Below are 144179 nucleotides of genomic sequence, written 5' to 3' on the forward strand. Positions count from 1 at the left end.
AATGAATGGTGTCATGTGATTGATGGCTTTGTCAGTCATTGTTTAAGATCAATGAGACAGGAGCTAGAGCATTGCAGAGCTGTTACCTCACCCTAGACAGGTTGGCTACTGGGTGTCACAGTCTCTTCACACTCTTTGGAGAAGGAATGGGAGTGAGGGATGAAAAGAATAAAGGAATATGGATCGAGGTTTGGTTTAATAAGTAATAAGTGTATGGAAACAATGGGTGGTAGAAGAGAGGCAGAGATGCTTGGCTGAGTGGTGGAGGACTGTTTTCTGCTACGTTAAAACTGTTCTGTTACTCGGGTCCCTGTGTGTGACAGCTTATGAAATGTCATCTACTTCCCTTCAGTTTCCACACACAACCAATCAGAGGAAACAAGAGCAGGGGAGGGAGAGACAGAGGGAGAGTTGGATGAAAAGAAAGAGAATGCCACATACAGAATAAGGCTGTAACGTAACAAAATGTGGAAAAAGTGAAGGGGTCTGAATACTTTCCGAATGAACTACACAATCCCCTCATGTTCCCCACTTAAATTTCCCTCCATCCGTTTCTTCAACTCTGCGTATTTCATCTGCTCTCCAACCCTCCCCTTGGGCCTCATCAACTTCTTATTTCTCTTGTCACTTCATTTACAGTCTGTTCTCTCCTGGATCTTTAAATAAATACTCTTATAACGAAAAAGTTGAAAGGATAGACTGAATAAAAAGGAGTGCAATTAAAAACAACTTATTTGGTAGAAAACAGCGGATGTGGCATCAATATTAGTCAGAAGAATGTATTCGTGTCAATTGAGTACAAAGTGTAAATAAGATCATTTTGGTCATAAAGTCAGTCTTGTTCAAAACTGAGATTCGCGAGATAATTAGGAAAAAATGGTATGTCACAGAATGAAGGGTAGCGTAACAGTTTTCCTTGGTTTGGGTTTATTTCAAAACTCCTGGCAGCACCCAAGTAATCGTCAATTCGAAGCACATGTTCAATTTGGTTTGGCATTTGATATCCCTATGGGGCTAGCTAGGGACTATCAGTAAATTACACAATGTACATTTAAAAAATGTCAAAAGCTCCAAATTTCAATGACTTAAAAACCGACTATAAATTGTAGTAATTAATATACAAATATTGAACACATTTAATGAGACAACTAAAAGTCGTGCGACATTCCCAGAGATAGGCTATCCAAAGTGAAACCAATTTTGCCATGGTTGCTCATTGGCAGCTGAAGCTAATTAGTGAAGGAAGTTGGCTAGCTTGCTAGCTAGTCTAGGCTACTTCCAGACACAAGATTTGTTTAGAATTTCAAGTTATCTAAGGTGAGTGACTAACTGTCTACTGTTTTGGCAAAGTGAAAGTACAAACTCTTCACACGTTCGAACCAGAGGAGGCTGGAATGGAATTAATGGAAGGGTATCTATCAAACATATGGAAACTACATGTATGATTCTGTTCCATCATTCCATTTCTGCCATCACAATGAGTATGTCCTCCTATAGCTCCTCCCACCAGCCTCCTCTGGTTTGAACACACACCTACACACACACACACACACACACACAAAAGCACGGCTCCAAGACCCAAATCTCATTTTCAGTTGCATTTCCTAATGAGGAGAATTGAAACCAAGGCTAAATCGGGAAGTTCCCCTTTAAGAAAAAGACCCATCAGCAATGTTACATCTAATTTTTGTCGGCACTGAGCAAATTTCCAGTCGGCTGAGCACAAACTTGAACGTTGTGAAAATTCTGTGCAACTTCCAGCGTGCATTTACTGTGAACACTGAGGCTGTACCCTCTTTAAGTTACAGTTGTAACAGTGGCCAAGTAGGCTACTGTGGCTATTTGATCATAATGTAGGCCTACCAGAGTGGCCTACTATCAAAAACAATGCATCACATTTTAACATGGAAATAACTGTTTAATCATTCAGCTTACAGTAGCAGCTAATGTGTGGTGTTCAATGTGGGCCTACATTCCATGAGACTGAATAAAGAAAACATGCAGAGCTTGACATTAACCTGTTGATCCACTTGTCCTTCAGACAAGGAGGTGACTGAAAATGTTGTTGTGTTGTTTGATGCCAGAAACCACTTTACAAAATAAAATCCATTATTATTCCCATACCATTATTACAGAGAATCAGACAAATTATGCTACCCTCTGTCTATTGACTACCTCAAAATACAACACTGCCCCTTTAAGACAAAAAAACCTCTTTACCTGACTTGCTTTTCAAAGATGGCTAGAAATGTACACGTTTTGTGCTCTTGTAGGAAGCAATCACTCCCCTATTGCTGACTACAAATAGTGCCCTCAAAGCTCATCACTAAGCTAACGACCCTGGGACTAAACACCTCCCTCTGCAACTGGATCCTGGACTTCCTGACGGGCCGCCCCCAGGTGATAAGGGTAGGTAAGAATACATCCGCCACGCTGATCCTCAACATGGGGGCCCCTCAGGGGTGCGTACTCTGTCCCCTCCTGTACTCCCTGTTCACTCATGACTGCATAGCCAGGCACGACTCCAACACCATCATTAAGTTTGGGCTCCCGAGTGGCGCAGCGGTCTAAAGCACTGCATCTCATGCAAGAGGCGTCACTACAGTCCCTGGTTTGAATCCAGGCTGTATCACATCCAGCCGTGATTGGGAGTCCCATAGGGCGGCGCACAATTGGCCCAGTGTAGTCTAGGTTTGGCCGGGGTAGGCCGTCATTGTAAATTAGAATTAGTTCTTAACTGGCTTGCCTAGTTAAATAAAGGTTAAATAAAATAAAATAAATAAAAGTTTGCCGATGACACAACAGTAGTAGGCCTGATCACCGACAACGATGAGACAGCCTATAGGGAGGAGGTCAGAGACCTGGCCATGTGGTGCCAGGATAACAACCTCTCCCTGTCACGCCCTGATCTGTTTCACCTGTCCTTGTGCTTGTCTCCACTCCCCTCCAGGTGTCGCCCATTTTCCCCATTATCCCCTGGGTATTTATACCAGTGTTTTCTTTCTGTCTTTTGCCAGTTTGTCTTCTTTGTTCAAGCCTACCAGCATTTTGTCTCTGCTCCTGTTTTTCCCTAGTCTCTCGTTTTCCCGTCCTCCTGGTTTTTGACCTTTGCCTGTACTGACCCTGTACCCGCTCGTCTGACCACTGCCTGTCTCTGAGCCTGCTTGCCGTCCTGTACCTTTGCTCCACCTCTGGATTACCGACCTCTGCCTGACCCTGAGCCTGCCTGGCCTCCTGTACCTTGGCCTCTGCTCTGGATTATCGAACCCTGCCTGCCTTGAACTGTCGTTTGCCTGCCCCTGTGGTTACAATAAGCATTGTTACTTCACACAGTCTGCACTTGGGTCTTACCTTGATTCCTGATACTCCCTCAACGTGATCAAGACAAAAGGAGATGATTGTGGACTACAGGAAAAGGAGGACCAAGCACGTGTCCATTCTCATCGACGGGGCTGTAGTGGAGCAGGTTGAGCGCTTTAAGTTCCTTGGTGTCCACATCACCAACAACCTATCATGGTCCAAACACACCAAGACAGTCGTGAAGAGGGCATGACAAAGCCTATTCCCTCTCAGGAGAGGAAAAGGGTTTGGCATGGGTCCTCAGATCCTACAGCTGCACCATCGAGAATATCCTGACTGGTTGCATCACTGCCTGGTATGGCAACTGCTCGGCCTCCGACCGCAAGGCACTACAGAGGGTAGTGCGTACGGCCCAGTACATCACAGGGGCCAAGCTTCCTGCCATCCAGGACCTCTATACCAGCAGATGTCAGAGGAAGGCCCCCAAAAAATTCAAAGACTCCAGCCATAGACTGTTCTCTCTGCTACTGCACGGCAAGCGGTACCGGAGCACCAAGACTAGGTCCAAAAGGCTTCTTAACAGCTTCTACCCCCAAGCCATAAGACTCCTGAACAGCTAATGAAATGGTTACTCAGACTATTTGCATTGCCCGCCCCCCCTTTTTACGCTGCTGCTACTCTTTGTTAATTATCTATGCATAGTCACTAACTCTACCTACATGTACATATTACCTCAATTACCTCGACTAACCGGTGCCCCCGCACATTGACTCTGTACCGGTACCCCTTGTATATAGCATTGCTACTATTATTGTACTGCTGCTCTTTAATTATTTGTTAATTCTAACACTTATTTTTCTTAAAACTGCTGTCAGAGCTGCTAGGAGTACTGGGTGGAGGAGTCAAGCGCAGAGAGCAGGGTTTCAAGAAAGTGGATTTATTTTCCAATTGACAGGGACAACGATCATGCCCTAAACACACGGGCGCATGAAAAGACGAGTCCAAAAACACCGGACTAAACTGTCCCGAGAAAATAATAAAATCCACATCACAATCCAACACCAAATAACAGAATACAAGCCCGCACAAAAGCCAGCGGGCTACCTGCCCTTAAATAGCCTACCCACCAAACTAAACTCAAAACAGGTGCACCCAATCAGCCCAAACTAACAGAAACAAAAAGAAAAGAATTGATGGCAGCTAGTAGGCCGGTGACGACGACCGCCGAGCGCCGCCCGAACAGGAAGAGGCACCATCCTCGGCGGGATTCGTGACAACTGCATTGTTGGTTAAGGGCTTGTAAGGAAGTATTTGACTGTAAGGTCTGTTGTATTCGGCACATATGACAAATCAGATTTGATTTGAATTGCCACAGTAAAGGGAAACATTGATAGTGTTAACTAAGAGGGAAAACTCTAGAAAGTTGAGTGAAGTTCAATCTCGTGCTTCTCTCTGTGGGCTGATATTTCTGCTAAACTCTGTGCGGCAGTCCTGCGCACTTGTGCAGATTAGAGGGAACATTGCACATCAGACCAGCAGACTATGACCGAACATGATAAGAGGACATGTTGATGATGCATTCAGGTTCACATTGGGCCCACAATGTTGCACTAGGCTTTATCTTACCATCAATACACAAAATATGCTGCTTTTTGACTGTAACACCAGTGTTACACTAGTGCATAGTATATACAGCCTCATGTTATACTAGGGAAATTGTGTTTCCATAGCTAGGCTGACAGTAACACCTTGTGAAGAGCACAACAACCTCTGCATAATCAAAACTGTTGCTTTGTCAGAAGGTGTTCAAATTCACAGTTCGCCATTGTTAGGTAAATGACAGCTGAAAATTACCAGGGGCCTGGCTTTGACCGGAAGTGAGAGCAGGTCCGCAGGAGTCATGGCCCAGTGACACACAGGTGCCGGCCTGCGTAGATGGAAACAGAAAAGGGTCAAACAAAATAATAACAACTGGGGTCAATCCTGCATATCAAGTTTGTTGATGCTTACTTTTATTTGTTGGGGGGGGGTTCACCATTTTAAACCATATGTTTGTTTCTCGCAATTGGCCTATTTTAAAAATGATGTTGTCACGTTCCTGACCTGTTTTTCCTTTTTCTTGTATTTATTTAGTTGGTCAGGGCGTGAGTTGGGGTGGGCTGTCTATGTGTGATTTTCTATGTTGGGGTTTTGTGTTCGGCCTGGTATGATTCTCAATCAGAGGCAGCTGTCAATCGTTGTCCCTGATTGAGAATCATACTAAGGCAGCCGGGGTTTCGTGTTTGTTCTTGTGTCAGTGTTCCGCCACACAGGACTGTCACGGTAGTTATTTTGTATCGCATATTGTTTTTGTTAATTATTAAATCACTATGGAAACTAGCCACTCTGCGTATTGGTCCGATCCCTCTCGCCTCTCCTCGTCCGAGGAGGAGGATTACGACTGCCGTTACAGATGTCGCAGGTGAAAATGTATTGGTTGCGGGTTGTTGGATTTTGGGCTACTTCCTATCATCCAGAAGGCGAGGTCAGTACATCAAAGCTGGGACCGACAGGCTGAAAAACAGCTTCTATCTCAAGGCCATCAGACTGTTAAACAGCCATCACTAACATAGAGAGGCTGCTGCCAACATACAGACTCAGATCTCTGGCCACTTAAATAAACTGACTTAATAAAGCTATCACTAGTCACTTTAAATAATGCCACTTTAATAATGTTTACATATCCTACATTACTCATCTCATATGTATATACTCTATTCTATACCATCTACTGCATCTTGCCTATGCCGCACGCCATCGCTCATCCATGTATTTATATGTACATATTCTTATTCATCCCTTTACATGTGTGTGTCTTTGTGTGTATAAGGTAGTTGTGAATTTGTTAGATTACTTGTTAGATTTTACTGCATAGTCAGGAACTAGAAGCACAAGCATTTCGCTACACTCGCATTAACATCTGCTAACCATGTGTATGTGAGTAATAACCTTTGATTTGATTTGAAACTGCACCGCGGCTGCCATGCCAATTTCGTACCATAAACTCAGCAAAAAAAGAAACGGCCTTTATCAGGACCCTGTCTTTCAAAGATAATTTGTAAAAATCCAAATAACTTTGCAGATCTTCATTGTAAAGGGTTTAAACACTATTTCCCATGCTTGTTCAATGAACCATAAACAATTAATGAACATGCACCTGTGGAACGGTCGTTAAGACACTAACAGCTTACAGACGGTAGGCAATTAAGGTCATAGTTATGAAAACTTAGGACACTAAAGAGGCCTTTCTACGGACTCTGAAAAACACCAAAAGAAAGATGCCCAGGGTCCCTGCTGATCTGCGTGAACGTGCCTTAGGCATGCTGCAAGGAGGCATGAGGACTGCAGATGTGGCCAGGGCAAAAAATTGCAATGTCCATACTGTGAGACGTCTAAGACAGCGCTACAGGGAGACAGGATGGACAGCTGATCGTCCTCGCAGTGGCAGACTGCGTGTAACAACACCTGCACAGGATCGGTACATCCGAACATCACACCTGCGGGACAGGTACAGGATGGCAACAACAACTGCCAGAGTTACACCAGGAACGCACAATCCCTCCAATCAGTGCTCAGACTGTCCTCAATAGAGTGAGAGAGGCTGGACTGAGGGCTTGTAGGCCTGTTGTAAGGCAGGTCCTCACCAGATATCACCGGCAATAACGTCGCCTATGGGCACAAACCCATCGTCGCTGGACCAGACAGGACTGGCAAAAAGTGCTCTTCACTGACGAGTCGTGGTTTTGTCTCACCAGGGGTGATGGTCAAATTCGCGTTTATCGTCGAAGGAATGAGCGTTACACCGAGGCCTGTACTCTGGAGCGGGATCGATTTGGAGGTGGAGGGTCTGTCATGGTCTGGTGCGGTGTGTCACAGCATCATCGGACTGAGCTTGTTGTCATTGCAGGCAATCTCAACGCTGTGCATTACAGGGAAGACATCCTCCTCCCTCATGTGGTACCCTTCCTGCAGGCTCATTCTGACAAGACCCTCCAGCATGACAATGCCACCAGCCATACTGCTGACATTCCTGCAAGACAGGAATGTCAGTGTTCTGCCATGGCCAGCGAAGAGCCTGGATCTCAATCCCATTGAGCACATCTGGGACCTGTTGGATAGGAGAGTGAGGGCTAGGGCCATTCCCCCCAGAAATGTCCGGGGAACTTGCAGGTGCCTTGGTGGAAGAGCGGGGTAACATCTCACAGCAAATCTGGTGCAGTCCATGAGGAGGAGATGCACTGCAGTACTTAATTCAGCTGGTGGCCACACCAGATACTGACTGTTACTTTGATTTTGACCCCCCCAATGTTCAGGGACACATTATTTCATTTCTGTTAGTCACATGTCTGTGGATCTTGTTCAGTTTATGTCTCAGTTGTTGAATCTTGTTATGTACATTCAAATATTTACGTATGTTAAGTTTGCTGAAAATAAACGCAGTTGACAGTGAGAGGACGTTTATTTTTTTAGCCTAAACCACACAAAAACAACACTAGACCCTATGTAACACAGGGGTTATGTTCATTTCGTATAGAGCAGACCTAACCCACTATTAAATTAGTCAAAACATGAACATTTTACATCTGGCTAGGAATGAATAAGGAAATTATCTCAACAGATTAGGCAACAACACATTTAACCCATGGGGAGGGGGTCACACTCAGACAAACAGAGAGGGGGCAAATTATTGTGGCCCTGGTGGCACAAAATAATCAAAAGGTCTGACTGCACAGAGATGCTTGGAAAATGGTCATAACGGGGAACCAGTGTGTCTGTGTTTCAGGGTAGGGGCGGTGTATCTGAGTGCCATCAGCTAGGACCTCACATTGGTTAATCAAATCTCCATATTCTTGCTCAATTTGCATGCCTTCTCAAACAACTACAACTGTATATGCATTCGCACATCAAGTCTTCTCTTGAGTTGGGCTCAGGGCTGGAACAAATGTTGAACATCTGAGCTTGTGGTTGTTTGAGGGGGAAGGGTAGGGAGTCTGTCTGTCTGCCTGTCTGTCTGTCTGTCTGTCTGTCTGTCTGTCTGTCTGTCTGTCTGGCTGTCTGCCTGTCTGTCTGTCTGTCTGTCTGGCTGGCTGGCTGTCTGGCTGGCTGTCTGGCTGTCTGGCTGGCTGTCTGTCTGTGTGTGTGTGTGTGTGTGTGTATGTATCCCACATCTGTTGCTATGGGGTAATGACGTTAGGGACAATATAGGGTGAATCACAAATTGTTGCCAAAATAATAGTAATGCCAATCCTGGTTATAGGAAACAATCCTTCGTATGAACATTATTATGAACATGAACATTATTATGCATATTATTTGTTAATTGTGGAAATAAGATATCCAAACGCCTGAAGGTACCACGTTCATCTGTACAAACAATAGTACGCAAGTATAAACACCATGGGACCACGCAGCCGTCATACCGCTCAGGAAGGAGACGCGTTCTGTCTCCTAGATATGAACGTACTTTGGTGCGAAAAGTGCAAATCAATCCCAGAACAACAGGTACAGATGCTGAAGATGCTGGAGGAAACAGGTACAAAAGTATCTATATTCATAGTAAAACGAGTACTATATCGACATAACCAGAAAAGCCACTCAGCAAGGAAGAAACCACTGCTCCAAAACCGCCATAAAAAAAGCCAGACTACGGTTTGCAGCTGCACATGGGGACAAAGATCGTACTTTTTGGAGAAATGTCCTCTGGTCTGATGAAACAAAAATAGAACTGTTTGGCCATAATGACCATCGTCATGTTTGGAGGAAAATGTGGGAGGCTTGCAAGCAGAAGAACACCTTCCCAACGGTGAAGCACGGGGTGGCAGGATCTTGTTGTGGGAGTGCTTTGCTGTAGGAGGGACTGGTGCACTTCACAAAATAGATGGCATCATGAGAAAGGACAATTATGTGGATATATAGGAAGCAACATCTCAAGACATCAGTCAGGAAGTTAAAGCTTGGTCGCAAATGGGTCTTCCAAATGACCCCAAGCACACTTCCAAAGTTGTGGCAAAATGGCTTAAGGACAACAAAGTCAAGGTATTGAAGTGGCCATCACAAAGCCCTAACTTCAACCCTATAGAAAATGTGTGGCCAGAACTGAAAAAGTGTGTGCGAGCAAGGAGGCCTACAAACCTGACTCAGTTACACCAGCTCTGTCAGGAGGAATGGGCCAAAATTCACCCAACTTATTGTGGGAAGCTTGAGGAAGGCTACCCGAAACATTTGACCCAAGTTAAACAATTTAAAGGCAATGCTACCAAATACTAATTGGGTGTATGTAAACTTCTGACCCACTGGGAATGTGATGAAAGAAATAAAAGCTGAAATAAATCACTCTCTAATATTATTCTGACATTTCACATTCTTAAAATAAAGTGGTGATCCCAACTGACCTAAGACAGGGAATTTTTACTAGGTTTAAATATAAGGAATTGTGAAAAATGGAGTTTAAATGTATTTGCCTAAGGTGTATGTAAACTTACGACTTCAACTGTATATATAAATAAATAACTGTATACAATACAATTGTGGTGAATGCATTGGAAATGCTTTCGGCAGTTAATCTGCTTCAGTTCTGTGGGTGGCACTGTGTGCTCTTTTTAAAGGATGGGTCCCAATCTCTCAAAGGCCCTAGGACACAGGTGGACATGGGTGGTCTCCCAGTCAATGGGACGACAATCCAACTTGGGATTGGGGGAGGTTTTAGCAGGGTGGAATAGTGGAGAATAAGTGGAGGTTTACTCAGTAGCAGTGCAAATACCATGGAACAGCTATATGGACACTCAATCATTATGGTGCTTTTTAATGGTAAGTTTACAAACAAACTGTTCTCTACATACAGTGCATTCGGAAAGTATTCGACCCAAAGACTTTTTTTATATTTTGTTACATTACAGCCTTATTCTAAAATGGATTAAATAAAAATGTTCCTCATTAATCTACACAAGATACCCCATAAGGAAAAGCAACATTTTTTTTCTGAAATCTTTTCAAATTTATTACAAATAAAAACATAAGTATTCAGACCCTTTGCTATGAGACTCGAAATTGAGCTCAGTTGCATCCTGTTTCCATTGACCATCCTTGAGATGTTTCGACCACTTGATTGGAGTCCACCTGTGGTAAATTCAATTGATTGAACATGATTTGGAAAGGCATACACCTGTCTATATAAGGTCCCACAGTTGACAATGCATGTCAGAGCAAAAACCAAGCCATGATGTTGAAGGAATTGTCAGTAGAGCTCCGAGACAGCTTTCTGTCGAGGCACAGATCTGAGGAAGGGTACCAAAACATTTCTGCAGCATTGAAGGTCCCCAAGAACACATTGGCCTCCATCATTCTTAAATGGAAGAAGTTTGGAACTACCAAGACTCTTCCTAGAGCTGGCCGCCCGGCTAAACTGAGCAATCGGAGGAGAATGGCCTTGATCAGGGAGGTGACCAACAACCTGATGGTCACTCTGACAGAGCTCCAGAGTTCCTCTGTGGAGATGGGAGAACCATCCAGAAGGACAACCATCTCTGCAGCACTCCACCAATCAGACCTTTATGGTAGAGTGGCCAGATGGAAGCCACTCCTCAGTAAAAGTCACATGACAGCTCGCTTGGAGTTTGCCAAAAAGCATCTAAAGACTCTCAGACCATGAGAAACAAGATTGTCTGGTCTGATGAAACCAAAATGTAACTCTTTGGCCTGAAAGCCAAGCATCAAATCTGGAGGAATCCTGTCACCATCCCTATGGTGAAGCATGGTGGTGGCAGCATCATGCTGTGGGGATGTTTTTCAGTGGCGGGGACAGGGAAAGATGAACGGAGCGAAGTACAGAGAGATCATTGATGAAAACATGCTCCAGAGTGCTCAGGACCTCAGACTGTGGCAAAAGTTCACCTTCCAACAGGACAACGACCCTAAGCACACAGCCAAGACAATGTAGGAGTGACTTCGGGACAAGTCTCTGAATGTCCTTGAGTGGCCCAGCCACTCAAGGAAAAAAAAAATTGCCACAGCTATTTTCAGGTCACCAGAGATATTAGATTGGGTTCAGGTCTGGGCCTGGACCCAATCTAATATCTCTGGTGACCTGAAAATAGCTGTGTAGGGATGCTCAGCTTTCAACCTGACAGAGCTTGAGAGGATCTGCAGAGAAGAATGGGAGAAACTCCCCAAATACAGGTTTGCCAAGCTTGTAGCATCATACCCAAGAAGACTCGAGGCAGTAATCGCTGCTAAAGGTGCTTCAACAAAGTACTGAGTAAAGGGTCTGAATACTTACAGTGGGGCAAAAAAGTATTTAGTCAGCCACCAATTGTGCAAGTTCTCCCACTTAAAAAGATGAGAGAGGTACACTTCAACTATGACAGACAAAATGAGAAAAAAAATCCAGAAAATCACATTGTAGGATTTTTAATGAATTTATTTGCAAATTATGGTGGAAAATAAGTATTTGGTCAATAACAAAAGTTTATCTCAATACTTTGTTATATACCCTTTGTTGGCAATGACAGAGGTCAAACGTTTTCTGTAAGTCTTCACAAGGTTTTCACACACTGTTGCTGGTATTTTGGCCCATTCCTCCATGCAGATCTCCTCTAGAGCAGTGATGTTTTGGGGTTGTTGCTGGGCAACACGGACTTTCAACTCCCTCCAAAGATTTTCTATGGGGTTGAGATCTGGAGACTGGCTAGGCCACTTGGGTATGATGCTACAAGCTTGGCAAACCTGTATTTGGGGAGTTTCTCCCATTGAGATGTTTCGTTCCAACAGCCGTGTCTTTGTGAGATGCAGAGTAGGTGAACGGATGGTGTGTGGTTCCAACGCATGTGTGGTTCCAACCATGAAGCATGGAGGAAGAGTTGTGATAGTGTGGGGGTGCTTTGCTGGTGACAATGTCTGTGAGTTTTTTTTAAAATTCAAGGCACACTTAAACCAGCATGGCTACCACAGCATTCTGCAGCGATATGCCATCCCATCTGGACATCTGGATTGCGCAAATGATCAGAAAACAAAAATATAATTATTTGACACAATAGAAAGAAATTAGAAAAAAACAGAGCAATCTAGAATGCTATTTGGCCCTAAACAGTGAGTACACAGTGGCAGAATACCTGACCACTGTGACTGACCCAAAATGAAGGAAAGCTTTGACTATGTACAGACTCAGTGAGTGTAACCGGTGTGAAATGGCTAGCTAGTTAGCGGGGTGCGCGCTAATAGCGTTTCAATCAGTGACGTCACTCGCTCTGAGACCTTGAAGTAGTGGTTTCCCTTTCTCTGCAAGGGCTGTGGCTTTTGTGGAGCGATGGTTAATGATGCTTTGAGGGTGGCTGTTGTCTACGCGTGCAGAGGGTCCCTGGTTCGAGCCCAGGTAGGGGCGAGGAGAGGGACGGAAGCTGTACTGTTACATTGATGCTGTTGACCCGGATCACTGGTTGTTGCGGAAAAGGAGGAGGTCAAAAGGGGGGGAGTGTAACCGGTGTGAAATGGCTAGCTAGTTAGCAGGGTGCGCACTAATAGCGTTTCAATCGGTGACGTCACGCGCTCTGAGACCTTGAAGTAGTTGTTTCCCTACGGCCACGGCTTTTGTGTAACAATGCTTCGAGGGTGGCTGTTGTCTATGTTTGCAGAGGGTTCCTGGTTTGAGCCCAGGTAGGGGCAAGGAGAGGGACGGAAGCTACACTGTTACATGAGCATAGCCTTGTTATAGAGAGAGGCTGCCATAAGCAGACCTGGCTCTCAAGAGAAGACATGCTATGTGCACACCGCCCACAAAATAAGGTGGAAACTGACCTGCACTTCCTAACCTCCTGCGAAATGTATGACCAATTAGAGACACATATTTCCCTCAGATTACACAGACCCACAAAGAATTTGAAAACAAATCTAATTTTGATAAACTCCCATATCTATTGGGTGAAATATCAGTGTGCCATCAGAGCAGCAAGATGTGTGACCTGTTGCCACAAGAAAAGGCCAACCAGTGAAGAACAAACCCCATTGTAAATACAACCCATATTTATGTTTATTTATTTTCCCTTTTGTACTTTAATTATTTGCACATCCTTACAACACTGTATATAGCAATAATCTGACATTTGAAATATCTCTACTCCTTTGGAACTTTTGTGTGTGTAATGTTTACTGTTTATTTTAGATTGTTTATTTCACTTTTGTTAATGATCTATTTCACTTGCTTTGGCAATGTTAACATATGTTTCTCTTGCCAATAAAGCCCTTCGAATTGAATTGAGTGAGTGTTGGGGAGGGCCTGAGGGGTGTGTGGGTTGAGACTGAGCGCCGAGTCTCATGAGTGACGCCTTGATCACACCGATAGTGACCATGCTCAAAATATTTTGCAGCACCATCCCGCTATTTTTTAAATATTTTTTTTAACCTTTATTTAACTAGGCAAGTCAGTTTAAGAACAAATTCTTATTTACAATGACGGCCTACCAAAAGGCAAAAGGCCTCCTGCGGGGACGGGGCTGGGATTCAAAATAAAAAATAAATAAAAAATAAATATAGAACAAAACACACATCACGACAAGAGACACCACAACACTACATAAAGAGAGACCTAAGACAACAACATAGCAAGGCAGCAACACACGACAACATAGCATGGTAGCAACACAACATGGTAGCAGCACAAAACATGGTACAAATATTATTGGGCACAGACAACAGCACAAAGGGCAAGAAGGTAGAGACAACAATACATCACACAAAGCAGCCACAACTGTCAGTAAGCGTCCACTTTTGAGTCTTTGAATGAAGAGATTGAGATAAAACTGTCCAGTTTGAGTGTTTGTTGCAGCTATGTGTCCTCACAATTTCAACATTCACCTTCTGCTACCATTTCTGTCAAGCAGTCTACCCATACAGTTTGACTCATACTTCGATAAATCCAACATATGCACCACACAGAACGCATTGCAACTGCCTCTGCAACGCAATGCTGCAAGGCAAACGCAGCGTTCCATTGGAAATTAATGTACTTGTGGTGTCCCAAAATGCAAAAAACATTTTAGTGTGATCGAGGCGTGAGAGGAAACACAGGCACGTTTTGGCAACTTTTTACCAGTTGTTGGCAAGCTATTTAGATTGTCATTATGACGACACCTATTTCTAACCCTTTTTCCATACAACATATTAACGCGCTAGAACTGATGGGCATTAATAAACAAAGGCAAGAAAGCACAGGAAAATGACTCAAGGGGCTCTTAGAGCGCACTAGGAAAATTCGCTCCGGGTGGTTTAAACTGCATTCTAATGTCTTGTGTCTCGAGCGCTGCACGAGTGGAATTTTGAAATGGAAGTTATGGAACTCCCTCGTGTGCTTCTGTTATATGGAAAAATCCACAATGAAACTGACATTAAATGTGGCGAATGAAACATTTGCAACTGTTGACCATTAGCCTATTAATTTACATACCTATGTAGGCTAATGTAGCCTACCATTTTATACACTAAATATGTTGAAATTACGATATCACTGGAGTCATTGCATATCAATTTGTGCCACTTGTGTAGCCTACCTAGAGCTGGCAAACTGTTCTAATAAATAGCCTATAGCTTCAGTTTATTGTTGTTGTAGCCTTGTTTTATTAATGCAGTTATTAATGGCCATGTTTAGTTAATGAAAATGGAAGTTATCAATTGTGATCATGGTCACAGTTCTATCGCAATTGCTGATCAACTGTTGTTAGAAATCAAATCATTTCAAATTAAATTTTATTAGGTAACAGTCAGTCGAACTAGGCTATAGGCAACAACAAATAGCACATTGACAAGCATATGCAAGCATAGCCTATTTCAAATGGCTATATTGGGCAAAGGAAGCACTTCTTACCTCGAAATCGCCTCGCTGTTCATGTTGAATAAATGAGTCTGTCAATTTCAACTAAGTAAACTGCAATAGTCTCTCACTGTTGCCGCTTGCTATAGACCTCCCTCTGCCCCCAGCTGTGCCCTCGATACCATATGTGAATTGATTGCCCCCCATCTATCTTCTGAGCTCGTGCTACTAGGTGACCTAAACTGGGACATGCTTAACACCCTGGCCATCCTACAATCTAAGCTTGATGCCCTCAATCTCACACAAATTATCAATGAACCTACCAGGTACAACTCCAAATCCGTAAACACTGGCTCTCTCATAGATGTCATCCTAACTAACTCGCCCTCCAAATACACCTCTGCTGTTTTCAATCAAGATCTCAGCGATCACTGCCTCATTGCCTGCATCCGTAATGGGTCTGCGACCAAACGACCACCCCTCATCACTGTCAAACGCTCCCTAAAACACTTCTGCGAGCAGGCCTTTCTAATCGACCTGGCCGGTGTATCCTGGAATGACATTGACCTCATCCCGTCAGTAGATGATGCCTGGCTATTCTTTAAAAGTGCCTTCCTCACCATCTTAAATAAGCATGCCCCATTCAAAAAATGTAGAACTAGGAATAGATATAGTCCTTGGTTCACTCCAGACCTGTCTGCCCTTGACCAGCACAAAAACATCCTGTGGCGTTCTGCATTAGCATCGAATAGCCCCCGTGATATGCAACTTTTCAGGGAAGATAGGAACAAATACACACAGGCAGTTAGGAAAGCTAAGGCTAGCTTTTTCAAACAGAAATTTGCATCCTGTAGTACTAACTCAAAAAGTTCTGGGACACTGTAAAGTCCATTGAGAATAAGAGCACCTCCTCCCAGCTGCCCACTGCTCTGATGCTAGGAAACACTGTTACCACTGATAAATCCACTATAATTGAGAATCATTTCTCTACGGCTGGCCATGCTTTCCACCTGGCTACCCCAACCCCGGGCAACTGCCCGGCAACCTCCACAGCAACCCACCAAAGCCCCCACCATTTCTCCTTCACCCAAATCCAGATAGCTGATGTTCTGAAAGAGCTGCAAAATCTGGACCCCTACAAATCAGCCGGGCTAGACAATCTGGACCCTCTCTTTCTAAAATTATCTGCCGAAATTGTTGCAACCCCTATTACTAGCCTGTTCAACCTCTCTTTCGTATCGTCTGAGATTCCCAAAGATTGGAAAGCTGCCGCGGTCATCCCCCCTCTTCAAAGGGGGTGACACTCTATACCCAAACTGCTACAGACCTATATCTATCCTACCCTGTCTTTCTAAGGTCTTCGAAAGCCAAGTTAACAAACAGATTACCGACCATTTTGAATCTCACCGTACCTTCTCCGCTATGCAATCTGGTTTCAGAGCTGGTCATGGGTGCACCTCAGCCACGCTCAAGGTCCTAAACGAAATCATAACCGGCATCGATAAGAGACATTACTGCGCAGCCGTATTCATCGACCTGGCCAAGGCTTTCGACTCTGTCAATCACCACATTCTTATTGGCAAACTCGACAGCCTTGGTTTCTCAAATGATTGCCTCGCCTGGTTTACCAACTACTTCTCTGATAGAGTTCAGTGTGTCAAATCGGAGGGCCTGTTGTCCGGACCTCTGGCAGTCTCTATGGGGGTGCCACAGGGTTCAATCCTCAGGCCGACTCTCTTCTCTGTATACATCAATGATGTTGCTCTTGCTGCTGGTGATTCTCTAATACACCTCTACGCAGACGACACCATTCTGTATACTTCTGGCCCCTCTTTGGACACTGTGTTAACTAACCTCCAGACGAGCTTCAATGCCATACAACTCTCCTTCCGTGGTCTCCAACTGCTCTTAAACGCAAGTAAAACTAAATGCATGCTATTCAATCGATCACTGCCCGCACCTGCTCGCCCGTCCAGCATCACTACTCTGTACGGCTCTGACTTAGAATACGTGGACAACTACAAATACCTAGGTGTCTGGTTAGACTGTAAACTCTCCTTCCAGACTCACATTAAGCATCTCCAATCCAAAAATAAATCTAGAATCGGCTTCCAAAATCGCAACAAAGCATCCTTCACTCATGCTGCCAAACATACCCTAGTAAAACTGACCATCCTACCGATCCCCGACTTCGGTGATGTCATCTATAAAATAGCCTCCAACACTCTACTCAACAAACTGGATGCAGTCTATCACAGTGCCATCCGTTTTGTCACCGAAGCCCAATACACTACCCACCATTGCAACCTGTACGCTCTCGTTGGTTGGCCCTCGCTTCATTCTCGTCGCCAAACCCACTGGCTACAGGTTATCTACAAGTCTCTGCTAGGTACAGCCCTGCCTTATCTCAGCTCACTGGTCACCATAGCAGCACTCACTCGTAGCATGCGCTCCAGCAGGTATATCTCACTGGTCACCCCCAAAGCCAATTCCTCCTTTGGTCGTCTTTCCTTCCAGTTCTCTGCTGCCAATGACTGGAATGAACTGCAAAAATCTCTGAAGCTGGAAACACTTATCTCCCTCACTAGCTTTAAGCACCAGCTGTCAGAGCAGCTCACAGATTACTGCACCTGTACATAGCCCATCTATAATTTAGCCTAAACAACTACCTCTTCCCCTACTGTATTTATTTATTTTGCTCCTTTGCACCTCATTATTTATATTTCTACTTTGCACATTCTTCCACTGCAAATCTACCATTCCAGTGTTTTACTTGCTATATTGTATTTACCTTGCCACCATGGCCTTTTTTTGCCTTTACCTCCCTTATCTCACCTCATTTGCTCACATTGTATATAGACTTATTTTTCTACTGTATTATTGACTGTATGTTTTGTTTATTCCATGTGTAACTCTGTGTTGTTGTATGTGTCAAATTGCTATGCTTTATCTTTGCCAGGTCGCAGTTGCAAATGAGAACTTGTTCTCAACTAGCCTACCTGGTTAAATAAAGGTTAAATAAAAAATTCAAAAATAAAAATGGCCTAAAATGGCTATAGGCTACCTGCATCTCGCTAACCAAACCATGGCCACATTTAATTACAATCATAAACCCAGATTTGAGTCAGTAGGCCTAGCCTATGCCTATTGAAACGACAAGTCAATCTCGCAAATATGCAATTTATAACGGATTGTGGTTTTAACATCCTCCACATAATAACGACAAATTGCCAGAAAATAGCCTAACATTCATAAAAATGCCGAATTATCTTTTCTCTTGCGACAAATTCAAATTCCTTTATTAGTCACATTAGCTCGCAATAATTCGTATTTTTATGAAAAAACGTATTTTGCTTCTTAGGTCGTTAGAAGTTAAATCGAGATCCCTTAATAATTCGCTCGATAACTTTATGGGACAATATTTTATTGGCTAAATTTGCAGCTCCTCTCTTGCTGCGAAACATTTTGGCTAGTTTTTAGGCCTTGGTTGGCATGTTTTGAGTAGTCATTGGCCTACACATTTTAGCTAGACCTGGCAACCCTGCAGTAAACTAAGTGGGCAGACTATCAAATAGTCACTGATTATGATTTGATGCGGTTACATATTCGCCGCAAAACGGGATACATCAACATTACCGGCGGCGGTGGGTCTCCACAGCAACGCCGTGTGGTGTAGTGACGCCAACCAGGCGAATGGCAAGTAGGCGTAAGCTCCTTCCCAGGTCCGCGTGGGCGGCCCCGTGTGGTAGGGAGAGCGAAACACGACACCCCTAGAGAGGAAGGGGGGCTGGGGGTTGAGAATACGGAGTGAGTGGAAAAATAAAAGTCTGTAGAAAGAGAAAAAAACGTGGTTCCATACTCAGATTGAAAGTTTTTCATGCGATGTTTTGACTACTGGAATGACGATGTGGAAGATTCGACCATGCAACATTTTAATGCGGCTAAACTGATTAGCTAAAGAATTATAACAGTGTTACAAGGCATTCCCTCACTATCAGCACGACGGACTCAAAGTTCAACGCCATTCAGTGCTGACGAGTGGGTTTATACAAAGCTAGAGCAACATTCGTCTCTACGGTTTGTGAAAAAGAAAATACAAAATAAAGTTAGGATCTCAAAAGTAACTAGGGAACAGTAGGGGGGCTGGGGGTTAGAGCGCATGAGAACAGAGGGGTTCAGGCTAAGCTTAGAAACGGAAAAGTTTTCAAGCCAGCGAGGAATTTTTCGATTTTAATTTGTCAAGAACAACGAAGGCTGGGTGTCCAATACCACGCTAACTAACAACCAAACGGGAAACTGACCAGAGTCACCATGAAAACCCCGGGGGACACGGGTAAGTTACGATAATGTTCGCGGACCAACTATTGTCCGAATGGAACTCTGTGTTCCTGTTGTTGTCCACTGGAAGTGCTTAATACTTTATGGCGCTCGACTGGCGGTTGTTATTGTTTCACGTAACAACACAATCACAACTGGATAATTTGGGAATGGCAAAAATGATCAACTTGTAATTATGTACCCTTGTGTGATAGCAATGACCAATGGTTATCGTAAATAACTGCTGATTTAAGAACTCTGCGTAATGAGACGTTGAAAACCCAGACAGGCTAGGGCGCTAGGCTAATTAGCTAGCTGATTGCCGCAATTTCCTACTCGAGTCCAAGCAGAGCTAGCTAACTCGTCGTGGAAAGTTTGTAAAATAACCACGCAAAACCATTTGCTCACATCACTGTCTATTGGTTAGCAAACATCTTACTGTATCGGTGTCTGATAGCTAAGTTTACTTGGCTATTATTCCAGCTAGTTAGCTAGCTAACCAACTTTCGAACTTCCACATTTGACTAGCTAGCTAACCAATTCCCCCAAAATGGACATTCCTGGCGAGTAACATTTAGTGTTAGCTAACGTAACCTTGCTTACGCTTGCTAACGGGCACAGACCTGTTGATAAACAGTTTGTTTATTTGTTTCGTTATCCATTACTTAACTATTTACCAGGGTTGCTAGTTGGGCATGCCAGGACTCTCATTCGACATGTAACCACCGCTTTTCAACGTCATTTAATTATTTCCAGCACAAAATGAATGTCTACATAATGTGTGAACGGCACATTTCTACGTTTTGTAGAAACGCATATAATGTAAAAAAAAAAAAAAAAAAGTTCTGGCCGATTACATCAAAAGTGAAACACAGATTCGCGATGACGTGGGAAAAAGAATACCCACCATCTGACTAGAAACGTTGCAGGTTTTGAAAATCACCTTTTTTCTTAACTTTTAATCCTACCCTGTGATGTCAGAGAAACATTTTTTTAGGATCTTTATCTTTTTAAACAACATCATATAAACGTGCAATTTTCACATATGTAGTAGACACTGATATGGTGCTGGATATAACGAATGAGGTTGAATTCATTTTTTTTTTTTTTATTGTCTTTATTTATCTAGGCAAGTCAGTTAATAACAATTTCTTATTTACAATGACGGCCTAGGAACAGCCTAACTGCCTTGTTCAGGGGCAGAATGACAGATATTTACATTGTCCGCTCAGGGATTCGAAATAGCAACCTTTCGGTTACTGGCCCAATGCTCTAACCACTAGGCTACCTGCCGCCCCAACTCGGGCACAACTTTTATAGGAGGGGGGTGTCCTAGTAACTAGTTACCGGTGTCCTTAGTAACGTTAGTACTTGCTGCCAGCACCTGCCCTCGCTGTAATGTTAACAGAACTATGGAAAATCAGTGCTCGGAGAAGGACACTGTCTACCGGTGTCCTAGCTAGCTACTGGTGTCGCCCCTGCCTGTTTCGTCTCTTCTTCTTCTGTGGGGTTTATCGACGGTTGGCATCCAACGTTATGGTGCATTAACACCACCTACTGTACTGGTGTCTCCCGCCTGCTTTCTGGAGTCCTAGCTTAAAAATGGACCAATAGAAGTATAAAGAACGACCCGGAATTGCGTTCCGCAATCACACTGAGTAGGTCTAGTTGGCAAGATCGATTCCCTCTCTGGATGAATAAAAAGAAGTGCATTGCCAGTGAAATCATGTTCACATGCATTAAACCATTAGCAGATTATTCCATTCCCCTCCCCCCGGTCTCGGGTACACCCACACATGAAATAACTTATTTAGAGTATGGGAATGTTTTCCATATGAGTTGGCTGGCTAGAAATATCTGCTCTGTAGATGTACCTTTTCCCCCACCTCATTTGAGCTACACCTCTCACTTGGGACATGGCTTACAATTTGTCTCACACTCACAGAAAACATTTATGCTTGATCACACACTATTTTCCCATAAATAGAACGCCTACATTTCTGAGTTGTCCTGTAACGTCTAATGAACCAGAAAATGGTGATATTTAAATTAGGCCTATTTGGAATTCTAGGAAATATTGCTTTATATTTGCCACAACACAAACACACATCCTGTCACAGTGCAAATATTACACTATATTTTGAGGAGTATGGACACCGGTTGCGAGGTATCCTACATTCGGGATGTGGGAACTGGGAAGCTGAAGGGTCAATGTAAAATGGGGATTTTGTTTTCATACACCAAATGGTATTGTGGCCTTGGGCCTTCAGTCAGCACCCCACCCAGGATCCTCTAACATGCAGGAATCCAGGTATCTCTTACTCCTCTGAAAAGAGAGATTGTGGGAGGAGCAGTTGTACACCCCCAGGGCAGATTTACTGTTACTAAGTAGTTTCATGGCGTTCACTCATCTGCACTCATTGGTTCAATTTGTTCCTGAATGCTTCACATCTCGGGAATCCATCTTGTAGGCTAAGCCGCTGTCCTCCCACATCTTTGTGTAGCAACTCCGTTGTCTAATAACTGGATCATTATGCTGTATGGGAGTTACTTTATGCTACTCTTCATTAGTATTGTAATGTAGACTGATGCCAACATTCCAGGAAAATATCATTAGCATGAATTTGTTTCTCAATAGGCAATGGTATTCAGGCACATATTTATGTTGTAGATTATAGAATGTCACGTAGGCCTACATGGCTCTCAAAGACTGAAGTCCAATGTATAGGCCTATAGTACATCTGTCTGTTCCATTCTGAACATTGCACGCTCCCGGCTGACTCTGGCCCAGGTGAAACAGCTCAAAGGTGCCTTGGCATCTGTCAACGGCACTGGGATTCCAGTTCTATGGGTCACACTCCACTCGCATCCTACCAGGATGTGAGCAGTCTGGGCTGCTAGCTCCTAATTTTCCACTTGTGTTACTCATTATATCAACAATCCGCCACATGTGCGACGTCACAGCTGTAGCCGGGCACTTTTTGTTGTCTTCCCCAGTGTACGAAGTGAAAGGACCCATACACGAGCAATTAGCCTGCACAGGCCACTGCAAGTGACTGCTGGGGGTGCTCATGTTTGTCAGTGGGAATATTCAACATTGTTCCTGTCTGCATTTAAACAACATGACTGTCAGGAAAGCAAATTAGTAAGCATAGTTGATTGAAATTGGCCTAGGCTATAAAAGAGAGGCTTTCTCAACAGCATATCCCCAACATGTTGACTAGGCCTAGCTGATCAAGTAATGGATCAATGTTATTGAAAACCCTTAATAAGCAGGTTATGATGGTGTCGTCAGATTGGCAACCTGCACCATCGCAAGTGAACTCCGTACTCTGACCCATGATGACGGGAAGAGATTTTTTTCCGAAATGTGCTTTGGTTATTACCTCTACCGTGAGGAAAAGAAAACACACCAGGACCAGGTAATACTGGTAAAACAAAGGCACGCGCCATAGTTCATTACCCACTGAATACAGTAGACTATTTGTACTACTACAGTAGGGTTGCTCCCCCACCCGGCTCCATGCTTGAAAGCCTCCTGCAGTGTAGATGAAACGCCAGGGTAGCCCAAGTGGAACCAAAAAATAGTCGGGCCGCTGAGCAGATAACATGTTAGGGCCTCTATCTGTGAACACCTGACAGGATGCAGAGGTTTCCGCCTTCTTTACAAACTCCGAGAAGGAGCTTGATGTGACCAAACCAATTTTAGTCAACTTGGGTCCATTTTACTCTCGAAGATAAGCATATCTTTCTAGAATGACATGAATTCTTATGCTTACGTTTTGTGCTTTTCTCTCCCATTTGAAATCGGTTGAACAGACTGTTTTTTTTTGTTGCTTTCAAATCTAGCCATTTGGTCTTCAACTGACATTCTGAAGGTTTAAGTCTAGCCTAAATGAAACAGGCCTTATCAGTGAAAGATCAACTTTGTCCTGTACTATGACACAAGGTTTAAGGACAGATTATGTAGAAGGTTATTAAAATCTTCAAAATCATTACCAAACCCCTAATCTAAAATATAGAATTTAATATTTAGCATAGATATGCTAACTTTTCTCTTCTGAGCTGGATTGTTCCCATCAATGCCTTTGGGCTTCACTTAATCAGATGGTACGGTTGTGTTAGTCACTGTGTCAAAGGGACCAAAATGTCTGACAAATATCAGTTACAAAGTATAATATTTGGTGTTTAACAGATCTGTACATACAGTTTTGTAGTAAAATGTTTTTAATGCGAAGGTACTGTTTGGACAAAATATTAACACATCACGTCATTCACCCATGGCCATCTGTGTCCCAGTGTTTAGCCAAGCTGTCAAAAGTGCAGGTTGCTCTGTCCTGTGGCTTGTGGACGGGGGGGAGCAGCCTGGGTGTTTTGTCTGCTCCAGCCCTGGGTTTGGTGGGAACCCTGAGGTTTTGTCTCGCCTGTGTCTGTCAGAACTCGCTCGGAATCCCTGCGGCTTTGGCTTTTCCACACGAGTGTGTGGTAGTGTGTTTTACTTCAAACTAATGTTTGTGTTAGTGGTGTACTCTGTGATATTCTGAAGTGCATCTCCTTGAACATGGGCGTGTGTGAAGGCTGAACTGGTGAGAACGCTGCGATGTGGACCCCTCCTTTCTCACGCTACTTCACACACACACGTGACAACTTGCACCCGATTCTTCACCAGAGCAAGATCTGAGCAGGTGAGGTGTGAAGGAGGAAGCTGAAGGGGAAGCCGTTTACAGGCTGTGACAGAACAGAAGGGAATCTCAGCCTTGTTCCTGTTAGTCATCAAATGGTTCCATCTTATCAGGGGAGGTTTAAAACTCCTTCAGTATGTCTGTCTTCTCTCCAGTTGGTAAGCTTTACAGCCGGAGACCACAGCTCAGAGTTAAGTAAGCGGCACATTTGTTATTTTCCCTGACTCGACTGAGAACCCCCCCAGAACATCACCAAGGCCCGTATAAAAAAAAATAAGAAATTTATTTTTTAAGATCAGTTATGTAACTTCTATCAGACCGATTGTACTTACAAGAGCTAGACTCAGGGTAATGAAGATTTACTCTGTATTTATGTGTTCTATGCTGAACACACACACACACACACACACACACACACACACACACACACACACTCACCCAACAGTTTATTGCGGGGGCCGGACCCCCCACATACCAGTTAAAATGCTGACGTCTGTGTTGCATTACATACACAGACCCACTACACAGACACACGCAGCACACTCTCAATTCTCACGCTAGTGCTGATGTTGGTTGCCATCTTTGTGGTGACGCCACATTGATTCCCTCTTATATTTTTACGCACCCAATTTAGTCTGAGGAGGATCCAGTGCTAATGCAATAGGACTTGGGTTTAACCGAATTAGGAAAATGTGAACACTGAGATGGTTAAAATGGCCACCTCAGGCCTAGTGTTTTTGCATACATCCTATCATCAATCACAAACGAGTATATGTGTTGCATGCCCCACTAAAATAAACAATGTAGCTTTCCTGAAGTTTATGATTTGCGTACAGCCTACATTTAGGGCTGGCACAATGACCGTGTAACCGGCGGTTATGGATGAAGACCTTTGTGAGATTAAAATACTTATTTGAGGGGAGGTGGAACGAACAGCTTACTGAAGGCAGGACGGCTGGACTTTGGTGCCATTGAGTTTGTTTCTGCTGAAACATGGACTCTACAACGTGACGACGTTTCACATTACAGTAAGCCTGTATGCAGGCTGCCTGAGACCAATCTGTGTAAACATCATTAATGATGCCCTGATATTGACAGCTGACTGTAGACGGGACGGCCGGGCTTTGGTGCCATTGAGTTTGTTTCTGCTGAAACATGGACTTTACAACGTGATAACAATACAGTTACCCCTATATGCAGGCTGCCTGAGACCGATTTGTGTAAACATCATTAATGATGCCCTGATATTGATCACAGCAAATAAATGACAGCAAAATGCTTCCATATAACCTAATCTGTTGGGTATTAGTATCAAGTCAATTTGAAGCTAGTTCATGACAGGTTCATGAGAGGTCTCAAAGTAGAGGACTTTGAGTGGAAGCACAGTGTACTGCCCCCATGACTCTACTATCACTAATGACTATGAAGACTTTTTGTCTCTGTGGAAAGATGGAACATTTAAAGATGCATTAGCCGTCAGTGAAGAGATTGGCAGCTTCAGTTCTGACTGATTTATCTCGTTCCCTTGGTTTGGTGGTTTATTCTGGGCTGTGGTGACAGCCGTCGGTTAGGGGAGGGAGCCCTGATGTCGACTGTGCGCTAATCTCACAGCTGGAGCCACCAAGTTGTCGTCAGCCGCTGTCTGTGGTTGTGGAGAGAAATGAAAGTAAAGACTGTCTGGAGACCTAACCTCAACACAGAACTTTGTAAACTGGGCAATCTATCCGTTTCTCTGATTCTTCCTCCCATTTCCAGCCCCCTTTCCACTGCGTTAACCCATCCTGACCACTTATTTTTTTATCGCTTGCATTTCCTTGATCTCCTGCTCTGTCTAGGCCTACATCTTGATCTTTCTCTCACCGACTTTCTGAATGTCTCAATGTTAGCTCTTTGTCCTCTCTTCCGTGTCACCTTTCTCACTCCCCCTCACTTTCTCCTGCTCTGTTTGCTGTTACTTTTCCAGAATCTCTCCCATCATGCTGCAAGTCTTGGTGTTTTTGCGAACTCACAAACCTGAGATTTCATACGTCTTTGAGTGAAGTTTGTAGCGTGTGCCGTCTGACGAATCGAAGAGACAGAATTGGCTTAGACGAAGCCAGACACTGCTGCTGTCTACAGAGGCCAAAGTCCTGTCTGCCTCCAACAGAGCACAGGCCAGACCTCTAATCTGTGCTGCCTGGATGCATAGCCGCAGGAATATGTTTGGGGTGGGGGTGCTGCTTTTTTTTGTTTCAGACTTTGGGAGGGGGGTGCAAGAAAAAAAACTTTGCCCGCCCTACAGACGGCTATATAGGTCCGCTAATACAGGAATTAAAGGCCCAGTGCGCTACTTTTGGGAGTTCTTTCTAAACAAAAACAAAATATAACTTTTTTATTCCGATTTTCTTTTTTCAGGGGGTGCAGCATCCTCAGCACCCCTACTTCCCACTGCTATGCCTGGATCTCCCTGAGTTCAGAAGAAGACTTTAGTGCCCCCCCCCCTTGCATCTTCCTCCTTCGCAGAATGATCCAGAATAAGAATCTGAAGACAGACAGGAGATAAACTGTGTGCCTCAAATTATAGGACAAATAACAGGGGAGCAGGGGATAAGATATAACAGACTGAGATGTGTGAAGAGTTAAGACAGTGGAACTTACTTGCATTTCTCCCCATGGAGTGCTTGTGATCCCTAGTCTGCCACCAAATATCCTGCACCAGAAGCCAGGCCCCTGTACCACCACCAGTGACTTGGGCCCAGACGACTGACTCTGTCTGTCACCCACAGGGGGCTGAAAGGACCAGCTGTGCGAACGGACCAATCTGGGTCCACCCCACTGGGAGGCTGTCTGGACTGACCAGTCAGAACCCACTTTCAGACCACTGCCCTCTGGATAGACTCATTTCCAAGTCACAGCAAGGATGCTTGTCTATGAGGAAAAAGCCAATCAGAGCTGACTTCTTTCAACAGCATGCCCCACTTTCTGTAAGCAGAGTTACTCTCTGGAGTAGTGGGGATTTAGACAACACATGGTCGTCCTCTCACTTGGACATGACCTGATTTTGTCCAGGGGTCTTGCACATTACCCTGTTAGTACTATCCCAGAGCATGGAGGGGAAAGCCTGCGCTAAGCCCGGCTCACCCAGCCGACCCCTCCATGTTCCCTCTGATCACTTCCAGGTTTTCTTCAGGTCACTGCCTCTACTCTCTACTCAGTCACATGGTTCACAGCGGTCTTAACGGTCGATGGGATGATAAAGCTTAGATTAAGGATGTGCAAATACCTCTCAAGTGGATTTTTTTTGCTATTCTACCATCCTCTTAACACTAGAACCGCTGGCCCTTGAGGGACCACCCCCCCCGTTCAAATTAATGAGCAGTCATTCTGACTTACAACATTCTAACAGTGTAATTAATACATTTCATATATGCTATCGCAAAAATAATAATTTGCCTGTGTTTCTAAAGTTCTTTGGTAATATTGGAATGTATATATATTTTTCAAATAACACAATAGCATTTTCATTAGTATGTTACTGTAGGCTATATATCTTTAAACAATAAGGCACGGGTGGGTGTGGTATATGGCCAATATACCATGGCTAAGGGCTGTTCTTACGCACGACGCATCGCGGAGTGCCTTATTGCTATTATAAAATGGTTACCAACGTAATTAGAGCAGTAAAAATAAATATTTTGTCATACCTGTGGTATACCACGGCTGTCAGCCAATCAGCATTCAGGGCTCGAACCACCCAGTTTATAAATATATACAGTACCAGTCAGAAGTTTGGACACACCGACTCATTCAAGTTTTTTTTTTTTTTTTTACTATTTTCTACATTGTTGAATAATAGTGAAGACATCAAAACTATTAAATAACACATATGGAATCATGTAGTAACCAAAAAAGTGTTAAACAAATCAAAATAGATTTGAGATTCTTCAAAGTAGACACCCTTTGCCTTGATGACAGCTTTGCACAAATAAAGTGTAAAATACATTGTTACAACTATGAAACAGAAAGCATATGTGTTGGAATGCGATAAGAGCTTCTTGTTATAAAAAATATAATAACAGCCACCAAGAAATGTGCTATTTGACATGTGGTCAAATGATTACAACCTCATTTAGCCTAAACATCATTATAAGCGCCAAGTGTGCTTGATAAATACTGAAAATCAGCACAAAAGCAATAATGGCATCATAATGAATGTGTCCATTATGACAGCAGTCAAAAAAAAGTCCATTATTGTCAGCTTGTCAGCCAAGTAAAGCATCTTCACGCAATAGCATCAGTTGGAGCATGCCACATAAACAACGAAAGCTGGTGGTGGCGTTTCATTTTGGTGGTGGCGGGGGCACCTGCTTGGCAGGTCTGGAATTTTGAGATTTTAGGGGCAAGGCTATTTGGCCTTCAAGAGGTGCCCAATCTGGCACCAAGGCCATCTGCCAGGGCACCAAGGCCTTTAACCAAAATAGCCAATTTAAATATATTTTAAAAACACTAGCTAATCTGTTTAAAAAAACATATGTAGATAAATCATTTGCCTGTCAAAAGTGTAGGTGATAAATGCATAATGGCTACAGCCTCACATGTCCACACCGATGCTGACATGAGGGAGGCGCCAGAAAATGTAGTCAGACTTTTCATTTTATATATATATATATATATGCTTAATGGCAGTTAACTTCTAAAGGAATGATTCTGATGACATAGGCCCAGGGGTGTGGCCCGAAATTATTTGGTGGGTAGGGTTTGTAGTAGCAGCAGTAGCAGCAGCAGCCCCCTGCAAATGCCTACTGGCCACTCTTTGTTAGGAGAGAAGGGCCAGTGCCTGTTGCGAACAAAATCACACACCTATGAGCGGAGGCAGAAAACATTCTGAAACTATTTAACCGTAAATGTAATTGTTTACAACCTGGGTGTTTTTTTTGTCATTTCGTGAGGCATGTCTTACCTTGTTTCAAAGTAGATTAGCCAAATTCCAAACATAGGCATGTCAAGGGAATTATTTTAGAAACACTTCCTCATGTGCCATTGAAGCCAGTAGGCTATTTCTCTCACGTTCTATTGGTTTTCAAATAACTTTATTTTGTTGTCCAGCAGCCATGGTCAATCCTAGTCATATTAGCAACACGTGCTCGTTGTTACATCCTTAGGTCTTCCCTCTTCCTAAATGTCTAAAGGATATTTTTGTCTCTGTCACATGAAACCGCTCGCATTAGCGGTGGGCTTTTTGAGAACCGTGTTTTCTCGCTAATTGCATTTTGGAACATTTGCGTGTGTAGCCTACTGCCGCGTGCGCATTGCTGTGCTTATAATGTGAAGAAGTAATCGTTTATCAACATTTAAACTAAACTTTCTGATCTGTTACATCAGAGTCATTGGTTTTGAAAGTTTGTTTGATGTACAGAGGTTGTATGAATTTGGGATCTATTGTCCCGCAATGGACCCATAGTCTGTTTGGAATCTTTATTTTTGTCACGTAATGACAAGCTGACCAATAGAATAGGTAGGCTAACTAAACTTTTGTACTATGGGGGACAGTAGATTGACGTAGGCTAGTGCTTTTGCTGTTCGTTACTCATCTTGTTGGCTGAGTAAAAGTAAATGTGGACAGTTCTTCTAACATCAATGTGCACCTCGGGAATTCGATAGGAAGGACGCGCGCTGTTGCATCCCAATGTGTCTGTCTTGTACTTCAGAGCTGCGAGGCCTGAGAAGGACACAATGACGTTTCCTTCTCAGGGCATTGCCTTATACGAATTGAGATACCTGAGAGCGCAATGTACGTGAGAGGTAGCTTCGGGGCACAAGGATTGGCAGCCAGGAGATGGGAATTATAATTATTATATTCAGGCCAAGGGCATAATGGCCAATTTGGCCACAAGACATGGCATTTTTTTAGGGGGAATTACGGCCACACAAGGTTGCATCCACGGCGATGTCGGGCGACGCTGCCGGGAAATGTGAGGCCTGCTGCTCAGTGTGCACAGAATCAGAAGCTCAGAATCAGAAGAATGATTATCAGAGATGTCATGATTCATTTCTTCCCCCCTCTCTGAGCATTTTCATTTCGATTTTGTAGCACCTCTAACTGAGCATCTGCATCCATTTGTCTTAGTCTTCTTGCCATTGTAAATGACGCAGGCTCTCACTGTGTACTCCGAGAATACTGATAAAACTGCTTAGATTCATTGGACTGATATAGTGTACATACCATTTTAGAGATTATAATTGGAATAGGTCAATACAATAGAATGGCCCGCCCTGTTCTTCATTCACAATGAGTGATTACATAGTTACATGGTTCGCTTCTCCTCGCTCTTCAACTCACCTATTCTCCCCCTTTCTCACCCATCATACTTTACTTCATTTATTTAATCTGTTACGTGTGAAATTTAAGTTTTGGTTCCCTTTCGAGGCAATTATCAGGGTGATTATCGACTTGGCACGGCGTCTTCAACTTCCAGGGGAAGGGGCAACGGGAAAACCATTCAAAAAAGGACATGCCATCCTAAAACTGGTTGTAACTCCAGTTCTGTTTGTGATATTAAGATTCTAACAATATATATATATATATATATAACAGTGTGTTATATAGACTTATTTAGGAAAATTAAAGGATGGAAGGGGGCATGACTTTACAAATGTCAGAGTAATACATTTTTTTTAATTCATGAAGTCCAAATGACTGCTTTAGCGTTTCTAGTGTTAAGGGTCAAGCCCGGTCAAGCAATTCCTACTCAAGTCTTCAAATTGGTTGAGGTTTACCAAAGGTTATAACAAATACTTTATAGTGAATTATGAGTGTTGTATTAGTTGCTAATAATATACACACAAATCAAGTTTATTATGGAGATCAACTCCATTTCCTAACCTCAGGTTTCCAAGACTAGTATTTAGGACGTCTGTCCCAGGGATCTATTGCTGAGCGTGGAGACTGATCAGGGCCTGCACAGGCGTGCTCATAAACACTGGCTCTGTGTCCGCTCTGCACGGGACAAGGCCTGCACTCATACTCGACAGTCCTCACATAGCAGGAAAATTGGCGCAAACACGCGCCCTGTCTAACCATCTAAGGCTGATTTTTAATCACAGCTTGCACTGCGCGGAACTCCCCAAGACGCGTCTGGTTTCTGTCTGGGCCGAGTTGGCCGGCGCACCTCGGGATCCATTACACCGTCGCAGTCCAGCCCCTACGACTGTCCAACCACCGTCATGTTCTAACTTGCTTTCATCTCGGTGGCGTTGACATTGGCAATTGTTGATGTAAAGATGAAGGTAACATATCGAGGGTCTGCCGTGTGGTGGAGTCGCGTCTTTGTGAAGGTACTGCCATGACAACACCATACAGCCCTGTCTTTTTTTTGGGCTGCTACATTGCTCGGGGTCTGGTGCACCTGCATGGTGGCTGCTGGATGCATAAACATCCCAGTTTAGTGCATAGGGGGCCAATCACACACAGAACACACAACCAATGTATAGCTTATTCCCTTTGCGCCTTATATCTTTGGAAAGGCCACACAGCCTAATACACCGTTTACATTTTTTTTTTTATATAATGTAGTTAACAGTCAGAGACAAATTTTCCGATCTCTCTTCTGGTCTCTTTCACAGGACTCTGTGCTGATTTTAGTTTTTCATGTTTCCTTCCCTTTACCACTCTCTCTCTCTTATGTAAACAGTTGCTTTCTAGAATCGGGAGAGGGGTGAAAGTTCATGTGGTGCACCTGCAGCTCTGACTGGCCTCTTTGATCTACATCAGGGTGTTTTTCCTACCCGGGTCCGTAGCCCCTTCTACACCTTGATCTGTTTTCTTCTGTCTTCTTCCTGGGTTTTTAAGTTGCCCCTCCTTGTCTCACTATTAATCCTTCCCCCTGTACTCTGACATTTTCTATTTTATTTAACTAGGCAAGTCAGTTTAAGAACAAATTCTATTTACAATGACGGCCTAGGAACAGTGGGTTAACTGCCTTGTTCAGGGGCAGAACGACAGATTTTTACCTTGTCAGCTCGGATTCGATCTAGCAACCTTCCATGAGTTGGTGTTGATGGCCATGTCTAGGATAGGGAGCTATTAGCCCTCAGGCTAGCATGAGTCAATGTTAGCATCTACCTTTTTAGCTACAAGAAGTTTTAGCGCTTACCTTGTTTTTTTTATTTGTGTGTGTTCACCCTCTCAATGCACCGTGGCATGTCCCCGTTGAAATTCAATGGAGGGTAGACCAGTGGTGATGGACTACTCACTCGGAGAACAAGTCCGTGCCCCCTCCTACCTATCTCTGTGTCCAGGCAGCCGTCACTAGCAGACGGAGGCTGACCTTTTCCTCCAGCTAAATATAGAGCCAGCAAAGAATAGGAGGAAGGGAGGGAAAAGGGGGGGAATTGATGGAGGGAACATGGTGAAAAAGAGGCGATGGAGCCCCTGGTCTCAGACCAGCAGGCGTTCAGGACAATGCACGCGATGTCTATCTGTTATTTAAAGCTACTATTATAAACACATGACGTCATAGGGCCGCTAACATCGAGTAGCCGTATTGAAATCCTCGTATGAAAATGGTTCTCGTTTAGAGATCCTATATTTCTGTTGGAAGGGAAATTCAGGTGCCTCAAATAATGGTCACACACTCTTGTGGTAGCCCTAAAAATTCACTTTTTTTGTCCCTACTCCTTCAGTTATTTCCCTGCGAGACCCAGGAAAAGGGTTGGACAACTCTGTCTTCTAACTGACCTCATACACTTGATGTTCGTTGGATCATTATGGCCCCGCTACATGACTGTCCCAGGTATCAGCCCACCACACATGGGAATTGATGTGTGTTATTATGGCGCGTAACCATGATCGTGTTTATCCGTGTGTAATTCCTATCGTAGTTACTGTCACCCGCAGGATCACCAGCAGTCCCACCAGGACCACTGGTAGTGAGCACAGCAGAGCAGAAGACGGGCTTGTAATGGCTGTTATGCTGTGTGTGTGTGTGCGCGCATCTGTCTAGAGAGGAGCAGCGTTGTGAGTGTCAGTGATTTGAGTTAAGAGATTTGCTGTATGTGACGGACACTACAGTGAATGTCTGTGTCGGCTAAGGGACAGCAGAGCAGAACCGCGACCTTTCATCAGTGAAACCACAGATGACAAGTTGTTCTCTTTTCCTGTGATGCCTCCTTCTCTCTGTCCTCCCTCGCTCATTTATTATTTTACCTCTTTGTCACCCCCCCCCCCCCCCCCCCCAAACACTTTCTGAACTTTAGATACCTTTATAATTGAATTACAGTTTTATGTTCGGTGTGTTTCTGGTGTTTTTATTTATAGAGCTAAAATGTCCTGTTGCTAAGCAATGGTGTCAGAGGGAGCGAGGGAAAGAAAGGCATGGCAGCGCGGAGGGGAAAGGCGCGCTCCATGTGAAAGCTGAATGACAAACAAGAAGAGGCCATGAGTCAGCACTGACGCACGCTCAGTGGGCAATGCTGCTATTTGTATGTGTGAGCACTCTGCTCCCACGCATGCACCCACTTTACCTTTTCTGAACGTGTGTGTGTGTGTTTGTTTGTTCAATTTGCTCACTCGCTCTCATTTGATCTGCTCCTGCCGGGGCTTTACATGTGCTTTGACACCAGCTTCCCAGCATCTGCCCAAGTGGCACAGGCGCTAAAGTGGCGCCATTGATTTGGCCGCTCTTGTCGACGTTTTTGGAATGATACGCTTATGCTTTAGGAGCTGTGAAGCGTCGGATAGCCATCAGAACCATTCACTGTTTTGTTCAATTCAGACGAGACAATTGAAGTAGTTGAATGGTTTAGCCTGTTATCCCTATCCTATTACTTTGTGTGAGTCACGTGTCATAGGCTTTTAACTGGGCCACTCGCTAAATCCAATCTTCCTTCCTTCATACAAAGAGTTTTTTTTAGTGACAATGGGCGTTGAAGTCCCTCTGGTGCAGCAGCATTTGACCTGGAATGAAGGTTTATAGTGACAATTGTGGACTTTGGCTCAACAGGTGGTTCAATGGGGCAATAGGGTACCAGTTGTCGGTATTGCTGTTTGTGCTCTTATCTCAGTGTTTACTCTAGTATTCTAGATATGATGTCCTTCTGTTTTCTATTATAACATAAATACCTCTGGTATGTACACCGTAGTGTGGTTTTATCTGTTGCGTTGTGCCCATGTGTTTCTCCGAGGGCGATTTCTCGGCCTGCTTCCTAGAGCACATCTGGTCCTAATGAGGTGTGTGTGTGGGGGGGGTTATGTCTCTGCCTGGCCTTGTGTTGAAGTGGTGTTGAGTCTTTAAGCACAACCTACATCTCTAAAACAAATACTTGCGCTCCCTGTTCTCACGTGTGTCTAATGTTCGTTACAGCTTTTATTTTGTCTTCATACTCGAGGCCGTTCTGATTAACGATAAACATGGAACTGATACGAAAGCACCAGGCCTGTACAGCTTTGATTTCAAACTCAAACAAATTTACAAATTTGTTTTTGAACACTGATCCCAGTACAGCTCTGTAAGACTCTTTTTATCCAAAGTGACTTGGTCAATAATCTACGTGACCTGTCACCTGGAGATCAAACCCACGACTCACAAACCCTTTGTCGACTCTCCACTACCAGCCTATCCCTGTTGCCTCTGTTCTCCGCTCCATCATCCCCAGCATTTGAACACTACACCTCCATCTAACCCCCTTTCTCCTCCTCCCCCCTCCCCAGGGTTTGCCTTCCCCGACTGGGCCTACAAGCCCGAGTCGAGCCCCGGCTCGCGACAGATTCAGCTGTGGTGCTTCATCCTGGAGCTGCTGCGGAAGGAGGAGTACCATGAAGTCATCGCCTGGCAGGGCGACTACGGAGAGTTTGTCATCAAGGACCCCGAAGAGGTGGCCCGACTGTGGGGCGCCCGCAAGTGCAAACCGCAGATGAACTACGACAAGCTGAGCAGAGCGCTTAGGTAAGAAAAGGGGAGCAACTATCGCCTCGACTTAGGGATTCTGGGTATTGTAGGATGAAGAAATGAAGTGAACGGGTCTCTCTTGCAAAAGAGATTTAATCTAAGTGTAACAAACCTGTGTAAATACAGACCTGAAGTAGGGGAATCTGTAGTCTTAGTGGGCTACAGTGTGTTTAACCTTTTGCTCCAGCCTAGCTCTAATGCACCGGACTCAACTAATAGCTGTTATTAGAAGACTGTTTTTAGCTGATTTAAGACAGGCCAGAACAATGAGAGCTCTGGAGTGCCCCCCCCCTGTTTGTGTTTCAAAGAGAAAGGGAGGAGAAAGTGGGAGCGCGGTTCATCACGACTTGTTGATCTCGGATGTACGTCAAGGTCCCTTGTTTTAATGTGACCGCTCATTTAGAGAACTTTGTCTTTAGAAACACACGCTGCAGAGCACACGTGGGAAGCTGAGAGCTTTTATTTAGTCCGCAGTCTGTTCTCACTTTCTTTCGCTCACTCAATCTTACACACACACACACACACACACACACACACACACACACACACACACACACACCACACGCATATCTCTGGCTGTCACACACTTAGCAGCCAGAGCTGGCCACACACTGGCTTGTCAGCGTCACCTTCATGTCGTAGGTTGGTGTGGGTCAGATAGTGCTCATCCTACCAATGACTCGTCACAGCTGCTTTCTCTGCCAGTCCTCCTCCATCCCATCTGCGCCTTGTCGGTTTGTTTCTATGGTGTACCAGTCTCCTCGACCGGTCTGACCTAACGTCTATGCTACTTTCTTCTGTCATAAAACTCTTCAATGAAAGAAGCTTTTAAATTCTGAAGTAATTGAAATCTGGCAATGTTCTTTCCTCATTAGGGTTTAGGATTGGATTGGGGCTGCTTGGGCTACGAAGTGTGTGTGTGTGTGTTTAGAATGTACTTTAAAGCTGTGTCATAGAGGCAGTAGTAACGTTAGCCCTTTGTGCTTTGTTTGAAGTGAGTTCAATTGTTCTTCAAAGCACCGTAGAGCAAGCTTGAGCCCTTGTGTGTCCCCACATGTTTCTCCCAGCTCTCTCTCTCTCTCTGTGTGTGTGTGTGTGTGTGTGTGTGTGTGTGTGTGTGTGTGTGTGTGTGTGTGTGTGTGTGTGTGTGTGTGTGTGTGTGTGTGTGTGTGTGTGTGTGTGTGTGTGTGTGTGTGTGTGTGTGTGTGTGTTCCTGGCCTTTCCCCCACGTGTTCGAGTGCTCTCTTTCTGCGCCTGTGAACATTACGTTCCAGTCCAAACCTGTCTCCACTTCACATCTATATCAAAGTAAGCACTAGGCAGCCTCCTACTATTACTGCCATTTAGCGTGTGTAGGTGGGAGCCCTCTAGTCATAGTGGTAGCCGCTGCAATCGGGAAGAGGCCCTTCACCCATTGAGTCCTCACTGTGCCAGCGCGAGAGGTTCAGCAGTGAACGAGCTAGAGCTAGCTACCTTTGGTTCACCGGCCACAATGGCTGAGGACTTCCTTCCACTCCTAGTGCAACAGAAGTCCTTAGACTGAGTCCCTGCGTGTTCATTTGGCCATTGTTTGTAAAGGGTTGTCTCATTGAGGTGAAACATATCCTGCAAGAGAGACCTACTATTCTCCAGTGTGTGTGCTCATTACGTTTCGTATTGTCATGGTTACCGCACATAATGATACCCTTAGATCGGGGCTCTCCAACCCCGTTGCTGGAGAGCTACCGTCCTGTAGGTTTTCACTCCAACCCTAATCTAGCCCACCATTCCAGTTGTCTGGTTGATAAGCTGAACCAGGTTAGTTACAACTGTGGTTGGAGGAGGGTAGCTCTCTAGGAACAGAGTTGGAAACCCTTGCCTTAGATAAATAGCAATACAATTACATAGTAATAGATACTGCATGTCTTTTGGGGGGGGTTCTGTGTATCACACTCAGTAGGACCACATAATGCGGTGTCTTTGTGTGCCATTGAATGTATTTAATCCTTATTTAACCGTGCAAATTGAACAAAGAGTGAGTAACCGTGTAAACCTTGACCCCACAGATATTACTACAACAAGAGAATCCTCCACAAGACCAAAGGGAAGAGGTTCACCTACAAGTTCAACTTCAACAAGCTGGTGCTGGTCAACTACCCCTTCATCGACATGGGCTCTGGTCAGTACTCTGTCTCTAGTCTGGTTGGAAATCCACCGGAGACCATCACTGGCACAGTTTTAAGGATACTATAGATGAGTACGTTGTAAGTGTCCATCATTTGGAAGTCTTAAAGCATTTCCATAAAGTCCTCATACGCATTTACTGACGTCTGATCGTTGGGAGATTTGATTTATGTATAAATGTATTAAAGACTAGCTACGCCAATACAGATCCCTAATGTGCCTGAGAGCCGAACACATACTAGCTCCATTTTGTTGTGGCAACGGCTACAATGACTGACAGGTAATGACGTGGACTAAATGCTTAAAATACTCATCCATCTCCATCAGGTTTATGTAGTGGAGCGATGTTTGCATATTGCATATTTGTTTATATGCTTCATACCAAGTGTTAACCCCCCTTTTCTTTTCTTTTTTAAAGCCCTGGGGCAGTAATCACAGCCACACAGTGTAAATAGGGCACACTTGAAGCCTGATACCTTGTGACATAACTGTTGCATGGAGTTTTTATTATACTCCATATGTGATGTGGTCTGGGTTTTGACATGTTTTGATATAGTGGTCACACACACCCATGCCTCTCCGACGTTAACTCACTCAGCAGTTTTAGGAAAATGGAGCTACCCGACTCGTATTTGTGATGGCAAAAAGAACGACTTTCCAATATTTAATTTTGGCACGAGCGAGGATGCCAAGAATTTGTGTGCCACAATTTTTTATCGCAGGGCAGAAAGGTGGAATGTAACACGTGGCCAGTGTGAGCAGTGGGTTTTCTCTCTCTGTCCCGGTCTGTGATTCTGTGTACAGTAACTTTTACTCTCACTCACCTGCTTTTTCTGACTTGGTTTCACTTTGGCTCTGATTCTCCTTCTGTCACCTATTGCCTCACACTAACTGCTCGCTCTCTGTGTCTCGCCCTCTCTCTCTGTTTCATTCCTATTCTCTAACTCACTTGTCCTGTTCTCTCTCTCCAGGCAGGGGAGTCCCCCAGAGCGCCCCTCCCGTGCCGACCGGGGGCAGCCACTTCCGCTTCCCCCCCTCCACCCCGTCCGAGGTGCTCTCCCCCAGTGAGGACCTGCGCAGCCCGGGCGTGTTCAGCAGCGTGGCCCGCCGTATGGGCCGCGGCTCTGTCTCCGACTGCAGCGACGGGACCTCCACCAATTCTGAGCTGGAGGAAGGCGTGGGGGGTGAAGATCGTGGCGGCGTGGGCCCTGAACGGGCGTTCCGTGGCCTCCTCCACCCCCGCCTCTCCCATGACTCGCTGTTTCGTGCCTACGGGGGACCCGGCGGGCTAGGCCGTCCCCCGCCCGGCCACAGGGTTCACGGTGACCCCATGTCTCCGTTCCCTGTGTCCCCCCTGCCGGGCCCTGGGGGCCTCCTGGGGTCCACCCTGTCCCCGGCCCTGTCCATGACCCCTGGCTCCCACCTGCCCTACACCCCGTCCCCCTCCCTCAGCCCCATGCTGGGCTCCCACTTCTCTTTCAACCCGGACGACATGAAGCGCTACCTGCAGGCCCACCACCAGAGCGTCTACAACTACCACCTCAGCCCCAGAGCCTTCTTCCACTACCCCAACATCGTGGTCCCCCAGCCCCACAGGCCCTCTGCCGCCCCTGACAAGCCCATAACAGCCCACCACCATGCCCCGCCCATGCCCCACTCCCATTCACTGCACCACCATCAAGGGGAGGAGCAGCACCCCTCGCCCTTCAAGTTCAAGCTGCAGCCGCCTCCGCTGGGGCGTAAACAGAGGGACTGCTCTGCCTCCTCTACCGGTGGGTCCTCCTCCAGCCTAGGCTCCTCCTACGCTGCTTTAGGGCTGCTCTCTAACTCCTCCTCCTCAGTGGGCCCTCCCAAAATCAAGGTGAGCCAATCACTAACCAGAATCAAGGTTCGCCTGACTAAACCCCAGTTTAATGTAAAAAGAGATGTGCTCATCAATGACTCCTCTGTTGTCTATTGTTGTCTAGGTGGAGCCTATCTCCGACATCGAGTCCGATGAGGAGGTGGAGGTGACCGACATCAGCGAGGAGGACGAGCTGCTCGACTACGACGAGGGCGACGTCTTCACCCCCCCTCATCCCACCAACGGAACCGCCCCTACTGCCATCACCAACCTGGGCGCCATCGCCGCGGACGACCTGGATGAGGAGGTATTCAAGACCCCCGCCGCCCCTCCCATTGGCCCTCTGACTCCCTCCCTGCTGGGCCTGAAGAGCGAGCCAGGCCAGGGCCCTCCCATCAGCCCCGGCAGCACCCTCTGTATCCCCCTCAAGCTGCGCTTCAAACGCCGCTGGAGCGAGGACCAGAAGATGGAGGCCGATGGCGAGCGCGAGGAGGCCGAGGATAAGAAAGTGCGGGCGGAGAAGGAGGTGGTGGAGGAGCCGACAAGGAGGGAGTCAGAGAATGGGGAGGGGTCAAGGAGAAGCCCGTCCATGAGTCTGGGTGCTCCTCCGGCCCAGCGCAGGGCCAGCTCCGAGCTGCAGAGAGCCACAGCCCAGCTGTCTCTGGAGAACCATGGAGCCTGTTGAGGCAGGGATACACACACAAAGAGAGACGATCTCATGCCCGTACCTACATACACACTCACTCATATAACCAAGCTTACGCATATACACAAGTGCCTGTGCGGAAGGCTTTTTTTACTCTCATTTTGAACTGATTTAATACTGAACATTAACACACAGCTCAACATGCTGTGACTGAGACACTAAGGATGGCCATTAGATATCCCCCTCTAAACAGAAGACCCTTCAGGGCCCAGATCCAGGATCCATCCCATAGACCTGTATGCTGCCTTAAGGTGCCTCCATCTCCCCTCAACATCTCCTCCCAGTAACGCCCTTAGCTCCTTAGCCTTTCATGTTGCATCAAAACAGATGGGAAAGAGTCCCTTCAGACCCACTCTCTCAGACGAACCTTAATATTGCTGACACTGGGGGGGATGACATCATGACAATGCCTTCTATCTTCAACAGACTTGAAAAGAGATTACAGAAGTGCTTGTCTTGACGGGGACCTCGTACCAACTCTTGTCAACTGTTCCATCACCTTTTATGACTGGGAAGGGATCTCAGGAGTCAAAACAAAGAGACCTCCTTGTCCGCATCTGTCTAATCATGACCTCTTCGACAGGGACTGACTTAAGACTGAATTTGTGTCTGAGTGAGCCCTCCTTTTCACCAGACGCTCTTTGATAATCGTCTCTCCCCAGCCTTGAGCGTAGGGACAAAAACCATAATGGCGTGCAGATCTACAGAGGACGTGGATGGGCTGACTGGAGACTCCCCCCCCTGTCTCTTATGGCCTTCCTGTCACTCAAGTGTTGATTGACACCTACCATGGCAACAATGCAGTACCCAACCAGGCCTTAATGGACAGCTTTTGGGGGGACCCTACAAGACTTTTGCACAATCTTATAAGGAGAGAGAATCGAGAAAATAGGTAGTTAGTCCGCGCTTGGAATGGTGTTGAAATATTATCTTCAAGGTCTCCTCCTTTCCCCTCGTTGAAGTCGCTCCTGTTTCTCCCATAGAGAGTCCCTCAAAATAAAAAATGGCCGTATTTGGGGAGATGCGGTGGGGCATTTGCAGTGAACGGAGGGTTAGAAGTACCTCTGTATATACAATGTTCTTGAACTGAGACTGAAATTAATCGATTTCCCCTCCCTCCCCAAGAAAGTATACCATGAATGTGAGTACCGAGGTGATAACAGGCAACTTCACAAAGCCTTTTTAGTGACATTTGAAGTTTGCCCGTTTTAACGAACAAACAGGACAAATTGAGATTGTGCCTTTTTTAAACTGACAGGTGACTTAAAAGGAATTACCCCTGCCAAATAATGTGCTCACACTCTCCCACACACAGACACACAATGTTGTTCCCTGACGCTCACACTCATGTAAACACATTTCTCACTGTTAACTCACATGGTACCTCCCCACACACACACACACACACACACACACTCTGTAGAAGCCTCAAGAGCATACCATACTGAAATGAGTTGGTGTGGGAACAAACCACATACACTGACTGCCACTTTGCCTTGTTTTTTATACCATTTAAGAAACAGATGCTGAATAACTAAAACCAATACTACACATATTTTATTTGAATATATTAAATACAAATGTTATATTTCAACAAAAAAAGTATAATTTGATATGAATCAGGAATTGTAATGGTAACTATATGTTGGGCATATATGAGGGAGCCCTCTTCTCTCCTTGCCCTTCTTGACTGTGGAACTGCATTGAAAAGGGTCCTTGTACAAGAGGAATCGGAACACATTTCTATTTGTAATGTAAAAACAAGTATTCTGTTTGGGGGTTGAAGGGTGGTGGGTGTAAAGGGACAGTATATTAACAAATAATGGAGAAATGTTAGATCTTGGACCCTGAACCTCAGCTTTACGACCAGGCTCGCCCCTTCTTGACACCCCAAATGCTCCTGGGAACACAGGGACTAGGAGCCTTTTGAGGTCTACTGAACCTGCCTTTTGTCTTGGACCATGAACTATACTAGGAGAATGCATCAGTAACAGTCCACCACCTGTGTGTACGTATGTGAGGTAGACCTGGTCTGCTGAGAGGGGTGTAATGCGTAAAGGTGGACTGTGACATCACTAGCGACATGATTTCCCATCCCCGTACTAGTCTCTCTGGCTTTGTAGACGCTTAACCAGAGAAACCACCATCGCCCACGCGGGATATGACATCACAAAACCTCTGAGAGGGACTTCCCGTAATCTGAGAAGAAGCTTTGCAGGTGCCATCTACTGCAGCTAGGCCCCTCCAGCTGGGTAACACAACAAGATCCAGGCCAAAATAAGACTTGCCCAGAGTTTGTTCATAGCGCTAGTGTGGCGTGAGTGGGTGTTTAAGCAGCTGTTGGTGTTGCCTTAAGGCGTCCGCATGCTTCCCCGCAGAAACCGTTCAGAAGAGTTTGTGGATATATTATGACAACATTTTGTTACGTTTTGGACTTAGGTAAGGTTTTTTCGGCTGTTCGGGCACATTACATTTTTTCTCGGGAGCAAACCGACGTCAGTAGCTGAAGTCTATGCCCCTTCGTCGGTGATTGGTCAACAGTAGGGATTCTTCAATAAAGTCTTAGTTGTCATTCAAGGAGAGACGACTAATTTTCACGCAAATTGTTTTGTTTAGAAATACTGCACCCACTTAGATTTAAAATTGCGCGACTAAGATCTTCTCTGGAAAAACGCCAATTAATTACATATTTCTTGAGTTATTCTGACTATTTTGAGGAAGTGTATACTGGCTACGGCGTCTCAAAGTGGACACACCGTACAATTTCCGCTTTTTTTCTTGTTTTTCAAGCGAATGTCTTTTTAAGGGTGTATGCGAACACAGTCATTCGGTTCGGCACTAGTCAAACAGAAGCATGCTAATGCTTTTAGCCACCCAGCTAGTCTTTTGTCCCGCCTTGCATTGTAACTGACAGCTGCCTTAATTGTCGCTTAGAAAGAAAAATTAAATCACCATTCATTTTTTTCCTACTATGTTGATACTTTTCCCTCAATATCATCATTGCTGTTTATTTTTCAAAATGTATTATTACTGTCATTATTATTATTATTAACATGATTTACTATTTGATTATTTTGTACTCTGGGCCTACCTCTTTTCCATGGCTATTTGAAACCCTCATGAGTTTAGTGTTTTATTTTTCAGTACGTATTTTCCAGACAATGACAACTCTTACATCTTACTATTATCTGAACTAAAATAGTAGTTATAACTTCAACTAAGCTGGTTGTATTTGTACTTGTGGACACATGGAAAAGAGGGGCTCACATAATCCTATCACATTACCTTCGTTTTGAAATATATTTTTTGGTCTTGTGTATATATATTATTTTTCACTTTTGGGAGGACTCTGTGAGGAAAAAGATATTGTATTATTTGAAAGGTGACCATCTCTCTCCCTCTATCCTCCCTCTCTCTCTTCTTTCACTCTTCTCAGCGGTTATTTAACACTTAAACTGAGAGATGAGACTCCATGCCTTGAGGAAGCGTACCTTCTGTTTCTCTTGTATTTTTCATCCCTTATTTGTAATTAAATTGTAATCAGGGTTCATTAAAACAGGTAAAAATTGACAAGTGTCTGTGTTTTTTAATAGAGGACTTACACATGAGTTTATTACATTAGTTAGTCACTTCAGGGCAATGCCTTTCTACCTCATCCTGCTTAGCTGTACTGTTTGAGCAAGTTTCACGTCGCCTTGACACGTTTTCTGCCGTGAACTGCTGTGAATGTGTTAGTCATAGATATAGACTGAACAAAAATATAAACGCAACATGTAAAGTGTTGGTCCCATTTTTCAGGAGCTGAAATAAAAAGATCCCAGAAATTGTCCATATGCACAAAAAGCTTATTTCTCTCAAATGTTGTGCACTAATTCATTTAAATCCCTGTTAGTGAGCATTTCTCCTTTGCCAAGATATGCCACACCTGTTAGGTGGCTGGATTATCAAGAAGCTGATTAAACAGCATGATCATTACACAGGTGTATATTGTGCTAGGGACAATAAAAGGCCACTCTAAAATGTGCAGTTTTGTGTCGCAACACAATGCCACATATCTCAAGTTGAGGGAGCATGCAATTGGCATGCTGACTGCAGGAATGTCCACCAGAGCTGTTGCCAGAGAATTGAATGTCCATTTCTCTACCACAAGTCGCCTCCCAACGTTGTTTTTGAGAATTTGGCAGTACGTCCAACCGCCCTCACAACCACAGACCATGTGTAACCACGCCAGCCCAGGGCCTCCAAATCAGTCTTCTTCACCTGCAGGATCATCTTAAGACCAAGCACCCGGACAAGTGATGAAACTGTGTGTTTGCGCAACTGAAGAATTTCAACTGTCTCGGGAAAGCATGCTCGTTGTCCTCACCATGGTCTTGTCCTGACTGCAGTCCGGCGTCGTAACCGACTTCAGTGGGCAAATGCTCACCTTCGATGGTCACTGGCATGCTTGAGAAGTGTGCTCTTCACGGCTGAATCCCGGTTTCAACTGTACCAGGCAGATGGCAGACAGCGTGTACGGCATCGTGTGGGCGAGCGGTTTGCTGATGTCAACGTTGTGAACAGAGTGCTCCGTGGTGGCGGTGGTGTTATATTATGAACAGGCATAAGCTAAGGACAACTAACACAATTGTGTTTTATCGATGGCTATTTGAATGCACAGAGATACTGTGACGAGATCCTGAGGCCCATTGGCATGCCATTCATCTGCCGCGATCACTACCTGTTTCAGCATGATGATGCACGGCCCCATGTCACAAGTATCTGTACACAATTCCTGGAAGTTGAAAAAGATCCTAGATATTCCATGGCCTGCATACTCACAGGACATGTCATCCATTGACCATGCTTGGGATGCTCTGGATCGATGCGTACGATGGCATGTTCCAGTTCCCGCCATTATCATTGCATCCAGAACGACTTACAATAGTGAGTGCATACATTTTCAATGTCCAGCAATTTCACACAGCCATTGAAGAGGAGTGTGACAACATTCCACAGGCCATAATCAACAGCCTGATCAACTCTATGCGAAGATGTCGCGCTTGAGGCAAGTGGTCACACCAGATAGTGAATGGTTAAAAAAAAAAAAAAATTAGGGTGTCTGACCAACATGCTTGTATTCCCAGTCATGTGAAATCCATAGATTAGGGCCTAATATTCATATGCACTAAACAAAACAAAAACTACTTTCTAAGATTTGACTGAGTTACAGTTCCTATAAGGAAATCAGTCAATTTAAATTTAATCAAATATTTATGCTGTTAGCTAGCTTCACAACTCCGTTAATAATAACGTTGTGTCTTCATGTCGAGGTTTGTGCAGATGTAACTTTTCTTATATTTTTCTCCTGAACAACCTACAATGGCCATCTCACAAATGACTCTCGTGACAGCCATTGCAAAGTATGACTGGAACAAGTCATTTACAGTGCCTTCAGAAAGTTTTCATAACCCTTGACTTATTCTACATGTTGTGTTACAGCCTGAATTCTACACACAATAACCCATAATGACAAAGTGAAAACGTGTTTTTAGAAATGTTTGCACATTTACAGAAATATCTCATTTACATACATTACCGGTCAAAAGTTTTAGAACACCTACTCATTCAAGGGTTTTGCTTTATTTTTCTATTTTCTACATTGTAGAATAATAGTGAAGACATCAACTATGAAATAACTCATGGAATCATGTAGTAACCAAAAAAGTATTATACAAACATATGTTTGAGATTCTTCAAATAGCTACTTTTTGCCTCGATGACAGCTTTGCAGACTCTTGGCATTCTCTCAACCAGCTTCACCTGGAATGCTTTTCCAACAGTCTTGAAGGAGTTCCCACATGCTGTACACTTGTTGCCTGCTTTTCCTTCACTCTACGGGTCCGACTCAGCCCAAACTATCTCAATTTGGTTGAGGTCGGGGGATTGTGGAGGCCAGGTCATCTGATGCAGCACTCCATCATTCTCCTTCTTGGTAAAATAGCCTTACATAACCTGTTGAAATACAAATGATAGTCCCACAAAGCCCAAACCAGAATGCTGTGGTAGCCATGCTGGTTAAGTGTGCCTTATTCTAAATAAATCACAGACCGTGTCACCAGCAAAGCACCCCCACACCATAACACCACCTCCATGCTTTACGGTGGGAAATACACATGCAGAGATCTGTTCACCCACAGCGCGTCTCAGAAAGTCACGGCGATTGGAACCAAAAATCTCCAATTTGGACTTCAGACCAAAGGACAAATTTACACCGATCTAATGTCCATTGCTCGTTTTATTGGCCCAAGCAAGTCTCTTCTTATTATTGGTGTCCTTTAGTAGTGGTTTCTTTGCAGCAATTTGACCATGAAGGCCTGATTCACGCAGTCTCCTCTGAACAGTTGATGTTGAGATGTGTCTGTTACATGAACTCTGCAATTTCAGGGGCTGATAACTCTAATGAACTTATCCTCTGCAGCAGAAATAACTCTGGGTCATCCATTCCTGTGGCGGTCCTCATGAGAGCCAGTTTCATCATAGCGCTTGATGGTTTTTGCGAATGCACTTGAAGAAACTTTCAAAGTTCTTAATGTTCCGGATTGACTGACCTTCTTAAAGTAATGATGGACTGTTGTTTCTCATTGCTTATTTGAGCTGTTCTTGACATGATATGCACTTGGTCTTTTACCAAATAGGGATATCTTCTGTATACCGCCCCAACCTTGTCACACCACAACTGATTGGCTCAAACGCATTAAGGAAAGAAATTCCACAAATGTACTTTTTAAGAAGGCACATCTGTTAATTGAAATGCATTCCAGGTGACTACCTCATGAAGCTGGTTGAGAGAATGCCAAGAGTGTGCAAAGCTGTCATCAAGGCAAAGGATGGCTATTTGAAGAATCTCAAATATATAAAATATATTTTGATTTGTTTAACACTTTTTTGGTTACTACATGATTCCATATGTGTTATTTGATAGTTAATGTCTTCAATATTATTCTATAATGTAGAAAATAGTAAAAATAAAGAAAAACCCTTGTCCTAAAACTGTTCTAAAACTTTTGAATGGTACTGTAAGTATCAGACTAAAGCAGGAAGTACCAGTGACTCGCTCAATACGGAAGTGGACAGATGACGCGGATGCTACACTACAGGACTGTTTTGCTAGCACAGACTGGAATATGTTACGGGATTCATCCAATGGCATTGAGGAGTACACCACCTCAGTCATCGGCTTCATCAATAAGTGCATCGACGACGTCGTCCCCACAGTGACTGTACGTACATATCCCAACCTGAAGCCATGGATTACAGGCAACATCCGGATCGAGCTAAAGGCTAGAGCTGCCGCTTTCAAGGAGCGGGAGACTAATCTGGACGCTTATAAGAAATCCTGCTATGCCCTCAGATAAACCATCAAACAAGCAGTGTCAATACAGAATTAAGATTGAATCCTACTGCACCGGCTCTGATACTCGTCGGATGTGGCAGGGCTTGAAAACTATTACAAAGGGAAACCCAGACGCGAGCTGCCCAGTGACACGAGCCTACCAGATGAGCTAAATACCTTTTATGCTCGCTTCGAGGCAAGCAACACTGAAGCATGCACGAGAGCACCAGCTGTTCTGGATGACTGTGTGATAACGCTCTCGGTAGCCGATGTGATCAAAACCTTTAAACAGGTAAACATTCACAAAGCCGCGGGGCCAGAGAGATTACCAGGACGTGTACTCAAAGCATGCGTAGACCAACTGTCAAGTGTCTTCACTGACATTTTCAACCTCTCCCTGATCGAGTCTGTAATACCTACATGTTTCAAGCAGACCACCATAGTCCCTGTGCCCAAGGAAGCGAAGGTAACCTGCCTAAATGATTACCGCCCCGTGGCACTCACATCAGTAGCCATGCCGTGCTTTGAAAGGCTGGTCATGGCTCACATCAACAGCATCCTCCCAGACACCCTAGACCCACACAATTCGTATACCGCCCCAACAGATCCACAGATGACGCAATCTCAACCGCACTCCACACTGCCCTTTCTAACCTGGACAAAAGGAACACCTATGTGAGAATGCTGTTCATTGACTACAGCTCAGTGTTCAACACCATAGTGCCCACGAAGCTCATCACTAAGCTAAGAACTCTGGGACTAAACACATCCCTCTGCAACTGTATCCTGGACTTCCTGATGGGCCGCTCCCAGGTGGTAAGAGTAGACAACAACACGTTTGCCATGCTGATCCTTAACACTGGGGCCCCTCAGGGGTGTGCACTTAGTCCCCTCCTGTATTCCCTGTTCACCCACGACTGCATGGCCAAACACGACTCCAACACCATTAAGTTTGCTGACGACACAACAGTGGTAGGCCTGATCACAGACAATGATGAGACGGCCTATAGGGAGGTGGTCAGAGAACTGGCAGCATGGTGCCAGGGCAACAACCACTCCCTCAACATGAGCAAGACAAAGGAGCTGATCGTGGACTACAGGAAAAGGCGGGCCGAACAGGCCCCCATTAACATCGACGGGGCTGTAGTGGAGTGGGTCGAGAGTTTCAAGTTCCTTGGTGTCCACATTACCAACCAACTCTCATGGTCCAAACATACCAAGACAGTTGTGAAGAGGGCATGACAAAACCTTTTCCCCCTCAGGAGACTGAAAAGATTTGGCATGGGTCAAGCTCCCTGCCATCCAGGACCTATACAATAGGCGGTGTCAGAAGAAAGCCCATAACATTGTCAGAGACTCCAGTCACCCAAGTTATAGACTGTTTTCTCTGCTACCGCATGGCAAGCGGTACCGGAGCACCAAGTCTAGGACCAAAAGGCTCCTCAACAGCTTCTACGCCCAAGCCATAAGACTGCTGAACAATGGATCAAATTGGGGCATTGGGACCAATTGACCCCCCCCCCCCCTCCATTTTGTACACTGCTGCTACTCGCTGTTTATTATCTAAGCAAAGTCACTTCACCCCCACCTGCATGTACAAATTACCTCAACTAACCTGTACTCCCGCACATTGACTCGGTACTGGTGCCCCCTGTATATAGCCTTGTTATTGTGTTACTTTTTATTATAACTTTTTATTTTAGTCTACTTGGTAAATATTTTCTTAACTCTTATTGAACTGCACTGTTGGTTAACGGCTTGTAATAAGCATTTCACTGTAAAGTCTACACTTGTTGTATTCGGCTCATGTGACAAATAAAGTTTGATTTGATATTCACACCCCTGAGTCAGTACTTTGTGGAAGCACGTTTTGCGGCGATTACAGCTTTGAGTTGTCTTTGGTACATCTGTATCAGCTTTGCACATCTGGATTTGGGGATTGTCTCCCATTCTCCTAAATTCGATGGGGAGCGGCGGTGAACAGCAATCTACAAGTCTTTCCACAGATTTTCAATGGCAATCAAGTCTGAGCTTTGGCTGGGCAACTCAAGGACTTTTCACCATTCTTGTTCTGAAGCCGTTCAGGCGTTGCTTTGGATGTATGCTTGGAGTCATTGTCCTGTTGGAACGTACATTTTCGCCCCAGTCTAAGGTTGTTTGTACTCTGAAGCAGGTTATCATCAAGGATTTTCCTGTATTTGGCCCCATTCATTGTTCTCGTTATCCTTACCAGTCTCCCACTCCCTGACAGTGAAAAGCATCCCCGTAGCATAATGCTGCCACCACCATGCTTCACAGTAGGGATGGTGTTAGACAGGTGATGAGTTGTACCTGGTTTCCTCCAGACACAGCACTTTGCAATCAGGCCAAAGAGTTCAAGTGGTCTCATCAGACCACAGATTTTTGGGCTTTTATGATCGGAGTCTTTCATGTGCTTTCTTGCAAACTCCAGGCGTACCGTCGTGCCTTTTTCTCAGGAGTGCCTTCTGTCTGGCCACTCTCCCATAAAGCCCAGATCGACGAAGTGCTGTAGAGAATGTTGTACTTTTGGCCGGTTCTCCCATCTCAGCCAAGGAACTTCTGCAGTTCTGTCAGAGTGGTCATTGGGGTCTTGGTCACCTCCCTGAACAAAGTCCTTCTTGCCCAGTCTTTCAGTTTAGTCGGACGTCCAGCTCTAGGCAGAGTCTGGGTAGTTCAGTATTTTTTCAATTTCCCAATGATTGAGATCACTGTGCTCTTGGAAACTTTCAACACTCTAGCAAGTGTTATACCCTTCCCCAGATATATGCCTCATCACAATTCTATCTTGGAGATCTACGGACAGTTCCTTGGAGTTCACGGTATAGTTTCTGCTTTGACATGCACTGTCAACTGTGGGACTGCCAGGTGTGTTGCTTTCTAAATCATGTCCAAACAATTGAATTGGCCACAGGTGGACGCCAATCAAGTTTTAGCGACATTCAAGGATGACCAAAGGAAATTGGATGCACCTGAGCTCAGTTTGAAGTGTCATAGCAAAGGGGTGTGAATACTTGTGTAAATGAGATATTTCTGCATTACATTTTCACTACATTTGCTAAACATTTAAACATGTGTTCACTGTCATTATGGACTATTGTGTGTAGGTGGGTGATAGAAAATATTTAGTCCATTTTGAATTCAGGCTGTAACAACAAAATGTAGAATAATTTAAGGGGTATGAATATTTTCTAAATGCACTGTAGCTATTGTAATGGAAGTACTCAGACAGGAATTGAGTGTGCATGTATGTGTGTTTCTTTGAAGAGTGTAACTGTTTGTTTAAATCCTTTTGTATGGTGTTATTCCATATTCTATCTGTCTTGGGTGTCATTATACATCCTTCTCTATTCAGATTCCATCCCCTTGATTCTGTGACATTTTCAGACCCATCCATAACTGGACTCTTATTGCTGTGCTAAAATAGTTTTTTTTAACTTGAAAGCTAGTAAATATCACGACCAGCTAGCTCTTGTTGTTGAAGGCCAGTGAACATCACGACCAACCAAACTCCTTAACCGGGAAGTAGGCTACACTGAAAGATGCCGTAACTGACCTAGGATTTTCCCATGGCTTTCCTTAACTTGGAGACTGCCCCCCCTCTGCTGGTCATTTACGGTCCTGCCTTGAGACCAGTTCAGTAGTGTACTATGTCAGTGTTTCCAACCAGTAACGTACACAGGAGACGATACGATGGGAAATATCAGTACTATATTATTGAATACAAAATCATATTTAATTGTTTTACAGAGTTTTATGATGGTTATGTAATTATAACTAGTATATCGTTCTATAGTAAATACTAGATGAAATAGGACTGCAAAATACATTGTTAGGGCTAACTGTCCTCAAAATGGGGAGAAAGGGGCTGTTTGAGTCCAGAAATGTACAAAAAGTGTCCTTTAAACATGAAGATATGTCCTAATAAAAGGAAAAATGTCCTCAATTAGGATCATAAAGCCTAGTTTAGTTGTCCTAGAGAGAGATCAGGTGGCCACTCCATGTTCATTGAGGCAAAGGGTAAGAGGGGACATTCCGGACTTTAAAACATCCACTTTTTACGTTCCTTATTTGTGATATTTATCCTTTTATCCGAGAGACATGTAAGTGCTTAAAATAATATAAAAGCTACAACGCATTGCTTGTTACTTTAACTTGACTAAATATAAACAAGTCTGACACTCAAAACACATACCAAGAGGCATTTAGGGACAGACATACACATTTAAAATCTTAAGATAAAAAGGCTTTTATGATTGGACAATTACATAATAGATGCTGCATTGCCAAAATGTGTCTGAGGGGAAATGGCCTGTCTTGAGTCTGGATGTGTTAACATGCTTTTTTGCAGGACCTTTTGCAGGTTATTCAGAGAACTAGAAGATGGTCACGACAAAACTACCCAAAACCTCACCCGACCCTAGCCTTAGGAATATTGGATATTATATCACTCTAAAAACATTGCAGAATATCACCCTTTGATACCTTGCCGTGTTTAACGCTCCTTCTATTAGTCCTGACACTTCCTCTTGCTTTAGGACCTGTCCCAACAACATGTAAATGTATCTCCTCTCCTCTCTGCTCTTATCTCCCTGTCAGACTTCTCCTCCATCATCGTGTCTCACTGTCACCTCTCATTGGAGCGAATGTCATCAGGTGATCTCTCCCTGCTCTACATTTGCCAGTCTAACTTTCATGAAATCTTATGCAGAGCAGCTCACCAGGGGGGCTCCGTTCCACAAAAGTTGATTGACAGGACACTTTGAGTTGCCCGCTGGGAGGGTTTGTTGCCTGGCCCTAGGCTGAGGGCAGAGGTCAACATTCTGAGAAGAGATGGAGGCCGGGCCCGAAGAACAAGATCACAAAGACTGCTAATTATTCTCAGTTATGTGTGTCGCCGTAGTAACCCAATGTTTTACTCTCTCACTAACTCAACACAGACAGATAATGTTGTGTGTCAGCTAGTGGGTAAAGCAAGTACATTGTTTATTTTGTGCAACAAAAATATTGAAATTATTTATTTGACAGAACTTTTCTGTGATTGAGGAAACTAGTTGATTAATGGTAGCACTTAAAAAAAAAAAATTACAGTGGTTTTATAAAAAAACACTTCTACATAATTGGTAACTACATAACCCTAACATAATTTATTTATAATTAGTAGAAACAAATAAGTTATTCAAAGATTATTCAAATGTAATTAGCATTTTTGTAGTCAATATGCAACTATGTGCTGTAAAATAAAGTTATATCAATAGAACTGTGGGCCTTGTCTGCTTTGTGCAGGTCTATAGGCTTCAGATGGTATGCATCTATAGAACTCCAGCCTATTGCATTATGGGTTACATAGCGTACACTTGTCCTTGCCTTTATTTACATTGGTTTACATCACATATTGTTCTCTGCTATTTTTCGAAGCGACCTCCATTATAATCCTTTTCTGAACATAAGGTGATGGTTACATGGACCCAAGGTAAGCCTAACCTTGGAGTACAAAGCATGTTCAATGTACAGTTTACAGTGAAAGTACTTTTATTCCAGGGTCCTTGCAACCAATTGGAGATATAGACTGCATCAAGCCCCTTTTGTAAACAGAAACTCAAAGCCCAAGAGCTACTGTGTGCGTGAGAGCATACTTGTGTGCAGGAGTATGCTTGCGTGTGTGTGTATTTGTGTATTTAGGGAGAGAGATTGGCCTGGACAGCATGTGAGCCAGAGCCCTGTAATCGGGATTCATTACCAGTGTGTCATGTGAATGGGAGAGCTACTTTTCTAACCTGGCCAGACTCACCACTTGAACTCTGCCCACAGTAGCAGCATTGCATGTTAGTGCATGTTTACTGTATGCTATCTCCTCTCTGTCCATGCAGATATCCTCAGTGAGTCAGTGTCACAGAGGGATTGAGCTTTCCCACATAGCTATGCGTTTATGTAATGTGGATATAGGATTTTTGCTTTCCTACATGTAGTATTTATCATGCTCCTAAAAGGGCTCTGAGATAAGAACAGGATTAGGTGTAATGGGTTATGATGCAGCTATAATGCATTGTAAGACTTGTCATGCCCACGTATAGTCCCCTTGTAAAGCCTTATAATCATCACATAATGATTTTGACAAATTGCTTTTTAGAATGATTTGAAAATAGTATGAAATAATATAAGCCTTATTATAAGCCATTGTAATGTTATTATTCAGAGTTATAAACCATTATACCTGCAGGCTTCACTGTAGGTCAAATGTTACCAGATTACTCAACGAGCTCATTGAAAAACGAGAGATTCTGTATGATGTTTGCATCTCTATGTCACCGGCTTACGAAATCATTTCTCAAAGTTACTTCTCTCATATTCTGTTGTCCTACATTTCTGATGATGCGTAGACACTGTGAATGAACACAGACTGCTGAGAGACTGCAGTGCTCTACCCATCAAGGCATGGAACGGCTTGCATATCCCTGTGTGTGTGTGCATGTGCAGTATGAGTGTATGAGCCTGGTATGTAGGCCTATGCATGCGCATATATGTGTACGAGCTTGGCATGTGTGTATGCGCGTCCATGCATGCACGTATGTGTGTATGAACCTGCTCTGTGTGTGCGTGCACTTCCACGCACAAAGGTTACGTAACACCCTAACATGTTATAACTACATGGTATGTACGTGACAAACACACTTCATTGCCGCAGTAAGCAGAACTATAGTGTTGACCAAGACCAGTCCGCTCACCATCTGTACATGCAGGGAACAGTTGCACTGCTACAAACCAATCCATACGAACATGATACCTATCATCATTATGAAATGTTATAGAGGAATATATATGGCTCATTCCCTTTGGAACAGTAATCCTAGGTTTAGACTCATTTACTCTGGACCCTTCCTGTTTGGCTCAGCTGATGGCAACAAGCATGATGACCTCATCACAGTACTTGGTCATTGGCCTAGAGACCCTCTATCATTTGGCCAATCATAGATTGATTTGGTGACGTTAGCTTTATAGTCTATCGGTTGGATGGGGAGGCGGGACAAAGCGCGCACTGACGTCAACGATAGTATATAGAGCGCTGTGATTGGCTAGACTGGCTAATGTAAAGGAGAAGAATGAAAATATCAAAGGATACAATAGGGAAAAAACGATGGATAAAAAACGTATATTCGAAATAAATAACAAAAATGGACATTCATAATGTCTAGGTTTTCGATGTCACTTGCTTGAGCGCATTGATCAGCGAAAATAAACATATCTAAACTTTTTTCTATCCCATTCCCCTCCCCATTTACTTGCTGGTTGAACGTCACTTGCCTCTTCAATACTGGTCATGTAAGCTACAGGTTAAATGTTGTTGTTTTTTTTACAACAGATGTCCTTATATTACTACAACTGCAAAACCGAGCGTTAAAGAACATCAGGTCCCAAATTACAATTTTTATAGGACTGTTATCTCCGCTGTATGCGTTTGTAGATTGGTGAGGAGAGTTATTTTTATTCCATTCGCCCGCCTACTCCGTCAGCAGACCTCCCCTAAAGCACTATTGGATGCCGCAGCCCTGTCCTTAACAGCTGTTTGGTGTTTTGCCACAGCACGATTCGACTAAACACGGTGTCAATCAAATATACATTGCCATGTAGTTCCTTGGATTCATGAAATCTACTGGCTACTGTACTCAAATGTGTCCTCTGATTGGCTACATGGACTAGTGTCAAGGCTTTGGGCTTCATTCACCATTTTGCGACTGTAGAGTAGAATGTACAGAGCAGTCAGTAGTTATTCCTCCTTTAAGTTGCTTTACAGAAGAAAGATAATGTGACAGTCTGTTAAATGTCAACCCTGGATATCCGATTATAGGCCTAACGATTTCGCTACTGACTCGATAAATATCTGCATTGAAAATAATTTTGTGGTGAGTAAAACCTACAAATCTTTCTTCTGCAGCACTGCAGTAGCCTGTTTTGCTTTGTCGACCTGCTACGTTGTAGACGTTGCAAATAATAAGCACCCTCTATAACTACTAATACAATTATATTTTCATATTTTATAATACTCTACGGAGAGAAGTAAAGAGATGATTGGATGCCACACTTCATGAAAAGGGAGCGGTGCGGGTGGATTGTCAGCCTAAAACTTTTCCCCCAGATAATATTCAACGCCATAACTGCCATTATAAGACTGAGACTTCCTAGAAGTGTTTTTCTTAGGTTGCGATTGAAAGCAAACATTGAAGCAATCTGTATCACCTACATAGTTATTAGCTTTATTATCTCTACATAGGCTACTATTCGTGATACAAAATGTCTATTTGAATCTGTCCTTCGCCTGCAGGCTTGTGGGCCGCGTTTCTACGTTGTGTCCACAATTTTTACTTTTTATTGTAACTTAATGTACAACGTTGCAGTTTGCACTCGCCGGTAAATTAATTACTAAGTTGCATCCAGTAATGTCTACATTTTACAACGGTTGTCACGAATGAATTCGCAGCATAATTACTTTGGCTTCTGTCGCACGATGTAACGTTAATTACATATTGTTAGATTTAAGTAAGCCTAAATCTGTTTGTAATACCTTTTTATGAGTTGTTCCACAGCAACATATTTTGGAATACTAGGCCTTTAAATGTTTAATGTCCCGTGTTAAATGTTGCACGAAGAAGATTTTTCTAAGCGGCCTTGTGTTGTTAGACCTGCGTCACTGGACTTCACGGCCCTGTTGTGTAGTAAGCTGATAGTAATCGCAAAGCACTACGACCAATAAGAGTGGTTGACACATATACAGCACGGTAACGTTACTATTCAGCAAAACTAACAGTGACGCCGTTCTTGCATTCGTTTGCATCTAACAGTACTTCAGTTTAGGGTTGTAGTTTGTTTTTGATCTACATTCAGCCTAAGTACTTTGGTAGGCAGGCCCTACGTGAAGTTTGTAAATTATCCGGTAGTTGCACTATAGGTCAATATTCTCCAGTAGTTATCATGGTTTTATAGTTATGTATTGATGAATCGAAACTGTAGAGGTGTAAATTCACCCCACTGTGCACACACTGGTTGAATCAACGTTTTTCCCACGTCATTTAAATGAAATTACGTTTAACCAACGTAGACTATACTTTGAATTGACGTCTGTGCACATTGGGATGTTATGTGAATATTGATTTTCATTATGGTCACATAGGATATTACCACAAGTTCTCCAATTGTGACAAATGGCAATGTTATAACATGGTAATATGCTAAGTTTATACAGCATAGATATAGGCAACATATATATTTTTTTACCTTTATTTAACTAGACAAGTCTGTCAAGAACAAATTCTTATTTACAATGACGGCCTACACCGGCCAAACCCGGACGACGCTGGGCCATTTGTGTCCCTATGGGACTCCCAATCACGGCCGGTTGTGATACAGCCTGGATTTGAACCAGGGTGTCTGTAGCCTCTAGCACTGAGATGCAGTGTCTTAGACAGCTGCGCCACTCTGGAGCCCGAGTGAACGTTGACACAACAGAAGAGTGAACATTGACGCAATATTGATAAATGGATAAGGCTCATACATTTAGAAGGGAAATGCGTTGTTCCTTCATTTATCGAAATTGTTATGACACTCACCCACATACTTGCCGGTGTGCACTATTGAGTAAACAATGTGCACACTTCTAACTTGAAAAAAGTGAGTCAACAAATGACATTATGATGACAGTTCTTTGAACGCAATCTCAAGTCTCCCAAATATAATTTGCATAACACAGGTACCGGGTTGTAACTGTGTGTATTATCAAACAGCAGTTTACGTGTAGTGTGGTCAAAACAATACAGGTCTGTAGTTTCTCATTACAAGTGGATAGATACCTTGGAGTTCTGTAGAGCTAAATGAATTAAATTACTAGACGTACATGACATTGTAACAACCTAATATTCAATAAATATGATCATTTCTCCATGACATGTAGCATTAAATCCCAACGTGATAAAAGCAAACTCATACTCCACAATATCATTTTGTCTAGACTTTGATGTTTGTCTTTGGTCCTGCTTTGTTAGAGGATTAGATAGACTTTTTGTTGAATCACGGCGTTGTGTTGTCTGAAAGTCTGAGGCGCATGGGAACTGTGTGCTGGAACAAACGACCCAGAATGTAAGCATGATAGGCCTACAACACATGGCGCTGCCTGTTTCAATGGAAAACCCAAACCAAACCTGTTGGTTTTCAGTTCGTTTCTGTCATCAACATTTGTCAGCATTCAAGCAACATAGGTGTTTTCCCTGGCAGTGAAAAATGCCTCTAAATGAGAGAGTGGTTGTTGGTATGAAATCTAAGGAGAAAGAGAGGGCTAAAGAGAGAGGATAATGAAGTAGCAGGAAGTTAGGTAATGGTCCATGACAGGAAGTGTGGATTGTAGGGGCGGATTGGTTCAGCTACGAAATAGATGAAGGTCACCACCGAGAACCAGAGAGAGAGAAAGAAGGAGTGAGTAAGAGAAAGAGAGAAATGCGAGTGAACAAGAAGGAATTCCCCCTCCTCAACTGTCATAGCCAAGAAACCAGAGAGAGATAGAGAGAGTGTGTGTGTGTGTGTGTGTGTGTGGGTGCAGACTTGTCTGGACAAGCACTTCCAAATGTGCTCGCCACTATTCTGCTATATTGTTATATTACTTTACACACTATATAAGATTGCTTCATTATGGTTTCATTTGTATTCACACAGGGTTATGTGTATAATTATATGTGATACTTAAATCTTTTCTCTTGCCCATTCACCCTCTGAATGCCACACACACACACACAATCCATGTCTCAGTTGTATCAAGACTTATAGCTTTCACCTGGATTCATGTGGTCAGTCTATGTAATGGAAAGAGCAGTTTTTCCTAATATTTTGTACACTCAGTGAAATTCATGTGAAATGATTTTGTAATAAAATGGTAATACCCATTACTTCTTGAGTTGAATGATATATCATTCATATCAATAATGAATGCATTACCAAGGACACAAAATACATGGTTTTATAGAATAGGTCTGTATTTGAAATTATTTGGTAAAACTGGGTCCAGTTTTTCTTTGACAACCACTTCTCCCCACCGTTACCTTATCTGGTGAATAGGCTTTGTATAATGTCACAATGCATTCACCACATGAATAATCCATCCCTTGTTACACTCTGCTCTGTTTCAGGGTCTGCAATAAGGTGGAAAGAGCTGGAGAAACAGAAAGAGGAAAGGGCGGGAGAAGAGAGAGAGGAGCTGGAAGAGCAGGGAAATAGAGGGAGGAGAGAGGAACAAAGATTCTGGACTCTGGAAAAATTAAGCCACTGTAAATAGTAAAGAAAACTCCCAATGCAGAGATGAAGCCGATTAAAAAGCAAGGAAGGCGCTCGCCCCCGTCGACCCGAGCCAAAGGGGGGAAGAGACGGGGGACAGGGGACAGTGGAGAGAAAAGAGACCGATCCCCCAAAATTCAGACCTCACCCCAAACCTCATCTCACTCAGAGTCTTCTCAGGAGGAGTCGGTGACACTCACAACGATGGCCACGCCAGAGAGGGAGGGTCACAGAGAGGGGCCCCGGCTCCCAGAGACAGCGGCCGCAGCAGCAGGGTCCCTCCCTGTGAAGTCGGAGGACTCCCGCCCGGGGAGCGTCAAGTCGCTGAGCGCCCACAGCACAGACAGCAGCAGCAGTGCCACCAGCGCTGCCAACAGCCCCAACCCCTCGTCCAACCGCAAGACGGCCACCTTCAAGGCCCGCGTCCCCAAGAAGAAGTACACCTCTGAGCACTGTGCTGCCGCCGCCGCTGCCGCCGCCAACCACAGAAACCCCGGCAACACCGGCGCGCCTCCACTGAACAGAAATAGTGCTCACTGTGACAGTAACGCCGGAGGTCAGTTGTCGAGCTTATCTTCGGGGCCCGGGTCGGCGGCGAGTGAGGGCGGTTCGCTCACTGACATCAACAGTCAGACCAGGAGACCAGTGGAGGACTACATTACCACTATAGCTCCACCACAGGACAGGGATAACACACCTGGACCCCCTCCCACAGGGGACAGAGACAGGAGAGGCCCAGAGCGAGGCAGAGAAATCTCCCCCAGCCCTGTCCGCTGCTCCTCTACAGACACGGCCAGCGAACACGACCTGGACGTGAGCGAGCCACACCGCTCCAACTCTCACCACACCAACCCCACCACCGAAGCACACACCCTGGCCCTGGTGCAACGTAGCACCCAGCACACTCCGACCCCACAGAGCCTGTCGGACGCGCTCGCCGACGCCCTGGCCAAAGGTCTAAAGAACCAGCGGGTGCTAGCCAGGCAGGCTAGGAGGAGGACTGGAAAGGGGGAAGAGGAGAACGGAGGTGAGGGGAGGGAGAGCATGGACTCAGTGTTCAGAGCGGGAGTGGTGCGGCGGGTGAGCGGCGAGCACGGCAGCCTGGAGGTGCAGCTGAACGGTGAGAAGGAGCTTTACCGCTACCCGTTCCGTGAGGGCGCCCAGGGACCCGTGGACATTATCATGGACGCCCCGCCGCCCGGCTCCCAAGCCGTCCCCATCGGCACCGCTGTGTGCGTGCCCTTCGGAGGTAACGAGGACGGCGGCACCACAGAGGCCCAGCGCCAGTGGTACCGAGAGGGCCTGGTCACCCAGGTGGACTCCCACCCGGCTGTGTCCTACCCCTATAGAGTGTTGTTAGAGGACAGAGTGCCCCCAGGGGATGAGGAGGGGGATGGCAGGGTGGGCACTCCGACCGCTGTGTGGGTGTCCCGTCAGAGCCTCCGCCTGCTGGTGCCCCCCTGGGACCTGGACCTGGGACCCTGCGGAGGGGGGCGAGAGGAAAGCGATGCTGCCGCCAAGAGAGGGCGAGAGAGGGAGAGAGAGAAAGAGGACAGGGACGAGATAGAGGTGGAGCAGGAGCTGTGTCGCCTCAGCCGTGGGATGGGGCTCAGCGCGACTGTGGCTGGGTCCGTGTTGGGGAGGCTTTCATACCCTGGAACGGCCCCCGCCTCCTCGTCTTCCTCCACTGTCAGCTCCCCCGTCACCCCCGCCTCGGTGCTGAGTCTGGTGGCCGGAAGAGACTGGGAGCGAGAGAAGGACCTGGTGGAGAGAGAGCGGGAGCTCCAGAGGAAACAAGAGAGAGATAACCGAGAGAGGGCCAAGCAGCACCACCACTTCATGCCCCTGACCCCCGAGGAGGACATAGAAGTGTCCCACTTCAGCATGGTGCCCATGGGGGCGGCGGGGGGGGCGGCCAAGGCCCTGGCGGTGTCCCAGCACAGGCACATACTCTCCAAGCCGCCCCCGGGCTACCTCAGCCCCCACCTGTCCGTGGTCCGGAGCCTCGGCGGCACCCCGCTGGTGGGCCCCCACCTGGCCCTCAACCCCCACCCCCCTCCCTCCCCCACGGTGCTACTGGGGCTGGAGTCGGGAGCGCTGGCAGCGGGGGCGGCCGTCATCGCCACCCCTCAGCTCCCTCCTCTGTCCTCCTCGTCCTCCCGTGGCTCCCTGGATAAGCCACCCTCTTCAAACTCCATCTCCCACGGTGCATCTGGAGGGGGTGGAGGCTCGTGCTCGACGTCCTCGTCGCGCTCCCGCACCCCGCTCACGGCGGCCCAGCAGAAGTACAAGAAGGGCGACGTGGTGTGTACCCCCACGGGCATCCGCAAGAAGTTCAACGGCAAGCAGTGGAGGAGGCTGTGCTCCAGAGAGGGCTGCTCTAAGGAGTCCCAGAGAAGAGGCTACTGCTCGCGTCATCTCTCCATGAGAACTAAAGAGATGGAGGCCAGCGGAGGGGGCAGAGACCGTGGTGGGGCCAGCAGTACGGGCACCCTAACCCCGTCAGACCTGAGGCTGGGCTGCGGCCGGACCAGTTCAGAGTTCGACTGGGACAACACGTCGCGAGACAGCAGCGAAGCGAGCAGTAGGGGAGGGGATTCACGCCCCCGCCTGGTCCTGCCCTCGCTCCTGCCCCAGGACTTATCACGCTTCGACTTTGATGAGTGCGAGGCGGCCACAATGCTGGTATCTCTGGGCAGCTCCCGCTCGGGCACGCCTTCCTTCTCTCCCATCTCCAACCAGTCGCCCTTCTCGCCCACACCGTCGCCCTCGCCTTCCCCGCTTTTCGTCTTCCGCCCGGCCACCTTCAGCCCCATCACGGCGCCGCCTTCGCTCACCACTCGCCGCCATCGCCACCTGAGCGGCACTAAGATGGTCACGCCGGGCTCGGAGCGCGAGCGCCACCTGTCGGGCATCGTACCCACCTTCCAGACCAACCTCACCTTCACTGTGCCCATGAGCCCCAGCAAGCGGAAACTGGATGCCCTTCCTCCGCCCCTGCCCCTCTCTGCCCAGGATTACGCCAAGCCCGACCAGCAGTTAGGGGAGACTATAGGCCTCAGCCCAGCCGCCTTCAGGGTGCTCTCTCCTCAGAGCCAGCCCACCACTCCCTCCTCCCTCTCCTTCCCCCGGCCCCGGAGCGCCACCAGCCGCCCCCCGTCCTCCGCCGCCTCCACCCCCCCGCCAATGCTGGTGTCCCCCACCCCTCCCTCCCCCTTGCCCCAGGACCCCAGTCCCCGCCGCGTCGTGCCCCTGCGAGACTCCCCCGTCATCGTGCGGAACCCCGACGTCCCCCTGGCCAAGTTCACAGATGGACCCCTGGTGAGGAGGGGAGGAGGAGGCCGCTCCTCCAGAGAGCACAGCCAGCCCCTGCACCTTGCCACCGGCCTCCAAGCACCCGTGCCCATCAACGGCGCCGCCACCAATGGCGCAGTCCTCCTGCGAAACCCCGCCTCCACCCTGGTCCTTGTAACCTCCTCCCAGTCCCTGACCCCAGCCGTCGCCGGACACCCTGCCCACTCCAGCCCCACCCTCAGTGGTGGCTCCACCTCCATCTCCTCTACTGGCTCCGCCCTCTCCAGCTCTGGATCAGGAGGTAGAGAGTGGGAGAGGAAGCCCGGCGGGCACCAGGACGCCATTGGAGGGGCATTGCCCCAGCCGGTAGCCTGCCACCCCTCTCCAACCGCCCTGCTGCCCCTCATCCTACCAGCCGAGTCCCCTCACCCTGCACCCCGCAAGGACATCATCATTGGACGGCCCGGGACAGGTAAGACAACAATTATTATTGGGGTGTATAGGGGTTAGTATATAGAGTTGTATAGGATAGTGGTTAGTATATAGAGGTGTATAGGGGTTAGTATATAGAGGTGTATAGGGGTTAGTATATAGAGGTGTATAGGGGTTAGTATATAGAGGTGTATAGGGGTTAGTATATAGAGGTGTATAGGGGTTAGTATATAGAGGTGTATATGGGTTAGTATATAGAGGTGTATAGGGGTTAGTATATAGAGGTGTATAGGGGTTAGTATATAGAGGTGTATAAGGGTTGGTGTATAGGGGTTAGTATATAGAGGTGTATAGGGGTTAGTATATAGAGGTGTATAGGGGTTAGTATATAGGGGTGTATAGGGGTTAGTATATAGAGGTGTATAGGGGTTAGTATATAGAGGTGTATAGGGGTTAGTATATAGAGGTGTATAGAGGTTAGTATATAGAGGTGTATAGGGGTTAGTATATAGAGGTGTATAAGGGTTAGTATATAGGGGTGTATAGGGGTTAGTATATAGAGGTGTATAGGGGTTAGTATATAGAGGTGTATAAGGGTTAGTATATAGAGGTGTATAGGGGTTAGTATATAGAGGTGTATAGGGGTTAGTATATAGAGGTGTATAGGGGTTAGTATATAGAGGTGTATATGGGTTAGTATATAGAGGTGTATAGGGGTTAGTATATAGAGGTGTATAGGGGTTAGTATATAGAGGTGTATAGGGGTTAGTATATAGGGGTGTATAGGGGTTAGTATATAGAGGTGTATAGAGGTTAGTATATAGAGGTATATAGGGGTTAGTATATAGAGGTGTATAGGGGTTAGTATATAGAGGTGTATAGGGGTTAGTATATAGAGGTGTATAGGGGTTAGTATATAGAGGTATATAGGGGTTAGTATATAGAGGTGTATAGGGGTTAGTATATAGAGGTGTATAAGGGTTAGTATATAGGGGTGTATAGGGGTTAGTATATAGAGGTGTATAGGGGTTAGTATATAGAGGTGTATAAGGGTTAGTATATAGAGGTGTATAGGGGTTAGTATATAGAGGTATATAGGGGTTAGTATATAGAGGTGTATAGGGGTTAGTATATAGAGGTGTATAGGGGTTAGTATATAGAGGTGTATATGGGTTAGTATATAGAGGTGTATAGGGGTTAGTATATAGAGGTGTATAGGGGTTAGTATATAGAGGTGTATAGGGGTTAGTATATAGAGGTGTATAAGGGTTAGTATATAGAGGTATATAGGGGTTAGTATATAGAGGTGTATAGGGGTTAGTATATAGAGGTATATAGGGGTTAGTATATAGGGGTGTATAGGGGTTAGTATATAGGTGTGTATAGGGGTTAGTATATAGAGGTATATAGGGGTTAGTATATAGAGGTGTATAGGGGTTAGTATATAGAGGTGTATAGGGGTTAGTATATAGAGGTGTATAGAGGTTAGGGGTATATAGACATCATAGTAACATACATCAGTGATAAGGGAAATGGGAAGAGTTATTATTGCAGTTATGCGACACCATTCTTCCACAAGAAAGTCCATCAGTTGGTGTTTTGTTGACTGTGGTGGAAAAAGCTCACTCAGGCTCTGCTCCAGAATCTCCCATAAGTGTTCAACTGGGTAGAGATCTGGTGACTGAGACGGCCATGGCATATGGTTTACATCGTTTTCCTGCTCATCAAACCATTCAGTGACCACTCGTGCCCTGTAGATGGGGGCGTTGTCATCCTGGAAGAGACCACTCCCATCAGGGTAGAAATGATTCACCACAGGTTGAAGGTGATCACTCAGAATGTCTGTTTACCTTGCCCTCTAAGGGGTTGTGTGGATCTAAACCATGCCAGGAAAATGCACCCCACACCTTAGCAGAGGCGCCAGAACCCTCATTTACTCAAGTGTTTTCTTTATTTGGGCAGTTACATATGTTTAAAAATGAGTGACTTCAGTGACAATAATTGTACATTTGAGTGTGGTGAAATGGCGCAACATGGCTGCAAGAGCGCTGTGTCAGGCATATGGTAGTGTAACGTTTGTGGTTCAGTCGTCTGGTGTGTCTTTCAGAATGTTTTGTAGGGGTGTGGCTTAGTGTGTGTGTGTGGTGGGGCGGGGGGGGGGTCAACGAGTGTGTGATAAGGGGTGTGGGTCTGTGTGCTTCAGTTTCAGTTCAACTTTGAAAAAGGGACGTGTCTAAACATGCAAGGCTGCTGAGAGCAGGGAGGACACACACAAACACACACAGCGCTCAATATAGCAGATCATGCACAACCTTGGGCAGAGGTCCAGTGTTTTTTTTATCCCGCTGAAATGGAAAGGACCAATAGTATTACAGTGTTGTCATGGATACTTTGTCTCTGGATAGAATTAGTGCAGTCAAGTGTAGAGCTCTCTTTGCCTATTGGATCGTGCTTCTCTCCGCTATTCGGTCAAGTTGTACTCTATGGGGGCGAATCCTAACTTCCACTTCAAATGTTCACTTGGTCCCATTGAAGTCAACGGGAGAGGAAGTGAATGCTTAAAGCTAGCCTGTCTAGAGCGGTAGTCTCAGCGTGTGTGTATGAAGTAACGTGCTCCGCCGTGGCCCTCCCAAATGTCATGAGATTATCTGAGGAGGGCTTGCAAGTTCAAGACTTCAAACACTTGTGAGAAGAAACCCCTCTGTCCTGTAAACACAACTCAGTCATCCTTCCTCGTGTACAGTATCTCATCTGGCCAACATCAAATCGAATCAAATGTTATTTGTCACGTAAACAACAGGTGTAGACTAACAGTGGAATGCTTACTTAGGGGGCCCTTCCTATCAATGCAGAGAGAAAGAAAATATAGAAATAATAGAAAAATAAGTCAAACACATAATAATAAATACGCAATGAGTAAAGATAACTTGGCTAAATACCCGGGGTACCAGTACTGAGTCGATGTGCAGGGGTATGAGGTAATTGAGGTAGATACACTATATATACAAAAGTATGCGGACAACCCTTCAAATTAGTGGATTCGGCTATTTCAGCCACACCCGTTGCTGACAGGTATATAAAATCAAGCACACCGCCATGCAATCTCCATAGACAAACATTTGTCAGCAGAATGGCCTTACTGAAGAGCTCAGTGACTTTCAACGTGGCACCGTCATAGGATGCCACCTTTCCAACAAGTCAGTTTGTCAAATTTCTGCCCTGCTAGAGTTGCCCCTGTCAACTGCCCCGGTCAACAACGGCTCAGCCGCGAAGTGGTAGGCCACTGGAAGCAACGTCAACACAATAACTGTTCGTCTGGAGCTTCATGGAATGGGTTTCCATGGCCGATCAACCACACACAAGCCTAAGATCCCCATGTGCAATGCCAAGCATCGACTGGATTGGTGTAAAGCTCGCAGCCATTGGACTCTGGAGCAGTGGAAAGGCGTTCTCTGGAGTGATGAATCACGCTTCACCATCTGGCAGTCCGACGGACGAATCTGGGTTTGGCGGATGCCAGGAGAACGCTACCTGCCCCAATGCATAGTGCCAAGCATTTCGCTACACCCACAATAACATCTGCTAAATATGTGTATGTGACCAATAAAATTTGATTTGAACTGTAAAGTTTGGTGGAGGAGGAATAATTGTCTGGGGCTGTTTTTCATGATTTGGTCAAGGCCCCTTAGTTCCAGTGAATGGAAATCTTAACGCTACAGCAAATAATGACATTCTAGACGATTCCGTGCTTCCAACTTTTTGCCAACAGTTTGGCGAAGGCCCTTTCCTGTTTCAGCATGACAATGTCCCCGTGCACAAAGCGAGGTCCATACAGAAATGGTTTGTCGAAATCGGTGTGGAAGAACTTGACTGGCCTGCACAGAGCCCTGACCTCAACCCCATCGAACACCTTTGTGATGAATTGAAACACAGACGGCGAGCCAGGCCTAATCGCCCAACATCAGTGCCCGACCTCACTAAAGCGCTTGTGGCTGAATGGGGGTAGAAGCTGTTCAGTGTCCTGTTGGTTCCAGACTTGGGGCTTGCCGTGCTGTAGCAGAGAGAACTGACACCGCCTGGTATAGAGGTCCTGGATGGCAGGGAGCTCGGCCCCCGTGATGTACTGGGCCGTATGCACTACCCTCTGTAGCGCCTTACGGTCGGATGCCAAGCAGTTGCCATACCAAGCGGTGATGCAGCCAGTCAAGATGCTCTCAATGGTGCAGCTATAGAACTTTTTGAAGATCTGAGGACCCATGCCAAATCTTTTCAGCCTCCTGAGGGGGAAGAGGTGTTGTCGTGCCCTTTTCGTGACTGTGTTGGTGTGTGTGGACCATAATAGATCCTTGGTGATATGAAAATGTCAAGGGATCAATCTGTGTGACTCAAAAATCTTAAGCAGCTCTAATGTGCAAAACCCCATATAAGTATACGTTGTTCTTGACCAACTAGGTTGTCATTGTAAAAGATAATTTGATCTCAATTATGTACTTCCTAAATATCTAAAATAATGGAAGCATATTATATACTAATCAAGACCTATGTTGCTTTTCCAATGAGACCCTATATATTAGTTTTCCCTTTAACTGTTTGACTGTATGACTGTTAACCAGTGTACTCTTAGAAAAAAAGGTGCTGTCCAGAACCTTAAAGGGTTCTTTGGCTGTCCCCATCTGAGAACCCTTTGGGGAACCCTTTCTGGTTCCAGGTAGAACCCTTTTGAGTTCCACGTAGAACCCTTTACAGAGAGGGTTCGACATGGAACCCAAAAGAGTTTTATCTGAAACCAAAAAGGGTTCTCCAAAGGGGACAGCCGAAGAACCCTTTTGGAACCCTTTTTTTCTAAGAGTGTGTGTTTTCTAAAATGGTGGGTCAATTCCCAATGTGGCTGAGAGGGGCATGACTAAAGACTGCTCAGACAGGAAATATTTTGTTTTCTTAAGAGTCACAAGAGAATTCAAATGGCGGAGAATTCAGTATGGTCACGCCGTCATGGCACGAAGACGTTTGGGAACCACTGCAGTTAACCCTCACTATTTGAGACTTAAAATAAATCACCAACTATTCTTAATATTTTCCTTCCGAATCTGCCTTTTCCTCCCACAGTATGGACCAATGTGGAGCCCCGTTCAGTGCCAGTGTTTCCTTGGCATTCATTGGTCCCTTTCCTGGAGCCCAGCCAATCGAGTGCGGCTGCCCAGCCCGCTGATGGCCAACAGCTTGTCAATCAGAGCAAAGGTGAGGATTTGTTCAACACTTCACTCGTGTTGAAATAAATAGGCCTATTCTAGTCAGGTTGCATACACAACTCATGTGTTGTACTTACTTCTTTTGTAAAGATATTTAGTGTACAGTATACCGTATTGCATCTTTCACTGCATCACTTCATAAATAAATAACTTCAATAACTGAACAAAAATAAATAACTCTTAGTACAAATAAAACATTTTTTTTATGTTGGTGACATTCGACCTGCGTGTTTTTGCAATTACCTTGAGATCTAGTTACATGGGTTACATTGAGTTGATTATTGTGTCCAATAATCATAATTTCTCCATTAAACCATTTTAGCTTCTTAATGTAAGGGATAATCAACAAGGGGCTATGCGTTCTCTGGAAATAATGCACTGTGCAGGAGGTGGGTGCCAGGACACAGAGCAGAGTGATAATTACCAACCAGTTATAGATGAGGGATGAAAAACAACCAGCGTCCACCAACTAACTCCCTTCTCACTTGTCTCAGAGCCCCGTTGTGGGGTGGCCCTAGTGAGTGACGGATGGGTGGGTCCACCAGACGCAGAGCAAGGGTCTCCATCCCGCCCACCACCCTCCTCCAAAGACAACGACCCCCCAGCTGGAAGAGCAGAAAGAGGTGGAGCCGACAGCGAGACGGAGAGCGATGCAGACGACCCGTACGTTTTTTAAAATAGGTTGTTTAATGGTCGATTGAAGGTGTGTCGACTGTTGTATTGCAGGTGACACACTACGAGTGGGATGTCAAAGGAAATAATGTTGTCTGTAATCTTTGACAGCCCCACTATGGCTTTCTAGAACATTCCATCACAAAGGCTTGCATTGCAGTAGGACAAGACCAGTTCTCTTTCAATTGCCCTGGCGTCATTGATTGTTGAATTCTCTTAGTTTGATGGAGAGACCTACATAGAGAAAGTGTCATAGTTGTGTTTGTATACAATAGAATGTACCACTTAAAACCACAAAATTTGCTTGGTATTTAAGTGATGAAGAAGGATAAAAGCTTTTTGTCCTCCTCAACCTTTCTTTATCCAGGTACAGTATGTTACTAATGGCATATTCTCTTGAAGAAATAGCTATTAGCACAGAATTGAAGATGATTGGAAAATCTGTCCTACACATTCATACATTATTAAATGTTTCTGATTGGCAGGCCATATTCACATTAAGTTTCTGATTGGCAGGCCATATTCACATTACGTTTCTGATTGGCAGGCCATATTCACATTACGTTTCTGATTGGCAGGCCTTATTCACATTAAGTTTCTGATTGGCAGGCCATATTCACATTAAGTTTCTGATTGGCAGGCCATATTCACATTAAGTTTCTGATTGGCAGGCCATATTCACGTTGATTTCTGATTGGCAGGCCATATTCACACTGACTTTCTGATTGGCTGGCCGCTATCACATTGAGTTTCTGATTGGCAGGTTTTTTCCGGGTGTAGCCAATGATCCTGCCCCGTCTACGAGCCCTATTAAGAGGCGCACTCAGTCCCTCAGCGCCCTTCCCAAAGATGGAGACAGAAAGGTGAGCTCTCTGCTTGTCTGTCTCTGGCTTTTATTTTCTTATCTGTGTCTCTCAGTCCAATATCTCCCACTCACATACATTATGTGTCCTTCTCTCTGTGTGCTATTAGCTCAAACTAGAAATTGCCATTATCTACAGATCGAGGATCAGATTACCTGACCCCCGATCCCAATCTTACCATTAGGGGGCTACTGACCCTGTATCAGTGATTAGGGACAAATTTGACATACTCCTTGTGGCTCATCCCTTCCATGCACCCTCTTATCACATATATCTTTCTCTCTCTCTGTCTTAGAGGGAAAAGGACCACATTCGGCGGCCGATGAACGCGTTCATGATTTTCAGCAAGCGTCACCGGGCGCTGGTTCACCAGAGGCACCCCAACCAGGACAACCGCACGGTCAGCAAGATCCTGGGCGAGTGGTGGTACGCCCTGGGGCCCAAAGAGAAGCAGAAGTACCACGACCTCGCCTTCCAGGTACATAGCAATGATGTATATAAACCCTGGATGACTGACAGGGGGCTCTGTATTGAAGCCACCGCACAGCCATCTTGGTACTCCTCCATTGTGAAAACGATTTTGAAAGCTATAGAAATGCATTTATTAATGTCTACATTCATCTTCTGTTACAGACACCTTAATGCAAATTCAATTATGTTAACTAAACATAAATATAATAAAAATATATTAAATTATTTATTTGAGAGTACTAATGTTACTCTCCTCAGTACAAAAAAAACCGACTTAAATATATGTAATTTTGTCCTTGAAACATTTAATTGAAATACTGTACAATTCCTTTCATTCCTATGGACTGCTCCTACTGGGGAGTGCCAATATGGCCGACCGGTGGCTTCAAAGCCTCTCAGTGGCCAATACACAGCATCAGCAATCCAGGGGTTATATATATCATTGGTACATATTAGAGGTCGACCGATTATGATATTTCAACGCCGATACCGATTATTTTAGGACCCAAAAAAGCTGATGCCGATTAATCGGCCGATTTTTATTTATATATTTGTAATTATGACAGTTATCACAAATAAGACACATTGCTTTCCGTGGTGCCAATTCAATGTAATAGTCCCACACTGGTGCTCTGCTTTTCTCAGCCATCTGTAAAATGAATATAATCGTACACGCACAGCTCTCTGAAGTGACAAGGATACTGAAGAGTCTGCTTAGGAGACACAAATACTCTCAACTGTTTGAATAACAAAAAACTAGAGTTTAAGTTACCTGTGATGAATGTTGAAAACAAAAACTGTAATTTCTATATGCAGGAAATCTTATTTTAATAATGGGTATGGTAGGAATTGACTACCAAAGTGTGACTCATAATTCCCATGGCACCTTCCAGCAAAATCTGAAAAGCCGTTCATTCATTTATTCCATAGGATATTTTTAGATTCACTTCAAATAAGGTCTGTGTTTCGTGTAGGCTTACACCACCATGCCAGTTTGATAACTGTGTAGATATCCATAGGACAAGGTAACTCTGATCAATATTGGCTAAATATAAGCACTTTTCTTTTTTTGCAGAGTGGATTTATTAAAATATGTTGACAAACGTTACCTTATCCTAGTGAGATTTACACGGGTATCAAAACGTCGAGGCGGTTTAAGCCTGCACGAAACGCAGACCTTATTTGAAGTAGATCAAGACATTCTCTATGGAAGACATGAACGGTAAAATAACGAAGGAAACCCTTTCATGTTCCGCCGCAAGTTATTCTATGAATTATGACGCGTCAACTATTTCTCTCTATACCATTTGTATTTCATATACCTTTGTCTATTGGATGTTCTTATAGGCACTTTAGTATTGCCAGTCTAATCTCGGGAGTTGATAGGCTTTAAGTCATAAACTGCCCTGTTGTCACGCCCTGACCTTAGAGAGCCTTTTTATGTCTCTATTTGGTTTGGTCAGGGTGTGATTTGGTGTGGGCATTCTATGTTTTGTTTTCTATGATTTTGTGTTTCTTTGTTATGGCCTGGTATGTTTCTCAATCAGGGACAGCTGTCTATCGTTGTCTCTGATTGGGAACCATACTTAGGTAGCCCTTTTTCCCTCCTTTCGTGGTGGGTAGTTAACTTTGTTTGTGGCACTAATGCCCTGTAAGCTTCACGGTTGTCTCTTTCGTTTGTTGTTTTGTTGGCGAAATTTGAAATAAAAAGGAAAATGTACGCTTACCACGCTGCACCTTGGTCCACTTCTTTCAATGGCCGTGACACCTGTGCCTCAAGCTTTGCTAAGAGCTGCTGGCAAAAGCAGTAAAGTGTTGTTTGAATGAATGCTTACGAGCATGCTGCTGCCTACCACCCCTCAGTCAGACTGCTCTATCAAATCATAGACTTAATTATAATATAATAAACACACAGAAATACGTGCCTTTGGTCATTAATATGGTCAAATCCGGAAACGATCATTTTGAAAACAAAACGTTTATTCTTTCAGTGAAATTCGGAACCGTTCCGTATTTTATCGAACGGGTGGCATCCCTAAGTCTAAATATTGCTGTTACATTGCACAACCTTCAATGTTATGTCATAATTATGTAAAATACTGGCAAATTAATTACGGTCTTTGTTAGGAAGAAATGGTCTTCACACGAGCCAGGCGGCCCAAACTGCTGCATATACCCTGACTCTGCTTGCACTGAACGCAAGAGAAGTGACACAATTTCCCTAGTTAATATTGCCTGCTAACATGAATTTCTTTTAACTAAATATGCAAGTTTAAAAATATATACTTCTGTGTATTGATTTTAAGAAAGGCATTGACGTTTATGGTTAGGTACATTTGTGCAACGATTGTGCTTTTTTCGCAAATGCGCTTTTGTTAAATCATCACCCGTTTGGCGAAGTTGAAGTAGGCTGTGATTCGATAATAAATTAACAGGCACCGCATTGATTATATGCAACGCAGGACAAGCTAGTTAACCTAGTAATATCATCAACCATGTGTAGTTAACTAGTGATTATGTTAAGATTGATTGTTTTTTTATAAGATACGTTTAATGCTAGCTAGCAACTTACCTTGGCTCCTTGCAGCCACAAGTCCTTTTGATGCTGCACTCGCGTAACAGATTGTCAGCCTGCCACACAGTCTCCTCGTGGATTGCAATGTAATCGGCCATAATCGGTGTCCAAAAAGGCAGATTACCGATTGTTATGAAATCGGCCCTAATTAATCGTCCATGCCTCTCGTACATATACCATACAGCACAAACAGATCTGGGACCAGGCTATAATAATGATGTTAATATCAATTGATTGTATTGTTTATTGTGCCTTTCAATACACCCAAGGACTCTAAACTGGAGAATAGGATATTATGTTTTCTTTCCGTCCTTCCTTCTATCCTTTTCATGTTATGACTCCGTGCCTGACTCCATTTTCTCTCTCTCTCTCCCTCCCTCCCTCCATTCTCCCTCCCTCTCTGTCTCCCAGGTGAAAGAGGCTCACTTCAAGGCCCACCCAGACTGGAAGTGGTGCAACAAGGACAGGAGGAAGTCTATCTCTGAGGGCCGAGAGACCCCAGGGGCCAAAGAGGCACGCGAGAGGAGCATGTCTGAGAGCACAGGTCAGAGTGCGTGTGTGTTAACGTGTGTGTGTGTGTGTGTGTGTGTGTGTGTTTGTGCATGTCTTTTCACTATAGGTGTGTTTTGTGTGTGCTTATTTATCATCTTAAGGTCTTACACTTTACTTACAGGAAAATGTACATAGTAATGAGAGCACTTTGATGAAAAGTGTTATCTACTTATTTGTATATTTCCGTGCTCCACTCCTCTGAGGGTGCATGTGTGTGGGTGGGTTTGTTTTTTCCTGTGCTTGTACAAGCTATTTTAAGCTTCTTGGTTGTGTGTAATTGTGTGATTGTGTGCTTGTATGAGTGTATTTGCTATTTTGGTATGTCTTGTATACAATGTACTCTATTGGCCTGTTTCCCGGACACTGGACTAAATGGCAAGCTCATTTGAAAATCTCCATTGAATGTGCTTTTTAGTCCAGGAGTACGCTTAATCTGTGTCTGGGAAACCAGCCCTGTTTAATGTGATTTTACTAAGACTATTTTACCCCCCTCCTCCGCCGTAGAGCCTGAGTCAGTCTCTCAGGGAATGGAGGTGAAGGGTGCGGCAGGCCCGGACTGGCCTGGGGGCTCTGAGCGTCATGCGGGGGCCTACAGTGGTCAGCTCCCTCGCCCCCGGGCCTTCTCCCAGAGTGCAGTACACAGCCTGGAGAAGAGGGAGCGGGCCAGAGATGTGGAGAAGGTACAGAGGACTGATATAGTTGGTGACATCACTTTTTCTTCTGTTCTACCTGTTTTGTACACCATTTTCTCCCCTTTTTGGTCTTTCATTTTTCTTATTTCTCCATTTATTAATAGTTTTCCAGTAAAATACTGCATTATATCTCAAAGCACTTAGCATAGTAAGAAGGGAACTCACTCACCTTCACCACCAATGAATAGCACCCACACCCAGGTCATGCACGGCGGCTATTTTGAGCCAAACCTTCTATCACAGTGGAGCTAACTTCTAGCTCTGTGTTTCACTCTCAGTTGTGTCGAGAAGGGGCAGGCTCATTCCGCAGCCGCCCCCCTACTCTCTCCCTGACACAGTGTGGGGCCAGCGAGGACGTGACCAGCGACGAGGAGCGCATGGTCATCTGTGAGGAAGAGGGGGACGATGATGTCATGGGTGAGGTCGCAGTCATATTTAGTGTGGCTACCATAGAATTAGGAAGTAGAATTTAAAAAATAGAAGCAGGAAATGCATCACCTATGCCTCTACCGCCATTAATTTCAATTAGACTGGTTTGGATTTCTCCCTGACCAAAATGGCTTCCATTATCGTTCCATTCTGGAACTTGGAAGGTTAATGACATAGCCTTTCTAGTAATTTAATAGGATCTCTATGGTGACTACTCTGTGTGTCCACTGTCTCATTCACTGAAATAAAATAGAGTAGATTCCCTATTCTATTTACACTGCATGCTGAAAGTATTCAGCCATATTCTAAAATGGATTCATTATTATTATTTTTTTTATAAAACTGTTTTTTATATATTTTTCAAATTATTACATTTTTCAAATAAAATAAAAAGGTATTTACATAAGTATTCAGACCCTTTGCTATGAGACTCAAAATTGACCCCAGGTGCATCCTGTTTCGACAACTTGATTGGAGTCCACCTGTGGTGAATTCAATTGATTGGACATGATTTGGAAAGGCACACACCTGTCTATATAAGGTCCCACAGTTGACAGTGCATGTCAGAGCAAAAACCAAGCCATGAGGTTGAAGGAATTGTCCGTAGAGCTCCAAGACAGGATTATGTCAAGGCACAGATCTAACATGTCTGCAGCATTGAAGGTCCCCAAAAACACTGTGGCCTCCATAATTCTTAAATGGCAGAAGTTTGGAACCACCAAGACTCTTCCTACAGCTGGCTGCCCGACCAAACTGAGCAATCGGGAGAGAAGCGCCTTGGTCAGGGAGGTGACCAAGAACCTGATGGTCACTCTAAGAGAGCTCCAGAGTTCCTCTGTGGAGATGGGAGAACCTTCCAGAAGAACAACCATCTCTGCAGCACTCTACCAATCAGGCCTTTATGGTAGAGTGGCCAGACAGGAGCCACTCCTCAGTAAAAGTCACATGACAGCTCGCTTGGAGTTTGCCTAAAGGCACCTAAAGGACTCTCAGACCATGAAAAACAAGATGCTCTGGTCTGATGAAACCAAGATTGAACTCTTTGGCCTGGACAGGGACTGGGAGACTAGTCAGGATCGAGGGAAAGATGAACGGAGCAAAGTACAGAGATATATTGGATGAAAACTTGCTCCAGAGTGCTCAGGACTTCAGACTGGGGCGAAGATTCACCTTCCAACAGGACAACGACCCTAAGCACACAGCCAAGACAATGTAGAAGTGGCTTCGGGACAAGTCTCTGAATGTCCTTGAGTGGCCCAGCCACAGCCCGGAATTGAACCCGATCGAACATCTCTGGAGAAACCTGAAAATAGCTATGCATTGACGCTTCCCATCCCACCTGACAGCGCTTGAGAGAGTCTGCAGAGAAGAATGGGAGAAACTCCCCAAATACAGGTGTGCCAAGCTTGTAGCGTCATACCCAAGAAGACCCGAGGCTGTAATCACTGCCAAAGGTGCTTCAACAAAGTACTGAGTAAATGGTCTGAATATTTATGTAAATGTGATATTTAATTTTTTATATATATATATAAAAACAAAAACAACTTTTTTTGTTTTGTCATTATTGGGTATTGGGTGTAGATTGATAATCAATTTTAGAATAAGGCTGTAACGTAACAAAATGTGGATAAAGTCAAGGGGTCTGAATACTTACTGAATGCAATGTATATGGTCTTAATGCTGCTCTAAAGCTGTTCTGTGGCTCCTCAATGTCTTGCACATTTAGTCTATATATGTTTTACTACAGTAACTATCCTAAAGACAACTCCTATAGCTGCTGTGCTGCTTGTCTGTCTCATAGTGGTCCGTTTTTAATGGCACGTTCACTATTGTTTTATTTCCATGTCTTTACTGTCCTATCATGTCTGATTGGACCTATCGGATCCTCTTTATTTCCAGAGGACTCGTGCCCTGAGGGATCCATAGACCTCAAGTGTAAAGAGAGAGTGACTGACAGTGACGAGGATGAGCCGGATGGACAGGTACCCTACCCGTTTAGCCATATAGCCTCTTAGCCCTTTGGACTGTAGGTGCTATGAACTAGTTACAATTTAGATTTCATGGGTAATGGAACTGCCAAATGAAGTAGCATAGCCATACTGAATTTGAACAGATATCTAAAAGATAGATATTCAATTCCCACTCTTTCCTCCCGCCCATGCTAAGATGATGTGAGTCTAATCCGTTTCATTCCCCCACCAGTTTTGAATTCTACACTGGTGCACTGAGAGACTTAATTCAGGAGGGACCTTAGTTAACGTTTCTCTTTGATCTCTCCCCTTCCAGCGAGCCTTCCAGCCAGTGGTCCGCTCCTCTCTCCCCTACGCCACCAGCACCTCCCACGCCGACTCTCACTCCGACTCTACCAAGGGGAACACAGGGGGGAGCACCGGAGAGAGCTCTGAGAGGAAGAGAAAACGAGGGATGGAGGGAGGAGAAGAGGGAAGTGGAGAATCCAAAAGAGGAGGTGGAGGGGGGCAGGTTCCCTCTAATTCCATCCCTGGATCGGCGCCCTTCACCTCGACCCCCGCTCTGGGTTATGGACTCACCCAGGTGCTCGGTGCAGTCCGGATGGCCCCCACCATGGTGACCAACGTGGTATGCCCCATCGCCAGCACGCCCATCCCTATCACCAGCAAGCCAATGGAAGGCCCCATCGCCCTCAGTGCCCTCCCTGGGGAGAAGAAAGCCACGCTTCTGATTGGCGGACCGGGAGCAATAGGCGGGCCTATCACAGCAGGGGGTGGGTACTTGTCCTCGTCCTCTCCCAATCCCGTGAGTGTGGGGACGGGGGGGCTGCAGGTCACCAGTCTAGTGCTGGGAGGAGCTTTCCCCAACCAGTCTATACAGCTCATAGCCCCGCCTCAGCCTCTCTTAAGCCCCACCCACAGCACCCTGCCACTTCCCCTGCTGCAGCCCCAGTTCCTTCCTGCCGCCTCTCTCACCTCCGCTGGCGGTGCAAAGCCTGGCCTCACCCAGGTGCAGTACATCCTGCCCATCCTGTCTTGTGTCAGTGCCAACCCCAAGAGCCCCTCCCCCCAGCTAACCCAGCAGCCAACCGGCGTCCTCACGCTACCCTCCACTCCGCCCACCCATGTCTCCCAGGCCAATGGAATACATTCGGGGGCAGGAGTGGGAATAAGATATGCCGCAGTGGGAGGGGTCAGTCCTGGAGCAAGAGGTGAGAGAGAGGAGTGAATGGCTGACATGGATTGAAAAGGGGTGGACCTATGGAAAAGGGGAGGGTACTTTGCTATATACAAGGGGATATGGTTACGACCATCCAAGATTCATACAGTTGAAGTCGGAAGTTTACATACACTTAGGTTGGAGTCATTAAAACTCGTTTTTCAACCACTCCACAAATTTCTTCTTAACAAACTATAGTTTTGGCAAGTCGGTTAGGACATCTACTTTGTGCATGACACAAGTAATTTTTCACAGACAGATTATTTCACTGTATCACAATTCCAGTGGGTCAGAAGTTTACATACACTAAGTTGACTGTGCCTTTAAACAGCTTGGAAAATTCCAGAAAATGATGGCATGGCTTTAGAAGCTTCTGATAGGCTAATTGACATCATTTGAGTCAATTGGATGTGTACCTGTGGATGTATTTCAAGGCCTACCTTCAAACTCAGTGCCTCTTTGCTTGACATCATGGGAAAAACAGAAGAAATCAGCCAAGACACCTGAAGGTACCACGTTCATCTGTACAAACAATAGTACGCAAGATTAAACACCATGGGACCACACAGCCGTCATACCGCTCAGGAAGGAGACGAGTTCTGTCTCCTAGAGATGAACGTACTTTGGTGCGAAAAGTGCAAATCAATCCCAGAACATTAGCAAAGGACCTTGTGAAGATGCTGGAGGAAACAGGTACAAAGTATCTATATCCACAGTAAAACGAGTCCTATATCGACATAACCTGAAAGGCCGCTCAGCAAGGAAGAAGCCACTGCTCAAAACCCGCCATAAAAAAGCCAGACTACGGGTTGCAACTGCACATGGGGACAAAGATCGTACTTTTTGGAGAAATGTCCTCTGGTCTGATGAAACCAAAATAGAACTGTTTGGCCATAATGACCATTGTCATGTTCGGAAGAAAAAGGGGGAGGCTTGCAAGCCAAAGAACACCATCTCAACCGTGAAGCACGGGGGTGGCAGCATCATGTTGTGGGGGTGCTTTGCTGCAGGAGGGACTGGTGCACTTCACAAAATAGATGGCATCATGAGAAAGAAAAAGGATGTGGATATATTGAAGCAACATCTCAAGACATCAGTCAGGAAGTTAAAGCTTGGTCGTAAATGGGTCTTCCAAATGGACATACTTTCAAAGTTGTGGCAAAATGGCTTAAGGACAACAAAGTCAAGGTATTGGAGTGGCCATCACAAAGCCCTGACCTCAATCCTATAGAACATTTGTGGGCAGAACTGAAAAAGCGTGTGCGAGCAAGGAGGCCTATAAACCTGACTCCGTTACACCATCTCTGTCAGGAGGAATGGGCCAAAATTCACCCAACTTATTGTGGGAAGCTTGTGGAAGGCTACCCGAAAAGTTTGACCCAAGTTAAACAATTTAAAGGCAATGCTACCAAATACTAATTGGGTGTATGTAAACTTCTGACCCACTGGGAATGTGGTGAAAGAAATAAAAGCTGAAATAAATCATTCTCTCTACTATTATTCTGACATTCACATTCTTAAAATAAACTGGTGATCCTAACTGACCTAAGACAGGACATTTTTACTAGGATTAAATGTCAGGAATTGTGAAAAACTGAGTTTAAATGTATTTGGCTAAGGTGTATGTAAACTTCCGACTTCAACTGTAGGTCTAAGTGTTCTTTTTTGGTGGGAAATTAGTTGAAATCCCCTTCAATCCCAGAATAAGTGTAACCTTGTATTTAGTCTTGCATATCCCTGCTCTTTAATATTACCTGTAAGTGAGTACGTTTACATGCACGCAAATAATTAAATATTAATCGGATTATGGCAGTAGACAGATTATGCAACACTTTACACTGCTTATCTTAATCGGCATACGGTCAAAATCGAAGTAAGCATACACCGATTAAAACACCTGGTTTTCTCAACAATCTTTCAAATTATTAGCACATGTAAAAACCTTAATCGACGTTCCAGCGGTGTATTTGATCTGTGCTAGCACCAGCCGAGCGAGCCTCCCTCTTTAGCGTGAGTGAACAGCTGAATGTTTTCCAAGTAGTTTTCCGATACAAACTTTAAATGTTTGAACTCCGAACCAAATGATTCGCTGTGGTTGAACATTTTATTTTGATTGGTGATTTTCTGCATTTATCAGAGTGGCATCAAGTAGCCTGATTTCAGATGTGTCCATGTGAACAGGATTATTAGGGAAATCGTTCTTCTTGCAAAGCATGTAAATGTTTTAATCAGACTGTTATGCTAATCTAACTATCTCCAATATTTGCATACTCAGTGAGAGATAGAATTCATCACCGTATGATTGTCATTAGTTGTCATGTCAACACAGTCTTACCTCAACTGCTCTCTCTGTCTTTCTCTCTCTCTCTCTTTCATCAGTCCAAGCCCAGTCTCCAGTCTTGCAGAGCAAGATGTTGGTTCCCATGGCAACAGTGAGAACCGGCTCTACTCCTCCTCAGCCAATCTCCCACGTGGCCCCTCCCCTTCCTGTGCAAAATGGTGCTCTACCAGGAAACAAGGTAGTGATTATTACACACGAGCATACCACATAACAGCAACTTGTAGACCTCTTTCCGGAGAAAAAAGGGCTTGAACATCGGTCAAATACATAGGCATAGACTGTGATGAGAACAATATAGGCATTAAACAAACACGATCTACAGTTCAATTTGTTGTTACTGCGGGAATAAAACCACAACTCTGATGGTGCAAGTATGCATGTGGACCACTAGCCTCCTGTCTGATCTGTGTGTGTGTGTGTGTGTTGTCCTGTACAGATCATCCAGATTGCCCCCATGCCGATGGTCCAGACAAATGTCCACCCTGCTGGAGCAGTGCATCCTGGGAGTCCCTTCCCTGTATCCATGGCAACAGCCACTGTGATGACTCCGGGCATCAAACCCCCTCAGACCGTGTTGCTGACCTCGCCTCCAACAAGGTACTCACTTTAAACCTACAATAAACGTCTGATTATACAGTATGTTCAGTGCATTCGGAAAGTATTCAGACTCCTTGACTTTTTCCACATTTTGTTACGTTACAGACTGGATTTTTTTTTAATGTCCTCATCAATCTATACACAATACCCCATAATGACAACGTGAAAGCAGGTGTTTAGAAATGTTTGCAGATGTATTCAAGTATTCAGACCCGTTGCTATGTGAGTCGAAATTGAGCTCAGGTGCATCCTGTTTCCATTGATCATGCTTGAAATGTTTCTACAACTTGATTGGAGTCCACATGTGGTCAATTAAATTGATTGGACATGATTTGGAAAGGCCCACACCTGTCTATATTTAGGTCCCACAGTTGACAGTGCATATCAGGAGTCGAAGGAATTGTCCGTAGAGCTCCGAGGCAGGATTGTGTCGAGGCACAGATATTGGGAAGGGTACCAAAACATTTCTGCAACATTGAAGGTCCCCAAGAACACAGTGGCATCCATCATTCTTAAATGGCAGAAGTTTGGAACCACCAAGACTCTTCCTAGAGCTGGTCGCCTGGCCAAACTGAGCAATCGGAGTAGAAGAGCCTTGGTCAAGGAGGTGACCAAGAACCCAATGGTCACTTTCCAGAAGGACAACCATCCCTGCAGCAATCAGGCCTTTATGGTGGAGTAGCCAGACGGAAGCCACTCCTCAGAAAAAGGCACATGCCTGCTTTGAGCCAAAAGTCACCTAAAGACTCTCAGACCATGAGAAACAAGATTCTCTGGTCTGATGAAACCAAGATTGAACTCTTGGGCCTGAATGCCAAGAGTCACGTCTGGAGGACACCTGGCATCATCCCTACGGTGGTGAAGCATGGTGGTGGCAGCATCATGCTGTGGGGATGTTTTTCAGAGGCAGGGACTAGGAGACAGGATCGAAGGAAAGATGAATGGAGCAAAGTACAGAGATCCTTGATGAAAATCTGCTCCAGAGCGTTCAGGACCTCAGACTGGGGCGAAGGTTTACCTTCCAACAGGACAACAACACTAAACACACAACCAAGACAATGCAGGAGTGGCTTCGGGTCAAGTCTCTGAATGTCCTTGAGTGGCCCAGCCAGAGCCCGGACTTGAACCCGATCGAACATCTCTGGAGAGACCTGAAATTAGCTGTGCAGCGACTGTCCCTATCTAACCTGACAGAGCTTGAGAGGATCTGCAGAGAAGAATGGGAGAAACTCCCCAAATATAGCTGTGCCAAGGTTGTAGCGTCATACCCAATACGACTCGGGGCTGTAATCGCTGCCAAAGGTGCTTCAACAAAGTACTGAGTAAAGGGTCTGAATAGTTGTTTAAATGTGATATTTCAATTTCTAAAAAACAGTTTTTCCTTTGTCATCGTGGGGTACTGCATGTAGATTGAGGGGGGAAAAAACAATTTAATCAATTTTAGAGTAAGGCTGTAGCGTAACAAAATGTGGAAAAATTCAATGGGTCTGAATACTTTCCGAATGCACTGTATGTCCCACTATTAAATGGCAAGAGAACTCCAGCAGACTTTTAGTTTATTGTGGCTGATCAATTGACCTTCATCAGAACAGTGTGTTCATAGCTAACCCATCTGCTTTTTGTCTCTTCTTCACTCTAGGATCACTTATGTCCAATCCAGCACTGGAGTGGGCTCCACGGCAATGGTCCAGGCCCCTCTTTCTCCAGGACCCGCCTACCTGCCGTCGTCCCTGACGACTCTGGGCTTCACCGCCATTACTCCGGCCGGCCAAGCCCTGATGCAGCCTCTCGTAGCGGGCCAACCGCCATTGCTAGCCCCGGCCCTTTCCCCTGGAGCCCCGGGGACCGGACGTCAACTCCTCACCGCCATCTACCCGGCCCCTAGCATCACCCTAGCGTCAGGTGGGGTCGCCATGACCTCCGTTCTCCCCAATTTGGCTCAAGAAGTGTCCGGCCAATCATCATCCTCGGCTGTCGGCGTCCAGGGTTCAAAGGACGTTACCCGGTCACATGAAGAGGGAATGCCACACCTGACTGCAGAGTTGGAGCAAAAGTCACAGGTGGAGGGCCAGGCCCAACGGAAGAACAAGGCTCAGATAAAGAAAGAGAGCATAAAGAAAGAGAATACGACGGAGGATGTCGAGGCATATAGCAAACCAGGTGCTAACTCAATGGCTAAGTCCAGCAGCAATATACCAACAGGTAGGTCGAAACTGTAGTCTGCCTCCCCTCACTTTCACGCTGTACCTTTTCACCCCCCCCTCCTCGCTCACCTCCATCTCTCCTCTCTTCCCTTCTCTGCTTATGGCCTTTTTGAATGTACTTTCAGGGCATCTCTTTTGCCATAGTTGCCTCTTTTATAACTAGCTATGTTACAATATATTATTACTAGGAATCATGAGCCACTATTGTGTATTTTCCTGCAGGGAGTGAAGAAGACAGTGGTCGAGCCAGCCACATGAAAGAAGAGAATACAGACGATGACCGAGATTATGCCCGAGGGAATGGAGAAAGGGAGAGGGAGATAAAGAAGGAGAGTGGGACGCCTGAACCAGAGGAGTCCAGGGAGGCAGAGGATTGGCCCCATGAGGGCCACAACAAAGGGGCCAGTGGCAACGGGGGCCACAGCAAAGAGGTACGAGACTCTGGGTTTTGCTGAAGATTAAGCACCCATCAAAAACAATGACTTCTGTAGAGATTGCAAAGCGCAACGCAAACAATTGTATTATTGCGATGCAAACAATTATCGCAAGCACTTATCAAGGACGGGGCTTTCTCTCTCTCTCTCTCTCTCTCTCTCTCTCCAGGCAGGACCGAGGGAACCTCTCCACCCTCCCACAGGACTGGACCCTCCGCCTCCCCCACAGACTGACAGGGACGCGCCCCCCTCAGCCAAGAAGACCAAATTCCGCCCCCCGCCACTCAAAAAGCCCTCAGACGCCGTTGAAAAGTGAGTGATAGGGATGGGGAGGGGTGCAATGGGAGGAAATGAAAACACATGACCATCACGTTGCTTCTCTCTGTGGTCACTATGTGGTAAATTATTGACAGTTGACAGTTAAGACCCAAGTGGAGAAGAATTTGTAGCCAGGGAATCAGTTGGTTGGAGCTTGGTGCTTACATCACTAGCGTTGAGGGTTCGATCCAGACCCGGCGATAACGTGACTAAGGGGGCAGTTGAAATCGGGATTTTTTTTGGGGGGGGGGGGTTCTTGCATTTGGAATCACATTGGATTCTTTTTATCACAATAAACATGAAGTTCAAATGCAGGGACTCTGAGATCATTGAGGGCTTTTGAAGTGACCGGTTGGCGCGAAGTCGGTAGCCTTTCTCCATTGCACTGCATCAGCGTCGAATAGGGGTCCCTCTAGCAGTCGTAAGGACAAAGAGTCAACAGGAGGCATGCAGGTAGCAATGCAAATGAGTGTTGGGTTTATTTACACAGCGCTGGTGTTTCAGAGATGACGATGATATTTACAAATGTGTATACCAAGTTCTGACTTCAAAATGTCAGCATTCAAAAGAAAAAGCCTCTCATCAGGTAAAAACCTGTCTGAACCAATAAATCACAGCTGGGGTGTACCAGGCTCAGGTACAGCCTGCTCTTTGAGTTACCCAAACATGTACTAACTACTACATCCCCAAACGGCCACTTAAATACATTTGGCCACACATATTCTTGCTCGTTCACACAACATTAAACATGACGGAGGAACCGGACACATGCTCTCCAAATGAGAAATGGACAGGAAACTGGTAAATGCAATTAAATAGATAAAACGTTTGTGCGCTCTCCAAAACAACGTTTCCACTTGGAGAATGGTATGAATGCGTATTATACTGAATGACTTATCAACATTTCCTTAACCAACCTAAATTAATGGGGGAGTATATTGGGATTAAAAGTAACTTCACTGATGAATACAGAGTTCACGGAGCATTGATAAACAGGGACAACCAATTGACACAAAGAAACAAATAGTGCTCACGAATTAGCGCGTGTCAGTGTGCTAATAGTGGAGAGAGACGTGGCTATACAGCGTCTTCGCTTATTCTGGTCTCGACATTTTTAAATGATGCTCGAGACACGTTCCTCCCACATCGGCAGGAACCTCCTAAACATTGCCAGAACGTAGCAGTGGTCATTCTCCCTTCAACTGAAATCAATACGGTTCAGTATTTCTAACCCACCCCCCCCCTCACCCCTTAAACGCACACACTGCCCAAACTAATGGACATGTGACGGCGAGGCAGAATGGCACATTCCAAGTGAACACTGGACACATGATGCATATTGATCAACATGGTATGGAGCACACCCTCACCTCTCCAGGCTCCGGAGACACTCCTGCGGAGCCCCCCCCCCCCCCCCCCCCCCCCCATAGGAACAGGAGAGAACCAGGAAGGAGACAATTCAGTCTCCAACACGGCGTCCTCACCAGGGCCAGACTGGTCAACTTGAACCCGCCCTTACAGTATAAATCAAAAAATGACAGGCGGAGGCGTATCACATTATTCACTTAGCCTACCACAGAGATGAGAAGTGTTTTTTCCCCCCTGCTTTTTATGGAAATCCAGAGGAATCATACCTAACCGCCCCAGTGGCTTTCAAGAGCCCCCCTACACACACCGCGAGGCTCTCTCCACAGCGGAGATGCATCTTTTGTTTTTTACCCAACCCGTCACAATCGTTTTTTTTGCTATTTTTATATGGGGAAAATAAAACTGAGGTGCACAAGCCCCTTTTTTAGCCCACTCGTTGAACCGGGTACGGTTGGATCCCAACACGGGTCTCATAAAATCAAACTATATTTCAACTGTACAGGGTCCTGTCGGGGTCCTATTTCGAGGAGCGCTTTGCCGAGCTGCCAGAGTTCAGGCCAGAAGAGGTGCTGCCCTCTCCCACCCTCCAGAGTCTGGCCACCTCCCCCCGAGCCATACTGGGCAGCTATCGGAAGAAGAGGAGGAACTCCACAGGTGAGAGAGAGAGAGATTTGTCGTGATGTGAGGTTTGTCCTACATTTTTTCTTTTTAATCCCTCGTCCCCGCAGGAGGCCTTTTACTTCTTGGTAGGCCGTCATTGTAAATAAGAATTTGTTCTTAATTGACTTGCCTAGTTAAATAAAACAACATGTTCAAAAAGTGCTTCTGCTTCCACATAAATACATAGAATCAGTTGAGAAGAACACCCCATCATACACACCCCTCCCCACTCACACAAAAAAAGTTCATGTCAGGCAAGACTGAGACTAGGTGGCAGTTCCACACGATTAAAGGGATACTTTGGGATTCTGGCAATGCTAGCACATACCCATAGACTTCCAGTCATTGCGCTAATGCTATATAGCGCTTTCAATTTCTGGGCTTCCGAGTGGCGCAGAGGTCTCAGGCACTGCATTTCAGTGCTAGAGGCGTAACTAAAGAGAACCTGGTTCGAATCCAGGCTGTATCACAACCGGCCGTGATTGGGAGACCCATAGGGCGGCGCACAATTGGCCCAGCGTCGTCCGGGTTTGGCCAGTGTAGGCCGTCATTGTGAATAAGAATTTGTTCTTAACTGACTTGCCAGGTTAAATAAAAACGTATTTAGGATTAGCTTGCAAAACTTAACTTCCTACTGGACACAGAGACATTAAAATGGTATCCGTAAGTTCATCTGATTTTGTGGAAGTAGATAAAGGGCTTCATTGCCAAAATCCCAAAGTATCCCTTTAAGGCCTACATGCCAGATTCAGTACATCATTGCCGTCTGCCTCTGTCTCCCCTGCTGTTAAGCACTTTTATTGACAGGGGGACAAACTAATGTTTATAACTGTTCAGCCTGCATCTAGGCACCGTATAATGCCTCATCGCTGGCATTAGCTGGAACTCTGCATATGGGGTTCGATATGACCTTTCTGGCCTGTCTGATGACGGTCTCCTGGGAAATGAACTGGAGAGAGGAGGGAAGTGTCATGCCAATACTCTTCCCTGCTGTCTTGGTTAGTCTCAAGATTAAGGCTTTGAGCTGCACTGTCTGGTTAAGTCCTGAAACAAGCATGACTGGGGAGAGAGTTGTCGAACATATTCAAAAGAAAATGTATTAAGAATCTAGCACGGCCACTAAAATGAATTTCAACAGATTTCTTTCCTCCATTAAAAACAGAGGTAGAATATATTATGATTCCGTGTTCTATTGGATTCTGTGGTTCTGTCCTTCTTCACTCACTCCCATCTCCTTTTCCTCTGTATCTTCCTCCTCCCCCTCTTCTGTATCACCCCCCCCCCTTCTCTTGTTCTTCTGTATCATTCTCCTCCTCCCCTTCAGACCTGGACTCGTCTGCAGAGGACCCCAGCTCTCCCAGGAGGAAGGCTGCCGCTCGGAGCCGTCTCTCCAGCTGCAGCTCGGAGCCCAACACACCAAAGAGCGAGGCCAAGTGCGAGGGGGACATCTTCACCTTCGACAGAGCTGGTATGTAGTGTGGAGTGTACCTGGAGGTCTGTCATAGGTTATGTCTTGTGTCCTAAATGGTACCTTATGCAGTGCACTACTTTTGGCTAGGCCCCTGTAGCTTTTTCCTTAGTTACTTTTCCCTTCCTCCTCGCATTCTTTTCTCACTCATCAGTTTGGATTCCCCTCGGTGCCTCCTCTTTTCTCCATTCTTCTCATCCCTCCCTTCTCTCAATCACCGTCTTTTCCTCTCTCTCTCTGTCCTGTCATTTCTCTACCGTAGGTGCTGAGTCTGAGGATGTCTTGGGGGAGATGGACAAAGTGCCGTACTCCTCTCTCCGGAGGACTCTGGACCAGCGCAGGGCTCTCGTTATGCAGCTCTTCCATGAACACGGCTTCTTCCCTTCAGGTAACCACCCGGCACCATCTGCTTCTCTCATTGGCTCATGTAGCCAAATTGTTGACTGTCATTGGTCAACTTGTATACTGGTTTTGTGGTTGAGCAAGGCCAGATTACAACCAACTAGTATCTGATACAACCAGGCAAAGGTTGCACTGCAATTATTTTTCTTCAGAGAGGGCTCATCTTCTTTCCCTCTCCTCTTGCCCCCCCCCCCCCCCCCCCCCACCCATCTAGCTCAGGCCACTGCAGCCTTCCAGGCACGCTACTCAGACACCTTCCCCACCAAACTGTGTCTGCAGCTGAAGATCAGGGAGGTGAGGCAGAAGATCATGCAGACAGCCACACCTGGAACCCCCGGAATCTCTGAGCCCGGCGGGTCAACAACAGGGGTCATGGGTTCAACGGACTCCGCCTCGGCCGCCATCGGCTCCTCCAATACCAACACTCGAGATGGTACAGGAACGGAGCCAGGAGAAAGAGGGCGGAGTCCTGAGGAGCCCAGGAATGGGGGCAAATTGTAGGAATGGAAAGAAAGAGAGGTGGAAAGAAGGAGAAAAGCAAAAGAATGGAGAAGGTGGAGAGAAAAAGTGTCAAAAGAGAGAGAGGGGAGTGTTGTTGTGACCCACAGCATGTCCTTGTACATGTAGTAACAGGACATCAGTTTTACTTCGACACAGTTCTGTACTGGCTGTACCCTCAGCACATTTGTAGTTTGACACAGAACACTCTGTGGTACACACCAGTGGAGGATGGTGGGAGAAGCTATAGGAGGACAGGCTCATTGTAATGGCTGGAATGGAATCAATGGAACGGAGTCAAGCACGTGCTTTCCATATGTTTGATACCGTTCCATTTATTCCATTCCAGCCCTTACAATGAGCCCGTCCTCCTATAGCTCCCCCCACCAGCCTCCACTGGTACACACATTCTTACTGTCTCTCTCTCTCTCGCGCACACACACCCCACCAACTCAGGCTGTTACTCTTGGGTGGCAGTCACAAGCACTGTCACACAGAAGACGACCGTACACAATGGCACTTTGTAACAATTTGTGCGGATTCAGTTTGCAGCCCTCTGTTGCCATTGACTTCCCTCCCTCCACTCCTCAGCACAGTGGTTGGGATGTATCCAATGTAACATCCACTGAAATTCCACAGCCCCTGTATGCTGCAACAACAGACAGCACTGAACTGGACACACACTGCACACACACAGTCTGCCAGTCAACTCAACACTCGCCTGACCAAGCCTTTGGCCTGCACAGTTTTTAGAGATTGGAGAAAGTGAGTCAACCATTGGCTCCCGAAAAAGGGAGGCTGGACTCAGCGTGACCATTGACCAATCCCTGACCCGATCAGTAATCAACGTCACAGACAGGCTGAGTTCCTATTGGCTGGAGAGGATGTTGTATATTGGGGTTTCCCCCCTTGTGTACGCCGTTATGAGATATGAAATATGTAAAGATTGAAGGGTGATGCGTGACAAAGCAACAAACTCAACATTGGTTGGCTGTAAACGAGCACAGAGAAAGGCTGAACGAGACAAATCGTCCATTCATTGGTCAACTCAAGAGGCTGCGGATTCCATCAAGGAAGCCGGAAGCAGATGATGTGACATGGCTCACTTGGCTCCCAAGTGACAGTTGACAAGCAAAAGTAGATTTATAACCAACGTCTAGGAGTCACCCAGTGGATATGTGGCTTTATCTTGTATTGTTGCAGTGGAAATAACACGTTTTTTCTGTGGCCTGTTTTCTCTCTTGTGGATCTCATTGGTGTTTCTCCAGCATAAACGTATATAAAAGGGGCTTGGAAACAGCCCACGCAACCCCTCTTCTAAATGTGACTTTGGGCCATTCCCCCTCTCCCATAACTGCTCAGTAGACACATAGAGGAGGGGGCAGGCAGTTCGTTTTTAAACGTTGAAATCAGGTGTTTGCACAATGTGTGGTCTTGTGACTGCAATTTAAATCAGGAAAGTATTATTTTTAGAGATTGTTTCATAGAAATAACCTTGTTGTTCAATGTTATCAATCCCCCTTCTTCCATCTGGAGCCCCTTTCCCCCTTGCTTCCTTTCCCTGCCCCTCTAACCAAGTGTTGTTAGAAAGTGCCCTTAAGCACTGGTCCAGGGTCAGTTCTGTTACGTAGCTCAGGATGGCTCTGGTTAGAGTTTAGTTCAGGGAAAACAGATCCTAGACCAGCCCCGTAGGGCATTCTCTGGAGCCCTCTCTCTTCCCTCTCTGCCACTTTATTTTTTCCTTATTAAATGGTGCAATAGGACATTTGGAATGGGTGGGTTATGTGGGTCTGTGCCATAGATATTTACAGTACAGTCAGAAGACCCATTCTAACAACTATGGCATAAGAAGAACTCTCTGAGATTGCTATATTTGAAGAGATAGAGCATAGCTAACTAACTAAAGTCAAAGACATTCAAATAGCACTTTTTGCCTCTTCACTTGTTTTGGGAAGAGTTGGGGTAGTTATGGGTGTACCTTTATTTCTCTGTATACAGTTGGATGTGTGAAAAATATCTATATTTCCATATGTGCATATAGATGTGTGTGTGTGTTTGCGCACATGCATGTATGGACTCGGCCATACCCTGGTTCCTTCACATACCATACAATAAGACATTATCAATCATATGTTCTTCACATATACTGGAGGCATTATTTTTACAGTCACCAGGACTATTATATGCCACCTTGACTGTTATATAATGAGATAGTCCAAGATCAAACGCATAGAATTTATCAAAGATTTGTTAAGTCTTGCAAAGGTGAGGCCTGAAATGTTTCCATGAACATGCATGTGCGCACGCAAACACACAGACATACATACACACACACACACACATGTATGCGTGTACACTGTATGATTGTGCTTAAAATAAACTGTCCATACTTTGGAGAAGGAATTTTAGAATGAGAGAGATGAGTGTGAGCTCATAAACAGGCATGTTGACCATGTGCAATATTTCTAAGCAAAATAAACAACTAAATATTGAAAATATTAAAGACCTAACACAATATCCTTGGTCTTTGACTTTGTTCTGAGTCCGATTAGTGAATGTGAGTGTGCTGGTTTGATTGAATCCATCTCTGTACAACTGACCCAAGATTCCAACGAAAGTGCCCCTGTAAGGTAGGGTAATAACAAAGAACAACTTTATCCTATGTAGATGTTATGCCTGAAGGTTGAGCGAGTACTGATACTTCAAATGATGACTAGAAGAGAATCTGAATTCAGAGAACTTGAACCTGTGACTCCACCACACAGTCGACTATGGCTGCTTCCATGATTATTTTGAGATTCCCTTAGTTTTTTACATTTTGATTTATTTCACCTTTATTTAACCAGGTAGGCAAGTTGAGAACAAGTTCTCATTTACAATTGCGACCTGGCCAAGATAAAGCAAAGCAGTTCGACACATACAACAACACAGAGTTACACATGGAGTAAAACAAACATACAGTCAATAATACAGTAGAAAAATAAGTCTATATACAATGTGAGCAAATGAGATGAGATAAGGGAGGTAAAGGCAAAAAAGGCCATGATGGCGAAGTAAATACAATATAGCAAGTAAAACACTGGAATGGTAGATTTGCAGTGGAAGAATGTGCAAAGTAGAGATAGAAATCATGGGGTGCAAAGGAGATAAATAAATACAGTAGGGGAAGAGGTAGTTGTTTGGGCTAAATTATAGATGGGCTATGTACAGGTGCAGTAATCTGTGAGCTGCTCTGACAGCTGGTGCTTAAAGCTAGCGAGGGAGTTAAGTGTTTCCAGTTTCAGAGATTTTTGTAGTTCGTTCCAGTCATTGGCAGCAGAGAACTGGAAGGAGAGGCGGCCAAAGGAAGAATTGGTTTTGGGGGTGACCAGAGAGATATACGTGCTGGAGCGCGTGCTACAGGTGGGTGCTGCTATGGTGACCAGCGAGCTGAGGTAAGGGGGGACGTTACCTAGCAGGGTCTTGTAGATGACCTGGAGCTAGTGGGTTTGGCGACGAATATGAAGCGAGGGCCAGCCAACGAGAGCATACAGGTAGCAGTGGTGGGTAGTATATGGGGCTTTGGTGACAAAACCAATGGCACTGTGATAGACTGCATCCAATTTATTGAGTAGGGTATTGGAGGCTATTTTGTAAATGACATCGCCGAAGTCGAGGATCGGTAGGATGGTCAGTTTTACGAGGGTTTGTTTGGCAGCATGAGTGAAGGATGCTTTGTTGCGAAATAGGAATCTAGATTTAACTTTGGATTGGAGATGTTTGATGTGAGTCTGGAAGGAGAGTTTACAGTCTAACCAGACAACTAGGTATTTGTAGTTGTCCACATATTCTAAGTCAGAACCGTCCAGAGTAGTGATGCTGGACGGGCGGGCAGGTGCAGGCAGCAATCGGTTGAAGAGCATGCATTTAGTTTTACTTGTATTTAAGAGCAGTTGGAGGCCACGGAAGGAGAGTTGTATGGCATTGAAGCTCGTCTGGAGGGTTGTTAACACAGTGTCCAAAGAAGGGCCAGAAGTATACAGAATGGTGTCGTCTGCGTAGAGGTGGATCAGAGACTCAGCAGCAGCAAGAGCGACATCATTGATGTATACAGAGAGAGTCAGCCCAAGAATTGAACCCTGTGGCACCCCCATAGAGACTGCCAGAGGCCCGGACAACAGGCCCTCCGATTTGACACTGAACTCAGAGAAGTAGTTGGTGAACCAGGCGAGGCAATCATTTGAGAAACCAAGGCTGTCGAGTCTGCCGATGAGGATGTGGTGATTGACAGAGTCGAAAGCCTTGGCCAGGTCAATGAATACGGCTGCACAGTATTGTTTCTTATGGATGGCGGTTAAGATATCGTTTAGTACCTTGAGCGTGGCTGAGGTACACCCATGACCAGCTCTGAAACCAGATTGCATAGCGGAGAAGGTGCGGTGGGATTCGAAATGGTCGGTAATCTGTTTGTTGACTTGGCGTTCGAAGACCTTAGAAAGGCAGGGTAGGATAGATACAGGTCTGTAGCAGTTTGGGTCAAGAGTGTCCCCCCCCTTTGAAGAGGGGGATGACTGCAGCTGCTTTCCAATCTCAGACGACACGAAAGAGAGGTTGAACAGGCTAGTAATAGGGGTTGCAACAATTTCGGTAGATAATTTTAGAAAGAAAGGGTCTAGATTGTCTAGCCCGTCTGATTTGTAGGGGTCCAGATTTTGCAGCTCTTTCAGAACATCAGCTGACTGGATTTGGGAGAAGGAGAAATGGGGAAGGCTTGGGCAAGTTGCTGTGGGGGGTGCAGTGATGTTGACCGGGGTAGGGGTAGCCAGGTGGAAAGCATGGCCAGCCGTAGAAAAATGCTTATTGAAATTCTCAATTATAGTGGATTTGTCGGTGGTGACAGAGTTTCCTATCCTCAGTGCAGTGGGCAGCTGGGAGGATAGGATGTTCTTATTCTCCATGGACTTTACAGTGTCCCAGAACTTTTTTAAGTTTGTGTTGCAGGAAGCAAATTTGTGCTTGACAAAGCTAGCCTTGGCTTTTCTAACTGCCTGTGTATATTGGTTTCTAGCTTCCCTGAAAAGTTGCATATCACGGGGGCTGTTCGATGCTAATTCAGAACGCCATAGGATGTTTTTGTGTTGGTTAAGGGCAGTCAGGTCTGGAGAGAACCAAGGGCTATATCTGTTCCTGGTTCTAAATTTCTTGAATGGGGCATGAATATTTAAGATGGTGAGGAAGGCATTTAAAAAAAAAAACAGGCATCCTCTACTGATGGGATGAGGTCAATATCCTTCCAGGATACCAGGGCCAGGTCGATTAGAAAGGCCTGCTCACTGAAGTGTTTCAGGGAGCGTTTGACAGTGATGAGTGGAGGTCGTTTGACCGCTGACGCATTACGGATGCAGGCAATGAGGCAGTGATCGCTGAGATCTTGGTTGAAAACAGCAGAGGTGTATGTAGAGGGCAAGTTGGTTAGGATGATATCTATGAGGGTGCCCGTGTTTACGGCTTTGCGGTGGTACCTGGTAGGTTCATTGATAATTTATGTGAGATTGAGGGCATCAAGCTTAGATTGTAGGATGGCTGGGGTGTTAAGCATGTTCCAGTTTAGGCCACCTAGCAGCACGAGCTCTGAAGATAGATGGGGGGCAATCAGTTCACATATGGTGTCCAGAGCACAGCTGGGGGCAGAGGGTGGTCTATAGCAGGCGGCAACGGTGAGAGACTTGTTTTTAGAGAGGTGGATTTTTAAAAGTAGAAGTTCAAATTGTTTGGGTACAGACCTGGATAGTAGGACAGAACTCTGCAGGCTATCTCTGCAGTCGATTGCAACACCGCCCCCTTTGGCCGTTCTATCTTGTCTGAAAATGTTGTAGTTAGGGATGGAGATTTCAGAGTTTTTGTTGATTGATTTTCTATACACAAGTAGACATCTCACACCTGTCCATCAGTCATGTTAAAGTGGGATTACCTGCAATTACAATGTCAAGATCCTTCCTGCCAAGGCTATGAACTCATAATCTCATGCTCGTTAATCCAAAACTTCAATTGGTGTACCAGACCATTCAGAGATCTTGGGCAGTGTGTTGATTTAAAAAACCAATACCTGGGTGACACTATTTGCATTGTCCTTTAGTTGACATCAGGCACTACATTTGAGTCACTTTCCACTTCTGACATCATTGTTGTGAACTGTGTACTTGCCTCTGAACCAGACACCTGGGTTCAAGGCCAGGTCAGGAACCCCCCGAATTTGCTACAATGGTGTGAGAGGTGGGAGGGCTCTGCTGTGAGGCCACCATGTGAAGGTTATTGAAATAAATATTAAGGATAATTTTTTAAGTCTGCTATTTTTGATTCTTTACCCCCCATTGAAACCTTAACTTTAACCCCATTGAAATGTAAAAATGGTTACAGTTAGGTAAGGGTTAAGGTTAGGGTAGGGTTTAGGGTCGGGATGCCGGAAAGCAATGGCCCTTATTTTTATGTGAAATTCTTACTTGTTACTCTCCTCTTATCTAAAACATAATGGGATTTGTAGTTTTCATGTCTGTACTCCCTTTCGTGTATACATTCTTTTTACAGTCACGGTAGAAATCAAGAAATCCCAGACGGAAGCGCCACCTCTGGTGAAACTCAACACTATTATTTTAGCAGTGTAGTTCTATAGGTATTTTCAAAGACAATGGAACAGTCGTGAGTAGCAGCCAAATCGAACTTCATTTCCCAGGAGAAAATGCAATCTGTCAGTTTCTACTGTCTACGAGCTCAGACAGACAGTGCAAGGGAGAACTCATCCGAACGGTGACAATTCTGTCTGTTTTACAACGATTATTGCATTTGCAGTCAAAAGAGGCAACATTTAAACTCACTTGGTGTGAATCCCTAGCCCCCCGCCCGCTACCCTTGCACAGAGATATGAGCGGCAGCGGGCGGCCCAGAACTAGCTCGTTTGCTGAGCCACAAGGTAATCCCGGAGCCGCTACAGCATCCACCGGATCAGCCGCTGCGGTGGGGAGCAGCACAGGAAAGACCGGGGTCCAGCAGGCCTCGGGGAGCAGTTCGTCTGGATGCTCAAATGTAAAGCTGGCCAGTAAGTTTATTATGTGTTTTCTGAAAAATATTGCCGTGGATGATTAAAAGACACACATTGTAGCTACAGTTCAGTGTCCAATGTTGTAGCGAATGTGGTAAATTTTGCACGATTGCCACGGCGAACATTGTTGTTGTAACGTTAGTTTGAAAAAACGAGTTAGCTAGTTAACTGCCTTGATTAACTGTCGTTGTCTGAACGGTTGAGTTGTCAGTTAGCAAACTAGTTACTGTAACTTGCTAACCCACGCCAAAAACCAAGTAATTCGCGTTAACTAGCTAGCTTGCTAGGTCTAGATTAGTTATACTAAACACAAATATTAATGTAACAATTTCAAAGATTTTACTGAGCTGCAGTTCATATGATTGAAGAAATCAGTCAATTGACAAATTCAATAGGCCCTAATCTATGGATTTCACATGACTGGGAATATAGATTTGCATCTGTTGGTCACAGACCTTTAAAAACAAAATGGGCCTCAGGATCTCGGTATTTCTGTGCATTCAAATTGCCATCGATAACATGTAATTGTGTTCGTTGTCCGTAGTTTATGCCTGCTCATACCATAACCCCACCACCACCATGGGGCACTCTGTTCACAACATTGACATCAGCAAACTGCTTGCCCATACGACGCCATACACGTGGTCTGCGGATGTGAGGCTAGTTGGACATAGTGTCGAGTTCTCTAAAACGAAGTTGTAGGCTGCTTATAGTAGATCGATTATCAGGCAACATCTCTGGTTGACATGTCAGCATGCCAATTGCACACTCTCTCAACTTTAGACAACTGTACATTGGCCTTTTATTGTCCCCAGCACAAGGTGCACCTGTGTACTGATCATGCTGTTTAATCAGGTTCATGATATGCCACACCGGTCAGGTGAAAGGAGAAATGCTCACTAACAGGGATGTAAACACATGTTGTGCACAACATTTGAGAATGTGTGTATGAAACATTTCTGGGATCTTTTATTTCAGCTCATGAAAGATGGAACCAACACTTTACATGTTGCGTTTATATTTTTGTTCAGTGTATATTAGCATGCTAGCTAATTAATGACCTCGCGGTACCATACTGTAACTAGCTAGTCAAGTTGACTAACTTGTAATCAGCAGCTATAGCAGATGGATAACTAGCATCTAAGATGGGTTTTAGATGGCTAGGTGGTAACGTTAACTAGTTTACAAGGAGATTCAATCTAGTTAGCTAACCTAGCTACAGTAGCTAGCTAGCTAACGATAGGTACATACTTTTATGCTATAACAGCAAACGAGTCAGTGATAACTAGCCAGCTAGTTCAAACAATTCTCTTTACCTAACGAGCTAGCTACGTGACACTACAAACGACAGGCTAACGTTAACTGTCACAGACTTGGTAGGCATAGGCAAGGTAGCCTAACTTAATTGTTTGTTCATAACGGTTGACAACTAAGCTAGCCAGAAAACTAGCTTTGTGCTTCCCAACACAGATTCATGTTAAGCACACCCTTACCTATTGTTCAAATTAGGTCGATAGTGGATACGTATCTATCCAGTAGCCCAGATAAGTAACCAGCCTAGAAATATATCTCTAGTTATACACTGACTGTTAACAGGTGATACAGAATTTGATAAAAAGTGGTGAAACATGTAACTACTAGCCAGCTGTATAATATATTATGAGTTAGTAATTCTCCAAGAAGTAGGCTAGTACCGTAGATATACAGAAGAAAGATGACAAGCTGAAATACTTGCTTACATAGTACATCAACAACTTCCATGCTTCCTTTGCACATGTTTTCTTTCTTAGAGCGTGTTTCCACTTTGCGCCTTGTAGTGCACATTGGAATTGGATGGCTTTATCCACCATGATGATCAACGTTTGTCGTGCAGAGTACATTTTGTTGGCTGTGGATCTGACTTTTCCCAGACCTCCTTCCCCCTGACCTAAAGGTCTCGAAGCTTCAGCGTATGTGCAGTTCACGTTCTGCACGTGTGTCTTTACTGCACAGATTTGGGGTCCCCTTCATATTTCTCACTGTCAATATGGTGAATGATAATTCTTCAGGTTTTACTGGTGAATCGTCCATATGCGTTTAGATCTCACCTGAGTTATAGTGTTATTTTCGCAGTAGCCTACAGTGTTGTTTTGAGTGATGTACAGTGAGTGAATTTTGCCTGTCTTACAATAATGTAATACTATGCTATTATATTCGGTTCTGTTAGGTAGAATACTATCATTATGTGATCTTGCAGACATTGATTCTGCTTTTATCCATCTTTTATTAAATGACCACCATTTGCCAAAGTAGCCTGTTCTCTACGGATAGAGCAGAGACTGTGCGTAAAGTAGAGAATAAACATATGCGCAGAAGCTTTGGGATCTTTAGTCCAGAGGAAACAAGTTCTGGGACAAGTCTGATCTGCAGCCACATCGTATTATATGTGATGATGAAAGTTGGAGCTCAAACCTCATGGTATAAGTCAATCTTGGGGAAACACTAAGCAAAGATGTGGACAACAGGACTTGCTGATGCTTTTGAAATGGCAAAGTGGCGTTCCAAATGATGACAGGTCTCCTTTTTTGTCAAGGTTTTTCAATGCTTCATGTGGGACAAGTCATTAAGATTTCTGTGTTTTGGATTTGACACTAGCAAGAATATAGGCTACTGGTCTAGCCGTTGATTGCGTTAGGTTAATTTAATCAAAGTCGAATTTTGTCTCAGATCTCTGGTATTTATGGCACAAGTTCGCAGGTCCATAAATTCAACCATTTCTTTAAAAACAACAATGCCCTCTATTTCTGCATGTCCAGGTGTATCAATTCCACACCCTCACATGTCATTCTGCAGGAGCACACTGTGTATTATGTCATCACCATGGTGATGTGTGTGTGTGTGCACAATCATTTGTTTTTTGGAGGCTGTGTGATCTGAGCAGAGTTAGAGCAGGGTCATTCTCCGTGCAAAGTGCTAATGTCTCCAGTTCAACCAGCCAACTGGCCCTGTCCTGTCCTCATACAGGGAATGAATCTCACATGAAGTAGGCCTGCCTCAGAACTCTCTGACCCAGGCCACCAAACACACAGTTGTTTGAGGTGGCCTGGAGGTAACTGTTGCTTTGAGTTCCAATTGTATTAGATGAGATCGATGATGGGCCTATTGAAGGATCGCAAGTCTTGTGTTCCTTAGGTCAAATGATGTTCAAAGGAGCACAAAATAGCCCTGTTCATCCTCCAACAAGGCAGGCGGCTACTCTAGTGGTTACACAAACACGATGTAGTTAATAACACGAGCCCTGGGTTGAGTTCAGTAGGACATTCAGTAACTAATTTTGCAACGGCAAATAACAATTTATTGAAACAAGTCTAGATAGTATTTCACCCACTTTTAAAACGTTTTCTCCTTAACATGATCCTGTAGACCTATTTTCTATGCTGAGCAATTGCTTACTCTGCCTGCTGCCTGTTTTGGCTATGTAAAGGCCTGTTATCATTTGACCTAAATGCTGTCAATGCCATAAGCCTCAGCTATTTATTTTTTTAAGCGTAGGACATTTTCAGACATGTTATTGAAGAGACAGGGCGTTTAGAAGTAAGGAAGTCAGTGAGGGTATGTGAGAAAGTAGCCGTGGGTAGAGCATTCCGACCCATACCGTCACGACCGGTGATGTTAACCACTACACACCCCAGGCCAAAAATGTCAATACACTTGAGCCCTTGTTTACGTCACAGTGTTAGAATAGGTCACTAATGTGACCCACATTAAGCCTACAATCCTAATAACTGTAGAAATGGACCGTATATGGTCATGTTCATTATGTCACACCGTAGCAAAACAGCTTTTCTTAGAGTTCAGATAATAAGCCTACACGCCCGTTTTGGTCTGTTTTCATCAGTTTCGTACGTACTGAACAAAACCCAATTAATCTCCTCTATTTCAAATCTGAAAAGAGGACAATTGTTTTGACACGACTTGTGTCCTTGTTTCCCAGGGGACAGTGGGAAGGTGACTACGGTGGTGGCCACATCTGGGCAGGGTCCCGACCGCCCACAGGAGGTGTCCTACACGGACATCAAGGTGATCGGGAATGGCTCTTTCGGTGTGGTGTACCAGGCACGCCTCATAGACAGCCAGGAGATGGTGGCCATAAAGAAGGTGCTGCAGGATAAGAGGTTCAAGGTATGGCGGCCAGTCTCTTGGAGAAATACAGCCTTGTTGTCACCCAGAGTCACATTTGTTTATTTTCAAATCTGTAGCACTTAATTTACAGTTCATTTGGAAAGTATTCAGACACCTGAATTTCCACATTTTGTTATGTTACAGCCTTATTTAAAAAATAAAAAAGATAAAAATAATTATTTATTTTTCTCTTCCATTTACACACAATACCCCATAATGACAAATGAAAACTGGTTTTAAGAATACATAAAAAAAAATAAAACAGAAATACCTTATTTACATAAGTATTCAGACCATTTGCTATGAGACTTGAAATTGAGCTCAGGTGTGTCCTGTTTCCATTGATCATGCTTGAGATGTTTCTACAACTTGATTGGAATCCACCTGTCATAAATTCAATTGATTGGACAAGATTTGGAAAGGCACACACCTGTCTATATAAGGTCCCACAGTTGACAATGCATGTCAGAGCAAAAAGCCATGATGTCGAACAATTTATCTGTAGAGTTCCGAGGCAGGATTTTATCGAGCATTGAAGGGCCCCAAGAACACAGTGGCCTCATCTCCATCATTCTGGAAGAAGTTTGGAACCACCGAGAGTCTTTAGAGCTGGCTGGCCGCCCGGCCAAACTGAGCAATCGGGGGAGAAGGGCCTTGGTCAGAGAGGTGACCAAGAACCCAATGATCGCTCTGATAGAGCTCCAAAGTTCCTCTGTGGAGATGGGGGAACCTTCCAGAAGGACAACCATGTCTGCAACACTCCACCAATCAGGCATTTTATGGTAGAGTGGCCAGGGAAGCTATTCCTCAGTAAAAGGCACATGATAGCCCGCTTGGAGTTTGCCAAAAGGCACCTAAAGGACTCTCAGACAATGAGAAACAAGATTCTCTGGTCTGATTGAACTCTTTGACCTGAATGCCAAGCGTCACGTCTGGAGGAAACCTGGCACCATCCCAACGGTGAAGCATGGTGGTGGCAGCATCATACTGTGGGGGTCTTTTTGAGCGGCAGGAACTAGGAGACGAGTCAGGATCGAGATGAACTGAGCAAAGTATGGAGAGATCCTTGATGAAAACCTGCTCCAGAGCGTTCAGGGTCTGACTGGGGCGAAGGTTCGCCTTCCAACAGGACAACAACCCTAAACATACAGCCAAGACAACGCAGGCGTGGCTTCGGGACAAGTCTCTGAATGTCCTTGAGTGGCCCAGCCAGAGCCCGGACTTGAACCCCATCGAACATCTCTAGAGACCTGAAAATAGCTGTGCAGCGACGCTCCCCATCCAACCTGACAGAGCTTGAGAGGATCTGCAGAGAAGAATGGGAGAAACTCCCCAAATACCAGTGTGTCAAGCTTGTAGCGTCATACCCAAAGGTGCTTCAACAAAGTACTGAGTAAAAACCTGTTTTTGTCATTATGGGGTTTTGTGTGTAGATTGAGGGGAAAATAACAATTTAATCCATTTTAGAATAAGGCTGTAACGTAACAATGTGGAAAGTGAAAGGTTCTGAATACTTTCCGAATGTACTGAACAAAAATATAATGATCTATGGATTTCACATGACTGGGAATACAGATAGGCATCTATTGGTCACAGATAACAAAAACGGTAGGGGCGTGGATCAAAAAATCTGTCAGTGTCTGGTGTGACCGCCATTTGCCTCGTGCAGCACGACACATCTCCTTCGCATAGAGTTGATCAGGTTTTGGATTGTGGCCTGTGGAATGTTGTCCCACTCTTCTTCAATGGTTGTGCGAAGTTGCTGGATATTGGCGGGAACTGAAACACGCTGTCGATCCAGAGCATCCCGAACATGCTCAATGGCTGACATGTCTGGTGAGTATGAGGGCATGGAAGAACTCAAATCAAATGTTATTGATCATATACACATGGTTAGCAGATGTAAATGTGAGTGTAGCGAAATGCTTGTGCTTCTAGTTCCGACAGTGCAGTAATATCTAACAATTCCACAACAACTACCTAATACACACAGCTGTTTTAAGGCCCAGATCACTCAGCTCCCTGCCTAGCAATAATGATGCAATGTTTAGTGGGTGGAGTCTCCTCTTTATCAAAGTGGGGTTTGCATACCATCACAGGTGAAACCATGTTTTTGTTTGAATGCAGCTGTATTGGCCCTCTGGGAAGAATAAACTTGGTTAAGCTTCTATAGTGTCTGTAGAGTTTATTTTGTTGTCTGAAAATTAGAACCTAACAGTACATATAAATATATGGATGACCGAGTGACATAGGCAAGATGCAATAGATTGGTAACCGGGACATTTACAGCGTCCAGGAATTGTGTACAGATCCTTGCGACATGGGGCCCTGCATTATCATGCTGAAACATGGGCACGACAATGGGCCTCAGGATCTCGTCACAGTATCTCTGTGCATTCAAATTGCCATCATTAAAATGCAATCATGTTCGTTGTCCGTAGCATATGCCTGCCCATGCCATAACTCTACCGCCACCACGGGGCACTCTGTTTACAACGATGACATCAGCAAACCGCTCGCCCACACGACGTCATACACGTGGTCTGCGAAATTCTCTAGAACGATGTTGGAGGCAGCTTATGATAGAGAAATTAACATTACATTCTCTGGCAGCAGCTCTAGTGGACATAAATGCAGTCAACATGCCAATTACGCGCTCCCTCAACTTGCGACATCTGTGGCATTGTGTCGTGACAACTTCATGATCATGCTGTTTAATCCGTTTCTTGATATGGCACACCTGTATGTCTTGGTGAAGGAGAAATGCTCACTAATAGGGATAAACAAATTTGTACACAACATTTTAGAGATTTTTTTTTTTTTGTACGTTTGGAACATTTCTAGGATATTTAATTTCAGCTCCTGAAACATTGGCCCAACACTTTTTACATGTTGTGTTTATATTTTTGGTCAGTGTGTATGTGTATATATCAGAAGTTTGGACACACCTACTCATTCAAGGGTTTTTCTTTATTTGTACTATTTTCTACATTGTAGAATAATAGTGAAGACATCAAAACTATGAAATAACACATAGAATCATGTAGTAACCAAAAGTGTTAAACAAATCAAAATATATTTTACATTTATTTAACTAGGCAAGTCAGTTAACAAATTCTTATTTTCAATGACGGCCTAGGAACAGTGGGTGTTCAGGGGCAGAACGACAGATTTGTACCTTGTCAGCTCGGGGATTTGAACTTGAAACCTTTCGGTTACTAGTCCAACGCTCTAACCACTAGGCTACCCTGCTGCCCCGATATATGTTTGATTCTTCAAAGTAGCCACCCTTTGCCTTGACAGCTTTGCACACACTTGGCATTCTCTCAACCAGCTTCATGAGGTAGTCACCTGAAATGCATTTCAATTAACAGATGTGCCTTGTTAAAAGTAAATTTCTGGAATTTCTTTCCTTAACGTGTTTGAGCCAATCAGTTGTGCTGTGACAAGGTAGGGGTGGTACACAGAAGATAGCCCTCTTATGATAAGAATAGCTCAAATAAGCAAAGCGAAACGACAGTGACATGAAGGTCAGTCAATGTAGAACATTTCAAGAATTTTTAAAAAGTTTCTTCAAGTGCAGTCGCAAAAACCATCAAGTGCTATGATGAAACTGGCTCTCATGAGGACTACCACAGGAAAGACCCAGAGTTACCTCTGCTGCAGAGGATAAGTTCATTAGAGTTAGCAGCCTCAGAAATTGCAGCCCAAATAAATGCTTCAGAGTTCAAGTAACAGACACATCTCAACATCAACTGTTCTGAGGAGACTGCGTGAATCAGGCCTTCATGGTCGAATTGCTGCTAATAAACAACTACTAAAGGACACCAATAAAAAGAGACTTGCTTGTGCCAAGAAACACAAGCAATGGACATTAGACTGGTGGAAATCTGTCCTTTGGTCTGATAACTCCAAATGTGAGATTTTTGGTTCCAACCACCGTGTCTTTGTGAGATGCAGAGTAGGTGAACGGATGATCTCCGCATGTGTGGTTCTCATCGTGAAGCGAGGAGGAGGTGTGATGGTGTGGGGGTGCTTTGCTGGTGACACTGTCAGAGATTTATTTAGAATTCAAGGCACACTTAACCAACATGACTACCACAGTATTCTGCAGCAATACACCATCCCATCTGGTTTGCCCTTAGTCCCACTATCATTTGTTTTTCAACAGGACAATGACCCAAAACACACCTCCAGGCTGTGGAAGGGCTATTTGACCAAGAAGGAGAATGATGGAGTGCTGCATCAGATGACCTGGGCTCCACAATCACCCGACCTCAACCCAATTGAGATGGTTTGGGATGAGTTGGACCGCAGAGTGAAGGAAAAGCAGTCAAGTCAACAAGTGCTCAGTATATGTGGGAACTCCTTCAAGACTGTTGGAAAAGTGTTCCATGTGAAGCTGGTTGAGAGAATGCCAAAAGTGTGCAAAGCTGTCGTCAAGGCAAAGGGTTTTGAAGAATCTTTGAAGAATCTCAAATATATTTAGATTTGTTTTTTTGGTTACTACATGATTCCATATGTGTTATTTCATAGTTTTGATGTCTTCGCTATAATTCTACAATGACCAAAAATAAAGAAAAACCCTTGAATGAGAAGGTGTCCAAACTTTTGACTGGTGCAGTATATAAAGCTGTTTTTTAACAGACCATAACTCTGAGTCTGCTTTGGGGGGTTTTGCCATAGAAAATGTAGTATCGTGATACTGTATCATGGCAACACTAAATTGTCTTATCCTTTACGTCATGAGATGAACATCCATTTTTGGATTGGTCTCGTAGTCTACTTTTTTTTCTGAATACAGGACACACCTTTGTAATTTTAGAAGAAACATTTCCACACAAATACAATATTTGTATTTATAGCCTACGTTTTTCTGTGACCGAAATGGACACTTTGTCTTTACCTTACTGAACAAACACATATCCCACGCATTGTAAAGATTAATTCACTTACAGGGCAATTAGAAACCTTTGACATTTCCCACTGTTCAATTCCAGAACTGTTCTTTTGTTTAATACCTTTCCTATGCAGAACCGAGAGCTACAGATCATGCGAAAGTTGGACCACTGCAATATCGTGAGGCTACGCTTCTTCTTCTACTCTAGTGGTGAAAAGGTAGGTTGCCGTCCGTTGTTTTTGGCACACCTTAAAGCAGAAATGAAAATGCGGAGGGCCTGAAGGGTCTGTTTCCTCTTCATATGAGTCATTCTTCCCACTACAAAGTTGGGATTTTCAAAACACATGAATAATTTGAATATATATCGAGTTATGGCTGGTGCAGTCATTTGGCATATAGTGATTTGTCAGTTATCTTCCCCCTATACAGAAGGATGAGGTGTATCTCAACCTGGTGCTGGACTTTGTCCCAGAGACCGTGTACAGGGTGGCCCGGCATTTCAACAAGGCCAAAAGCATCATTCCTATCATTTATGTCAAGGTATGTCAACTCCCTCCCTTTCTCTTTCATTGTCCCAACTTTTGCTTGCCTCAATGTCTTTTCATTAGACTTTGATTGTCTAGCATAAGTCATTCAACTATGAACTATACTTTTTTTACTCTCCCAAACAGGCTTGGCATTGACACAAAATAACCCACCTTATTGGTTTGTTTATGGTTCTAATTGGTCTACGTCGGCCATTTTGTGTCGTCTCAGGTGTACATGTACCAGCTTTTTCGCAGCCTGGCCTATATCCATTCCCAGGGTGTCTGCCATCGAGACATCAAACCCCAGAACCTGCTGGTGGACCCTGAAACTGCCATCCTAAAGCTCTGTGACTTTGGGAGGTAAGCTGGTCAGGTATTTCCCATTTCCCTCCACTTAGACAGTGTTTTATATACTATTGAACCGATATGACTGACTGGTACCGAAATATTGAAGTAAACCTGGGTCATATGTGTCCTGACTGAATGTGTTGAATAAATGGTCTCAACCAGACACAATGTAAAATGGATCTATGCCCTCCCTTGAATGGGGTTGTAACACTGATCCAGTTGTATCCTTAGTTACAATCTCCTACTACACCTTTTTCATTGTATATTTTGCCCATAATACAGCCATTGCTGTTACCGTGCAGACACAGGGCTGCTTTCAATAGGAAGTATACTGTGACTGTCTTAATTGTAAATCAATAAGTATAAATATTTATATTTACTTCAGCATGAAAAAATAATTTACACTGAGACATGTGATTCATCGGGTTTATCAAGCACTATATAACAGTTTCCACCAAATGTCAACGGTCAGGTGGTCTCATGGAGACACCAGAGTCGGGTATAATCCTGTACCACGTGGTTAGACCTGCAGGGCTCAGTATTAGCCTCTACTGCTGAGCATCTACTGCTTACCTTACCAGTGACAACTGTTGCAGTGGGTAGAGATGGAAGTATTGTAACACGACTGTATTAGAATAACCTAGACTCGGCTTAGAAGACTGTATTAGTCTAACCTTCAACCTCTGCGGTTTACCCTACCTTCAGCGCGAAGCAGCTGATTCGTGGGGAGCCCAATGTGTCGTACATCTGCTCGCGGTACTACCGCGCCCCAGAGCTCATCTTCGGCGCCACCGACTACACGGCCAACATCGACATCTGGTCGGCGGGCTGCGTGCTGGCCGAACTGCTACTGGGACAGCCCATCTTCCCCGGGGACAGCGGAGTGGACCAGCTAGTGGAGATCATCAAGGTGAGTAAATAGGAGGAATATGGGTTTGTGTGTGGTTTACACTGCAGACACAAAATGCCTGCCATTCTGATTGCATACCAACGTTAGGAGGACATTTGACTTATGAGAAGTGGTGGGGGAAAGCTAGGGGAGTAATAATCAGTGATCTAATTAAGCAATAAGGCACGCGTTGCATCGTGTTTAAGAACAGCCCCACGGCTGTCAGCCAATCAGCATTCAGGGCTCGAACCACCCAGTTTCTAATAATCAGTGACGTGGAGAGATTCAAAATGACAACCATTGTACGCTACTAACTGTGTACTTGTATGTCTGCCACTCAGGTTTTGGGAACTCCGACACGGGAACAGATCCGAGAAATGAACCCCAACTACACAGAGTTCAAATTCCCCCAAATCAAAGCACATCCCTGGACAAAGGTAAATGGTTTATTTATTTAAATAAATAAATAGTTATGTCAACCTGGTTATGTTTTTGTCTTTCAAGTAATGTCTTTAATTTTTTTCTGGAACTGTTTCATGCTGTGTGTACTTGTACCTCCTCTCGCAGGTGTTTAAGCCGCGCTCCCCTCCGGAGGCCGTCGCCCTGTGCTCGCGCCTGCTGGAGTACACCCCGGTCACCCGCTTTTCGCCCCTGGAGGCCTGCGCTCACGCCTTCTTCGACGAGCTGCGCCAGCCCAACGCCCGGCTGCCTAGCGGCCGACAGCTGCCCCTGCTCTTCAACTTCAGCACCACCGGTCTGTACACCATGCTGACCCCTGACCTTTTTGTTACCCAAAAGGGGTTGATTCAATTCAAATTCAGGGAATCAATTGAAACTCCCATTCAAGAATTGAGATGGACCTGACCCCAACTTTGTTTTGTGACCCATGCATATATTCTGCACGTCCTTTTAGGATATCTACAATAGGAAGTTTTGAATATATTAGTTTGTTTTCCATGTGTAATGTTGTATATGTTGGGGTGTTTAAAATTGTAAGACTTTTACCCCATTTCAAACACTATGACCTTGCCACAGTCTTGTACCAGCACTTTCTTATAAATCTAATGCTTTTTCCAACTTTCTTTTTCTCTCCTATCCTTCCAGAGCTGTCAATCCAGCCCCAACTGAACTCCACCCTAATTCCTCCTCATGCCCGCGCACAGACCAGTTCATCTGGTACGACCCCCCCCAATCCCCAATTCCAAACATAGTAATTGGCTACCCATGTCACTTCAGTGCCACACAGTGGATAGAGTAGCTGTCAATCATTCATTCCCATATCTGCAGCTAGTGTCATGGAGTAGTAATTGTCTTGCAGACATTCTAGGTTCGGTGGAGTTCTAGGCTAAATCCACATGAAATGAGGGAAATGGATAGTAAGATGACTGCTCTTACAAATGGCAAAAATAATGTCTCTTCCATTATTGCTTTAAATATTCTTTGTCCATGTTTCGGGTCATTGTAACCTTTCTGTATAAGACAGCAGCCAGCCAAAGGGGCACTAGCCTGAGAACCACACATGTCTGTCTCTTTATGTTTTAGTAACCACACCTTTGTGCATTGTAAATGTTTTGTAGTCTTAAGGAGGTCCTCTAACTGGAAATCTAGAAAATGTTTTAGTGGAGGTCTTAGTACAATTTAGCTGCGTATTTGCATATGTTTACCGTTTTATTCTTGACTAGCAAAATCAATGTGTTATACCCATTCAAAATATCTAACACTATCTGTCCTCTTCTCTACCACTTCCATCCCTCTGTTCCTCTCTGTCCTCTATCCTTCAGTAGATGGCTCTGCGTTAGATGGCTCCTCTCAGCACAGCTCAGTACCCGGATCACTCAACAACAGCACCTGAAACATCCCTGCAAAACCCTCTGTTTGTCTGCCATACACACATACGCGCACACACACACACACACACACACACACACACACACACACACACACACACACACACACACACACACACACACACACACTATACTGCTTCTTTCTACTTCGCTGCTTGTTCTTTCTCCCCATTGGTTACAAACATACCTTTTTGTACTGTACATACATTGAACAAACCATTTATAGCGTTAGAGGGTATCATTAGCTGACAAGGTAGTTTTGTTACATTCAATTGAAACTAGATCAGCACTATAGGCAGATTTCGACACTCTCACACACACACACACACTTTCTCATGTACTGACGACACCTTAAGTATTATTCCACTCCCTGGCTGCATCTCCTTTGGCCCAGCTCTCTCTTTCTCTCTGGCTGTTTATAACACTCATGTTCCTGCTATTGAGGGTGGCATTCGAAGGTTCAGTAGGTGGGGCAGGTCCTCTCTCTATAATATTTTTTATATATTTTTTTTTTAATCAAGGTTTTTTTTGTCTTTTGATTCTAATGTGTATTTATTTGACTGAAGACTTCATGAAGAGTTCTGCCACAACCACACACAAAGTCTACAGGAGTTTGTCTCTAGAAGCTAATCGAGGTGTTTCCCGGTAACAGGTTGCCAGATGGAGGGAGGAAGAGGCTGTGTTTGTTTTAATACTTTTTATAAAATTATATTAAAAAATATGAAATGACAGCTGCTTTTTTTCTTTTAATTGTAAATGTATTTAAATGTTTTATTTGCTTTGACGGCACTGTGAACTTTTACATGGAAAGGGGGGGTTCAAGTTTATAATTGGTAGCCATACTTGCTAGCAAATTTCCGGTGTGTGTGTGTGTTGAGGATCTGAAGAAAAGGGTTTGACAGATGGTGAGGCTGGTGGTGTTCGTGTGAAGACTGAGACGTCCAGGACTCACATCTGTGTAGCAGCATCTCTCAGACAGTCCGAAACTGAGCCTCCCTTTACTGTCCATGGGAAGACAAATCAAATACAGGAATGAAGGTCCTATAGATGGTTAAGACTGCTGCTGTGGTAGTGAAATGTCACCTTCCTATTGGTTTCAATATATGGCATACCATAAAAATCTTGTATGGTGAGGTTACATGTTTGATTTCAAAATCTGGTTCTGGCTAATTTGGCACTCATGCATTCATAGCATGAACTCTCCAGAACTCATGATTTGTAAGAGGGACCTTTTTTTTTTTTTTTTTTTTTGAAAGTGTATACACGCCGTGCTGTCAGCACACTTGTAAGAATCTTTGTCAGTGTCACACCCATCTAGATTGTAGAGGACAAAGGGATTATCAACGATGAGTTCAGCCATGTGGACATAAATGTATCCTACATGGAGTAGCCGACTCCAGGAACTGGAAACAGACCATGATTCCAGTTCCGTTCTGTTCATTCTCAAATGGAGTCGAGGTCGTGTGTGTGTGTGTGTGTGTGTGTGTGTGTGTGTGTGAAGACGCGTACTCTGTTACTGGTGTAGTGTGGCCCATAGTGAGTTCACAGTAGCCCTACAGTCTTGTGCTTGTGGGAGTGAATGAGAATGAGTGAGAAATTGAAGCGGGTGAGGGAATGGCTGAGTTTTTTGTTGTTGTTGTGTGTGATAATGTGTTGTTGTTCATGTGAATAATCGTACTCCGATCCAATCTGCACCGTTTTAAAAAGCCAGTGTTGTAGGTTTAGATCAGTTCTCAGTACTGACCACTTGAAAGCTTTCTAGTACAAGCGTGTTCTGATTATTGTACCACCTCTACCACCCACTTGTAGAAACAACCCTCATATGGTCTGACGTTGATTTAAAGAACACATTCTTCCTCCTTTTATCTCTCTGAAGCCATCTTCTTCCTAGCCCGGAATCCCAATTGATTTGCGTGAAATGGAGCATATTGGTTTGGATTCCGTTTTTTTTTCGCCCTGTAAATATCACCAACTTTTTAAATTTCCCCTCATTGTTTTTATTACAGTGTTTTATTTTCCGTTACCTGTTGAAGTCGTCACGGACCAGTTTCAGTCCCATTCAAAAGTCTAAGTACATTAGTTTCAATGCCCTGATTTCAAGATGTAAATACCCCCCACCCCACACACAAAAAGACCACATTTTCCCTCCCTGTTTGTTGATGTCTCTCTCTCCGTCTCTCTCTGGTTGTGCGCACCCGTAACGTGTGATGGTACTGTATCTCGCCGCTTTATTTATTACCTCACTTGGTGTTCTCGTGTAGGGAGAGGTTGAGGCACCGACTGTTTTGTGGGCATTATGTAGAATGTTCCAGAATACATGTACTCTACTTGGAACCCACGACATTGGTATGTTTGGAAAGTTGGACTGAAAATGTTTGGTTGGATATATCCAGATTTGATCAGACTATATCTGTGGTACGATTCCAACGAATACATTTCCCTGGTCTTTTTTATATATTTTATTTTTTACCTTAAGTCATCTACGTACTGACCTTTTGACAGGGAAATGTGATTGTGGGCTGTTTGAGTTTACCAGACAAACATTTGGCCAATGCACTGCCCCTGTACCCATTCATTACAATGGGCGCCCAATGTAAGAGATTTAAATTGTTTGAAATTGTCATGTTGTGCTGCAGAGAAGCCATAATATTAAAAAATAATAATACCCGCTGAATGTGTAGGGTAAACCTGAGGGCCTTGATGGCGACACGGGGTCGGATGGTGCAGCCAGCCTCCCTCCCTTGACAATGCCTACGCCCATCACGGACAATTCTGACTTTTGCCGCTTTCAAAATGTCAGCCATGGACAAAATGCAGCGACTGCAGTACGAACCAGTTATCAACCCCCTCCTGTTCTGTGTGCTGATGTACATGCCTGTTTGCTGGTTTCATAACTCAGCAGGATCAGGCTACTAGCCAATTATACTAGAAGTACCCTGTTCTGTGTATAGCAAACCAAGTGAGGTCACTTTTTAATGTTCTGTGAGTAAAATTGTTAGCGGTAATTTTTCATTCCAATCCTGTTTCTATTGTATCTTCCTGGTCAGGAGACCTGGTGTGCTTTTGGGAAGGAGGGAGAGAACCCAACTGTCTGTTTTTGTCTGTATGAAATGAGCTCATTTAATAAAGTGATGAAACTCCTGTGAGTCATGTTGTTATTGTGTCAGACTGAGTAACATGTTCGAAACATCACTTTCACATGTCACCCTTTTGGTAATTTTTGATAAAAGAACAAACATATCCTACAAATCCAGAAGTATTGATTCCTAATAGACAGCAGCTCCAATGGAAGTGTATTTCTGCATATGTACCATTTCATTATCAGTTAATTGTTTTTGGTCAACGACTCGACAAGTGCAGAGGTCCAACAATGGAACAGTGTTTATATGGAATCGTGCTCTGCAGCCACTTGGACCAACTCTTGCTGCAACCTCGAAGGGGTGGACGTAAATCTGGGACACTCAAATTAGTATGATATGGTGTCCGGGCCGTTTCTGGATCCAAATGGGGCTTAGGTGGTGGCCGTGGCCGACCAAATTCTTTTGAGGTCCTCCTGTTGGACGCAGTGATAGTTTTGCGGTTTTAAAGCACATTTTCTGCAATTCTACACATCTTGCCATGGGGCTGAGAGAATTTGCAGTTTTAATGCAAATTTCCTACAATTTTTACCGTTTTCCATCAGGCTGAGAGGAAAATGTGCAGTTTCAAAGCAAATTTTACATTTAATGCCAGGGGCTGATAGCATTTGTGGGTGGAAAGCTAGTTTACTGCAATGCTATCGGAGTGTCTCAAAGATAACGAAATCCATTGGGGCCCCATGCCATGACAAAATAACTTCTAAATGCAATTTTGTTTATTTTCCCTGACTTCAGCTTTTATTTTAATGATTGTTAGTTCTCAGATCTTATTTAAAAATATATCGGTCCATTTATCTTTTCTACATACTTTATCTGGTTTTAGTTGTTTAAGTTAACACTGAAAACATTTAACATCCCAAATGTTTTTTTCCAAAATAAAATGGATAGAGGGCTGTGAAAAGGTATTATCCCCCTTTCAAATGTTCTCTACTTTTGCATATTTTTGATACTGAATGTTATCAAATCAAAAGTTAATATTGGATAAAGGGAACCTGAGTAAACAAATAACACAATGACATACTTATTTAATTTATTTAATAAACAAAGTTATGCAACACCCAATGCCCCTGTGTGAAAAAGTAATTGCCCCCTTATACTCAATAACTAGTTGTGCCTCCTTTAGCTGCAATGACTCCAACCAAACGCTTCCTGTAGTTATTGATCAGTCTCTCATGTCACTGTGGAGGAATTTTGGCCCACTCTTCCATGCAGAACTGCTTAAACTCAGCGACATTTGTGGGTTTTCAAGCATTAACTGCTCATTTCAAGTCCTGCCACAACATCTCAATTGGGATTAGGACTAGGCCATTCCAAAACTTCAAATGTGTTGCTTTTTAGCCATTTTCATGTAGACTTGATTGTGTGTTTTGGATCATTGTCTTGCTGCATGACCCAGCTGCGCTTTAGCTTCAGCTCACAGACTGTTGGCCTGACATTCTCTTATCGGATTCTCTGATACAGAGCAGAATTCATGCTTCCTTCTATTAAGTCGTCTAGGTCCTGAGGAAGCCAACCATCACATTACCACCACCATGCTTGACCGTTGTTACTGTGGAATGCACGGTTTGGTTTTCCACAGGCATAATGGGACCCATGCCATCCAAAAAGTTATACTTCTGACTCATCGTTACATAGAGTATTCTTCCAAAGTGATGTCAACAATTGAATAGGAATTTCTATTTTAATTGGCCCCGACCCTGGATGCAAAACCATTCCAAATAACATTGCCATGAACATGGTATTTGAACTTTGTTCAATAGAATACTACTGTAGTTCCATGGAACACCATTACTAGTTAATCATTTTTAAAAATGTATAATCCTTTGTAGCTCACACGATAGGTAAACATTCCAAAGATCATTGCCATGAAAAGCCATTCCTATCTGGAATTTGAACACACCTCAAATCAGCTCTATGGAACACCATTACCAGCTAACAATTGTTTGAAACTGCTATTTAATTGTTAAAGTTAGCAAGGCAAATTGAAATAAATTGCACTAACTGGACACAAAAATAAAGTTCTAAAACCAAGAAAACAATTTATAATCTACCTCCTCCATCTCTTGTATTCGGCACAACCCGAATACAACACATTAGGTTAATTCTCTAATTCTAATCCTATGATTGGATGGACAACATGTCTGTTCATACTGCAAAAGCTTTGACTGGATGGAGGTCATCCTCCGGAAGTGGTCATAATTACCATGTATATCTATTGAAGGGGTTGAGGCCTACGAGCCTCCTAGGTTTTGTATTGAAGTCAATGTACCCAGAGGAGGATAGAAGATAGCTGTCCTCCGGCTACACCATGGTGCTACCCCAGAGAGTACTGTTGCTATAGACCTTCATTGCAAAACAATGTGTTTTAATCAATTATTGTGACATATGAATGTATTTAGTATAGTTTAATCTAAAAAGGATAACTTTTAGTGTTTCACTATTTTTATTTTAATGAAATTTCACTGAGGAGGATGGTACTCTCATTCTTCTTCTGCGGAGCCTCCACTGGACTGGGCAGTAGTCCAGGTGCGACAAAACTAGAGCCTGTAGGACTTGTTTTGTTGATAGCCTTGTCAAGAAAGCAGAGCAGCGCTTTATTACGGACAGACCTCTGCCCATCTAAGCTACCATTGCATCAATACGTTTTGACCACGACAGTTTACAATCCACGGTTACACCGAGCAGTTAAGTCTCCTCAACTTGCTCAATTTCCTTGATGGAGGTGGGGTGATAGAAGCAGGCTGATATGCCCATATGCCCTTGCTCCATCCATCTATCCACATGGTTATTTTTCATGCCTCTTTCAGAATCGCTTTAACTTTCTGGGTTGCTGTATAGTTTTGCGAAGCAATCAAGCCGTTTGCTCTAACAGCAGCAGGAGTTTTACATTTGGTATCAAATGTTCGGTTGAATTTTCTGAAGGCTGGCTCATCGCAGTCTCGTGGAATTTCCAGACTGGATGAATGAATTAACCAGTGCTTCTTCTCTTTTTTGAAACTCATTTGAGATTGCTATGGTTGCTATGTTTCTGCTCTTTTCATGCAAATTGCTAAAGTATGTTGTCCTGACATGCAGCTACTAATAGCTAGCGGGTGGCTATCTCACCTTGTATTTATCCTGAAATTGTTTGTATGATTCTTTGAACAAACTGAGATCCTAGACTGTACCTTTAAGAATCCTCTTACAATTATGGCAGTATCATTCGTGTTTAATAATGACTCATAAGAGAAAACACAATGTCTACACCCATTTTATTGACAATAAACAACAAAACCAGTACAAATAATCTTTACTGAATATTTGACTTCACCATAAAGACTGTTCATTTAGATGTTGGCACTATGGAGTAGCATTTTTTGTTTCAGTTTCAGTTTTTCTGGATTTCACAGATTCTTTTGGAGCACACCGAGGGATATCTGTTTCCACAGTTTATATCGTTCCAGCGGTATTCGTCTTAAAAAGAAACACGGCACAGAAATGACCTCTCAAATAATCTCAGGTGTTCACACAACAATAGAATAGTGTGTGTGTGTGTGTGTGTGTGTGTGTGTGTCAGTTTATTTGATGAATGGATCAGTGAATGATACTGGGCCTACTGTACCTCCCCAGTTGATCACAATACATGGCTCTCTGCCACCGCTATTATTGGGCTCTCCTTTCATCCAGTTCTGGTAATCAAATTCGGAGCCATCACTCCAAAACCATAGCCTGTCCTGTGGTGAAGAAGTGAGGTCTCAGTTTCAAAGAAATCCCATGGTATTATTATAATAGTATGCCAATAGATACTGCAGTGACCTTTTTGTTGTTGTTGAGTACATCTATAAGATCTTCCAAACCGAGATCTGACTTTATCAGTGACCCTTGAGATATTGATGAGTTTACCAAAGATATTACTGATCTGTGAGTATACTCCACCTGAACAGCATCAAATCCTCCAATCCAGGTAGCTGAGAAACCGCCAGTCTTGCACCCCACAATTGCCTGTAGAAATTGATACTCCGCAGAGCTGTGCACAGACGCCAGGTTTGCTCCAAGGGACACACAGTGGCGCTACAGTGAGAGGTAGACAGGGACAAAGACATTTCATAATGTAAGTATTAGTCAGTAGTCCAGTCTGTGATAATTTATCTTCTGGACTCTCACAATCCAATATTGTCCATTGCAATTAATGCTTATAAAAAAAGGCTCTAGGAGATATTAGATTATCTCTGTCTTAACCAATATCCTGCAGGTTCCAATATACAGTTGGCCTTAATTAATATAAATATATCAATCAATATGCCACGGTTAAAGAAAATTCCAATGAAACAATAACTTCAAGGGGAGGTTCAGTATTTTACATGACACATGCGGTGCCTACAAACAAATTAGGCCAAATCACCTTTAAGGGTAACCTCAAACCAAATAAGCGAGTTGATTTCGATTGAACTTTCCCTTTAATTCACAGTAGCGAGTAACCATAATACCTCTGCTAGGGGCCATGACCTTGCAGTCTCGACGAACATGAAGCAGCGCGATCCAAATTGGAACCAGCCTGTGGGGCATTGGTTCCTGTTCTCTTTTGCCACTACTCCCTCCTCTGCCCCCTTAGCTCCTGGAAGAAGGACAGACAGGCAGGAATTCAAATGGACATAGCAATGTTGTTCACAAACAACCGCCCCTGCACACAACTGTTATTCTGATTAGTAGAACCATCAACCTGTGAGAGGTGTCTACCTAGTGGTACTGCAGATACATTTTCTGACATAAGTTTCATGGACAGAGATTAAAAACTACAATTACCCAGATGCAAATTCTGCTCAAAGTCCATTGTCTTTTCAAGGGACTCTATAGAGGATGCAGTTAAAGACAAGAAAACACATGAAATCAACGCTGCCTTTGCAAAGTTCATGGGACTGTTCTATACCCTTTGCCGACCCGACTTGTAATGTGCTGGCTCAGATATTTTATTTTTACATTGCCTTTCCCAGCACAGTTCCAGCAACTATGGTGGATTTGTAACCAGGCCAGCCCAGTGCAGTCCGACTCGACTCAGTAGTGTGAAAAAGTTACTATCGTACTGGCCAAATTCAAAACAAGTGCAGCTAAATAGGCACACACTCTGCTCAGTGTTTTTCTCCAGCAAAGCTCTGAAACAAGAACTGGTACACAAAAAAAATGTGAAGGTAGGGCCTCAACACCTGGACAAAAAAAACTTAAACTAGCTGGAGTTACAGGGATCGACAGGAAAGGAGTGTTTTGTAAAGAATGCTGTAAAGTGTGAACTAAAGTGCATATTCTTGGTTTGCTGTGTGTCTTACCTGTTGCTCCATTCAGAGCAACGGCAGCACAGAGCAGCAGAGATATGGTCAACATTGCCATGGTGGTGATGATGGTCTCCTCCTAAAAACAAGGTACTGTAACAATCAAGGGGCAATAATACTAGAAACATCCAGAATTCTCTGAATAACAGCATAACGGCAAAGTAAACAGTTTATTACGTAATGTACATGAATTGAGGACTTACCTATTAATGTCAATCACTGATAAGTTCTGCAGGTTCTGTTCATCTGGAGAAAGAGGAGCACTTTACACTGTCAGCTACTAATAAATAGCAGTTTCAAACAACTGTTAGCTGGTAATGGTGTTCCATAGAGCTGATTTGAGGTATGATCAAATTCCAGATAGGAATGGCTTTCCATGGCAATGATCTTTGGAATGTTTACCTATCGTGTGAGCTATTAAAGATTATCAAAAAAATTAATGGTTACCTAGTAAATGGTTTTCCATGGAACTAGTATCCTGTTGAACATGGTTCAAATGCCATATTCATGATAATGTTATTTGGAATAGTTTTATATCCAGGGTTTGGGCCAACTAAAATAGAAATTCTTGACATCAAATAAAATCAAGTCAAATTTTATTGGTCACATACACATATTTAGCAGATGTTATTGTGGGTGTAGTGAAATGCTTGTGGTCCTAGCTCCACCAGTACAGTAATAATCTAACAATTCACAATAATACACACAAATCTAAAAGTAAAAGAATGGATTCAAGAAATATCTAAATATTAGGACGAGCAATGTCAGAGTGGCATTGACTAAATACAGTATATACATATGAATTGAGTAAAACAGTATGTAAACATTATTACAGTGACCAGTGATTCCATGTCTATGTACATAGGGCAGCAGCCTCTAAGGTGCAGGGTTGAGTAACCGGGTGGTAGCCCCGTTCCCTGATTTAAGAGGTGATGACCACTCCACTCCACTACCATTGTCAACTTTCTCCTGACATGAGCTGAAGCCACGTCTCATGTGCCCACTGATCCACTGGTAAATTGAATGTTTCCTCTCCAAGCATTGTGAGTACCCCTAACAGTTCTCTCATATTCCTGTATGTAGAGTCAATCACATACACAAACACAATCACATTATTACACATCACTGATTTTACTCCTTGCTTGGACTAACTCATTCTTAGCTCTTTTGTCTAACTGTGTTTATTTAGATTTATTTCACCTTTATTTAACCATGTAGGCAAGTTGAGAACAAGTTCTCATTTACAACTGCGACCTGGCCAAGATAAAGCAAAGCAGTTCGACACATACAGCAACACAGAGTTACACATGGAGTAAAACAAACATACAGTCAATAATACAGTAGAAAAATAAGTCTATATACGATGTGAGCAAATGAGGTGAGATAAGGGAGGTAAAGGGGAAAAAAAGGCCATGGTGGCGAAGTAAATACAATACATCAAGTAAAACACTGGAATGGTAGATTTGCAGTGGAAGAATGTGCAAAGTAGAAATAAAAATAATGGGGTGCAAAGGAGCAAAATAAATAAATACAGTAGGGGAAGAGGTAGTTGTTTAGGCTAAATTATAGATGGGCTATGTACAGTTGCAGTAATCTGTGAGCTGCTCTGTAGTGTGTTGTGTTATTGTTTTTTGTCTTCCCAGTCAAATGCACTTAAGTCAAGCCTCTGAACACCTCAACTCATGCCTCATACCCTCATTCAATCACTGCTGTGATCCCTTCCCAACACTGTGTAAGTAACTCATAATATTGTAATATAAATGTCTTTATTAAAAGCTTTAGGTTAAAATAATTTGTCTTTGATGATTTTTGAAACACACTTTGTCGTCTCCGTGTGTTCCGCGCCTATACCGTGGGTCTCCCATCCTCCTCAATTTTTCAAGTCACCATCCTCCACTGGCCCAGTAATATGGTCAAGTGCCACAAAGAGGAAAATTACAGTTGGCCCAGAATAAAGCAGCTGGCCCTTAAATGTACATGGAGAGCTCACATTAATAATATGCATGTCAATCTCTCTTGGCGCAAAGAAGAGGAGAGATTGACTTCATCACTACTTGTATTTGTGAGAAGTATTGACATGTTGAAAGCACTAAGCTGTCTGTTTAAATGACTATCACACAGCTCAGACACCCATGCATACCCCACAAGACATGCCACCAGAGGTCTCTTCACAGTCCCCAAGTCCAGAACAGACTACGGGAAACACACAGTACTATATAGAGCCATGACTACATGCAACTCTATTCCACATCAAGTAACTCATACAAGCAGTAAAATCAGCTAAAAAAAACAGATAAAATGACACCTTATGGAACAGTGCGGGCTGTGAAGAGACACACACACAGGCACAGACACGCGCATAAGCACACACACTCTACACATGTACATATGGATTTTGTATTGTAGATATGTTGTAGTAGAGTAGTGTGTATTAATGTGTTGTGAAATGTAATGTTTTATTGTATGTAATTGCCTTAATGTTGCTGGACACTTGGAAGAGTAGCTGCTGCCTTGGCATAATAACATACAAAAACAAGGCACAGCATGCATTGGTCAACCTCCATCGGATTTAGCATCCCCACACCGGAGAGGTAATTGACCGTACATTGAACACATGGGCCATACCAGAGGAGAAGATCCTACTCTTCGTAACTGACAACGGGGCGAACATGGTCAAGGCTATTACATAATAGACAAGAGAATACCTGTGATCAACAACAACCAGAACTGGCCATAGCTTTGAACGGTGCGGCAGAAATGTCTGAATCTGAGTCGGACGATTATTCTTATAAGGCTAGGCACCACACCCTCATTTTTCTCCCCTTTACCAGTTGGATGTAGACACAAATATCATACTTTATTGTATTATAATGTTTCTGAAATATCAAAAAAATGCAAATAAAGCAATACCTCATTAAATATGTACATATTGGCATATCGCGCAAATCCATTTTTCTGGACACTGGATGAAGTCAGTCTATATTTTGGTTTAATTTTGTTAAGACACTCCAGGACCGGACTTGTACAGGTGCATCAAAGCTGGGACCGAGAGACTGAAAAACAGCTTCTATCTCAAGGCCATCAGACTGTTAAATAGCCTTCACTAGCCGGCTACCACCCGGTTACTCAACCCTGCACCTTAGAGGCTGCTGCCCTACGTACATAGACATGGAATCACTGGTCACTGTAATAATGTTTACATACTGTTTTACTCATTTCATATGTATATACTGTATTTTAGTCAATGCCACTCCGACATTGCTCGTTCTAATATTTAGATATTTCTTGAATCCATTCTTTAACTTTTAGATGTGTGTGTATTATTGTGAATTGTTAGATTGTTACTGTACTGGTGGAGCTAGGACCACAAGCATTTCACTACACCCGCAATAACATCTGCTAAATATGTGTATGTGACCAATAAAATTTGACTTGATTTTATTTGATGTCAAGAATTTCTATTTTAGTTGGCCCAAACCCTGGATGCAAAACTATTCCAAATAACATTATCATGAATATGACATTTGAACTTTGTTCAACAGGATACTAGTTCCATGGAAAACCATTTACTAGGTAACCATTAATTTTTTTGATAATCTTTAATAGCTCACACGATAGGTAAACATTCCAAAGATCATTGCCATGAAAAGCCATTCCTATTTGGAATTTGATCATACCTCAAATCAGCTCTATGGAACACCATTACCAGCTAACAGTTGTTTGAAACTGCTATTTATTAGTAGCTGACAGTGTAAAGTGCTCCTCTTTCTCCAGATGAACAGAACCTGCTGAACTTACCAGTGATTCACATTAACAGGTAAGTCCTCAATTCATGTACATTACGTAATAAACTGTTTACTTTGCCGTTATGCTGTTATTCAGAGAATTCTGGATGTTTCTAGTATTATTGCCCCTTGATTGTTACAGTACCTTGTTTTTAGGAGGAGACCATCACCACCACCATGGTAATGTTGACCATATCTCTGCTGCTCTGTGCTGCCGTTGCTCTGAGTGGAGCAACAGGTAAGACACACAGCAAACCAAGAATATACACTTTAGTTCACACTTTACAGCATTCTTTACAAAACACTCCTTTCCTGTCGATCCCTGTAACTCCAGCTAGTTGAAGGTTTTTTTGTCCAGGTACTGAGGCCCTACCTTCACATTTTTTGTGTTCCAGTTTTAGAACTGTTCCAGGACTTTGAGCAGGCTTTGCATCTAGGTAATTGTAGTTTTTAATCTCTGTCCATGAAACTTATGTCAGTAGATTAATCTGCAGTACTACTAGGTAGACACCTCTCACAGGTTGATGGTTCTACTAATCAGAATAACAGTTGTGTGCAGGGGCGGTTGTTTGTGAACAACATTGCTATGACTTGTCCATTTGAATTCCTGCCTGTCTGTCCTTCTTCCAGGAGCTAAGGGGGCAGAGGAGGGAGTAGTGGCAGCAGAGAACAGGAACCAATGCCCCACAGGCTGGTTCCAATTTGGATCGCGCTGCTTCATGTTCGTCGAGACTGCAAGGTCATGGCCCCTAGCAGAGGTATTATGGTTACTCTCAATCGAAATCAACTCGCTTATTTGGTTTGAGGTTACCCTTAAAGGTGATTTGGCCTAAATTGTTTGTAGGCACCGCATGTGTCATGTAAAATACTGAACCTCCCCTTGAAGTTATTGTTTCATTGGAATTTTCTTTAAGCGTGGCATATTGATTGATATATTTATATTAATTAAGGCCAACTGTATATTGGAACCTGCAGGATATTGGTTAAGACAGAGATAATCTAATATCTCCTAGAGTATTTTTAAAAGAGCATTAATTGCGATGGACAATATTGGATTGTGAGAGTCCAGAAGATAAGTTATCACAGACTGGACTACTGACTAATACTTACATTATGAAATGTCTTTGTCCCTCTCTACCTCTCACTGTAGCGCCACTGTGTGTCCCTTGGAGCAAACCTGGCGTCTCTGCACAGCTCTGCGGAGTATCAATTTCTACAGGAAGTGGTGGAGAGCAAGACTGGCGGTTTCTCAACTACCTGGATTGGAGGATTTGATGCTGTTCAGGTGGAGTATACTCACAGATCAGTAATATCTTTGGTAAACGCATCAATATCTCAAGGGTCACTGATAAAGTCAGATCTCGGTTTGGAAGATCTTATAGATGTACTCAACAACAACAAAAAGGTCACTGCAGTATCTATTGGCATACTATTATAATAATACCATGGGATTTCTTTGATACTGAGACCTCACTGCTTCACCACAGGACAGGCTATGGTTTTGGAGTGACGGCTCCGAATTTGATTACCAGAACTGGAAGAAAGGAGAGCCCAATAACAGCGGTGGCAGAGAGCCATGTATAGTGATCAACTGGGGAGGTACAGTAGGCCCAGTGTCATTCACTGATCCATTCATCAAATAAACTGACACACACATACACCGCAAACACACTATTCTATTGTTGTGTGAACATCTGAGATTATTTGAGAGGTCATTTCTGTTCCGTGTTTCTTTTTAAGACGAATACCGCTGGAACGATATAAACTGTCGAAACATCTTTCCCTCGGTGTGCTCCAAAAGAATCTGTGAAATCCTGAAAAACTGAAACTGAAACAAAAAATGCTACTCCATAGTGCCAACATCCAACTGAACAGTCTTTATGGTAAAGTCACATTTTTTGTAAAGATGATTTGTTTTTGTAAACTGTAAGTTTGAGTTAGTTGTTGTTCATAAATGTTGAGTAATGCTTTTGTTGTTTATTGTCAATAAAACGGGTGTAAACATTGTGTGTTCTCTTATAAGTCATTATTAATCATGAATGATACTGCCATAATTGTAAGAGGATTCTTAAAAAGGTACAGTCTAGGATCTCAGAGTTTGTACAATGGTCATTTAAATTCTTGATATTCATCCGCTAATTCAAGGTTATTATAGTAAACAAAAACTGAACCTAAAATAGAAATTTAATTTGGATAAACAATTAAGTTTAAGCAAAGGACCTTGTGAAGATGCTGGAGGAAACAGGTACAAAAGTATCTATATCCACAGTAAAACGAGTCCTATATCAACACAACTTGAAAGGCCGCTCAGGGAAGAAGCCACTGCTCCAATACCGCCATAAAAAAGCCAGATTACGGTTTGCAACTGCACATGGGGACAAAGATCGTACTTTTTGGAGAAATGTCCTCTGGTCTGATGAAACAAAAATAGAACTGTTTGGACATAATGACCATCGTCATAGTTGGAGGAAAAAGGGGGAGGCTTGGAAGCCGAAGAACACCATCCCAACCGTGAAGCACGCTGGTGGCAGCATCATGTTGTGGGGATGCTTTGCTGCAGGAGGGACTTGTACAAAATAGATTGCATCAATGGGAAGGAAAATGATGTGGATATATTGAAGAAACATCTCAAGACATCAGTCAGGAAGTTAAAGCTTGGTCGTAAATGGGTCTTCCAAATGGACATTGACCCCAAGCATACGTCCAAGGTTGTGGCAAAATGGCTTAAGGACAACAAAGTCAAGGTATTGGAGTGGCCATCACGAAGCCTTGACCTCAATCCTATCAAAAATTTGTGGGCAGAACTGAAAAAGCGTGTGCGAGCAAGGAGGCCTATAAACCTGACTCAGTTACACCAGCTCTGTCAGGAGAAATGGGCCAAAATTAACCCAACTTATTGTGGGAAGCTTGTGGAAGGCTACCCGAAACGTTTGACCCAAGTTAAACAATTTAAAGGCAATGCTACAAAATACTATTTGAGTGTATGTAAACTTCTGACCCAATGGGAATGTGATGAAAGAAATAAAAGCTGAGAAATCATTCTCTATTATTCTGACAAGTCAGATTCTTAAAATAAAGTGGTGATCCTAACTGACCTAAGACAGTGAATTTTTACTAAGATTAAATGTCCGGAATTGTGAAAAACTGAGCTTAAATATATTTGGCTAAGGTGTATGTAAACTTCTGACTTCAACTGTACATACAGTATTTAAAGATTAATACGAGAATGGACAACATGTGTATTTATCCTACTGTCTTAACCAAATGTCCAAACTCAGTTTGTGAGTACAAGATGTGCTTATTACTGCCACATTGGGGTGGCAGGGTAGCCTAGTGCTTAGAGCATTGGGCTAGTAACCGAAAGGTTGCAAGTTCAAATCCCCGAGCTGACAAGGTACAAATCTGTTGTTCTGCCCCTGAACAAGGCAGCCCACTGTTCATAGGTCATCATTAAAAATAAGAATTTGTTCTTATTAACTGACTTGCATAGTTAAATGAATGTACATTAGACTCATATTGCATGCTACTTACTCTCTCCATGAACAGCTCGCTAGTATAATTACATCATGGTAATTAACCAATTCTGCTTTGTGAATATGATAGTTATTATCATGTTACCATTACATTATGCAATGTCAGCTCAGCGACCATCACCTCAAGGGGCTCTACAGTGAAACACGAGGGGGTACATTCAATCAAAACTGTCGTAGCAATATTTTTGCAGCATCTTTGTTTGAACGTTTACTCCTCAACACATCTTACTCTGAAAACTGGAAGCATCTAGTGAAGGGAGTCTACCCAGTAAAGACTTACAAAGAGGTTGGTTCTGTTTAAAGGCGTTTCCCTCATCATCCATATCCTCTATGACATAAACATATGGAGGGAAAGACATTGTTAAAAGTTTCAATAATGTCCGACATATGCACACACTTACCAAGGGGGTTGTTCCATGTTTCCCTCCAATGAAGGCTCTGAAACAAGAACTGTCACACAAAAAAGAGTGAAAGTAGGGCCTCGGCACCTGGACAACAAAAACATCATCCGTGCAATTGTCCGAAGTTGTCAATATCTTGTCAACTCAAGTAGAGTACGCATGGACACATGTCTTCCTGTTTTACCTGGTGCACTACCCAGAGCAAAGGCAGCACGGAGCAGTAGAGATATGGTCAACATCGCCTATGATGGGCTTCTGAAAACAAGACATACGTTTAAAATACATTACTGAGAAAAAGGCTAGAAACAAATCAGGAAGAACTCACTGAAAAGAGCTCAAAACAGCAACACAGTGTTGTCGGTGAGAAGAGGCCCATCTACAGGTTCTGTTCTGCTGGAGAAAGAAGAACTTTAAAATAGTTAGCTCACATGGCCACAAGGAAAAAAATCAGCCAATTAAAAAAAAGTTAACTTGATATTGTTTCTTTTTCGTGGCACGTTTTCCTCCTGCTCTTTAGATTAGGTTTATTGGTGTTGAAGATTTTTGCTGAAACGTGAACCAGATCATGATAGAATATACAAGCACTTTATCTTTAGTCATGTGTCTTTAATCTGTGTGAAATTAGGATGAATTGCAATATCCAATTAAGAGCTGCCTAAGTCATATTACACAAAACCCTCTTGTTATTAAAGTCAAATTAAAATTAAGCAGTTGAAATTAATTACGCTTACTCGAATTTGCCTACTTTCAGCACCATGAGCTGTCCATTTAAGACTGATTTTTACAGAAGAAGCATTTGACTCTCCTCATGAACTGCCACCATAGCCCTACACAGTTGTTAGTTAAGCAGCACACAAAAACAGTTTTTTGATCAGCAACAGAAGGCCGGGGCTCAGGGTTGGAATATCCATTGCAGTGTGTAATCCAGCCTAGTGTTATTTACACCATCCCAGCAGCTATCTTAGAAATATAACTTTGCTCTGTGCTTCTCCGAGCATGTACTTTCTATCCTTTAGGCTATGGATCTTTTGATTGAGACCACACTAAATAGCCTATAGGCACATTGCGCGCCCAGTGGCATCGCACGCATCGATATATAGCCTAATAATCAACGAATTCTAAAACACTGAAATATAGACATTTCGTCAATGACATGACCCTCCCCTGTACCTGATTTAAAAAAAACACTAAACCATCCCCTTGACTGAAACTGAAAAAGCATGACTCTTGTAAGAAAGCCTGTCCTTTTAAAGAACTCAGTGATGGCGTCAAAGTTCATTACCAAGTGCAACTCGCTACCTACTGCTGTGAACACAAATCTCCGTTTTTGGACATGATTTCCTTACTGACCAATTTATTTATCACTGTGCGTGAATACCAGAACTGTAAGTAAGGTGTATATTTCCCCCTGTTTTACTGACGAAGTAATAGTTTAAGAATATTTTCGTCATTACAGCATTATGTGTCTACATTTTCGCCTGACATTGTTAGGTGGTTAGTCTGATGTTGCTAGTTACTTGTATTTTCGTTTCAGTCATTGGATTATTAAAACAGATGAGCTGTAGATTTAGTTTTGTTATTGCTAAATGAATGTGCCTCATCTTAGTATTGATGCCATTTGTATTAATGTTTATTATTTCCAGACACATCTTGTATGGATAAATGGACTGTTATTTGGATAATCACAGCTGAGTGACATGGCACAGAATGGCAAACATTGTTAAACTCTAATCAACATTTTTAGAACCCTAAACTGAGGAACTGTCTCTCTCGCCGTATTTCTAAGAGTACAATCTCCATAACTTCACCTACTCAATCAGTGTATAAATTCCAGAGGCGTCACCCTCTAATTCAACCCTCCCCCATTTTAGTCATTGTGTAAATTTCGATCCGTCCCTACGCATGTCAGAACAGGTAATGTCAAGCCATAACGAGTTTTTTTTTCAATAACAAATTATAATCAATAACATCAAATGCTGCGCTGAAATCTAACAATACAGCTCCAACTACCATCGTATTATCCATTTATTTTAACCAATCAGTCATCTTAAGACTTTTCTGAACTGACTTAGTTAAATATAAAAACTTTTACCCCCCCAATTTCATGATATCCAATTGGTAGCTAGTCTTGTCCCCTTCAGACTCAGGAGAGGCGACGGTTGAGAGCCACTCGTCCCCCTCAACACGACCCTATCAAGCTGCACTGCGTCTTGACACTGCTTACTTAACCCGGAAGCCAGCCGCAACAATGTGTCGGAGGAAACACCGTCCAGCTGGCGACCGAAGTCAGCTTGCAGGTGCCCGGCCTGCCACAAGGAGTCACTAGGGTGTGATGGGACAAGGAAATCCCGGCCGGCCAAACCCTCCCCTAACCCGGACAATGCTGGGTCAATTGTGTGCTGCCTCATGGGTCTCTCGACCACACAGCCCGGGTCTGTAGTGATACCTCAAGCACTGTGATGTAGTGCCTTAGACCGCTGCACCACTCGGGAGGCCCCCCCCCATTTAAAAATTCATGCATAGATGTCTAAATTGGGTGTCCGTCCTTGAGAATTGTTTTGGTCCATTCAATACCTCTCCTTTTACAGAACCCTTTCTGGATAATGATATTGAACAGGTTCCTCCCGTCGGTAAATTGATTATTTATCAGTAAATACCAAGAAGTTGTCAAATGGTTTCCCATCTCACTCCTTACTGGTTATGTCTGTTTTTATAGAGGGTCTGGGTGATGAGGCAAACACCTTTTGAACAGAACCCAAATCTTGGTAAGGTTGTACCACTGTAGACTCACCTCCCTTCTTGTCACGGCCGTTTAAAGGAGTGGACCAAGGTGCAGTGCGATTGGAAATCATCTTTTAATTCCACAAACGAACCGCCAACGTAGTGCTCACAGGCAACTAAACATGGACAACTACCCACCAAACCAACATGGAAAATGGCAACCTAAATAGGCACCCCAATCAGAGACAACGATAAACAGCTGTCTCTGATTGGGAACCCACTCAGGCCACCATAAACCTACAACCCCTAGACAATACAAAATCCCCATAGATAACAAAAAACCCTAGACAAGACAAAACCCCAAGACAATACAAAAACTAAACAAACCACCCCTTGTCACACCCTGACCTAACCAAATAATAAAGAAAGCAAATATAACTAAAGTCAGGGCGTGACACTTCTAGAACACTTTTTCAAAGTTACGTGTGTCTGTGAAAGGAGTAGATGTGTAAAGAAATATACTGCATAGACATTTCTTAGAAAAATAAAATGTGCTCCCTTTGTCTTTCACTGTAGTGCCCCATAAGAAGATAATGGATGCTGAGTAAACGTTGCCTCTTGGTATTGGTTTAAAACAAATCTCTTGGTTTTGTTGAATTAACATTTCAATTTTTAGGCGGTCACTCACCCAGGACTAACAAAACCTAGAATTGTACATTCCATATAATGGTAGACTCTAGGTCGACATGAACAGTGTCTGTAAACAAAGATGATAACATTGCTACAGCAACCTGTTTCTGTCCTTGTCCTCCCAGAGAATAAGTGGAGAGAGGAGGATGTGACTGAGGAGGTAGGGGATGTGGAGGAGGGGGCGGAGAGCAAGGAGGTAGGGGATGTGGAGGAGGGGGCTGAGGGCAAGGAGCTATGCCCTGTAGGCTGGTCCAAATACGGATCAAGCTGTATCACTGCAAAGACATGGGCTGCAGGGATTGTTTTTGGGTATTTACATACAGCCTATGGGTCAAGCTTTCTGTACGTAGCATTGAACAGCTAGACTCAGGCTAACACACCAATCTGATTTCTTTTAAGGCACAATCTGCAATATTTTTAAAAATAATTATTTTGTCATCCGAGTCTACTACAATGTACAGCTTTGAAATATGATTAAAACACGTCATTCTCTTGGACTGTCACTTTCATTATGAAATGTCTCCTCCTGTACAAAAAGATATGTGGCTTTACAAGGCACACATTGTTTGATAATCCTGCCACTTAGAGAAGTAGGCAAAATAAAATGCCTGCTTCAGTATCCATTGGCACATCATATAAAAAAAATGTATATTCTTTATTTTAGCCTGGGGCCCTTCCCGACCTCAAGGCACCTGCGGATCTCAGGGGCCAAAGGACCTGCACCTACTGCTGCAGGACAATCTGCATACTCTTAATCTGCCACAGGCGCTGCCGAGCAAGTTGTCAGACAGTCTTCAGACCTAGATAGACTGGGTCACAGTCGGGGACAATTACCCTTCAGTTGTGGTCTGTAACAGATCGATCTGCATATTGTTTTTACAGCCCCTTGAATAGTCTCCTTTTAAAATCATTAACATTCATTTTCTGTCTCATTTTTATTGAAGATGATTTGCTGTTCTCAAACGGAAGCTCTAAGTTTATGTAAATGTTGATTATTTAGTTTATTGTCAATACAAGGTGTGTACACATTTAATTCATTTTCTCCCATGAGTTATTAAACATATTTCTGCAGTAAAAAGTCATATAGTATTTTACGGTAAGCCTATTGCAGTGTGCCATTATACTAGCAGTATATTAGTGACATTATGTAGTTCCCTTCATAAACAGTGTCACTGTCAAATCAACATAATGAACCAAAGATTATACAGATGCACTGGTTCAAATGTTTATTTTCAAAATACTTGTGCTGCAGCACCGGTACATGTGAGAAACTCTTGCAAGGTGACACCAAGTGCCATGTTTTTTTCTTTTTGCAGTCATCTAACAATAACCTGTTATGAAATACATAATTGAAAATGATGGGTTTTCTACATCTTTTTGTTGCCTGTGCCGGAGCAGAGGGCATCTTTATTGTTGAATCTCTGCCCCAATAAACAGTTAAACCCAATATAGGCCTATCAGATGATCACATTTAACTCTCACAAACATGATACTTTGTACTATGTTCAACTGGTATGGAATTATGGGAAATCGGTTTCCTTGTGGCCATGTGAGCCAACAGTATAAAAGTGTTCCTCTGCTTTTTTGAGGGAATCATCAGAGAATCACCAACAGTTTTTTTTTGAACAACCCAAAAAATCTATTAATCAATTGAGGTAGCTGTCTCAGTTGTTATTGATTGTATATGTCTTATTTTCAGGATCCCGTGTTTATCCTTTCCCTGTTTCCCTGTGCTGTGTTGGCTCTGAGCGGTGCAGCAGGTAACTCACACAGCAAACCAAGAAAACACATCCTCATATTACATCTAAAATGATACAGCTCACATTATATACTGGTAAAATTAAATTTCTTCATAGTATTTAGTTACATCTCTTTTCTAGAGGATTCAAATGTCATGGAAAACAACATGGAACAGAGCACACCTACTGGTAAGTGCTTGATGCTGTTACATCGTCTTCAATGAATGAGCAACTTGTAATGGCTTTTTTGAGTGTGGAACTACAACACCGTGATCGGTGAAACCTGGTGCAGGAAGAAATCAGATTTCTCAACTTGCTCAACAATTTTGTACATTTGTAATGTTAGGCTTCAATGAGTTTGTTCTGGTCATGTTTTGCCTCGTCACAGAGAAGGTGGAGAGGTTGAGCAGGAGCTCTTTCCCCCCTCGCTGGCTCAAATACGGGGCACTGTGTTTTATGTTTGTCCCTTCCGGCAAGATGTGGATGAATGCTGAGGTGCATTTTAACCTGATGCACCATTTAAATGTTTTGGCTTCGCTATATTAGACTGATAATATAGACATACACCAGGTATCACCAATCACAGTGTTGCAGTTCCACACTGGATTATACATTGAAAAGCAATTTGTTCTTAACTGACTTGCCTAGTTAAATAAAGGTAAGATAAAAAAATACATGTGGCAAGAACACAAAATCCATGGCTGTAATTATTTTGTCGTTTTTTGAAACTTCCATTATAAAATATATATGTGATATTATATCCTGTCCTCTGTTGCTGTCCTCTCTCTCTAGTGGGACTGTAAGCAATTCGGAGCAAAACTTTACTAGTCCAACACTCTAACCACTGGGCTACCTGCCGCCCCAGAATGTTCATCAATGCAGTCAGATCTAAGTTTGGGAAATCTTTATACAGTATTCTAGGCCAACACTAGAGACATTTTTGCCTATGTAATATCTACTGGCAACCATTTGATTGTTTCTATTCTATGGTGATGTTTCTTTGACACCGAGATTGCTTCTTCCCCACAGAACCAAGAGTGACGGCTCCAAATTTGACTACAGGAACTGGCTCACAGGAGAACCCAATAATGTTGGTGGCAATGAGCCATGCTGTAACGGTTTTCTTCCAGGGGTGAAGGAGAGGACCAAAGTGCAGCGCGGCTAGTGTTAAACATGTTTAATAAAGAACAAGTAAAACACTACAAACAACAATACAAAATAACAAATGTGCAAAAACCGACACAGACCTATCTGGTGCAGACAATCACAGAGACAGGAAACAAACACCCACAAAATCCCAACACAAAACAAGCCTCCTATATATGATTCTCAATCAGGGACAACGACTACCATCTGCCTCTGATTGAGAACCATATTAGGCTGGACATAGAAACAGACAAACTAGACACACAACATAGAATTCCCACCCAGCTCACGTCCTGACCAACTAAACACATACAAAACAACAGAAAACAGGTCAGGAACGTGACAGAACCCCCCCCTCAAGGTGCGAACTCCGGGCGCACCCCTAAAACTCAAGGGGAGGGTCTGGGTGGGCATCTGTCCGCGGTGGCGGCTCCGGCGCAGGACGAGGACACCACTCCACCACTGTCTTTGTCCCCCTCCTTAGCGTCCTTTGAGTGGCGACCCTCGCCCACGACCTTGGCCTAAGAATCCTCCCCAAGGCCCCCACATGATTTAGGAGGTAGCTCAGGACAGAGAGGTAGCTCAGGACAGAGAGGTAGCTCAGGACAGAGAGGTAGCTCAGGACAGAGGGGCAACTCCGGACAGAGGGGCAACTCCGGACAGAGGGGCAACTCCGGACAGAGGGGCAACTCCGGACTGGAGGGCAGCTCATGACTGGAGGGCAGCTCATGACTGGAGGGCAGCTCATGACTGGAGGGCAGCTCATGACTGGAGGGCAGCTCATGACTGGAGGGCAGCTCATGACTGGAGGGCAGCTCATGACTGTAGGGCGTCTCTGGCAGCTCCTGACTGGCTGGCGTCTCTGGCAGCTCCTGACTGGCTGGCGTCTCTGGCAGCTCCTGACTGGCTGGCGTCTCTGGCAGCTCCTGACTGGCTGGCGTCTCTGGCAGCTCCTGACTGGCTGGCGTCTCTGGCAGCTCCTGACTGGCTGGCGTCTCTGGCAGCTCCTGACTGGCTGGCGTCTCTGGCAGCTCCTGACTGGCTGGCGTCTCTGGCAGCTCCTGACTGACGGACGGCTCTAGCGGCTCCTGACTGACGGACGGCTCTAATGGCTCGGGACAGACGGGCGGCTCTAATGGCTCGTGGCAGACGGATGACTCAGATGGCGCTGGGCAGACAGATGGCTCAGATGGCGCTGGGCAGACGGATGGCTCAGACGGCGCTGGGCAGACGGATGGCTCAGACGGCGCTGGGCAGACGGATGGCTCAGACGGCGCTGGGCAGACGGATGGCTCAGACGGCGCTGGGCAGACGGATGGCTCAGACGGCGCTGGGCAGGCAGGCAGCTCAGACGGCGCTGGGCAGACGGATGGCTCAGACGGCGCTGGGCAGACAGGCAGTGCAGGCGGCGTTGAGCAGACGGCCGACTCTGACCTGCTGAGGCGCACAGTAGGCCTGGTGCGTGGTGCCGGAACTGGAGGTACCGGGCTGAGGGCACGCACCTCAGGGCGAGTGCGGGGAGGAGGAACAGGGCTCTGGAGATGCACTGGAAGCCTGGTGCGTGGTGTAGGCACTGGTGGTACTGGTCTGGGGCGGGAAGGTGGCGCCGGATATACCGGACCGTGAAGGAGGACACGCGCTCTTGAGCACCGAGCCTCTCCAACCCTACCAGGTTGAATGGTCCCCGTAGCCCTGCCAGTGCGGCGAGGTGGAATAACCCGCACTGGGCTATGCAGGCGAACCGGGGACACCACCTGTAAGGCTGGTGCCATGTACGCCGGCCCGAGGAGACGTACTGGAGGCCAGATACGTTGGGCCGGCTTCATGATATCCGGCTCGATGCCCAACCTAGCCCTCCCAGTGCGGCAAGGTGGAATAGCCCGCACTGGGCTAAGCACGCGTACTGGGGACACCGTGCGCTTTACCGCATAACACGGTGTCTGACCAGTACGACGCCCTCTCACTCCACGGTAAGCCCGGGGAGTTGGCTCAGGTATCCAACCCGGCTTCGCCACACTCCCCTTTAGCCCCCCCCCCCCCCCAAGAAATTTTTGGGTGAGCCTCTCGGGTTTCCAGCCACTCTGCCTTGCAAGCGCCTCATAATGCCGCCTCTCCGCTTTTGATGCCTCCAGCTCCGCTTTGGGACGGCGACACTCCTCTGGCTCTGCCCAGGGTCCTTCTCCGTCCAGAATCTCCTCCCATGTCCATTCCTCCTTGTACCGCTGCTGCTGTTGCTGCTGCCCGTTGCCACGCTGCTTGGTCCGGGTTTGGTGGGTGTTTCTGTAACGGTTTTCTTCCAGGGGTGAAGGAGAGGACCAAAGTGCAGCGCGGCTAGTGTTAAACATGTTTAATAAAGAACAAGTAAAACACTACAAACAACAATACAAAATAACAAATGTGCAAAAACCGACACAGACCTATCTGGTGCAGACAATCACAGAGACAGGAAACAAACACCCACAAAATCCCAACACAAAACAAGCCTCCTATATATGATTCTCAATCAGGGACAACAACTACCATCTGCCTCTGATTGAGAACCATATTAGGCTGGACATAGAAACAGACAAACTAGACACACAACATAGAATTCCCACCCAGCTCACGTCCTGACCAACTAAACACATACAAAACAACAGAAAACAGGTCAGGAACGTGACACATGCATGATGATGAACTGAAGAGGAACCTGTAATCATACTATGTGAAACCCTTATCACTTATCACAGTATCCTTAACTGACATTGAACTTTATTTATAGTGTGTTTACCAAACATGTCTGACAAGGACATTAAAAACAAGACTGAATCAGTCATTGTCTGTTTTAAGTCCATTTCCATGCATCAGCAGTACTCTTTTGGGAAGTTTTCTGCAAGTCTAGCTCATGCACTTGTAATCAAGTGAAGAGATCATGTATATTCCTTGTTTCCTCTTTAGTTGAAAAAGGCCGGAAGGATGTTCAATGAGAACGTATACTTCCATCTGTGTGCTCCAAAAGGATATGTTAAATCTGTCATCGTAACATCAACTGGACCTTTTGTAATAAACTTTTTCATGAAAACTATACAGTATTCTTATAGAATGTGAATATATGGTAGGCTTATAGGTTTTAGGAATCATAGTCAAGCATGAGATTTAACTTAAGGGGGCTTTTCGATCATGTAAGTAGGCTCTCGTCAATCTTTTCAATTATGCGAATCATGTCAAATGCCATTGTGAAATTCTTCTGATAATAAATAAATAATATCCCTAATATTTTGTGTACATGTCCCCCTGTGGTGTGGGTGCATTTGAAGAGTAGGTACAGTACATTGTAACACTAAGTGCTGTTTTTGGATTAAGTCTTTAAATGCTGTCTTCATTGTTGCACATCAAGATAAGCTAAGCCAATGAAGACAGTATTGGTGATGCAATGCACTACTGCATCACAAATAATTTAGTGTACCCCTCTTGAGCCGTTCTCCCCTCAGCAGCCTCCTGTGATATATAGACATTCCACCTACAGAGGAGTGGGCATTGTACCATAGGAACCACAATAAAAGTGTTTCTGAGCTCGATGGTATAGCAAGCAACTCCACTTGTCTGGCTTGCAGTACAGTCAGGCCACGTTGACACAAGAAAGCAAATAATGCAGCTACTAAGAAGACCTGCAAATGTTTTAGGCCAATTTAAACATGGTAAATATGCATCCATAAGGAATGATGCTTGACAAGACAAAGACAATATTCATTTCTAATAGATACATTGTGTCAATATCTCAAACAAAATCGGGGTAACCATCTGCACAAAATAATATTTGAACATAAATGTCGATCTACACTTCGGCCTTCAACTATTTCTTTCCACGCTCATCTTTCCACAAGTTGTGAGGTTGTATCTAGGACGCCAGGGGGCGACATTGCATAAGGTTGAAATGGATGAATAAATCCCGATACTATATTGAAGAGTGTCACTTGTTAGGCTTGGATGGATATCACAGTGAATTTATTTATGAGAAGTTTATAGAAAGGTTAGGCCACTGATTTGACAAGAGACTTGATGTACCATGAAATGCACTGAAATGTTTAGGCCTGTGTAATATAGAGTTGTTTATTCGTTCATTGCATCTTGTAGACTACTATTCATTAGCTAGGGGCTGAATTGCCAAATATGCCTACAGACAGAAGAAAATCAAGGAGGATAAAGGTTTGAATAAACCTAGGCCAGAGATGGTCTATAATTTTGTAACAGGCTTTGCCTGGAACTTTGTCATACACACAGTAACACCATACAAGAAGGCCCTACAGCACGGATCATCAACTAGATTCAGCCACTGGCCAATTATTTTTTGGAGCGGATGGTCTGGGTTCCGGAACATAATAATACATTATATGTTTAGACTGCATATTGGCCGCAAGAAGCCTAAACAGATAAAATATTTGACTAAAACATAATTTCAAACCTTGATTACATTTGGGAACATTGTTCCTGCGTAGGGCGCCGTCTTTCGGATGGGATGTTAAAACAAGTGTCCTGACTCTCTGTGGTCATTCAAAATCCCATGGTGCTTATTGTGAGAGTAGGGGTGTTCATCCTGGTGTCATGGCTAAATTCCCAACCTGGCCACATTCCATCATGGCCACCTAATCACCCCCCTCATTCCTAATTGGCATATATCACTCCTCACCCCTCCAACTGATAGCTGATGTGTGGTGAGAGTTCTGGCACAAAAATGGCCGCCGTGCCTCACTGAGGTGGGTGCTACACATTGATGGTGGATAAGGTGAGTTTCCCCCGTACTATGTAAAGATCTTTGAGTACCTCAGTTGGTAGAAAAGTGCTATAGAAATCCAATCAATGATTGGATGAGTAGGTGTTCTAAAACCTTTGGCCGGTAGCCAGTTTCATCATAGCGCTTGATGGTATTTGCGACTGCACTTGAAGAAACTTTCAAAGTTCACGAAATGTTCCGCATTGACTAACCTTCATGTCTTAAAGTAATGATGGACTGTCGTTTCTCTTTGCTTATTTGAGCTGTTCTCACCATAATATGGACTTGGTCTTTTACCAAATAGGTCTATCTTCTGTGTACCACCCTTACCTAGTCACAACACAACTGATTGGCTCAAACACATTAAGGAAAGAAATTCCACAAAGGAACTTTAAGATGGCACATCTGTTAATTGAAATGCATTCCAGGTGACTACCTCATGAAGCTGGTTGAGAGAATGCTAAGAGTGTGCAAAGCTGTCATTAAGGCAAAGGGTGGCTACTTTGAAGAATCTCAATAAAAATAAAATATTAATATTTGCAAAATGGACAGAGATATGGCTTTTTCTTCGTAACTCTGCCTAGAAGGCCAGCATCCCGGAGTAGCCTCTTCACTGTTGACGTTGAGACTGTTTTTTTGTGGGTACTATTTAATGAAGCTGCCAGTTGGGGACTTGTGAGGCATCTGTTTCTCAAACTAGACACTCTAATGTACGTACTTGCCCTCTTGCTCAGTTTTGCACCGGGGCCTCCCACCCCTCTTTCTATTCTGGTTAGAGCCAGTTTGCGCTGTTCTGTGAAGGGAGTAGTACACAGCGTTGTACGAGATCTTTCGTTTCTTGGCAATTTCTCGCATGGAATAGCCTTCATTTCTCAGAACAAGAATAGACTGACGAGTTTCAGAAGAAAGTTATTTGTTTCTGGCCATTTTGAGCCTGTAATCAAACCCACAAATGCTGATGCTCCAGATACTCAACTAGCCTAAAGAAGGACAGTTTTATTGCTTCTTTAATCAGTACAACAGTTTTCAGCTGTGCTAACATAATTGCAAAAGTGTTTTATAATGATCTATTAGCCTTTTAAAATGCTAAACTTGGATTATCTAACACAACGTGCCATTGGAACACAGGAGTGATGGTTGCTGATAATGGGCCTCTGTACGCCTGCGTAGATATTACATAACAAAATCAGCCGTTTCCAGTTACAATAGTCATTTACAACAGTAACAATGTCTACACTGTATTTCTGATCAATTTGATGTTCTAAGTGACCCCAAACTTTTGAACGGAGGTGTATATATATATATTTTATTTGCTCAGAAAACTTGGGGGGCCAAATAAAATGGGCCACCAGTTGGGGAACCCTGCCCTATATACTCGTTTTTTTATCAATTACTTTCGGACACCTACAGTCCTGCAGGCCAGTTCAGTGTTTCTCCCCTCAGTATGTAAAGATGTTTTGCCTGGCTACAACCTGAGCATGTGTTTAACTGCTAATGTCCCCCCCCCCCCCCCCCCCCCAAAATTAAAAAATATCAATAAAAGAAGATCTACCCTCAAGTACAGTGTTGGAGAGGACAAGCTTGAGTGCCAACGCTTTTAGAGGATTAAAAACAAACTGGTTTCATCTCCTTGGAAATTCCTCACCGTTTGCACATTATAAGCCTGGGGGCCTTATTGCACAATCCATCAGTATTTGCTTTGCACGCTGAAGGCTGCTGTCAGCAATGGTGCCAACTGCTTGTCATTCCGTAACTCTGTCAGCACAGGTGTGATGGCACAGCTGTTTTATATAACCCTCGACGAACTACAAATGCATTTTTGCCAAGATGCAAAAGAAAAGAAAAGGCTTATATTCAACAAGACCCACCCCCTCAGTTCACAAACAAGTGCACGGGCGGTACTTTTGACTGGAAGATGAATGTAAGATTAATATAGTGAGTGATTAATAATCAACGAGTAAATAGATGAAACATTGTCTACAGACATGCTTTTCTCTCACATATTATAATTCACCCAACCAAGGTTATATAAATATTGGCATTGAATTTAGGCTTTTAAATCTGTCGTCGATGTCCACTTTGTTAAACGGTGAACCCCTGGGAGCAATACAGAGCTCTGCGGTTAAGATGACATTGTCAGTCAACACAGTCAAAGCATTTTGAGCTGGGAAACATATCAATCTAAGATCTCTCATATCCCATTGGAGTTGTGTTTGGTATTGCACTCTCCTGTTACATGGGAACAGGAAATTACCTCTGTTCCACAGCGTTTAAAACACATTTAGCTCCAAGATTCCCGAGTCCTATCAAGGTCACAAAGTGGAATTGTTATTAATGGCACCAGACATGTGCAGATGCTCATACACACACACACACACACACACACACACACACACACACACACACACACACACACACACACACACACACACACACACACACACACACACACACACACACACACACACACACACACACACACAGACAGTCCAATGGAATCCAAATGGTGCAGCATGTGTCTGTGTATTGTGTGTGTGTGTGTGATTGCTTGTGTGTGTGTGCGCGTGCGCGTGCGTGTCTGTGATTGTGTGTGTGTGTGTGTATACGGAGGCGCAGGCAGAGCGGGTCCCTAGCCAAACAGTTAGTGAACGGCCATCTGTTTTACCCTCAGAAAACTCACACAGAGAATCCAAGGAGAGAGCGGGGAGAAGGAGCAGAGAGAGACAAAAGACAGAGAAATTCACACGGACAGTTTCACACCCACTGACCCCCTAAAGGGAAACAGCTAATGTGCAGCCAACCTCAGTATGTCAGCTTACCAGCATTATCCCTCACTAAGCATTCACTGTGATAGGGAGGGAGAAGGCTGACAGCTGTATGTGAGCCAATTTAACTGTGTGTCTGTGTGTCTGTCTGTCTCTGTCTTTGTGTGTGTGTGTGTGTTTTTTAATTGGGTTGCAGACTTGTGAGTGTTTCTGTGTGTATAATGTGTGCATTCCTCTCAGACGTAGGTATGGACCACTCCTCCCTCTACTTGTTCTCCACCTGCTGCCCGATATTCAACTCTCTGGTGGTGGTAATCTCATATCAGCTCATCTGCCAACCTGTCAACACACAGGAGACTGTCCCTGTAGCGCCTCCTACACCACAGGCTGAGGTACTGCACCCAAAGGAGATGTCACTCGATGGCCATGTTTGAAAGGACCATAACGGCAACATCGACAGACTTTATGATCAAGATTACGAACATGAGCTATTTGGTCTTTGTGTAGGATTAGGAGTAAGGATAAGTTAAGGGTTAAAATCATGGAAAGTGGTTAAAATTGGATTTGTTCGATAAATCCGTCCTTTCTAGCATGGTCAGATATAGTGATGACTAAGAACTCTTTACAAGGAAAAAGTGTTGGTATCATCCTAGCCTGCTTTTATCAGATTTTAGACCTTGGATGTGTCCCAAATGGCACCATATTTCCTTTATAGTGTACTATTTTTGACCAGGGCCCTAGGGTGCCATTTGAGATGGAGCCCAGATGTATGTAATCTCGAGTCACTGACATGAATCGATCATGTAAGTGTCCGTGAGGGAGAAAAGGAAAAAGTAGACCCGGCAGCCCTTGAGGACTGTGGTGCGTGACACACCCTGAGCTAATGCATCATGTTGCTATGAAAACTAGTCCCTAGCTACCTATTATCCTTAGCAACAGACTAATCAGCTAGCAACAGGTTTGCACTCATGATAAGCATTCAAACGCCTCCGTAGCATCAGAACACTCATTAAGCGAACACAAAGAAAAATCCAGGGCCTCACATTCAATACACTGTTAGCGGATGAGAGTTTGGGTCCGGGTCTTGTTCTGGGTCTGGGGGCTGTTGAACTTAAACAGAGAAGATCCAAGATAGAGTCTGGAGTCAGTCGGACGCCCAGTCACCCTCTTCTCCATGAGATTGTGCAGGTAGGGCAAGTTTGGGTTCGTCTTGAAGGTTCTCTTTTGGGGTCTATGTTGGTGCTCAGTGGTGCATTTTGAGATTGAAGCGCCACTCCGGAACTCTAGGACATCACCACAGACATACAGTAGAGTAATGAAATAAATACTTGAAGTTACTTTCAGTCGAAACACAAACAAAATTAACCTTCACTGGAGTTTAGTGGTGGAGGGGGGTAGGGTCTCTTCTCTGCCACTCACCACAGCTGAAAGAATTATGGAAGTCAATTGTGTAAAATGATGAACTTATCCACATAAGTAGGTAGACACAAAACCCGAGAACACGTTTCGAAACGGAAGGGGTGCCCCAGGAAATGATCCAATGAGAACAAAGATTAGCATTTTCCGTTTCAAAATGTTTTGCTACGTCGTACTCTACTGAACACAGTTTCTTTAGGAAGCCTACCATTGTTGCTTTTCCACTGGAACAGAGGCTTAGCTATATTGCTGTCCACCCGGTGTGTGGAGCCCTCTGAGTCCCCTTCCCCTCTGTCTCAGTGCTGCCTGCGGTGGTATAGATACTTGACAGTGTTCATAAAGCTCTCTCTACACACGTCACAGTGATGTAGCGCCCCCGCCAAGCCGTGGATGGCCTTTCGGTGCAGCTTCAGCGCCAAATCAGTGCTGAAGCCACAGGCCGTGCAGAAGGAGGTCTGGCTCGAGGAGGAATCAGTTGGATTGGAACTACAGGCAGCAGGGTTGAGGAAGAAATTCTGTTTTTGATTCTAATTCAGTCTCAATGCTATCCACGGCTTGGCGGGGGCGCTACATTACTGTGACGTGTGTGGACAGAAATGTATGAACACTACCAAGTACCTCTACCAACGAGACAGAGGGGAAGGGGACTCAGAGGGCTCCACACACCATGTGGACCGCAATATACTGTTCCTCTGTTCCAGTGGAAAAGCAACAATGGTAGGTACTAGGTAGGCTTCCTAAAGGAGCATGGACAGCTGTGCTGTGTTCAGTAGAGTACAATGTAGCAAAACATTTTGAAACGGAAATGCAAATCTGTGTTTTCATTGGATAATTTGGGTGCCCCAGGAAATTATCCAATGAAAACACAGATTTGCATTCCTGGGTGCCCCAGGAAATTATCCAATGAAATCACAGATTTGCATTTCCGTTTCTCACGTTTTGTGCCTACTTATTTATGTGGATGAGTTTATTGACCTCCGTAATTCTTTCAGCTGTGGTGAGTGGCAGAGACCCCAACCCATCCACAACTACCTCCACCCTCCCCAACCCTTCCACTTCCCTAAGCTGCTGCTTGCGCACCCACATCCAGGCCCACACTGGCCTCAAGCCCTTTAAGTGTAACCTCTGCCCCAAGATGTTCGCTTGGAATAGATTGTTGACGCTCCACTGTATCACCCACAGCGCCCGCAAGCCGTACACCTACCTGCGCTGCGGCAAGAGCTATACACTGTAGAAACACGCTCAAAGACCCACCACCTGCTCCACGAGCCCTAGGACTCCTTCAACCAAGATGGCGGAGTGGTGAAGGAGGAAATGGTCAAGGATGAGGGCATGGAGAAGTGGCACAGTGTGGTCAATGATGGAGACCCAAAGAGCCCAAAGTACCCAAACAATTGTTGATACAAATGCCCCGATGCTTCCGATGTCCACGCTGCTTCCGATTGTCCTCCCAGGTGCCTGTTCACAGGTATGTCTGGCCATCAATTCAATTCAATTAGGCCTGAATTCAGTTCAATGCAATTCAACTTTATGTACCACTTAAGGACAATTATGCCCCTCTCTATGCCTGCTGAGATGTGGCCTCTCAGTTGACATTGGTAATTCCATTGTAACACAGCACAAAACTAAGTTGATTACCAATTGCTCTTCATTCAGACCAGTACAATACTCTACCACTTTGGGGCAATTAAGAAGGTGTTATCATGGAGAGCACAAGAGCATAATTACATATTTCCTTCTCAGTGGTCATACAATACATTTGAACACAAAGGCATGGCCTGTGTTCATACATACAGAACCATCAGACTGTACATTTGACAACATTCTGTATTAATTCATGTGCACTGAGATAGAAGGTAGCATATACAATGACGAAATGGGAAAGTGTTCAGTCAAGGATGGAATTCTACTAGTAACACTCTTATTATTACTAGACGTATGACTCGATAGTTACGCAACGTTAGTTCCCCCACCATCATGGACAAATTCCAGTCTCATACGACAAGTGAAAGGAATAGATTATAAGTCGATGTACAATTCCTCGCGTGCGGTCAAACGTATTTCAACAGTGATAGGTGTACTCCAATGCCATTCTTTGACTTATCGTGCCCGCGGATATGATTTGACAGTGAAGTCACATTGTCTGGTGGACGTGCCATTACATGGCTACACAAGACTGCCACACACACACGGACCTACCATTACGTGACTAGCCCCTTAGCAACATGGCTGAAGGCCGGGGTTCTCTTTTGCTCTTCCCCACCCATCATAGACACCAGGGGCGTATTCATTATGGCACACGGTAGCAAAACTTTTTTAAACGGGAAAACAAATACAAGCCGTTCTTATTATACTAGTCCATGTAGTCCCTCCCCGTTTCAGCCTGTTTTCTTCTATTTGGTGCCTATTGAACACAATCCAGCACAGTGCCAGGGCCTGCCCGCAGCTCTGCCCGAGCAGAAATAACCCCCAACCAACCTCTCACTCAAGAGTTACTGTGTAGGGAGGTGGAAGGAATGACACTGCGCCACGACTCATTAACTTTCATTGAGAAGGTTTCTGATTGCATTGCAGCAACTATAGCTAATGAAGTCCCTTAACAAAGAGTTGCAGTCTGTTTTGGAATGGGTGTCCAGTAATTAACTGGTCCTGATGATCTCTAAAACTAAGAGCATTGTATTTGGTACAAATCATTCCCTAAGTTATAGAACTGAGCTGAATCGGGTAATGAATGTATGGGCTGTTGAGGAGACTAAATGACTTGGTGTTACCTCAAGAAAGCGGACAGTGTTATATAGAGCCATTATTGCATGGAACTCCCTTCCCTCTCATATTGCTCAAATGAATAGCAAACCTGGTTTCAAAAAACAGATAAAGAAACACCTCACAATGCCTCTCCACCATTTGACCTGGATATTTTGTGTGTATGTGTTGATATGTAGGCTATGTGTGCCGTTTTAAAACGTATGTGGTTCTGTCCTTGAGCTGTTGTTGTCTATTAATGTTCTGTATTATGTCATTCTGTATTATGTTTCATGTTGTGTGTGGACCCCAGGAAGAGTAACTGCTGCTTTAACAACAGCTAATGGGGATCCTAATAAAATTCCAACTACCAAATTAGACTGCCTCATCATCCACTAAGACAGTTTACCACAAACACACACAGACAACAACACCGCTTTAATTGTACAGTGCATTCGGAAAGTATTCAGACCCCTTGACTTTATCCACATTTTACTACGTTACTGTCTTATTCTAAAATCCTCAATCTACACACATTACCCCATAATGACAAAGTGAAAACAGGTTTTTAGATTTTTTTGTATTCAGACCCTTTGTTATGAGACTCGAAATTGAGCTCAGGTGCATCCTGTTTCCATTGATCATCCTTGAGATGTTTCTACAACTTGATTGAAGTCACCTGTGGTAAATTCACTTGATTGGACATGATTTGGAAAGGCACACACCTGTCTATATAAGGTCCCACAGTTGACAGTGCATGTCAGAGCAAAAAAAAGCCATGAGGTCGGAGGAATTGTCCGTAGAGCTCTGAGACAGGATAGTGCCGAGGGACAGATCTGGGGAAGGGTACCAAAAGATTTCTGCAGCATTAAAGGCCCCCAAGAACACAGTGGCCTCCATCATGGAAGAAGTTTGGAACCACCAAGACTCTTCCTAGTGCTGGCCGCCCAGCCAAACTGAGCAATCGGGGGAGAAGGGCCTTGGTCAGGGAGGTGACCAAAAACCTGATGGTCACTCTGACAGAGCTCCAGAGTTCCTCTGTGGAGATGGGAGAACCTTCCAGAAAGACAACCATCTCTGCAGCAGTCCACCAATCAGGCCTTTATGGTAGACAGAAGCCACTCCTCAGTAAAAGGCACATGACAGTCCTCTTGGAGTTTGCCAAAAGGCACCTAAAGGACTCAGCCAATGAGAAACAACATTCTCTGGTCTGATGAAAACAAGATTGAACTCTTTGGCCTGAATGCCAACCGTCACATCTGGAGGAAACCTGACACTATCCCTACGGTGAAGCATGGTGGTGGCAGCATCATGCTGTGGGGATGTTTTCAGCAGCAGGGACTGGGAGACTACTCAAGATTGAGGCAAAGATGAACAGAGCAACGTACAGAAAGATACTTGATGAAAACCTGCTCTAGAGTGATCAGTATCTCTGACTAGGGTGAATGTTCAGCTTACAACAGGACAACGACCCTAAGCACACAGCCAAGACAATGCAGGAGTGGCTTCGGGACAAGTCTCTAAATATCCTTGAGTGGCCCAGCTAGAGCCTGGACTTGAATCCGATCTAACATCTCTGGAGAGACCTGAAAATAGCTGTGCAGCGCTCCCCATCCAACCTGACAGAGCTTGAGAGGATCTGCAGAGAAGAATGGGAGAAACTTCCCAAATACAGGTGTGCCAAGCTTGAGCTCCCGAGTGGCGCAGCGGTCTAAGGCACTGCATCTCAGCGCTTGAGGGGTCACCACAGACACCCTGGTTCAAATCCAGGCTGTATCACAACCGGCCGTCATTGGGAGTCCCATAGGGCGGCGTACAATTGTCCGGGTTTGGCCGGTGTAGGCCGTCATTGTAAATAATAATTTGTTCTTAATTGACTTGCCTAGTTAAATAAAGGTTAAATAAATTAAATTAAATTGTAGCATCATACCCAGAAAGTCTCAAGGCTGCAATCGCTGCCAAATGTGCTTCAACAAAGTACAGAGTAAAGGGTCTGAATACTTATGTAAATATGATTTTTCAGTTTAAAAACAAATAAAATGTCAAATAACCTGTCTTTGCTTTGTCATTATTGGCTATTGTGTGTAGATTGATCAATTTAAAAAAATATATATTTTTAGAATAAGGCTGTAACGTAACAAAATGTGGACAACTCAAGTGGTCTGAATACTTTCCGAAGGCACTGTACTGTATATTCTAGGCAGTGTCAGAGGAAGACCGAGACATTTTTCAAAGACTCCAGTCACTTAAGTCATAGACTGTTCTCTCTGCTATCGCACGGCAAGCGGTACCGGGGCGCCAATTCTAGGTCCAAAAGGCTCCTTAACAGCTTCTACCCCCAAGCCATAAGACTGCTGACCAATTAATCAAATGGCCACCCAGACTATTTGCATTGACACCCCTACCGACCCCTACCTACATGTACAAATTACCTTGACTAACCTGTACTCCCGCACATTGACTCGGTACCGTGTTAATATTGACTTTTTTAGTTTTTTACTTTAGTTTACTGAGTAAATATTTTCTTCACTCTATTTTCTTTAAACTGCATTGTTGGTTAAGGGCTTGTAAGTAAGCATTTCACCACACCTGTTGTATTCGGCACATGTGATGAATAACATTTTATTTTATTTATACGTGTCATGTCTATTGTTGTGTTAGTCAACAGAGTCATGACCTGTGGAGCAAAGCTTTAATAGAGCTAGGGTCTATTTTCCTGAATTTCCGCCTGACTGACGTGCCCAAAGCAAACTCCAAGTACAAAATCAGTCTGTTGGCGCACAATGAAGGGGACAAGCGCTTACTAATTTTACTTTTCTATTGAACATACTTCTTTCTGTATGAAATAGTATTGTTTATTTACATTCTAGGATACCTGAGGAATAAATAGAAACATAGTTTGACTTGTTTGACAAAGTTTAGCGGTAGCTTTTTTGATTCCTTTGTCTGCATGTTGAACGAGTGGATTACTGAAATCGATGGCGCCAACTAAACAGACTTTTTGGGATATAAAGAAGGATTTTATCCAACAAAACGACCATTCATGTTGTAGCTGGGACCCTTGGGATTGCAAACAGAGGAAGATTTTCAAAAGTAAGTGATTTATTTAATCGCTATT

The 144179-nt window shown here is 44.2% G+C and overlaps 5 protein-coding genes across 9 annotated transcripts; 4 read left to right on the forward strand and 1 right to left on the reverse strand.

Moving 5' to 3' along the window:
• Window positions 1–18897: 18897 nt before the first annotated feature.
• LOC120022856 (ETS domain-containing transcription factor ERF-like) lies at window positions 18898–43342 on the forward strand. Its single transcript, XM_038966895.1, has 5 exons — window positions 18898–19469; window positions 34823–35057; window positions 37106–37218; window positions 38195–39084; window positions 39191–43342. The coding sequence occupies exons 1-5, from the start codon at window positions 19448–19450 to the stop codon at window positions 39749–39751; spliced, it is 1821 nt and encodes a 606-aa protein (XP_038822823.1). The 5' UTR covers window positions 18898–19447; the 3' UTR covers window positions 39752–43342.
• Window positions 43343–54907: 11565 nt separating this feature from the next.
• LOC120022455 (protein capicua homolog) lies at window positions 54908–87474 on the forward strand. Of its 2 annotated transcripts, none has more exons than XM_038966365.1 (20): window positions 54908–55066; window positions 58334–62244; window positions 67311–67442; window positions 67948–68116; window positions 68889–68988; window positions 69284–69466; window positions 72446–72578; window positions 73091–73266; window positions 73557–73695; window positions 75607–75689; window positions 75994–76888; window positions 79276–79415; window positions 79674–79834; window positions 81474–82036; window positions 82261–82469; window positions 82642–82784; window positions 84661–84812; window positions 86143–86286; window positions 86549–86674; window positions 86903–87474. In XM_038966365.1, exons 2-20 carry the CDS (start codon window positions 58503–58505, stop codon window positions 87187–87189), a joined length of 7677 nt encoding a protein of 2558 aa, XP_038822293.1. In that variant the 5' UTR covers window positions 54908–55066; window positions 58334–58502; the 3' UTR covers window positions 87190–87474. The 2 variants fall into 2 exon arrangements, with proteins under 2 accessions (XP_038822293.1, XP_038822294.1); XM_038966366.1 differs by having other exon boundaries at window positions 75994–76450.
• Window positions 87475–93888: 6414 nt separating this feature from the next.
• Window positions 93889–110079, forward strand: LOC120022119 (glycogen synthase kinase-3 beta-like). 2 transcript variants are annotated; one of them, XM_038965960.1, is made up of 10 exons: window positions 93889–94258; window positions 98235–98422; window positions 103457–103540; window positions 103752–103862; window positions 104079–104209; window positions 104903–105107; window positions 105428–105523; window positions 105654–105840; window positions 106191–106262; window positions 106868–110079. In XM_038965960.1, exons 1-10 carry the CDS (start codon window positions 94084–94086, stop codon window positions 106936–106938), a joined length of 1320 nt encoding a protein of 439 aa, XP_038821888.1. In that variant the 5' UTR covers window positions 93889–94083; the 3' UTR covers window positions 106939–110079. The 2 variants fall into 2 exon arrangements, with proteins under 2 accessions (XP_038821888.1, XP_038821889.1); XM_038965961.1 differs by having other exon boundaries at window positions 106871–110079.
• Window positions 110080–113304: 3225 nt separating this feature from the next.
• Window positions 113305–115731, reverse strand: LOC120022133 (ladderlectin-like). 2 transcript variants are annotated; one of them, XM_038965982.1, is made up of 6 exons: window positions 115577–115731; window positions 115371–115452; window positions 114537–114664; window positions 113986–114120; window positions 113672–113783; window positions 113305–113523 (listed from the first exon to the last, which is right to left on the reverse strand). In XM_038965982.1, exons 2-6 carry the CDS (start codon window positions 115429–115431, stop codon window positions 113438–113440), a joined length of 522 nt encoding a protein of 173 aa, XP_038821910.1. In that variant the 5' UTR covers window positions 115432–115452; window positions 115577–115731; the 3' UTR covers window positions 113305–113437. The 2 variants fall into 2 exon arrangements, with proteins under 2 accessions (XP_038821910.1, XP_038821909.1); XM_038965981.1 differs by lacking the exons at window positions 115371–115452; window positions 115577–115731 and adding an exon at window positions 114853–114895.
• Window positions 115732–119031: 3300 nt separating this feature from the next.
• Window positions 119032–121165, forward strand: LOC120022134 (ladderlectin). 2 transcript variants are annotated; one of them, XM_038965983.1, is made up of 7 exons: window positions 119032–119190; window positions 119315–119396; window positions 119554–119595; window positions 119789–119916; window positions 120309–120443; window positions 120646–120757; window positions 120899–121165. In XM_038965983.1, the coding sequence occupies exons 2-7, from the start codon at window positions 119336–119338 to the stop codon at window positions 120982–120984; spliced, it is 564 nt and encodes a 187-aa protein (XP_038821911.1). In that variant the 5' UTR covers window positions 119032–119190; window positions 119315–119335; the 3' UTR covers window positions 120985–121165. The 2 variants fall into 2 exon arrangements, with proteins under 2 accessions (XP_038821911.1, XP_038821912.1); XM_038965984.1 differs by lacking the exon at window positions 119554–119595 and having other exon boundaries at window positions 119033–119190.
• Window positions 121166–144179: the final 23014 nt, after the last annotated feature.

Source organism: Salvelinus namaycush, chromosome 27, assembly GCF_016432855.1.
Source record: "Salvelinus namaycush isolate Seneca chromosome 27, SaNama_1.0, whole genome shotgun sequence".
Lineage (NCBI taxonomy): Eukaryota > Metazoa > Chordata > Actinopteri > Salmoniformes > Salmonidae > Salvelinus > Salvelinus namaycush.

Bases quoted from the DNA above. Each gene is read 5' to 3' on its own strand.
- LOC120022856 (XM_038966895.1), top strand. From the start codon at position 19,448: ATGAAAACCCCGGGGGACACGG. The intron at 19,470-34,822 runs GTAAGTTACGAT...CCCCCTCCCCAG, and splicing joins GAAAACCCCGGGGGACACGG to GGTTTGCCTTCCCCGACTGG. The intron at 39,085-39,190 runs GTGAGCCAATCA...ATTGTTGTCTAG, and splicing joins TGGGCCCTCCCAAAATCAAG to GTGGAGCCTATCTCCGACAT.
- LOC120022455 (XM_038966365.1), top strand. From the start codon at position 58,503: ATGAAGCCGATTAAAAAGCAAGGAAGGCGCTCGCCCCCGTCGACCCGA. The intron at 67,443-67,947 runs GTGAGGATTTGT...CACTTGTCTCAG, and splicing joins GCTTGTCAATCAGAGCAAAG to AGCCCCGTTGTGGGGTGGCC. The intron at 73,267-73,556 runs GTACAGAGGACT...TTTCACTCTCAG, and splicing joins GGGCCAGAGATGTGGAGAAG to TTGTGTCGAGAAGGGGCAGG.
- LOC120022119 (XM_038965960.1), top strand. From the start codon at position 94,084: ATGAGCGGCAGCGGGCGGCCCAGAACTAGCTCGTTTGCTGAGCCACAA. The intron at 94,259-98,234 runs GTAAGTTTATTA...CTTGTTTCCCAG, and splicing joins CTCAAATGTAAAGCTGGCCA to GGGACAGTGGGAAGGTGACT. The intron at 98,423-103,456 runs GTATGGCGGCCA...TTTCCTATGCAG, and splicing joins TGCAGGATAAGAGGTTCAAG to AACCGAGAGCTACAGATCAT.
- LOC120022133 (XM_038965982.1), bottom strand. From the start codon at position 115,431: ATGGCAATGTTGACCATATCTCTGCTGCTCTGTGCTGCCGTTGCTCTG. The intron at 114,665-115,370 runs GTAAGACACACA...TCCTTCTTCCAG, and splicing joins TGCTCTGAATGGAGCAACAG to GAGCTAAGGGGGCAGAGGAG. The intron at 114,121-114,536 runs GTATTATGGTTA...CTCTCACTGTAG, and splicing joins GGTCATGGCCCCTAGCAGAG to CGCCACTGTGTGTCCCTTGG.
- LOC120022134 (XM_038965983.1), top strand. From the start codon at position 119,336: ATGGTAATGTTGACCATATCTCTGCTGCTCTGTGCTGCCGTTGCTCTG. The intron at 119,596-119,788 runs GTAATTGTAGTT...TCCTTCTTCCAG, and splicing joins TGAGCAGGCTTTGCATCTAG to GAGCTAAGGGGGCAGAGGAG. The intron at 120,758-120,898 runs GTACAGTAGGCC...TTTCTTTTTAAG, and splicing joins TATAGTGATCAACTGGGGAG to ACGAATACCGCTGGAACGAT.